Raw genomic sequence first — 144,179 nt, forward strand, 5'->3', positions numbered from 1 at the left:
GTGACGTCCGAATAATTAGGTATAAACCTACGATAATAGCCAGCCAGCCCCAGGAACTGTCTCACCCCCTTTTTGGTCTTGGGCCTCGGGCAGGCCGCAATTGCTGCGGTCTTGTTAATTTGGGGACGCACCTGCCCGTTGCCCAAGTGGAAGCCCAGATACCGTACTTCCACCCGCTCAATCGCACACTTCTTCAGGTTGGCTGTGAGACCCACTCGCCTCAGCGACCAAAGGATGGCCCTTAGGTGTTCTAGATGCCGCGGCCAGTCATTACTATAAATAATGATATCGTCCAGGTATGCGGCCGCATAGGTGGCATGGGGGCGAAGGACCCTATCCATAAGCCGCTGGAATGTAACGGGCGCCCCAGACAGCCCAAAAGGAAGTGTGATGAACTGGTGTAAGCCAAATGGTGTAGAAAAGGCCGTTTTCTCCGGAATAGTGGAGTCAAGTGGATCTGCCAATATCCCTTTGTCAAATCCAGTGTCGAATAAAAATGAGCCATGCCTAGTCGATTGAGCAACTCGTCAATACGAGGGATTGGGTACGCATCAAATTTAGACACCGCGTTGACGTTTCTATTGTCTACACAGAACCGGACTGACCCGTCAGCCTTGGGAACCAAGACCACCGGGCTGCTCCAGTCACTGTGGGACTCCTCGACGATGCCCATTTTGAGCATGGCCTCGAGTTCTTCCCGAACCACTTTTTTCTTGTGTTCGGGCAGTCTGTAAGGGTGGCTGCACACTACTACTCCCGGGGGCGTCTATGAGGTGGGTGCGGCCGGGCAGGGGCAAGAACACGTCAGAAAATTCTGTCTGCAACTTGGTGACCTCCATGAGTTGGGTCGGGGAAAGGTGGTCTCCACAGGGGACTGGAGTGGTTGGCGATGTCAATTTTCTTTTTTGAACCTCCGGCCCCAGCTCCGCCTTCTCCGGAACCACCGACACCAACGCCACGGGGACCTCCTCGTTCCAAAGTTTTAGTAGATTGAGGTGGTATATCTATAACGCCCCACCCCTGTCCGTTCGCCTCACCTCATAGTCGACGTCCCCGACTCGCCGTGTGACCTCAAAGGGTCCTTGCCACCTGGCGATCAATTTGGAGCTCGACGTGGGCAACAACATGAGTACTTTATCTCCCGGTGTGAATTCCCTAAGGCGCGTGCCCCTGTCATACAGACGGACTTGACGTTCGTGGGCCTGCCGCAAATTCTCCTGGGTTAGGTGCGTGAGGGTGTGGAGTTTGGCGCTCAGGTCGATAACGTATTGAATTTCGTTTTTACTGGTCGAAGGTCTCTCCTCACAATTTTCCCGTAGCACATCCAAAATGCCACGCGGCTTATGCCCGTATAATAAGTCAAATGGGGAGAACCCCGTGAAGGCTTGTGGGCAAGGCAAGGCAAGTTTATTTATATAGCACATTTCATACACAGTGGCAGTTCAATGTGCTTTACAGAAGTAAAAGCAAAACAGTAAACAATAGAAAATAAAATTACATAAAATAAATGGGGAAGAAAATTAATAAGAATTAAACAATAGTAGAAATAAAATAATAAAATGAGATAAAAGTTCAATTAAAAAAAACAGCAGAATAAAATAGAATAAAAGTTAAGTAAAATTTAAAACATGGAGAGACTGTAAAAGTAAAGAGTTTAAAACATGTAGAGATGGCAATATTAATAATTTAGCAGAAAGCATCTGAAAACAGCTTGGTCTTTAGTCTAGATTTGAAGCTGCCAACAGCAGGAGCATTTTTGATGTCTTCTGGCAGTTGGTTCCATAGCTGTACTGCATAGTAGCTAAAAGCTGCTTCACCACACTTTGTTTTAACAACAGGTTTTAACAGTAAATTTTTCTGCTACGATCTGGTAGATCTGATTGGGTTAGGCCGCTGCAACATATCAGAGAGGTAATTGGGCCCTGTACCATTTAGAGATTTATACACCAGCAGCAATGCTTTAAAGTCAATTCTGTAGCTTACTGGAAGCCAGTGAAGGGACCTTAGAATTGAAGTAATGTGTTCTGTTCTTTTTGTTCGTGTGAGAACCCTAGCTGCTGCATTTTGAACCAGCTGAAGTCGTTTGACGGGTTTTTTTGGCAGGCCTGTGAAAAGGCCATTGCAGTAATCAACCCTACTAGAGATGAAGGCATGTATAAGTTTTTCCAGATCATTTTTTGACATAAGTCCTCTTAGTTTGGAAATGTTTTTTAGGTGATAAAATGCCGTTTTAGTGATTGCTTTCATATGCCTCTCAAAGTTTAGCTCGCTGTCAATGAAAACACCAAGATTTTTAACCATTTCTTTTGTTTTAATCCCCTTTGTGTCAAGAATAGTGGTAATCCTGAGTCTTTCATCTTTTTTTCCAAATAGAATTACTTCTGTTTTATCTGTGTTCAGCTAAAGAAAATTTTGTGACATCCAGTTGTTGATTTGATCAATACACTGGTAGAGACATTCAAGGGGGGCATAATCATTAGGTGATAGAGCAAGATAAATTTGGGTATCATCTGCATAGCAGTGATATAAAATTGAATTGTTCTTGATAATTTGCCCAAGTGGGAGCATATAAAGGTTGAATAGTAATGGTCCAAGAATCGACCCCTGGGGGACACCACAGGTCAAGGACATTGACGCTGAGGTACAATTTCACATGGTAACAAAGAAGCTTCCATCTTTTAAGTATGATTTTAACCAATTGATAACTTTACCAGTCAACCCAACCCAATGTTCAAGTCGATATAGCAGTATGTTGTGATCAACAGTATCAAAAGCTGCACTGAGGTCCAGTAATACCAGGACCGATGTTTTGCCTGCATCAGTATTAAGACGTATGTCATTTATAACTTTAATCAGCGCTGTTTCAGTGCTATGATTGGCACGAAATCCTGATTGAAAGTTATCAAAACAGCTGTTTGATATCAAGGAGGCAGTTAATTGATTGAAGACAATTTTTTCAAGGATTTTCCCGATGAATGGTAGATTTGATATTGGCCTGTAGTTATTTAATACTGAAGCATCCAGATTATTCTTTTTTAAGTAGGGACTTTACAACGGCTTTTTTCAAGGACACAGGAACAATGCCAGTCTCTAGGGATGTATTTATGATTTGAAGCACATCTGTAATTATAAGATGTAGAACAGACTTAAAAAAGTTGGTGGGCAGAATGTCCAATTCAGATGTTGAGGAACTGAGATTTTGTACAGTTTTTTTCAAGAGTCTCATAATCAAACAAAATTCTGACATTGTGTTGAAGTTATCTGTCTGTCTCACTGGTGATTGCAGTTTTTCAATTATTTGCAACTGAGATATATTATGAGCAATATTATGTCGTATTTTATCAATTTTACCTTTAAAGAAGGATGCAAACTCATTGCATTTATTAACTGAGAGAAGTTCAGGTGCTAATTGTGGTGGGGGATTTGTTAGCTTCTCTACTGTTGAAAATAGCACATGGGCATTGTTCATATTCCTGTTGATGATGTTGGAGAAGAAAGACTGTCTTGCTTTACGAATTTCATAATTATATTTACAAAACATCTCTTTATGGATTTGATAATGGATGTGAAGTTTAGTTTTGCGCCATTTTCTTTCAGTCTTTCTACATTCTCTCTTTAACAGTTTAACAGCTGGGTATTGCTTCCATGGTGCTTTCTGCTTATCATTGACTCTTTTGATTTTGAATGGCGCAATATCATCCATAATTTGGGTCATATTTAAATTAAAAATTTCCAGTAAATCATCTACAGAGTCTGACATTTTGGTTGAGATCCGAGAGAGAGCTTGCTCAAAGAGAACACACGTGTTGTCATTTATGACTCTCCTACCCATAGTCATTGAGCTGTTCTGAATGTGAGGAGACATAGAAACATCAGAGAAAACACAAAAATGATCAGATAAGGCCAGGTCAACAACAGTAGTAGAAACAGTAAGACCCTTTGTGATGACGAGGTCAAGGGTATGACCACGAGAGTGGGTCGGCCCCTGTACATGTTGTACAAGGTTGAAGTTGTCAATAAGTGCAAGTAGTTCATTGGCATAGGTGTTTTCAGGATTATCTACATGCAAGTTAAAATCCCCAGATATAATAAGACAGTCAAACTCTAAGCAAATGACTGACAACAGTTCACCAAACTCTTCCAGAAAAACTTTGGCTGAATGTCTCGGAGGCCTGTAAATAGTTAATAATAATATGTTAGGAGAGCATGTAACAATTGCACATAAGTGTTCAAAGGATGTAAAATCACCAAGTGAGGATTGTTTACATTGAAAAGAGAATTTGAATATATTTGCGATCCCTCCACCTTTCCCCTGTTGGGTAACATTCATAAAATTAAAATTTGGGGGAGTTGCTTCAATAAGGGTGGTAGCACTATTTGCTTGATCCAGCCAAGTTTCAGTTAGAAGCAAAAAATCAAGATTATGTTTGGAGATAAGATCATTAATTAAAAATGACTTGTTTGAAAGTGATCTAACGTTCAGAAGAGCTAACTTTACAGAAAGTCTAGAAGTAATATCCACTTGGGCACTCTGATGTTGTTTTGAAACAGGAAGAAGACTAGACTGGTTTACCCCCTGGGTTTAATATGCTCTATGTTTTCTATTTCTTATCAACACAGGAATAGAGAGTGGGACCTCTCGCACTGCGAATAACAGGGGCTCGAGCCATTTAACCCAGTTGCATGCGTCTTCGCTTACAAATTTTCTAATTATATTTTTGAGGGTGCGATTAAACCGTTCAACTAAGCCATCCATTTGTGGGTGATAAACACTGGTGTGGATAGGCTTAATTCCCAGTAACCCATACAGTTCGCGCAGTGTGCGTGACATAAATGTAGTGCCTTGATCAGTCAGAATCTCTTTGGGGATTCTGGCTCGGGAGATGACGCGGAAGAGTGCTTCTGCAATACTACGTGCTGAGATATTGTGAAGAGGTCCTGCTTCCGGATATCGCGTTGCATAGTCCACCAGAACTAAAATAAAGCAATATCCTCATATTGACCGATCTAATGGTCTGACGAAATCCATCCCAATTCTTTTGAATGGGGTCTCGATTAATGGCAGAGGGCACAAAGGCGCTTTTAGAATGGCCGCGGGATTTACTAACTGGGATTCACGGCATGCCGTACACCACCTACAGACATCGCCGTGAATCCCTGGCCAATAGAATCCCTGGCCAATAGAACGCATGCCACAGAGTCTCATCTCATGACTGCTTTAATGGGAAATCTGCGAGGGATTCCCCGAGAGAGAGCGAGAGGAGGAGCATGCTGCTCCTCACTCTGACGCGGTGATGATGTAGACAGCTCTGTGACAGCTGCTCCTGCCAATGCCACTCCGGGACCTCCCCCCGCTGAACTATGGCAGGCCCCACTCTTCACTAAATACATCATTAATTCCCGAAATCCCGGCCAATCAGTCCCCAAAATTATCGAGTGGGTAAGGCGAGGATTAACCACCGCCTTTACTCTAAATTTCTCCCCTCAAAATAGAATGTGGACCGACACTAAAGGGTAGTTGTGAACATCCCCGTGCACACACAACACCTTCACCAATTGTGCTCTTCCCAATGCCTCGTCTTGCACCAGGCTTTGTTGGATTGAGGACTGATTAGAGCTGGAGTCCACCAAAGCCTGATATGTATCCCCTTGGATACTCACCGGTATGCGATACGCTCCGGCCCGATCGAGGGCAGTCCCTGGTGCGTCGGGGATCCGGACCATCGCGCCCACCTCCATCGCCGAGCACTGATGCTGGAGGTGCCCCAGTTCCCTGCAGTGCCAGCATACCGGCCCAGGCTCTCTCTCTGCACCGGTGTTCTGGAGATCACTCACCTGAGGGGGGAAAGACACAGACAAGGAAGTAGGAAACGGAAGAGCACCGCGGGCGCGGCGGGCCGGCTGGGGTGGAGCCGGCCCCGGCCTCCGTGGTGGGGGAATGGGGCGAGGACAAGAAACAGAGGGAGAGGGAGAAGAGAGGAGAGAAGGGGAGACATGCTGTCCTGCCATCGGAACAGCCACAATATGGTCCTCCGCTAGCTCGATGGCCTGATCCAGCGACGCTGGGCGATGGCACTGGACCCACTCCGCTGTTCCTTCCAGAACTTGGGCGACGAATTGTTCCAGTGCCACCAGATCTATGATTCCTTCGGCGTCGCGGTTGTCAGGCCTCAGCCACCACTGGCAGGTGTCCCGGAGTTGCTGGCCAAACGTGAACGGCCGGCCGACCTCCTCCAGGCGCAGTGTGTGGAAGTGCTGCCGCTGTTGTTCCGGAGTGCGACCCACGCATTGGAGGATGGCCCTGTGGAGGTCTGCGTAGACCAGCCGGCTGTCGGCAGGGAGCTGTAGCATGGCCAGCTGCACCTCGCCTGTTAGCAGGGGGAGGAGGCGTGCCGCACGCTGTTCCACCGGCCAACCCCACACCTCTGCTGCCTGCTCAAAAAGAGCGAGGAAGGCTTCAGGGTCGTCATGCGGACCCATCTTCGTTAAGGTGAGGTGGGGAGGGATCCATGGCGGTGGTGGACCCTGCCGACACGAGCAGGTGCCGGAACGCATGGCGATCTTCCTGTTGCGCCAGCACCAGGGCTTCGAACTGTTGTTCCTGCTCCTTCCAGAGGGTGATCAGCGCCTGGTGCTGGCTCTGTTAGGCCATGGCGAGGGCATGGACCAGGTCCTTGAAGGGGGAGGGCTCCATGTGGCCGTTCCCTTCTGCACTCGTTCCCGGGTTTCAGCACCACTGTAGAATCAGACCAGGTGGGTGGAGCACAGAAGCACGGCAGGCCAGAACTGAGTTCTCAAAAACCTCTTTTATTGTAGCTTTTCAGCTTTTACATTCACTCTCCCAGGCATGCATGCATATACACACACACAAGTATTCTGGTTGGGGGAGAGCTCCCTTTCCCTGCTCTCTCTCTCCTTTTAAAGGGCGTGATCACTGGGGAAGACACACACAGGTTAATTCCCATCAGGTGCAATGATTCCACCACTTACCTTCCCCGACTCCACCCTCCATTCACAGACGAACACTTGGCCACACCCCCACTGCCACAGCCATATACAAATTTAGTTATAAATCTATGAAAAAACAAAAGTTTTTTTAAAATGAAAGGTGAAAGTTAGGTATAGAATATGTTTCTTACAGAATATTTTACGATGGTAGCTGGTCTTGTATGAATTTCTGAGCTATAAAATGAGTTGTGGTCTATCTTTTACCATAGCATGTTTGTGGCAGTGGGGGCATGGCCAAGCGTCGGTCTGTGACTGGAGAGCAGAGTCAGGGAAGGTAAGTGGCAGAATCACTGCACCTGAGGTTAATTAATGTGTTTGTGTGTCTTCCCCAGTGACCGCGTCCTATTTAAGGAGAGAGAGTGAGAGCAGAGGGAGGTCTCTTCCCAACCAGACAACTGGAGTGTGTGCGTGCGTGTGTGGCCGAGAGAGTAAAAGTATGCTGAAAAGTGAAAATAAAAGAGTTTTGTGAACTCAGTTCTGGCCTGCTGTCCTTCCGTGCTCCACCCACCCATCTGAACTGTTACAGTGGTGCCGAAACCCGGGACTTGGAGCGCAGAAGCAGAACAGCCCCATGGAGTCCTCCCCTTTCACCGACCTGGTCCATGCCCTCGCCACGGCCCAGCAAAGCCAGCACCAGGTGGTAGTTGCCCTCCGGAAGGAGCAGGAACAGCGGTTCGAGGCCCTGGTGTTGGCTCAGCAGGAAGAGGGACAGGCATTCCGGCACCTCCTCATGTCGGCGGGGTCCACCGCCGCGGGCCCATCCCCCCTCACCCTGACGAAGATGGGCCCGCAGGACGACCCCGAGGCCTTCCTCACGCTCTTTGAGCAGGTAGCAGAGACCTCGGGGTGGCCAGTGGAACAGCGCACGGAGCGCCTCCTCCCCCTGCTAACGGGAGAGGCACAGCTGGCCGCGCTACAGCTCCCCGCCGACTGCCGGCTGGCCTACGTGGACCTTCGCCGGGCCATCCTCCAGCGTGTGGGGCACACCCCCGAGCAACAATGGCAGCGCTTCCGCGCTTTGTGCTTGGAGGAAGTCAGCCGGCCATTTGCGTTTGGCCAGCAACTCCGGGACGCCTGTGGGCGGTGGTTGAGGGCCGACAACCACGATGCCGAGGGGATCATTGACCAGGTGGTACTGGAGCAGTTCATCGCGCCTACCAGCCGGAGCTGCAGAGTGGGTCCAGTGCCACCGCCTGGCGTCACTGGATCAGGCAATCGAGCTGGCGGAGAACCATTTGGCGGCTGTCCCGACGGCAGGACAGCAGACAACCTCTTCTCCCCTCTCCTTCTCTCTCCCTCTCCTCCTGTATCTCATCCTCGCCCCATTCCCCCACTGCGGAGGCGGGGGCCGGCCCCACCCCAGCTGGCCTGCTGCACCCGCGGTGCCCTCCTGTTTCTCATTTCTGTGTCTGTCTCTCCCTCCCCTCAGGTGAGTGAACCCCAGAGCACCATTGCGGAGAGGAAGCCCGGGCCGGTTTGCTGGCACTGCGGGGAGCCGGGCCACCTCCAACAGCAGTGCTCGGTAATGGAGGTGGGCACGGTGGTTCAGATCCCCGACGCCCAGGAGCCGCCCTCGATCGGGCCGGAGCGTATCGCATACCGGTGAGTATCCAAGGGGATACACATCAGGCATTGGTGGATTCTGGTTATAATCAGACCTCAATCCACCAAAATCTGGTGCAAGACGAGGCATTGGGGGGAGCACAATTGGTGAAGGTGTTGTGTGTGCACGGATTGGCCGGGATTTGGGGAATTAATGAGTCATCTAGTGAAGAGTGGGTCCTGCTGTAGTTTAATAAGGGGAGGTCCCGGTGTCGCTTTGGCGGGAGCAGCTGTCACAGAGCCGTCTACGTCATCTCCGTGTCAGGGGAATCCCTCGTGGATTTTCCATTAGAGCAGTCGCGAGACAAGACTCTGCGGCATGCATTTGACCAAGTGAGAGTAATCGATGGTCAAATGCTCCAGCCAAACGCCACCCCGTCCTTCCCCTACTTCGCAATTATGAAAGATAGATTATACCGAGTGACACAGGACACTCAAACTAAAGAGCAAGTCGTGCAGCTTTTGATTCCGAAGAGCCGCCGGGAATTGGTATTCCAGGCAGCTCACATTAATCCCATGGCTGGACACTTAGGGCAGGATAAAACACTAGCCCGAATAATGGCCTGATTCTATTGGCCAGGGATTCGCGGCGATGTCCATAGGTGGTGTACGGCGTGCCGCGAATGCCAGTTAGTAAATCCAGTGGCCATTCCAAAAGCGCCTTTGCGCCCTCTCCCATTAATCGAGACCCCATTCGAAAGAATTGGGATGGATCTCGTCGGGCCATTAGATCGGTCAACACGAGGGTACCACTTTATATTAGTTCTGGTGGACTATGCAATGCAATACCTGGAAGCGGTACCTCTTCGCAATATCTCAGCACGCAGTATTGCGGAAGTGCTCTTCTGCGTTATCTCCCGAGTTGGAATCGCGAAAGAGATTCTGACTGACCAAGGCACCTCGTTTATGTCACGTACACTAAATGAACTGTATGGGTTGTTGGGTATTAAGCCGATCCGCACCAGTGTATCACCTATAAATGGACGGTTTAGTTGAACGGTTCAATCGCACCCTCAAGAATATAATTAAAAAAATCGTAAGTGAGGACGCACGTAATTGGGATAAATGGCTTGAACCCTTGTTGTTCTCAGTGCGAGAGGTCCCCCAAGCCTCCACGGGGTTCTCCCCATTTGAATTGTTATATGGGCGTAAGCCGCGCGGCATTCTAGATGTGCTGCGGGAAAATTGGGAGGAGGGACCTTCACCAAGTAAAAATGAAATCCAATACGTTATTGACCTGCGCGCAAAACTCCACACACTCACCCACCTAACCCAGGAGAATTTGTGGCAGGCCTGTACGACAAGGGTACGTGCCTCAGGGAGTTCGCACCGGGAGATAAAGTACTCGTACTGTTGCCCACATCGAGCTCCAAGTTAGTCGCCAAGTGGCAAGGACCCTTTGAGGTCACACGGCGAGTCGGGGACGTTGAGTATGAGGTGAGGCAAACGGACAGGGGTGGGGCGCTACAGGTTTACCACCTCAATCTGCTCAATCTCTGGAACGAGAAGGTCCCCGTGGCGTTGGTGTTGATGGTTCCAGAGAAGGCGGAGCTGGGGCTGGAGGTTCAAAGGGGAACATTGGCATCACATACCTCTCCGGTCCCCTGTGGAGACCACCTCTCCCCGACCCAACTCGCGGAGGTTGCCCAGATGCAGACCGAGTTTTCGGATGTGTCCTCACCCCTGCCCGGCCGCACCAACCTCATAGAGCACCACATTGAGACGCCCCCGGGGGTGGTAGTGCATAGCCGCCCTTACAGGCTACCTGAACACAAGAAAAAAGTGGTTCGGGAAGAACTCGAGGCCATGCTTGAAATGGGCATCGTCGAGGAGTCCCACAGTGACTGGAGCAGCCCGGTGGTCTTGGTACCCAAGGCCAATGGGTCGGTCCAGTTCTGTGTAGACTAAAGGAAAGTCAACGCGGTGTCTAAATTCAACACGTACCCAATGCCTCGTATTGATGAGTTGCTCGATCGACTAGACACAGCTCGCTTTTACTCGACACTGGATTTAACAAAGGGTTATTGGCAGATCCCCTTGACTCCATTATCCCTAGAAAAAACGGCCTTTTCCACACCGTTTGGCTTACACCAGTTTGTCACACTTCCTTTTGGGCTGTTTGGGGCGCCCGCTACGTTTCAGCGGCTGATGGATAGGGTCCTCTGCCCCCATGCCACCTATGCGGCCGCCTACCTCGACAACATCATTATCTATAGTAATGACTGGCTGAGGCACCTCGAACATCTGAGGGCCGTCCTTAGGTCGCTGAGGCGAGCAGGTCTCACAGCCAACCCGAAGAAGTGTGCGATTGGGCGGGTGGAAGTACGGTATCTGGGCTTCCACTTGGGCAACAGGCAGGTGCATTCCCAAATTAACAAGACAGCAGCAATTGCGGCCTGCCTGAGGCCCAAGACCAAAAAGGGGGTGAGACAGTTCCTGGGGCTGGCTGGCTATTATCGTAGGTTTATACCTAATTATTCGGACGTCACCAGCCCGCTGACTGATCTGACTAAAAAGGGGGCACCAGATCCGGTCCAGTGGACGGAGCAGTGCCAGCGGGCTTTTTCTGAGGTAAAGGCTGCACTGTGTGGGGGGCCACTTTTACACTCCCCTGACTTTTCTCTCCCCTTTATGTTACAGACAGATGCGTCGGACAGAGGGCTGGGGGCTGTTTTGTCCCAGGAGTGTGTGAGGAAGGACACACATTAACATTTTGCATGTGTAGAATGGAATTTTCCACTCCAACAGTTAGAAGTTGATCGTGCTTCCATTTGCGGTCTTTCTGTTATGCGGGTGATCTGTTCGGACATTATCACTGAAAAGGTGAGTTTTAACAGTTTTATATTGTTTTAGTCTTGAAGTATAAGGCAATAGAATGTTTCTTTTTCATCTTACTTTCATATTTCATAGTGTTTGCATATTTTTGGCCAATATTTTGCAACCATGGTCAATTTAGATCGAACTTTCGATAGAATCTACGGCCAGTCATTTTGCCCCGCCCCCAACCTCGCGCTCCGTCCGGTGCGGTAGTGATGTCCCGTTGCTCACGCGCTGCAGCAGAGACCCGCGCAACATTCGGCCAGTACAGTCGCTGTTCTTTTACCAGCGCCGTTATTCTCATCTTTCCGGTGTGTTCTTGATTTTTCCATTGTGTCCTATTTCGCCATATCAAATACCCCAAATATATCATATTCATATTTAAGTGAATAATCAATTCAGTCATCATAACTTGCCATTTTTAACCCAAGCAATCAAAAAGAGGAAATGTATTCAATATTTTCACTCATCTGTGAAGGAGGGGCTTTAATTCTTCATGATATAGTTATTTTAGATGTAAATCAATTTTAAAAAAGCATTTGAATTGTAATAAAAAAAAATTTCCACAGTGGAGGCCAGATAAAGCAAGATACTATATTTATTCTTATTAAACATGACAAAAGAAACATTGAGTGTTAGGTAAATGAAAAAAAATAGTAAAATTAGAAAATTAATTTTTTGACCATAATGTCCCAAATGAGAGACCAGTTTCTGAGACGGACCCAATCAACCTTCAAGCTTATATTTGTGAGTTTTGAAGACAATTTAAGTGTAAAAGGTGGTGCATAGGTGTTAACAAACTATGACGAGGGATGTACACAAGTCTTTCAAGTCCAGTGCATTTGTTGTTAAATATGAAACCGTTTTTAATTCCATAAAAATAGGTTTAAGCTACAACTTGATCTATCAAGGATAATGTACATTTGTTCCATGCATGTAGCGATAGTCAAGGCGAAAGAAAGATAAAAACCAATCATTTATGCATTAATAACTGTAGCAAACCCCTTTTTGATTTTATGATTGCTGTCTCTCATTTTGTCTATAAGAAGGCAGCTTGTATTGTTTGTAAGGTTAAATCTTAAAAACGAATAGTTATTCTAAATGCATTTTGATATGATTTTGGTATATAAATATATTTTATGATTTGAGTTTATTATAAGAAAATGTAATTCATCTGTTTTTATATGTATATTGCCCGTTTTGGAGCTTAAGGTTATAATAAGCTTTTATTTTGAAGACCGCTAATTGACTTCCTACTTCCTTGCTGCATTGAGTTTTTGTGGTATAAAAAAGGCAACTTGACCACGGAATGAACTAGCTAATGGTAAAAACAGTAAAGGTTCAAGATAAATAAAGGAAAATGAGGCAATAAAGCAGTAATGGTAATTTAATAACAAAGTGACGGAGGATGAATGTTTTATAGCAACCCACCAAGGAGGCACAAGGTTAGTGTGTGTTTGTTTATGGTCATACTTATTTGTTTTGACGATTTGTGTCAGAAAGCTATGGTAACTCTTTTGCTCACCTGTGTAGTGAAGCTGCGGTGTATTGCTTAATATATAGTGCTAAGTGGAAATAAAATGTAACTGTTGTATTTTCTGTGTTTTACAAGTTCTCACGTTGGTTTTATGGAATTGGTTTATGGAAATAAATATTGAAAACTGTGGGTGCAATTGGTCTTAAGCGATCAGTCTCATTAAATTAGTCTCATTAATAATACCATTAATTTTGGTGTTTAATAATAAATTACCAAACAGCTAAATTATGGTATATTCCAAATTATTATGATCATTACCAATGCAGCAACAATGTATTACTTACCATATTACATAGACACTACAGCCAATAGCACTCATATACACTTGGGTGAAGGCAATTTGGAGTTCTTTGAGATTGTGTGACTTCAAGAATACAGTAGCAAAAACAGACTGTAACAGTTCGTATAGGTGGGTGGAGCACAGAAGGACGGCAGGCCAGAACTGAGTTCACAAAACTCTTTTTATTTTGCTTTTCAGCTTCTATGTTTACTCTCTCATATACTCAGACACACGCACACACATCAGTTGTCTGGGTGGGGAGAGAGCTGCCTCTGCTCTCGCTCTCTCTCCTTAAATAGGGCACGGTCACTGGGAAGACACACAAACACATTAATTAATGACAGGTGTAGTGATTCTGCCACTTACCTTCCCTGACTCCGCCCTCCGGTCACAGACCGATGCTTGACCATGCCCCCGCTGCCACATACCCCCACCGCCCGACTCAGGCCGGGTGGCTGTCCGGCCTGCAGCCAACTCCCCCACCCCCCCTTGATGGGAGAGGAAGTCCGCCACCACCGTCTGCGCCCCCGGCCTGTGGATCACCTTGAAGTTAAAGGGTTGGAGTGCCAGATACCAATGGGTGAGCCGCGCGTTGGCATCCTTCATGCGGTGGAGCCACTGGAGGGGCGCGTGGTCCGAACAGAGGGTGAAAGGGCGTCCCAGCAGGTAGTAACGGAGGGCGAGGACTGCCCACTTGATCGCCAGGCACTCCTTCTCAATCGTGCTGTAGCGCCCCTCACGCACCGACAGCTTACGACTGATATACAGTACTGGGCGATCCTCCCCCTCCACCTCCTGGGACAAAACGGCCCCCAGCCCTCTGTCCGACGCATCCATCTGTAACATAAAGGGGAGAGAAAAGTCAGGGGAGTGTAAAAGTGGCCCCCCACACAGTGCAGCCTTTACCTTAGAAAAAGCCCGCTGGCATTGCTCCGTCCACTGGACTGGATCTGGTGCCCACTTTTTAGTCAGATCAGTCAGCGGGCTGGTGACGTCCGAATAATTAGGTATAAACCGACGATAATAGCCAGCCAGCCCCAGAAACTGTCTCACCCCCTTTTTGGTCTTGGGCCTCGGGCAGGCCGCAATTGCTGCTGTCTTGTTAATTTGGGGATGCACCTGCCCGTTGCCCAAGTGGAAGCCCAGATACCGTACTTCCACCCGCCCAATCACACACTTCTTCGGGTTGGCTGTGAGACCCGCTTGCCTCAGCAACCTAAGGACGGCCCTCAGATGTTCGAGGTGCCTCAGCCAGTCATTACTATAGATAATGATGTTGTCGAGGTAGGCGGCCGCATAGGTGGCGTGGGGGCGGAGGACCCTATCCATCAGCCGCTGAAACGTAGCGGGCGCCCCAAACAACCCAAAAGGAAGTGTGACAAATTGGTGTAAGCTGAACGGTGTGGAAAAGGCCGTTTTTTCTAGGGATAATGGAGTCAAGGGGATCTGCCAATAACCCTTTGTTAAATCCAGTGTCGAGTAAAAACGAGCCGTGCGTAGCTGATCGAGCGACTCATCAATACGAGGCATTGGGTACGCGTCGAATTTAGACACCGCATTGACTTTTCTATAGTCTACACAGAACCGAACTGACCCGTCGGCCTTGGGTACCAAGACCACCGGGCTGCTCCAGTCACTGTGGGATTCCTCGACGATGCCCATTTCGGGCATGGCCTCGAGTTCTTCCCGAACCACTTTTTTCTTGTGCTCGGGTAACCTGTAAGGGCGGCTATGCACTAGAACCCCCGGGGGCGTCTCAATGTGGTGCTCTATGAGTCTGGTGTGGCCAGGCAGGGGCGAGAACACATCTGAAAACTCGGTCTGCAACTGGGCAACCTCCGCGAGTTGGGTCGGGGAGAGGTGGTCTCCACAGGGGACCGGAGAGGTATGTGATGCCAATGTTCCCTTTTGAACCTCCGGCCCCAGCTCCGCCTTCTCCGGAACCACCGACACCAACGCCACGGGGACCTCCTCGTTCCAGAGTTTGAGCAGGTTGAGGTGGTAAATCTGTAGCACCCCACCCCTATCTGTTCGCCTCACCTCATAGTCAACGTCCCCAACTCGCCGTGTGACCTCAAAGGGTCCTTGCCACTTGGTGACCAATTTGGAGCTCGATGTGGGCCACAGTACGAGTACCTTATCTCCTGGTGCAAACTCCCTAAGGCGCGTACCCTTGTCGTACAGGTGGGTTTGTCGTTCTTGGGTCTGCCACAAATTCTCCTGAATTAGGTGCATGAGTGTGTGGAGTTTTGCGCGCAGGTCAATAACGTATTGGATTTCATTTTTACTTGGTGAAGGTCCCTCCTCCCAATTTTCCCACAGCACATCTAGAATGCCGCGCGGCTTACGCCCGTATAATAATTCAAACGGGGAGAACCCCGTGGAGGCTTGGAGGATCTCTCGCACTGCAAATAGCAAGGGTTCGAGCAATTTATCCCAATTACGTGCGTCCTCACTTACGAATTTTTTAATTATATTCTTGAGGGTGCGATTGAACCGTTCAACTAAACCGTCCGTTTGTGGGTGATACACGCTGGTGCGGATCGGCTTAATACCCAACAACCCATACAGTTCGTTCAGTGTACATGACATAAACAAGGTGCCTTGGTCAGTCAGAATCACTTTCGGGATTCCAACTCGGGAGATAACGCGGAAGAGTGCCTCCGCAATACTGCGTGCTGAGATATTGTGAAGAGGCACTGCTTCCGGGTATCGCGTTGCATAGTCCACCAGAACTAATATAAAGCAGTACCCTCGTGCTGACCGATCTAATGGCCCGACGAGATCCATCCCAACTCTTTCAAACGGGGTCTCGATTAACAGTAGAGGGCGCAAAGGCGCTTTTGGAATGGCCCCTGGATTTACTAACTGGCATTCACGGCATGGCGTACACCACCTACGGACATCGCCGCGAATCCCTGGCCAATAGAACCGGGCCATTATTCGGGCTAGTGTTTTATCCTGCCCTAAGTGTCCAGCCATGGGATTAAAGTGAGCCACCTGGAATACCAATTCCCGGCGGCTCTTCGGAATCAAAAGCTGCGTGACTCGCTCTTTAGTTTGAGTGTCCTGTGTCACTCATTATAATCTATCCTTCATAGTCGCGAAGTAGGGGAAGGACGGGGTGGCGTTCGGCTGGAGCGTTTGACCATCGATTACTCTCACTTGGTCAAACGCATGCCGCCGAGTCTTGTCTCGTGACTGCTCTAATGGGAAATCCGTGAGGGATTCCCCAACAGAGAGAGGAGGGGCCGGCGGCTCCTCACTCTGACGTGGAGATGACGTAGACGGCTCTGTGACAGCTGCTCCCGCCAAAGCAACACCAGGACCTCCCCCTGTTAACTTCTGGCAGGACCCACTCTTCACTAAGTGTGTCATTAAATCCCGAAATCCCGGCCAATCAGTCCCCAAAATTATAGAGTGGGTAAGGCGAGGATTAACCGCCGCCTTCACTATAAATTTTTCCCCTCGAAAAAAAAAGTTGACCGACACTAAAGGGTAGTTGTTTCTAACCCACTAACTTATAACATTACCAAATTCACTGAAATCTTGATGAGGTCAAAATGTGTGTAATAATGAAATTAAAAGATGTTAGAGAAGATAGCAAAGAGCATGCAACAGCCTATCTATTAAACAACGGAGAGAGAACAATTGTAGAACACAATGATCAGTGTGCACAATTAAACAGTTTCTGAGTTTAAATTCACACTACTTCATAAAGCTAATTTCTAAGACTAGTTGCCCAAATGCCAGCCTTACTTCTAGTATCTTGCTTCTATGCAGGATATGCAGAGATGTACCGAAGTTTCAAGGGGTTCACAGAAGCTTGTGGGTCACTCCTGTAAAAGCACAGAGGTTTCCTTGGTCCGAACTTCGTCGTTCGTGAGGAAAAGTCTCTGATCAAACAATGTGCACAGCGATTAAGTCAGAAGGAATCCGGTCGCTTCTAACTTTTAATTAATTGCTTGGGCTGCAGTCGGAACGTTACTTATAATAAACAAATAAACCGGTTGTAACTCGATTGAGTGAGACGACGCAACTTAGGTACTTTTTACCGTGGCCAGTGGTATATACGAAAGCACATTGAGTCTTCTTTCTTGCCAGGCAGAAGTCGTGACTTCGGACGATCCGGTGAGCGGGGGGTGTCTCTATATGTCTGTATGATGCAAAGTCCACAGCGAGAGAAAGTGAGTTTGAGTGTGACCGGGTCACTTATAGGATCATGGTTGGAAGCGACGTAGGTGATCCCGCCCAGCCGTGACGTAGGTCATCGCAGAAGTTAGTTGATGGGATTTGTAGTTCTAGACAGGACGGTGGCTGTCCCTACATTCCCCCTTTTGGTCTCAGGGGTATGACGGAGTCGTAGCACTGAGAGCACAGCACGGTACAGTCCACATGAACATAGTCCTTGAGGTAGCATCCTCTGTACAGTCCATGGTGTCCTGTGAGACCTGTGTAAACTCATGAGTCCTAGTAAGACAGTTGGAGGCATAGGCATTTGGGCCAATATCAGGCTGTAAGCATTTGGGCATATAATCACTCTCTATCTAACTAGGTCAAAATCACATCTATAAAAAAAACATTAAACACTACATAGTTACTTCATTTCCTATGTATAAAAATAAGAGAAGAGAAGGAATGAAAGAAAGAAAAGAAGTATTAGTGTTTGGGTTAGTAAGCCTAATCTTCTGGAAAGGTAATAGCAGCGGGTGGTCTGGCCAGAAAGCGTGCGCTACTGCAGCTAAAGCTGTCAGGGACGCAGACTATCTTATCCAGCTTGGCGTGTAGTGTTCTTATGTATTTGTGTAGCATGTATGCGATGCCAGCGGTTAAGACCCAGCCACTGAGGAGAAGTCCCAAAGCAATCAGACTTATAGTAGATCCTAGATCAGATGACTCTCTGACCTGGTAGCGGGAGACCATAGTCGAAATTCCAGTCTGGCCTAAACTAAATTTCACCGTTTTGGTCCCTTCAACCAGTAGTTGCTGTTGGAGGGTGTCATTGATCTCAAGATCATAACCTTGAAATGCATCTATCATTTCAATCTCAGAATCGTACCTGTCAGTACTAAGATGGTGTAGGGTGATATCACCTACATGAATGGTGGCTCCCTGTGGTACACTAAGGAACACCGTTTGGTTTGGGATTTTCATTCTGGTGGCTGTGTCGTGCTGATTGTATGACATCAAGACTTCAGTTTTGGAGTGTTAACAACCCACCAATTACCAGCTCTCTCTACTCTAGTTTCCATATCCTCGTCCTTTGTGGACATTTGACCTACACACTTTTGTTCGGGCGCTTTTGCCCTAAAACCACATAGGTGACCTGTAGTGTCTCTAATGAATGGGTTGCTTGGGCAGACCCAGTGGATGTCTTTAGTGGAGGTGCACATCTCTAGGTTGGGAATAAAGTAGACAGAGGGGCTGTCATCATGGAATGCTACCATGGGTGGTGTCTGTATACGTATACGGACATTGTTTTTCCAGAAACCCACGTTGAGAACAGACGTGAGTCTATATATGTTGTTTTTCTCAATGATGGGTAGGTTCAGCATGAATCCTATCTCTAAGTCTTGTGGATTCACAAAAATGGGGATAGCACTGCCAAGGCTATAGGCCAGGTGTATTTGCGATGAATACACATTAGTAGTAGTAGCGGATTTTAGTATTTTATCTACCATGAACATACAGAAGGGTTATTACTTTATTGGGTTGGTAAATGTGACTGGGAATGTTAGTGTACGCTTGTGGGTGAGTGAGGCGTACAAGCTAGGTGGACAGGATGGGCCTAACTATCGTCCACCCCCTTTTGGAGTGAGGACTGTTCAAACGGCTTGATTTGATTGCTATGGACCCATTGATACGAGGGCGTTTGATTAGGCCTGGATGTCCTAATGCGATACGCGACGGGGGACAATTTTCCCACGATCTCGAAAGATCCTGACCAGTGTGGTAGGAACTTCTTTGAGACTCCTACCGGCTTGGTAAAGTTGAAGTATAGGACTTTGTCGCCTATTTGATATTCGTGATGGGAGGCTTTTCAGTCGTAGTAGGCCTTTTGTCCTTTTAGGCTCATTTTGAGATTCTTTTGGGCCCATGCAAAGGTCGACTGTAGGTGGCGTTGTAGGTCGGCGACATATTGATGTGCAGTGTATGCAGTTGCGACGCTCATGTCCTCTGATATGTACAGGAGATGCAGTGGGAAAACCATCTCCTGCCCAGTCATCATCTCAAAGGGTGTAACTCCAGTGGTGCAATGAGGGGTGGACCTAATGGCCATTAGCACCAAGGGAAGTTTCACATCCCAATCTTTACCATGGTGGGTGACATACTTCCGTAGCATGCTTGTCAGATGGGGCAACCCAGCTACAGTTAATGTCACCATAGTGGGTGTTTGTTTTGTTTTGGGTACCTTGAAGTATAGTGTGAAGTTGTTATTGAGCATTGCTGTGACATATTGCACGTGTGTTTTTGTGTTGCCAACGCAATTTGCTGTGCTGTCATTCTACACGAGTGTTTGTTTACATTCGGTGGGGAGGTGACTAGGAACTGCGGCAGGTGATTTCCGTGAACTGAACAATTACCACACCTCCTAATCATCCAATCTGCGAGACTACTGACTGACATAAAAAGGCACAGAGACTTACCTCATGAGCTGACCCCGGGAACCGATCGCTGGCTTCCACACTCTGGATGTGGATCTCGCCATCCTCCCGTCGTGGACAACTGAAGGCTCCGTTGTTCCTTGGCTGCCCTGATTTACATACAACGCACGCAAGTATTCCTGAAAGGGACATTATTATTCCTCTTGTACGCTTCTCTTGTTCTTGGCTAATGTTGGTAGCGGTAACCAAGGGCCGTTTACTGAGGAATTTGTTTCTCTTCTAGCCGGACCGGAACGCGACGCCGAGGGGTAGCCAGAGGAAGACTTGTCCAAGTCGGGAGTGCTTCTGTGTCCACGCGATGGGGCCTCCCCATATGGCAATCCACAACTCTTGTGAAGGTCCAGCGATTGGAGCGGTTTCCAGGAGCCTTCGTGTCATTACTCTCACCTCAGCTGCAATGCCTGCCCCTGGAGGGGAATCCCCACATCGACCACGCTCCCTTTGGACTACCGGGAAAAGATGCGTTAACTGTGGCCATGCACGGTGACTGAGATTGGTTATATCGTGGAGATTTTTACTATTACCCTTTTGTTTTGAGTTGTGTTTATTGTCCAGATTGTATTTGTGGTGAACACTGCTATTTTCGACTAACCTATTGTGTGACCGTAGTATGTAGCATTGTGTGCATTTTACTATTTATACTAGTGTTATAAGGAAAGTAGTCTGTAGTATTTTGGTTTTTCTATTTATACCATTTGGCTGTGTATACTAACTCTGCATGGGTTGTAGTGTGTGGAGAATGGTTATTTTTAGTTATTGAAATTTGTAAACATTCAAGGTGCCCAATTTCTCTGTCTGTTTTTATTCTTGTGAATTTAATAAACTGTTTATATTTTTTTAAAACTCTGTTTGACTTGTGCTCCTGGGACTACAAACATGGATGGCTCCGGTTCTGACACCTCTCTAAATGGCGTAGCCAGCAGGATTCCCACCAGCACAAGTCAACAGAATGTGGGTAATTAGGGTAATGTGGGGGGTAATGTTTTGCCTGTGTCCTCATTAATGATGCCTTGGGTTTTCAGCATGCCATGGGTGCCAAAGTTTACTGGGGAGCGACAGAAGTTCAGAGAGTGGGAAATGCAGACAAGAGCCATGCTACGCGCACAACCACTGAATGGCCAACAACAAGTGGACTTTGTCCTGAGCACATTCAATGGGGATGCCAGAAGGGAAGCTGCCCTCATTTCGGATGCAGACCGTGTGGATGGTGAAAAAGTCATCAAGGCCCTGGAGAAAGTCTTTGGAGATACTGCTTCTAATGCGCAGCGACGAATTGTTTTTTACAAATGCCAACAAAATGGAGATGAGACTGCCAGTTCCTTTGGCCTCCGTCTGCATGAGTGCCATGCCTGGTGGTGTGCTACAGACCAAGAGGCCGGCAGAGATGAAGACTCACTATTACGTGACCAATTTGTGCTAGGCCTTCAGGCTGGACCTATCTGGCAAAAACTACAGCGGCTGCTACGACGAGATGAAGACCTCACCTTCCAGGTGGCTTTAAAGGAGGCTCGAGCACTGGAGAAAGAGCTGGATGGCTGTGCCATGGAAGCCCAAGTCCAGGCAGTGAGCAGCAAGTTCGTAGCCCCACCCCCAAGGAGTGAGCGCCAATTTGACCTGGAGGAATTCAGAGAAAGCCTGAAGACGGAACTCCGCAATGAGCTAGCGGCACAGCTAAAGACCATGAGCAGCCAGATAGTGGAGGAACTGCGGGCTCAGCCATGCTACAGTGCACCATCAACCACCCCACCTACCGGTTCCAGGATGCAACACAACCCCCCAGCCGGACTAAGTGGTCGAGCAGGCTCATTGGCCAGGCCTTACCAATGGGATGCCCAGGGCCATCCAATATGCTTGGACTGTGGAGAGGCCGGCCACGTGCAGCGACACTGCCCCAAACGCCAACAGCGCCAGGGTTTTTAGTAACCCCCATCACAGGGGAAGGCGTGACGGGGGTGAAGGCGTCTGATGGTGACCCAGCGTCCAAGCCCAATCGAGTCGGTAGGTGTCCAGGAGTAGAGGTGGAGGTCAATGGCAAAACTATCCAATGTCTCTTAGATACAGGCTCACAAGTAACACTCTTTAGTGAGAGCCTGTTCAAGAATCAACTCCAAGACCTGACTGTCAATACCATCAACAAACCCAGTTGGCTGACGCTGAAGGCTGCCAATGGACTCCAGATCCCCTACATCGGTTATGCCATCTTGGACTTTAAGGTAGGAGGAGTACATATTCCAAATAAAGGTGCCATAATTGTGGATGATGGGTGTTTGGGCAGTGACCGGGCAGTTTTGGGAATGAATGTGATAACCAAATGCTGGAAGGAACTGATGGAGGGGGTCCACCCGGGGGTTGTGGCTTTCCATGTTGCTGTTGCTCCTGAAGCAGGTAGCCTCTGGGAGAGGGCCTTTGCGGTATGTAGACAAGTACAGCAGAGGGCACCAATGTTCTGGGAAAGTGGGGTAGTGAAACTAACCAGACAACCCTCTGTGATTATACCCCCACAGACCGAGATGATGATGTGGTGCCAGGTGAGTAACGCCACCCCAAGGTCCAACTGTGCCATGCTAATCAAACCACTGACAGAGGAGGAGTTCAGCTGGAGAGCAGCCCATACCCTGGCCGAAGTGCAAGATGGACGAGTACCAGTACGGCTGTGCAACCCCAATCCATTCCCAGTGGAGGTCCCCCAACGTCGGCCACTTGCTACAGCCACCCCAGTAGGACCAGAGGACATCGCAGGACACTGAGACCTTGTCCTGACACCAGGCAGCCCGGGGGTGGTGGAAGTTGGCGTCAGCACTGTCAAGGCCAGCCCCTTAGCTATACCATCGTTGGTGGAAGATCAAGGGACGACCCTGAGCCATGACCAACATCAGCGGCTACGCCAACTCCTGCAGAAATGGGAGGGCATCTTTGCTCAACATGAAGATTTCAGGCGGACCAACGCAGTGAAACACCAGATCCCCACGGAAATGGCGCCCCCTAGTCGCGAACGCTACCAACCAGTGCCACCGACACTGTATCCGGAGCTCAAGAGCCTGCTCAAGAATATGCTGGAAGGTGGGGTCATCAGGGAGAGCTCCAGTCCATGGGCGGCGCCGATTGTACTGGTCAAGAAAAAAGATGGTTCATGGCATTTTTGCGCAGATTACCAGAAGCTCAACGCAGTCACTCACAAGGATGCATACCCCCTCCCCCGCATTGAGGAATCACTGACCAGACTGAAGGGTGCCCAGTGGTACTCCACACTGGACTTGGCCAGTGGTTACTGGCAGGTGGAGGTGGACGAGCGCGACCAAGAGAAGACGGCGTTTGCAACACCGTTAGGACTGTACGAATTCGAACGCATGCCGTTTGGCCTCTGCAACGCACCTGCAACCTTCCAAAGACTTATGCAGTGGTGCCTAGGGGAATTCCTCAATGAGTCCCTGTTAATATACCTCGACGATGTCATAGTATACTCGTCCAGCTTCGACCAACACCTCCAAGACCTGGACCAAGTCTTTCAGCGGCTGCATGGGCATGGGCTAAAGTTGCAACCCCGGAAATGCAAGCTGTTCCAGCGCGAAGTTTCCTACCTGGGCCATGTCGTGAGTGGGGAGGGAGTGGCCACGGACCCCGGGAAGATCGCAGTCATTCAGTCCTGGGCAGCCCCGCAGAACGTCCGCCAGGTAAGGTCATTTCTTGGCCTGGTGGGATATTACCGCCGGTACATCCCAGGCTTTGCGAGGATTGCTGCACCACTTCATGGCCTACTACAGGGTACTGCGACAGCCTCCAAGACTGCACCCATCCACTGGACCCCAGCATGTGAACAGGCATTCCAGAAGTTGAAGGCTGCTCTGGTAAGCCCACCTATCTTGGCATATGCTGATTTCCAGTTGCCTTTCCGACTGTACACTGACGCCAGCCTGGATGGTCTGGGTGCAGTATTGGCCCAGGTACAGGAGGGCAAGGAGCGCGTTATCGCGTATGCCAGTCGGAATCTACACCCTGCTGAGAAAAATGACCAAAACTATAGCTCTTTTAAGCTTGAGCTGTTGGCCCTTAAATGGGCTATGACTGAGAAATTCAAAGAGTACCTGTGGGGGATGGAGGTGGAGGTCTTCACAGACAACAACCCCTTAGTAAACCTGCAGACAGCTAAGCTCGGAGCTGTTGAGCAACGGTGGGCCGTTCAACTGGCCAACTTCAGATATACCATCCGGTATCGACCAGGAGCTGCCAACCGCAATGCTGACATCTTGTCCTGAATCCCAGGAGAGCAAGCCAACACGGTCACCCAAGTGGTGGATGCGGGATTGGGGGAGATTGAGGCTGCCAGTGAATCCCAGCATTGGCACTCTAGACAAAAGGAAGATCCTGACTTGGCCCAGCTGATGTCGTGGAAACAACAGGGATGTGCCCCTTCCCCTGCAGAGGTCGCCCACGCTAGCCCAGACCTCCAGCAGCTCTTGCAGGACTGGGACAAGATTTCCCTGGCACAGCAGATCTTACGGAGGGAAGCCTGGACTGCAGGAGATGTCGAGTCCTGTAGCCAAATCCTGGTCCCGAAGATGTCTGCCAAGACCTTGTGGCGAGAGTACTACGAGAAAGGAGGGCACCCAAGTGCCGAAAGAACCCTCGCTATTCTCCAGAGACGCTACTTCTGGCCTGGAATGAGACGCAACTCAGCTGCTTGGGCCGGTGACTGCCCTCGGTGTGTGCCGTACAAAGCGGGACCTGAAGTAAGGGCACCTTTGGTGCCGATTGAGACCTCCTACCCCTTCCATATGGTTGGCATTGACTTCCTGTCACTGGGCCGTCCGGGAGACACTTACCCTTATGTCTTAGTAATGACAGACCTGTTCTCCAAGTTTGCCATCGCAGTCCCCACCAAGGACCAGACAGCCGTGACAACCGCAAAAGCAGTGTGGGAGAACCTGTTTCAGTTGTATGGGAGCCCAGAACACATTCTGTCTGACCGTGGTGGTGCCTTTGAGTCGGAACTCTTCCAGCAGCTCTGCTCGCTCTATGGCTGCTGGAAGAAAAGAACCACTGCATACCACCCGCAAGGTAACGGCGTGTGTGAACGCTTTAATCAAACCCTTCTAAAACTCTTGGGAACTTTGGCCGAAGAGACCCAGATGCATTGGCCTAGCAGGCTGCCGGCCTTAATACAAGCTTACAACAATATACCACACAGTACCACTGGTCTAACGCCCTACTATATAGTATTCAGCAGACATGATCGGCTCCCTGTCGACTGGATACACGAGGCTGGGCCTTCCACTGACAAACACCCTCAATGGCTGGGTCCGCTCCCACCATCAAGTGTTAAGCCAGACCTGGCAAGCTGTCCAGCAGCATACCAGACGGAAGCAACAGGAGGACAAAAGCCGTCGGGACCGACGAGCTAATGCTACAGAACTGCAGGTGGGGGAGTGAGTTCTTCTTCGCCACTTCTGCCGCCGGGCCTTTGGGAAGCTTGCCCCACGATGGCAATGGACCCCGTATGTGGTGGTTTCCCGCCTGCTCCCGGAGCAACCAGTCTACCTGATACGGCCAGAAGGTGAGGAAGGTCCTGTTCGTACTGCCCATAGGAATAACTTGCGTGTATGCCCATTATCCTTCCCACAGGATACCAGCAATGACCAGGGGCCTGCTGCAACAGAACTGAGTCAGCCCCAGACAGGCGAGCAGTGGGACACCACTAGGTACCAACCCTTGGTGTTCTGGAGGAGCCCCCTCACCCCGTGTCTGAAGGGGCAGGCCCAAATACTCAAGCCCTGGCAGCACGTGCCCAACCCAGTAACTTGCCACCACCAGTCCCACAGGCCAGCAGCACTACCCACGATGTAGAGACAAGCCAACCAGCACCTGATGGACCCCATGAAGCCACTGACGTGAAAGAGGAACCAGCTGAAGCTCCAGGACCCCGTCGCTCCCAGCGCAGCACCCAGGGCCTACGGCTGCTGAGGTACCAGGCAGGGACATAGTCAGGACGACTACAGTTAAATTGGGGGGGGTAAATGTCAGATGGGGCAACCCAGCTACAGTTAATGTCACAATAGTGGATGTTTGTTTTGTTTTGGGCACCTTGAAATATAGTGTGAAGTTGTTATTAAAGGCCTGGTCCCACTGGCCGATGGACACAAAACGTATGCAAAAAGGACACAGCGGACAAGCAAAATTTCGGGGGTGGCTCTATCCGTTTTCATCCGCTCCAGAAATGGACAAAATTGGCGAAAATTTGCGAAAACAGAACGGAAAAGAACGGACGTGGGTAGTATATAGCGGGGATGTTAAACGCATGTTCATAGGAAGCCTAGCGGATGAAAGCGGATGGAAGTGGATGACAGCTCCGAAGGGGTTACCGGTGATAACTGAGAAGCGGACGCATAGCAGAAAGAGCGGATGCATAGCAGATGAAGGGGATGCATCACGTAGGCCTAACGGAAACAAAGGGGATGTTGCGCGGATGTATATCGGATGCAGACCGTTCACTGAGCATGCAGGGGGTATGAATTGCGTCTGCTCCGCGGATATAAAGGGATGCAGCACGCACGCCGTCAGCATAAAGCGGAAAGACGTGCTGGCGGCTACATCGATACATCTCTACTACTAGATGATTTTCTCCCCCTTTTTATACAAAATATCGATTGTCCACTAGGTGTCCTTCTACATACTCTAGACATACTCCAGACATCCTAAATATACGAGATACATCCCAGATATAAACGCTTTGTCCGTTTTGAATACTTTATATACGAGATGCATACGCTTACATCCTTTCTATTTCCGTGCTACTAACGATGAATAGACGTTTCATGTACCTTATCTTTCCTCCCTCTTTCCGTTTTCAGCTGCAGCGGATGTGAGTTGCGAGGATGCCCAGAGGATGCAGAGAGGATACAGCAGACGTTTAACGGATGATGACGGACATAGAACGTTTGTTGCTCGTATATGTCGCGGATTTACATCGTACATGGCGGAAAGTTCATCCGTTCTGAAAGTTTTGTGCAGCTCAAAACTTTTTGCGTGGATGAAATCACAGTGGACGGATGCTCGATGGATAGAGCGTATGAAGCACGTATGCAATGAGTACACAACGGATGCATAGCGTTTTCCAACGGATGGCAAAGATTTTTTTACGTTTTACATCCTCTTTCCATCCGTAAGTGCAGTGGGACCGGGCCTTAAGCATTGCTGTGACATATTGCACGTGTGTTTTTGTGTTGCCAACGCAATTTGCTGTGCTGTCATTCTACACGAGTGTTTGTTTACATTCGGTGGGGAGGTGACTGGGAACTGCGGCAGGTGATTTCCGTGAACTGAACAATTACCACACCTCCTAATCATCCAATCTGCGAGACTACTGACTGACATAAAAAGGCACAGAGACTTACCTCATGAGCTGACCCCGGGAACCGATCGCTGGCTTCCTCACTCCGGCTGTGGATCTCGCCGTCCTCCCGTCGTGGACGACTGAAGGCTCCATTGTTCCTTGGCTGCCCTGATTTACATACAACGCACGCAAGTATTCCTGAAAGGGATATTATTATTCCTCTTGTACGCTTCTCTTGTTCTTGGCTAATGTTGGTAGCGGTAACCAAGGGCCATTTGCTGAGGAATCTGTTTCTCTTCTAGCCGGACCGGAACGCGACGCCGAGGGGTAGCCAGAGGAAGACTTGTCCAAGTCAGGAGTGCTTCTGTGTCCACGCGATGGGGCCTCCCCATATGGCAATCCACAGCTCTTGTGAAGGTCCAGCGATTGAAGCGGTTTCCGGGAGCCTTCGTGTCGTTACTCTCACCTCAGCTGCAACGCCTGCCCCTGGAGGGGAATCCCTGCATCGACCACGCTCCCTTTGGACTACCGGGAAAAGACACGTTAACTGTGGCCATGCGCGGTGACTGAGATTGGTTATATCGTGGAGATTTTTACTATTACCCTTTTGTTTTGAGTTGTGTTTATTGTCCAGATTGTATTTGTGGTGAACATTGCTATTTTTGACTAACCTATTGTGTGACTGTAGTATGTAGTATTGTGTGCATTTTACGATTTATACTAGTGCTATAAGGAAAGTAGTCTGTAGTATTTTGGTTTTGCTATTTATACCATTTGGCTGTGTATACTAACTCTGCATGGGTTGTACTGCGTGGAGAATGGTTATTTATTTTTAGTTATTGAAATTTGTAAACATTCAAGGTGCCCAATTTCTCTGTCTGTTTTTATTCTTGTGAATTTAATAAACTGTTTATATTTTTTTAAAACTCTGTTTGACTTGTGCTCCTGGGACTACAAACATGAATGGCTCCGGTTCTGACATGCTCACAATGGTTTGATTGGCTCGTTCAACCTGACCAGAGGATTGAGGGTGGTACGCGATATGGAATTTTGCCTCAACGCCTAACATGTTCCACATCGCAGCCATTACACCAGCAGTGAAATGGGTGCCTTTGTCTGAGTCGATGGATAGAGGGAAGCCCCAGTGGCTGAACACATGGTTCATGAGAAGGAGAGCAGTGGTCTCTGCGGTATCATTGGGAGCTGGTAGACATTCTATCCATTTTGTGAAAGCGCACAAAAATGTGTCTCTTAGAGTGACTGATAAGCCCTGCACACTACCTGACCAAGAGACTAGGGTTAATCTTTAAAGGTCCCATGGCATGGTGGTTTGTTGATGCTTTAAATGGGCTCGTGGAGGTTTCCGGATGTTATATCCGCAGCCTTTCTCGAAATGAACGCTTGGCACGTAAATATAGCCTCCTGGGAGAAAGCCCCATTTCAGCGCTTTTCCCAGTGCGTCGTTTTGCTAAAGAGAAGCAGGAGGCGGGGAAGGGTCGAGGGTGGGGGCGGGCCATGGGGGGAGGGGGAGGGGCTTGACCAAGCTGCGCGCACACATACTCGCTGCTATAAGCGCCTGTAGCCACGCTGCTAAGACAAAACCCCGTTCTCCCTCTGACTCCTTTCGTAAACTCAACGTGACACAGAGAACAGAGTGTGAGAGAGTTCGGACTGGTAGTTTACGAACGTATAATACCCTAAGCTTGAACACGCACTCCATAACCAAAGAGGATAGAAGCAGCAACTACAGCAACATATCGCTTATCCAACAGAAGACATGCATTGCAGCGCAATAGTCAAACATAAGCTCATAAGTTACAGTCAATTTCCAGACTAAACTCAGTTAAACAGAGCATGCTGCATGCTCTTTAGTTTTGTAGCGCAGATTACCTGGCTAACTGCAGAAAGCGGTTAGCTGCACAGCTAATGTAGCCATTGCTAGGCTAATGCACCGATTTTAAAACACGGCAAAACGACCAGTTATACACTTACTTGTTCGGTGTTTGTTGCTGATGCGGCAGGGATGCTTGGTACAGACCCAGGCTTCAGTGACAGTTGATGTGCAAAACCTGCCCTGTACTGTCCCAAGTTGTGGAAACATTCCTCAGGAAAATACTTCCGACAAACATACACCGTCTTAGGTAGACTTGACGGCGTATTATTGAAGTAAATAAAATTAAGCCACTGCGTCTTCAGGGACTCTCCCGTCGGCAGTAAAAACAGACTCTTTTCTGTGTTGTCACATCCATGTACAGCGCAATTTCCATGTTTCGCTCGCTTAGGTGATGCCATGTTGTGTCCTCTATGGTCTCCTCACTACAACTGGGCGGGCAATCCATACAGTGGGTAGGAATCCAGAGGGGGGGCGTGGGGATCATCTCCCTTGCTGACATAGTAAAGGGAAGAACTTAACGCGCTGTTTTGACGTACCATTCTCAAATGTTGGGCATAGTTTGGTTTACACATTATGAAATTTCTAGCCACTGGGGTGACTTAAGAAGGTCAGAGGAACTCATTTTAACGTTAAAAAACCTCAGAAAGTGAAAATTTCATGCCATGGGACCTTTAAAATGGGCAAAAATGAAAAAGCAGACTGAAATGTTTTGAAAAATTTATGAATTTGTAAAATTGGGAAAAAAAAATATTCGCATTATTCAAATAAATGACTACACATACCAGCAGGGAGGCAGGATGGAGCACCTGAACATAGAAAGTTGGACCAAGGAATGTTTGACGAGACATCTGAAGGCTAGAGCTTCTGACGGTTTTGACGGGAGAATACCAGGGCATCTCTGACAGCAGTGACGTGGGCCAGAAGCTAGAAGCTCCCTTACATTCTCCATCTCTGTAACACAGCCATGTCCACAGCCTTAGTTTACAAAACATCAGTGTGGGGCAACAATACTGGGGGGAAATACATTTAAGAGGAACTTGAATTTTACGTCCTCAAAATGATGAAGAAAGCCATGAACGGAAAGAATGGAATTCTCATCCCAACCATATGTACTCATTTTTGGTTTACACATTTTGCACAAATGCATTTTGACTACATTGTATTGTCACACTGTGTTGCAAAAAGGCAGTGCTTTAAAATTCTTTTGTATTCCTACTCACTCAAGGGCGCAACCCTATTGCCACTGTCAAAGAGCTCTTGGGCTACATACAGTGGGGCTTGAAAGTTTGTGAACCCTTTAGAATTTATGTTTCTGCATAAATTACCTAAAACATCATCAGATTTTCACACAAATCCCAGAAGTAGATAAAGAGAACCCAGTTAAAAAAATGATACAAAACTATTATACTTGGTCATTTATTTATTGAGGAAAATGATCCAATATTACATATCTGTGAGTGGCAAAAGTATGTGAACCTTTGCTATCAGTATCTGGTGTGACCCCCTTGTGCAGCAATAACTGCAACTAAACATTTCTGGTAACTGTTGATCAGTCCTGCACACCAGCTTGGAGGGATTTTAGCCCATTCCTCCGTACAGAACAGCTTCAACTCTGGGATGTTGGTGGGTTTCCTCACATGAACTGCTCACTTCAGGTCCTTCCACAACATTTCGATTGGATTAAGGTCAGGACTTTGACTTGGCCATTCCAAAACATTAACTTTATTCTTCTTTAACCATTATTTGGTAGAACAACTTGTGTGCTTAGGGTCATTGTCTTGCTGCATGACCCACCTTCTCTTGAGATTCAGTTCATGGACAGATGTCCTGACATTTTCTTTTAGAATTCACTGGTGTAGGGGGGCTGCCATGCCATAGCACCCACAATTCCCTGCTTCACTTTATGGCCCATCTTCTCCCCTTCCACTGTTACAGCATTGAACACAACAATCCCTGTACTCGATGTCATGTTCTATCTCTGTCCATTTTTCTGACTCCATGTAATGGTATTAGATACAAAGATGATATCGGACACCAAATACGGTGATGTCACGACTGTGCTTTAAAACCCACAGCGGAATTGAAATTCTCTCTCTCTGGCGGTGGATCCCCACACATGAAAGAGACATCGTTGCATCTGTGCTACAGAAGAACAAAGGACAAAGAACGAGCTATTGATACTGGACCTTTAGCCAAAGTTCAATGTATTTGATCTTCGCATAGTTGCAATAATAACTGAACCGGTTAGTTACTGCAGCCCACGCAGTATTTTAAAGAGAAAAGGTGACCGGATCCCTTTTCCCTTTTGCAACATCGACGAACTACAAGCAAGATTCCTGCCAGATCATTGGATGACCCATGGGACACCGAAGATCTTCAGCTGATGAGTTGTAAAAGCAAAAGGAACAGAACTGTTTTCTCCCTGGACCTGCACTCCACGCTGTCTTCAGATAACAGACGGTGCACTTTCAGTCGCCAAGCAAGAGCGATCTCAAGTAAAGCTGGTATCTGGGCAATTGTTAGTCTTAGTTGTGGCTAGTTAATGCGAAGAGTGTTGTTTATTTGAATTCATTCATAGTTTGAATTAGTACGCATAGTACGCATTTTGATTCACATGAAAGCTGGTCTTGTTTGATTTGTTTTGTTTACTATTCATATTAGTTAGATCATGTATGCTCTCTCTCTCTCTCTAACTCACTCCGTGACACTACACCCCTCAACATTGGGATTTCAGTAGCTAACGGTTGAGTAGATGTTTGGGCTTAAGGCCTAGCTTGGACTAGTTCTTAAGCTACAGATCCTTTGACTCTCTCCCTCGTGTGCTCTCCTTGTTGCCCATCCCCTTTTAGGCGGAGCCTAGTACAAAGGCTCGCACACCACATTTTACATACCACGCCTATCTCTCACCCGCGCGCGCCGCCTCGCTCCCTCACTCCCCTCCTCCTTGTCGTACGCCTGCGCATGCTGTCTCTCCCTAGCTCCTCCTCATCTTGTTAGTGCGCAGCTGTGCACACGCACGCACTCGCCTACACTCTCACTCTCACACAGACACACAAACACGTGATTTCCCTCTCACATTTTAACATTCACTCGCCCCTACACTGTAACACTTGCCTATAGCCCATTACTTCTGATCACCATTAGTGCCTTAGTTATCATATTCACTGCTGATTTCTCATCCTGTTTACTGCTGGTTATTATTCTACTTACTACTGACTATTGCTTTATACACTACTGATTATTACTTGTATACATTGTATCACCATTTATATTAAATTATTCCTTGGCTACTATTGTTGCTATATCTGATCAGTATTAGTTTGCTAATTCATGTCAGCTATTTCAATAAATGGTACCTTTGGAGTAAACTATGTCCTGTCTATTGCTACAACATTCACTGAGTGCCAACCTCTGTCAAACAAGTATTCTAATTGCCTTCGCCCATTGGGTTATTATATGAATGTTATAGATCTAGAGTAAACGTATTACATTAGAGCTACAATACTCACTAAAACTATAGCAACATCACTAAGTTATTCCATTGATTTTAATCATTTATAAACTATTAGACACTTGAATTAATGATTAATGAATTTATGAGACTGATCCCTTTTTACATGAGACTGATTCGACAAGCCTATTGCACCTACACTGGTATAATTGAGAATTAATTGTTCCATCAATGATGGCAAGCCGTCCTGGCCCAGATGCAGCAAAACAGGCCCAAACCATGATACTATCACCACCATGTTTCACAGATGGGATAAGGTTCTTATGTTGGAATGCAGTGTTTTCCTTTCTCCAAACATAACGCTTCTCATTTAAACCAAAAAGTTCTATTTTGGTCTCATCCATCCACAAAACATTTTTCCAATAGCCTTCTGGCTTGTCCACGTGATCTTTAGCAAACTGCAGACAAGCAGCAATGTTCTTTTTGGAGAGCACTGGCTTTCTCCTTGCAACCCTGCCATGCACACCATTATTGTTCAGTGTTCTCCTGATGGTGGACTCATGAACATTAACATTAGCGAATGTGAGAGAGGCCTATAGATGCTTAGAAGTTACCCCGGGGTCCTTTGTGACCTCGCCGACTATTACACGCCTTGCTCTTGGAGTGATCTTTGTTGGTCGACCACTCCTGAGGAGGGTAACAATGGTCTTGAATTACTTCCATTTGTACACAACCTGTCTGACTGTGGATTGGTGGAGTCCAAACTCTTTAGAGATTGTAACCTTTTCCAGCCTCATGAGTATCAACAACGCTTTTTCTGAAGTCCTCAGAAATCTCCTTTGTTCGTGTCATGATACACTTCCACAAACGTGTTGTGAAGATCAGACTTTGATAGATCCCTGTTCTTTAAATAAAACAGGGTGCCCACTCACACCTGATTGTCATTCCATTGATTGAAAACACCTGACTCTAATTTCACCTTCAAATTAATTGCTAATCCTAGAGGTAAACATACTTTTGCCACTCACAGATATGTAATATTGGATTATTTTCCTCAATAAATAAATGACCAAGTATAATAATTTTGTCTCATTTGTTTAACTGGGTTCTCTTTATCTACTTTTAGGACTTGTGCGAAAATCTGATGATGTTTTAGGTCATATTTATCCAGAAATATCGAAAATTCTAAAGGCTTCACAAATTTTCAAGCACCACTGTAGGATGTGTTAGACTCTAACTCGATGCTGTACCAAAAGTATTCCAACACCATCCACAGAAAAGGGATTCAGGCCAGACAAGCTGATTAGCTTGAATAGTATAGACATTCAAAGCTGATATGCATTGCCTAAAAGCGGAGCTCCCAAGGAGTGTAAAGTGTGTTAGTAATTAATCCCATGTTATTTTTGAAAAAGCAAATTAAAAATAAGCACTGGATTAAAACCCCATCTATCTTATGTAAATAAATATACAAATTTTGTTGTCCCGTGCTCTGCTCCACTATATATTCACACACTGTTTTGAGCTGTCACTAGCCTATATTTGGACCATATAAACTATTGTGGAACATTGCATGTTTATACCTGTATTCACACATGCAATAAATAAATAAATAAATAGGCTTTATAGCTAGTTTATGAAAACGTACATAAACACATATGCACTGAGTTTGTTTATATATCTCCTTAATATGCCACTACTACTAGTGGAAGCTCAGCTACTCCTAATAAACCTAATTAAAATGTCTAAAAACAATGTTCCATATAAAACCAGAAGCCTACATTTATGTTCTATAGGCCTTCATTCACACAAACGAACGTAATTTGGTTAGAATACAGGATGTTTCAAATAAAAAAAAATTATGTTTGAGATGTAAATATCCCAAAAACTATGTAGTCTAGGCAAATGAAGCTGAACAGGCTTAATGTTGAGCAATATAAGATTTATTCCTCAAAATCTGAATAAGAAATTCAAAGGTATGTGGATTCCATGAACAATTTCACAAATTTTCAATATGCGCACCGCCTGAGACACAGACAGCTTTCCTCTTTGAATTTTTTGTGCCATGTCCAAATCTGCATTGCAGGTGGTGCATTTTTTGAGAATTCTCTCATAAACACACACTGCACAGTCTTGTTCAGCTGTATTCGAGTGTACTTTAACACACAAAATGCCTTTTCTTTTCCAGTGAATGGCATTTCAATACCTAAAAAGATAAAAACAAAAAACATTAAGCATAAAATTTTGACCTGTTTCCACACTGTTAAAATTTGAGGTCAACTGAACGAGAATTGACTGAAATAATATCAAATTTTTTGAAACACCCTGTACTTTCCCTTTATCATAATTAACTACTACTAATTCCCCTACTACTAGTTGCCTGCCCCCTTCTGCTCATGCCCAGGCCCATTCAAGACTGCTGTTTGTCCTGGCTCGCCACTGGTGAAATGATCTTCCCATTTAGGTCAGAATTGCTGACTCCCTGACCACCTTCAAGCGCAGACTGAAGGCAAGGCAAGTTTATTTATATTGCACATTTCATACACAGTGGCAGTTCAATGTGCTTTACAGAAGTAAAAGCAGAACAGTAAACAATAGAAAATAAAATTACATAAAATAATATAAAATTACATAAAATAATAAAAGAGGTGACTGAAGACTCACCTCTTCTCGCTGCACCTCTTCCCTGCCCACTTTGTAACTGCATATTGGTCTTGACCAATCCAGGCTGTGTACTGTCTAGCTTGGGGTTAGCCACTGGAGTTTTCCTTCCTTCCTTCCTTCCATCCATCCATCCATCCATCCATCCATCCATCATCTGTAGCTGCTTATCCTGTCCTACAGGGTCACAGGCAAGCTGGAGCCTATCCCAGCTGACTATGGGCGAGAGATGGGGTACACCCTGGACATCTGTGAAACAGGATTATGTGTCATATACCCTTTGATAAATGTGCAATATTTTAACTGTGCAATATCCCCACATAACTTTCATTCCCCTCCCAAAATGTGCAATATTTCCATATAACTTTCCCCTCTTTTAATAATCCAGGAACAGCACTCAGGACTAGCCTTTTATTTTATTAATGTTATTTAACATTTGCCCTCTCCTTCTGTTTAATACTTGTATTTAAAATTTTGAGCATATAACTTTTCCCCCTCCCCCCCAACATACTGTATAGTGTTTCTATATTTAATATTTTTATTTTCTAATCTGTTGACTGAGAGAGCCCTGCACAAAAATTCCAATGTGTCTGAACTGTTGGTTTTTGCACAAATGGCAAATTAAAAAAATATTGACCAGGTCATCGCAGGGCTGACACATATGCCGCTTTTCCACTACCAACGCGGCTGAGTTGGGCTGAGCCGTGCCGTGTTGAGTCGGGCTGAGCGGGGCTGTTGGAGTTGCATTTCGACTACAACTGTGCTGAACCGTGCTGGCTGCAAGTGGGTGGACACATTGGGTGGAGTTAGCGAAAGTGGGTGGACGTCACGTGATGTCGTTAGGCGGCGCAAACAGTGACATCAGTGATCTTTTAAGCGGTAGTCTCACGACCCGGATAGTAAACAATAAACATGGAGTCGTTAGTGTTGCTGGTCTTGGTGCTGTGGCTTGTTTTCACCGACAACGCCAACAGATACTGGCAAGAGCGTATAGATGAGGCGAGGCGCATAAGGCTTCAGAAATTCTCGTAATTCGTAATTATTCTTCTTCCGGGTTTACGGTGTTTACAGATCCCAGCGTGCTCGCGGGGCGTGTGTGGGCATGTGAGGACACTCCTCCTCACCAATCAGTGCACAGGGGAGTGTCTGCTCACACCCCTAGCCCCACTCGGCTCGGTTTGGCTCACTTCAGCCCTACTCCAAAACCGTGCGAGTTTTGGGTGCTAAGCAGGGCTGAAGCGAGCTGAGTCATGCTGCTCTAAGGTAGTCGAAACGCGAGCCGTGTCGGGCTGAAGTGAGCTGAAGCGAGCTGAAGTGAGCTGAAAAAGGGTAGTGGAAAAGGGCCAATAGAGACAAACAACCATTCACACTCACGGTCAATTTAGAGCCACCAATTAGCCTAACCTGCATGCCTTTAGGGGAAACCGGAGCACCTGGAGGAAACCCACGTGGACATGGGGAGAGCATGCAAACTCCACACAGAAAGGCCCTCATCAACTGCTGGGCTCGAACCCAGGACCTTCTTGCTGTGAGGCAACAATGATAACCACTACACCATCGTGCCACCCGTTGGAGTTTTATTTTTGTTTATTTTGTTGTACTTTGTCAGCTCATTTGTATGGTTGAATTGTTTTGTTTTCCCTGGCTGGTTGCTGATTGATGGTATTTCAACAAAATATTACACATAGGGTTATTCTGTCACTTGTTCAGTTGGTACTAGAACTTTCTTGTCTGGAAGTTCAGCACTTCTTGTACCTGACACTTGCACATCGCTCTGGATAAGAGCATCTGCTAAATGCTAAATTAAGTCTCTCATAATTTCATCTCTACATATCCTTGCCTAAGGGTGGCACGGTGGTGTAGTGGCTAGCGCTGTCGCCTCACAGCAAGAAGGTCCAGGTTCGAGTCCTGTGGCCGACGAGGGCCTTTCTGTGTGGAGGTTGCATGTTCTCCCCGTGTCTGCGTGGGTTTCCTCCGGGTGCTCCGGTTTCCCCCACAGTCCAAAGACATGCAGGTTAGGCTAACTGGTGACTCTAAATTGACTGTAGGTGTGAACGTGAGTGTGAATGGTTGTCTGTGTCTATGTGTCAGCCCTGTGATGACCTGGCGACTTGTCCAGGGTGTACCCCGCCTTTCGCCCGTAGTCAGCTGGGATAGGCTCCAGCTTGCCTGTGACCCTGTAGAACAGGATAAAGCGGCTAGAGATAATGAGAATGAGAAGATTCTTTGGCAATCCTATCCACTACTTCACTATCCATTATGCCTTTGTGAGTTGGGATCCATAAAAAAATTAACCTTAGATCCTAAGCATTTGAGATGATACAAATTTAAAAACAGCTCAGTTATAAGCTCTGGTCTCGCATTAAATGTTTAATGCAGAACTGAAGAAGAATCTGAGCGTATACAGTGGTGCTTGAAAGTTTGTGAACCCTTTAGAATTTTCTATATTTCTGCATAAATATGACCTAAAACAACATCAGATTTTCACACAAGTCCTAAGAGTAGATAAAGATAACCCAGTTAAACAAATGAGACAAAAATATTATACTTGGTCATTTATTTATTGAGGAAAATAATCCAATATTACATATCTGTGAGTGGCAAAAGTATGTGAACCTCTAGGATTAGCAGTTAATTTGAAGGTGAAATTAGAGTCAGGTGTTTTCAATCAATGGGATGACAATCAGGTGCGAGTGGGCACCCTGTTTTATTTAAAGAACAGGGATCTATCAAAGTCTGATCTTCACAACACATGTTTGTGGAAGTGTATCATGGCACAAACAAAGGAGATTTCTGAGGACCTCAGAAAAAGCATTGTTGCTGCTCATCAGACTGGAAAAGGTTACAAAACCATCTCTAAAGAGTTTGGACTCCACCAATCCACAGTCAGACAGATTGTGTACAAATGGAGGAAATTCAAGACATTGTTACCCTCCTCAGGAGTGGTTGACCAACAAAGATCAGTCCAAGAGCAAGGCGTGTATTAGTTGGCGAGGTCACAAAGGACCCCAGGGTAAATTCTAAGCACCTGAAGGCGTCTCTCACATTGGCTAATGTTAACGTTCATGAGTCCACCATCAGGAGAACACTGAACAACAATGGTGTGCATGGCAGAGTTGCAAGGAGAAAGCCACTGCTCTCCAAAAAGAACATTGCTGCTTGTCTGCAGTTTGCTAAAGATCACATGGACAAGCCAGAAGGCTATTGGAAAAATGTTTTGTGGATGGATGAGATCAAAATAGAACTTTTTGGTTTAAAAGAGAAGCATTATGTTTGGAGAAAGGAAAACACTGCATTCCAGCATAAGAACCTTATCCCATCTGTGAAACATGGTGGTGGTAGTATCATGGTTTGGGCCTGTTTTGCTGCATCTGGGCCAGGACAGCTTGCCATCATTGATAGAACAATGAATTCTGAATTATACCAGCAAATTCTAAAGGAAAATGTCAGGACATCTGTCCATGAACTGAATCTCAAGAGAAGGTGGGTCATGCAACAAGACAACAACCCTAAGCACACAAGTCGTTCTACCAAAGAATGGTTAAAGAAGAATAAAGTTAATGTTTTGGAAAGGCCAAGTCAAAGTCCTGACCTTAATCCAATCGAAATGTTGTGGAAGGACCTGAAGCGAGCAGTTCATGTGAGTAAACCCACCAACATCCCAGAGTTGAAGCTGTTCTGTACAGAGGAATGGGCTAAAATTCCTCCAAGCCGGTGTGCAGGACCAATCAACAGTTACCGGAAACGTTTAGTTGCAGTTATTGCTGCACAAGGGGGTCGAACCAGATACTGAAAGCAAAGGTTCACATACTTTTGCCCCTCACAGATATGTAATATTGGATCATTTTCCTCAATAAATAAATGACCAAGTATAATATTTTTGTCTCATTTGTTTAACCGGGTTCTCTTTATCTACTTTTAGGACTTGTGTGAAAATCTGATGATGTTTTAGGTCATAATTATGCAGAAATATAGAAAATTCTAAAGGGTTCACAAACTTTCAAGCACCACTGTAACTATATTTTAAAGACTTGTCTCCTTTGCCTATTGAAGTACACATTAAATGGCTACTGTTTCTAGTGTAAACACAGAGAGACCATCTATTACTAAATCAAAACTCTAGCTGATAAAAAAAGCTAGTTTTACTGGACAGAGGATCGTTAGAGCCATCTGTATAATTCTGAAGAACAGAACTCCAAACAGATTGAAGGTGATTCATAAGAGAAGCCTGCATTTTTATCATGAATACCATTAAGTGGATTGAAATCTACATCTACAAAAAGAAGGAGCCATTCAGGAACTGAAGCCCAGCTTGAGCAGGGATAGTATCGAGTAACTTAAAATCTTTAGCCTATTTTAAACATTGTCTTTAGCCTGTTTTAAACATTGCACTCCTTTATGTTCTGTTTTCTATTGAATTCATAGCATTCAGACATTAGTACTGGTGGCACAAACACTGGTTCTCTGTTCCAAAAGTTTAATGAAAGCTAAATACGTCCCACTCTTTGAGGGCCCCCCCATTTCTACAAGCAATGCAAGAATGGACGTAGAATTCAAAGCACCACTACAATACACTGATACCCCTTTTCCACCAAATCAGTTCCAGGGCTGGTTCGGGGCCAGTGCTGGTGCTGGTTCACAACTCGTTCAACTTGCGAGCCAGCTGAGAACCAGTTTGTTTTTCCATAGCTCGGGGTGCTAATGGGAGCCATGTCATTACGTCGCTGTATACGTCAGTTACGTCGCTGCGTTTGCATAAACCTTGGCGCAAACATCAAAGCAACAACAACACAGAGAAGAAGAAGCAGCAAAAACAACAACAATAATGGATGACTTCGCGTTTGTACAGCTGCTGCTTCTCGTCGCTTAAAAATGGCGACCTTTCGCGGTCTTGCTATTGTTGTTGGTCTTAACAACTCCGCCCCCCCGCTGACGTAAGCGGTTCTTTCCTCTGGCCCAGCAAAGAGCTGGTGCTAGCCTGGAACCGGTTTTTCTGGCCCCAGAGCCGGTTCTTTGTCAGTGGAAACAGAAAACCCGGTTCCAAACTAAGCACTGGCCCCGAACCAGCCCTGGAACTGCTTTGGTGGAAAAGGGGCAACAGTGCCTGTGCTTGTACTACATCAAGTCTTTTTTAAAGTCAAACAAACCCCCCCCCCCAAAAAAAAGCTGTGAGAGCCAACCACGGCGAGTGCCCTGATGTGCCCTGGCACATTCAAATGAAAAATAAAAATTTCTAACCACAATTTGTCCATTTAAAAAGTTATGATATTGCTAAAAATAGGCTTACCTGGGTGCAGCCATTTGCGATGAAACCAGATACAGTTTGAGAGGTTAAACTGGCTGAGAGGTTTCCCAAAGGAATCCCGAGCCAGTTTGGTTATATTAACTATAGATGAATGACATTTCTTGACGCAGTGCCTTCCGAGGGGTCGGGTGTCATGGGTGTTCAGCTTAGGCTTGTGCCCTTGCCTTTTATGCATCAAAATTCCCCATATTCCTTGAATCATTTAATGATATTACACACCATAGAGGGTGAAATATCAAAATCCCTTCAGATCTTTCTTTGAGGAACATTTTGTTTTTAAATGTTTCAATAACTTTTTTTCATGCATTTGTTGACAAACTGGAGATCCTCAGCCCAGCTTTGCTCCTCAAAGACTAGGCCTGTCCTGGATACTGATTTTGTATCATATCATGATTACAGTGACTTGTTGACATCACCGGTTTCATTTCACATAATTATTTAATTGTTTTACCTCATTACTAACCCTAAATTTCCCCATCCCATCTTTTTTTGGAATGTTGATGCAGGCCTGAAATGCAGGAATGGATGTATATTAACAAATGAAATGAAGTTGACCGGAAAAAAAAAAAAACTGAAATATCTTGAGTTCATTCTGTCTGCAATGTAATACAAGTCAAAGTCAATTTTGAAGTCACTGCTTTTTTTTTTTTAAAAAAATATGTATATACTGTAGGTCAAAAGTTTGGGCACCTACTCATTCATAGGTTTTTCTTTATTTTGAATATTTTCTACATTGTAGATCAATACAGAAGACATCAGATCTGTGAAATAACCCATGGAATTATTTGGTGAACAAAAAGTGTTTTTTTTTTTTTTAAAACAAAAACACTTTCATGTTTTAAGGTTCTTTAAAGAAAATCTCATGGGATGTGGCCATACGCTACACTCAGATCCACATAGACTGCTATTAGAGGTCCTCCATATTTCTCGATCAGTCTTTACAATAAATATTCCGTCTGATGTTGACTGATTTTGCCAGAACCCATACTGTACTTCACTCATATGATCTTAATGTGCGATTTTAAATCAATTAAAGATAATTTTTGCAAGCCGCCCCTCAAATTTAAAATATATAATATATATTTTTTCAGAAAACAATTTCTTCGTTTCAACGTTTGTTGTCTTTGTACTGTTTTCAATGAAATATAGGATTTCCATGATTTGCCAAATCACATTGTTTTTAAGAGACAGTGGCCCAAACTTTCTGGAATTGTGTGAGCGTGTGTGTGCGCCAAAACTTTCAAACTGTAATGCCCACTCGCACCTGATTTGTTATCCCATTGATTGAAAACACCTGACTCTAATTTCACATTCAAATTAACTGCTGATCATAGTAGTTCACATAATTTTGCCACTCACAGATATGTAATATTGGATCATTTTCCTCAATAAATACATGATCGAGTATAAAATTTTCACCTCATTTGTTTAATTGTCTCATTTGTTTAATTGTCTATCTAATTTTAGGACTTTCATGATAATCTGGTTAGGTTTAGGTCATATTTATGCAGAAATGTAGAAAATGCTAAAGGCTTCACAAACTTTCAAGCACCACTGTAGATAATTAGTGGTAACATAGGGATATGAGTTGTACTGTCAGTGCCACAGACAGTATATTCTAAATAGGGAAAAATAATGAAACGCTTTAATGTTCTCTCCAATCTTTGACTAACTGATCATCAGTTTGAAGTCACTGTGTTTAATTTTCATGCAAACAAGACGTGTTCAGATAACTCAATGCAACTATACTAACCAAGTTCTTGAAGAAAATTATGATGAAAATTAAGTCTCGCATGGTCATCTTTCTTGTGAAGTTAATTTTATATGAAATTTTATGTGAAGTTAATTTTATATGAAAAGCATACCAAGCAAATTGTTTCTTTTTTTTCTGATCAAGCAATAAATGTCTAATTGCAAGTCATCTTCTGTTTGTAATTCTGCAAACATGCCAGGAGAACCCACTATGATGAATTCAGAAGAGATTGATCATGACAATTTGGTACCTACAAGAAGCTCCAGTGGTCAGCCAACTTCATCTGGTATTCCCTACACTTGCAAAGACAAAAAACAATTTACCACTGCTCAGAGTGTGGGAAAAGTTGTAAACATAGAAGTGCTCTCCAAATACATCAGCGCATTCACACAGGAGAGAAGCCTTATTACTGCACAGAGTGTGGAATGAGATTTATGCATGAAGTTAATTGCCGAAGACATCAGCGTATTCATTCAGGAGAAAAGCCACATCACTGCTCACAGTGTGGAAAAAGCTTTAGGGATACAGGGAACCTCAAAACACATCAGTGCATTCACACAGGAGAGAAGCCGTATCACTGTTCAGACTGCGGAAAGAGTTTTACTGATCGTGGAAAGCTTGTAAAACACCAGCGTATCCACACAGGAGAAAAGCCCTATTACTGCACAGACTGTGGAATGAGTTTTACGCAAGAGGGTAATCTCCAAAGACATCAGCGTGTTCATTCAAGAGAAAAGCCGTATCTCTGCTCACAATGTGGAAAAAGCTTTAGGGAAAGACGAACTCTCAAAATACATCAGCGCATTCACACAGGAGAGAAGCCGTATCACTGCTCACAGTGTGGAAAAAGCTTTAGGGAAAGACGAACTCTCAAAACACACCAGCGTATTCATACAGGAGAGAAGCCGTATCACTGCTCAGATTGCGGGAAGAGTTTTACTGACAGCGGAAAACTTGTGAAACACCAACACATTCACACCAGAGAGAAGCCCTGTTACTGCTCAGAGTGTGGAATGAGTTTTCAGCGAGACGATCATCTCCAAAGGCATTGGCGTGTTCATTCAGGAGAAAAGCCGTATCTCTGCTCACAGTGTGGAAAAAGCTTAAGGGACAGAGGAGCTCTCAAAACACACCAGCGCATTCACACAGGAGAGAAGCCGTATCACTGCTCACAGTGTGGAAAAAGCTTTCGGGATGCAGGAAGCCTCAAAACACACCAGCGCATTCACACAGGAGAGAAGCCGTATCACTGCTCAAAGTGCGGGAAGAGTTTTATCCATAGTGCAACCTGTATGAAACATCAGCGCATTCACACAGGAGAGAAGCCATGTTGTTGTTCGGACTGCGGGAAGAGTTTTACTGTTCGGGGAAATCTTGTACATCAGCGTATCCACACAAGAAGAACCCGTATGACTGCACCGAGTGTGGAACGACTTTTACACAAGAGGCTAATCTCCAAAGGCATCGGTGTGTTCGTTGCGGAGAAAAGCCATGTTGCTGCTCACATTGTGGACTGAGCTTCAATTAACCAAGTAAAGTGATCTACTGAAACACAGTATGAGCTCCACAGCATTGCCTGAGGCATCATTTTAACCAGAAATGGAGCTCTAAAGTTGAATAATATTGCCACCTATTACAAACCTGGCCTGAGTTTTCCAAAAGCATTGCAGCACAAAGATAATCTGTAAATGGTAGAGCAAGCAGCACAATGAACAGTCTCTTTCCTAGTTAAGATGCTCTTCGCGTTAACAGGCTTTTGGGAAACCCACCCCGGATTAGTGAACTACACCTTTCATTGGGCATGTAACGATTCACTCAGTTCATGTTTCAGTTTGATTCACTATTAGGTTCATGATTAAATTTTCCCACAATATTTTTGGAGGAAAAAAAAACTCTATCTGGAGAAGCTTGCTTAAAAACTGTTACATGAAAACCTTACATATGCAATAGAACTTTTGTGGTAATCTTCAAAATGCCAGCTATTTGATGTAGGACCCTGGACTGTCCTTTCTGCACATATTGTGTCTCTTAGAGTGACTGATAAGCCTTGCACACTGCCTGACCAAGAGACTGGGGTTAATCTTTAAAATAGGCAAAAATGAAAAAGCAGACTGAAATGTTTTGAAAAATTTATGAATTTGTAAATTGGGGGAAAAAAATCTTCGCCTTATTCAAATAAATGACGACACATACCGGGCGGCACGGTGGTGTAGTGGTTAGTGCTGTCGCCTCACAGCAAGAAGGTCAGGGTTCGAGCCACGTGGCCGGCGAGGGCCTTTCTGTGTGGAGTTTGCATGTTCTCCCCATGTCCGCGTGGGTTTCCTCCGGGTGCTCCGGTTTCCCCCACAGTCCAAAGACATGCAGGTTAGGTTAACTGGTGACTCTAAATTGACCGTAGGTGTGAAAGTGAGTGTGAATGGTTGTCTGTGTCTATGTGTCAGCCCTGTGATGACCTGGCGACTTGTCCAGGGTGTACCCCGCCTTTCGCCCGTAGTCAGCTGGGATAGGCTCCAGCTCGCCTGCGACCCTGTAGAACAGGCTAAAGCGGCTAGAGATAATGAGATGAGGTCTCTGGTGAAATACACACTGTCTCACGGTAGGGGGCAGTAATGCTTTCAAAAACTAAACTACTAAGTTCAAGAAGAAGAGTTGCAATTTTGCGGAATAGCCACGTAAGCTTTCTGATTTAAACATAAAACCTTTAAAAAAACAGAATCATAAAAGCATAATTAAGTCTAGTCAAGGTAAAAAAAAAAAGATTTTTATGTCTGTATCTGAGATGGTTAACTACGTTCAGCTTTCAAGCCAGCTTTAAGCAACGTTATCCTAATGCTTCCTTAGCTGAGCTAGTGGTTGACTTCCAAATACCTTTATACTTATTGTCTAAGTGCACTACATAGGGTATGATTTAGTAGTATGTGTTGTATGTAGTGCATTATTTTTTGATTTTGATTTATTTATTTATTTATTTATTTATTTCGCAATAGGAACATATAATATAAATATTGCGGAGGATAACACAAAAAGTAAAAATACTTATTTCCATTGTGGTCCTCGAATAGGTAAACAAAATAGCACCAAATAACATAAAATACAATAATAATACTACTAATAAATCACAATAAACTGAATAAATAAAGTAAGAGTAATATATCCAAAAAGAGAAAAATAATAATACTGAAAATTTCAATATATTACACAATTTTAACATCAGTAATATATAAAAGCAGACTGACTGTTGACTAGAAGTTGTGACATAAAATTATCTTTAACCATTTTCTTAAAAATACATTTATTTTGAGCAGATCGGGCAGACAGAGGTAGATCATTCCACAATGAAGCACCAGTGAAATAAAAACTATTTTTACTAAAAGGCCCAACATGGGTAATATTAAAAGTATGAATACTATTTCTGGTGCGTGAATTTGTACTATGTTGGAAATTTTCTTTCAAATACACAGGAGCATTATTATGAAAAATATTATACACATGTCCTAACTTTAACTGATTTACACGCATATCCACCGGATAGCCAATAGCACTCCGTTTTGTATCCAGTTACAGTCCATTAACTGACTATTAGCACTATTAGTTAAACTATAGTTAATTTCTTTTAAATTCTAATATATTTGACTTTTGCCTGATAGGTTCAGTGGATTGCTAGCAGTTATTAGCATAATTATTGTAGGGGTTGTTTTACAATCAGGGTACAAAGTTTGTGTCACATGGGTCCAAAATTCAAATTGATTCAAACTGGTTCTTGTACCAGTTTTTAAGTGAAGGACAAGTTAAAGAACAGATTTCAGGTAATTTTTTGACATGTGTGTATGGTAGTTTTGTGTAATCTGCTATAAGATGGGAGAAACAAATGAAGTGATTCTCGGAGAGGACTTTTTTTTTTTGACAATTCAGAATCCACTACTTCCATAGTGCTTTTAAATATAAGGCTGTAAGCTTTGTGTTAGTTGTGTCTAATATTTATGTCCCAATATCTTGACCACATTTTAGGATGAAAATAATCATTTTAGATATGTTATTTTTATATTGAAAAATTAGCTGTCTCGGAGAGGACATTTTTTTTGACACAATTACATACTAATTTGATCAAAATAGTCTGAAAACTTACTGGCATTCAACATTAAAACTTACAGTGGTGCTTGAAAGTTTGTGAACCCTTTATAATTTTCTATATTTCTGCATAAATATGACCTAAAACATCATCAGATTTTCACACAAGTCCTAAAAGTAGATAAAGAGAAACCAGTTAAACAAATGAGACTAAATTATTATACTTGGTTATTTTTTTATTGAGGAAAATGTTCCAATGTTACATATCTGTGAGTGGCAAAAGTATGTGAACCTTTGCTTTCAGTATCTGGTGTGACCTCCTTGTGCAGCCATAACTGCAACTAAACGTTTGCGGTAACTGTTGATCAGTCCTACACACCAGCTTGGAGGAATTTTTGCCTGTTCCTCCGTACAGAACAGCTTCAACTCTGGGATGTTGGTGGGTTTCCTCACATGAACTGCTGGCTTCAGGTCCTTCCACTTTTCGATTGGATTAAGGTCAGGACTTTGACTTGGCCATTCCAAAACATTCACTTTATTCTTCTTTAACCATTCTTTGGTAGAAAGACTTGTGTGCTTAGGGTCGCTGTCTTGCTGCATGACCCACCTTCTCTTGAGATTCAGTTCATGGACAGATATTCTGACATTTTCCTTTGGAATTTGCTGGTATAATTCAGGATTCATTGTTCCATCAATGATGGCAAGCCGTCCTGGCCCAGATGCAGCAAAACAGGCTCAAACCATGATACTACCACCACCATGTTTCACAGATGGGATAAGGTTCTTATGCTGGAATGCAGTGTTTTCCTTTCTCCAAACATAACACTTCTCATTTCAACCAAAAAGTTCTATTTTGGTCCCATCCGTCCATAAAACATTTTTCCAATAGCCTTCTAGCTTGTCCACGTGACCTTTAGCAAACTGTAAATGAGCAGCAATGTTCTTTTTGGAGAGCAATTGCTTTCTCCTTGCAACTCTGCCATGCACACCATTGTTGTTCAGTGTTCTCCTGATGGTGGACTCATGAACATGAACATTAGCCAATGTGAGAGAGGCCTTCAGGCTACACCCACACGACAACGGCAACGTGATTTTTTTTTTTTTAGCAGGTAAAAAAAATATCGCTTCCACATGGGCAACGGATCAGTAAAATATCAGGTACATATGGCAACGCAGTGCTTGCTGAAAACGATGCAATACACATGCCACACCTCTACGTGCGCTGTAATCCTGAATCCGTTGCCGTGTGGACAGGGCTTCAGTTACTTAGAAGTTACCCTGGGGTTCTTTGTTACCTCGCTGACTATTACATGCCTTGCTCTTGGAGTGATCTTTGTTGGTCGACCACTCCTGGGGAGGGTAACAATGGTCTTGAATTTCCTCCATTTGTACACAATCTGTCTGACTGTGGATTGGTGGAGTCCAAACTCTTTAGAGATGGGTTTGTAACCTTTTCCAGTCTGATGAGCATCAACAACACTTTTTCTGAGGTCCTCAGAAATCTCCTTTGTTCGTGCCATGATACACTTTCATAAACGTGTTGTGAAGATCAGACTTTGATAGATCCCTGTTCTTTAAATAAAACAGGGTGCCCACTCACACCTGATTGTCATCCCATTGATTGAAAACACCTGACTCTAATTTCACCTTCAAATTAACTGCTAATCCTAAAGGTTCACATACTTTTGCCACTCACAGATATGTAATATTGGATCATTTTCCTCAATAAATAAATGATCAAGTATAATATTTTTGTCTCATTTGTTTAACTGGGTTCTCTTTATCTACTTTTAGGACTTGTGTGAAAATCTGATGATGTTTTAGGTCCTATTTATGCAGAAATATAGAAAATTCGAAAGGGTTCACAAACTTTCAAGCACCACTGTAACTATGTTTCCAATGATATGGAACCAAATATTTGTTTTATGGTATAAAGAATGATTTAAGTGCATCCCTTTTGGAGCTACCTGTGGTCAAAAAAGCACTTTTTCTAAATGGCACGAGTAATTTTGCTAAATATGACACATATTGCCATACATTCACCAAAAATAACGTTATCACCCAATTTTTTTTTGCATGGTAAATAGAGCTATCACAGGGCTACAATAAACAACCAAGTTTATTTAGTCAAGCCTTTTGATATTGAAGATAATAAGTGTTAAATGTGATTTTTAGCTTGCGTACCCTGATTGTAAAACAACCCGTAGCTAATTTAGCAGTATAGCGTTGTCCTTGTCTGCTGATTTTTCTGAGAGAAAACATTAGTGAAGTTTGTTAGTTTAGTATCTTTATACCATGTATTTTCTGCATTATTACAAGAAGATGAAATGGTGTGAAAAAATCATTGAATCCTTATAAAAAGCGAAAACAGATTAATTAAATAGAGATGATATATGAAACATAATGCTTCTTATTATACAGACACGAGTGTTTGACTGGGAATTTTCATATGAACTTCTCTGGGAACTGAGGAACATCTTTTCCATATCTTCACAAGTGAGGCTATTGATGACATCACTTCCGATGTTTTCTCGCCCTCAAAATTAAAGGAGAACTGAAAGCAAATTTTTAAAATCAAAATTTGATTTATCCATCCACACGTCCATTATCTGTTGCCGCTTAACCTGTTCTACAGGGTCGCAGACAAGCTGGAGCCTATCTCAGCTGACTATGGGCGAGAAGCAGGGTACACCCTGGAGAAGTCGCCAGGTCATCACAGGGCTGACACATAGACACAGACAACCATTCACACCTACGGTCAATTTAGAGCCACCAGTTAGCCTAACCTGCATGCCTTTGGACTGTGGGGAAAACCGGAGCACCCGGAGGAAACCTACGCAGACACAGGGAGAACATGCAAACTCCACACAGAAAGGCCCTCGTCAGCTGCTGGGCTCGAACCCAGGACCTTCTTGCTGTGAGGCGACAGCACTAACCACTACACCACTGTGCTGCCCTTCTATTTTTATCTCCTTTTATTAAATATAAGAGTGCTTTTTTGACAGCTATTTTGTCAAGTTTGTTTGTATAGTGCTTTTAACAATAGACATTGTCCCAAAGCAGCTTTACAGAATCTGAATGACCGAAGACATGAGCCAGTTTTATCCCTAATCTATCCCCAATGAGCAAGCCTTTGGTGACGGTGGCAAGGAAAAACTCCCTCAGACAACATGAGGAAGAAACCTCGAGAGCAACCAGACTCAAAAGGGAACCCATCCTCATTTGGGTAACAACAGACAACATGACTATAACATTAACAGTTTTAACATGAAGTCAGTTTCGTTGATGTTATAAACTCTTCATTGATGGAAACTTGAGTGCACAACTGTTCATGACAACTGCAGTCCTAAAGTTAGCAAGTCAACTGTAGTCCTCAGCCATAAAAGCATTACTGTAAGTGTCCAGAGCATTGTCCAAGTGTGACTTTCAACTGACCCAATGGGACCGTCCTCCACAGGAGTGATGTGATGAGACTCCAACCAGACGTAGGGCATCAGGATGGATTAGGCAGGTCCGAGGAGCAGAAGCGGTCAGAATCTCGATCTCAGGATTGACATGTAACTCAGAGGGACAGATTTGGGGGGGAGAAAACACAGGTTGTTAGGTATGCCCAGTGTCGCATAAATAAGTAGGTACAGTATACATTTTGCGCTGAGTACAAGCAGGGACTCCGGCAAAACTAACTATGACGGCATAACTAAAAGGAGAGAGCCAGAAGGTAACACAGGCATGAGGGAGCCCCGGGACATAAAGCAGCCAGCCACTACACTGACAACAACCTGGAGTGAGCAAGCAAGTGGGAACTGACAGCATCCATACATCCCAGTTTACCAAAACGCTGTATGTCTGAGGACCCTCCAGATCTACACTTTTATTTCATAAACACCATTAGCAAAAGGCTTGACTAAACAGATATGTTTTCAGCTTAGACTTAAATGCTGAGACTGTGATCCCTGAACACTACTTGGAAGGCTGTTACATAACTGTTGGGCTTTGTAAGAAAAGGCTCTGCCCCCTGATGTAGCCTTCACTGTACGAGGTACCAGCAGATAGCCTGCACCTTTTGATCTAAGTAGGCATGGTGGGTCATATAGGACCAGAAGTTCGCTCAGGTACTGTGGTGCGAGACCATTCAGTGCTTTAAAGGTCAATAGTAGTACTTTATAATCAATACGAAATTTGATTGGGAGCCAGTGCAGTGTGGATAAGACAGGGGTGATGTGGTCATATTTTCTAGTTCTAGTAAGGACTTTTGCTGCTGCATTTTGAACTAACTGGAGCTTGTTTATGCACTTATTGGAACATCCAGACAGTAAGGCATTACAATCATCCAACCTGGAGGTAACGAAAGCATGAACTAGTATTTCTGCGTCGTGTGGTGACATTAAATTTCTTATCTTAGCAATATTTCTGAGATGAAAGAAAGCTATCCGGGTAATGTTAACGATGTGAGTTTCAAATGAAAGACTGGGGTCAATATTCACTCCAAGGTCTTTTACTGCTGCACGTGAAGAAACAGAAAGGCCATCCAGAGTTACTGTGTAACCAGAAAACTCACTTCTAGCTGCATGTGGTCCTAGTACAAGTACAAGGACTTCAGTCTTGTCAGAGTTAAGCAGAAGGAAGTTAATAAGCCTCCAGTGTCTAATGTCCTTCACACATTCCTCAGTTCTATTAAGCTGGTGTCTCTCATCTGGTTTTGCAGAAATATACAACTGTGTGTCATCAACAAAAGTGGAAACTAATACAATGTTTATCACTAAAGTAAATATGTGTTGGGAAAGTCAGACTACTATTTATTTGGGTTTAGTGGCAGATTAGGCACCTTTTGGTGCATTACTGCCACCTACAGTATATAATCATTCAGTTTGTGGGTCCGATTCTGTTTATATTCTGGCATACGTGCCAGAAGATATTCAAAATTTAAGATGGCAGGGTGTCGCATCAGCATCCATTAAATATAAAAGAGAGGGCAGTGAGAAAGTGATAACACCAGCTTTTGAATATTCATGAGTATACTTCTTTCTTCATTATAATTCTTACAACTAATTAATACATGATATACAGTTTCAGGGAACTGACTTTTCTCACTTAAAACGTCTAGATGTTTACTTTTTCAATAAAGGTAATGATTCAGCCTACAATGCCCCAATCTTAGATGAATCAACATGGCTTGCTGAAATCTGTTCCTGGATTGAATATTTGTCGTCTTAACTGATGTTTGTATAGAAAAAATATGTATACCTTTAGAATCTCTTTCTCACTGTTTGTCACAATTGTAAAATACCCTCTATTAGCTTACTTCTTAACTCTGTTCTGCCATAACTAACACTAATTTAGGCTTTTTTTTTTTAAGATTCTTTGGCAATCCTATCCACACAGAGAAGAAGAAGCAGCAACAACAATAATGAATGACTTCACGTTTGTACAGCTGCTGCTTCTCGTCGCTTAAAAATGGTGACCATTCGCAGTCTTGCTATTGTTGTTGGTCTTAACAACTCCGCCCCCCCGCTGACGTAAGCGGTTCTTTCCTCTGGCCCAGCAAAGAGCTGGTGCTAGCCTGGAACCGGTTTTTCTGGCCCCAGAGCCAGTTCTTTGTCAGTGGAAACAGAAAACCCGGTTCCAAACTAAGCACTGGCCCCGAACCAGCCCTGGAACTACTTTGGTGGAAAAGGGGCAACAGTGCATGTGCTTGTACTACATCAAGTCTTTTTTAAAGTCAAACAAAACCCAAAAAAATAAAAGCTGTGAGAGCCAACCACGGCGAGTGCCCTGATGTGCCCCGGCACATTTAAATGAAAAATAAAAATTTCTAACCACAATTTGTCCATTTAAAAAGTTATGATATTGCTAAAAATAGGCTTACCTGGGTGCAGCCATTTGCGATGAAACCAGATACAGTTTGAGAGGTTAAACTGGCTGAGAGGTTTCCCAAAGGAATCCCGAGCCAGTTGGGTTATATTAACTATAGATGAATGACATTTCTTGACGCAGTGCCTTCCGAGGGATCGGGTGTCATGGGAGTTCAGCTTAGGCTTGTGCCCTTGCCTTTTATGCATCAAAATTCCCCATATTCCTTGAATCATTTAATGATATTACACACCATAGAGGGTCTCGTCTCGTCTCGTCTTCTTCCGCTTATCCGGGGCCGGATCACGGAGGCAGCAGTCTAAGCATGGAAGCCCAAACTTCCCTTTCCCCAGACACCTCGGCCAGCTCCTCGGGAAGAACACCGAGGCGTTCCCATGCCAGCCGAGAGACATAGTCCCTCCAGCGTGTCCTGGGTCTTCCCCGGTGCCTCCTCCCGGGGGGACATGCCTGGAACACCTCCCCAGGGAGGCGTCCAGGAGGCATCCGAAAAAGATGCCCAAGCCACCTCAGCTGATTCCTCTCGATGTGGAGGAGCAGCGGCTCTACTCCGAGCTCCTCCCGAGTGACTGTGCTTCTCGCCCTATCTCTAAGGGAGCGCCCAGCCACCCTGCGAAGGAAACTCATTTCGGCCGCTTGTATCCGCGATCTTGTTCTTTCGGTCATTACCCAAAGCTCATGACCATAGGTGAGAGTCGGAATGTAGATCGACCGGTAAATTGAGAGCTTCGCCTTTTGGCTCAGCTCCTTCACCACGACGGACCGGTAAAGCGACCGCATCACTGTGGAGGCTGCACCGATCCGCCTGTCGATCTCACGCTCCATCCTTCCCTCACTCGTGAACAAGATCCCGAGATACTTAAACTCCTCCACTTGAGGCAGGACTTCTCCACCAACCTGGAGAGGGCAAGCCACCCTTTTCCGGTTGAGAACCATGGCCTCGGACTTGGAGGTGCTGATTCTCATCCCAGCCGCTTCACACTCGACTGCAAACCGCCGCAGTGCACACTGAAGGTCCTGGTTTGAAGAAGCCAACAGGACAACATCATCCGCAAAAAGCAGAGATGAAATCCTGTGGTTCCCAAACAGGATTCCTTCCGGCCCCTGGCTGCACCTAGAAATTCTGTCCATAAAAATTATGAACAGAACCGGTGACAAAGGGCAGCCCTGCCGGAGTCCAACATGCACTGGGAACAGGTCTGACTTACTGCCGGCAATGCGAACCAGACTCCTGTTCCGTTCGTACAGGGACCGGACAGCCCTTAGCAAAGAGCCCCGAACCCCATACTCCTGAAGCACCTCCCACAGAATACCACGGGGGACACGGTCGAATGCCTTCTCCAGATCCACAAAACACATGTGGACTGTTTGGGCAAACTCCCATGAACCCTCGAGCACCCTATGAAGGGTATAGAGCTGGTCCAGTGTTCCGCGACCAGGACGAAAACCGCATTGTTCCTCCTGGATCCGAGGTTCGACTATTGGTCGAATTCTCCTCTCCAGTACCCTGGAGTAAACCTTCCCTGGGTGGCTGAGAAGTGTGATTCCCCTATAATTGGAGCACACTCTCCAGTCCCCTTTCTTAAAAAGAGGGACCACCACCCCAGTCTGCCACTCCAGAGGCACTGTCCCCGACCGCCACGTGATGTTGCAGAGGCGTGTCAACCAAGACAGCCCCACAACATCCAGAGACTTGAGATACTCAGGGCGGATCTCATCCACCCCCGGTGCCTTGCCACCGAGGAGCTTGCAAACCACCTCAGTGACTTCGGCTTGGGTAATGGACAAGTCCACCTCTGAGTCATCAGCCTCAGTCTCCTCAGTGGAAGACATGACGGTGGGATTGAGGAGATCCTCAAAGTATTCCTTCCACCACCTGACATTGTCCCCAGTCGAGGTCAACAGCTCCCCACCCGCACTGTAAACAGTGCTGGCAGAGTACTGCTTCCCCCTCCTGAGGCGCCGGACGGTTTGCCAGAATTTCTTCGAGACCGACCGATAGTCCTTCTCCATGGCCTCCCCGAACTCCTCCCAGTTCTGAGTTTTTGCCTCCGCAACTGCCCGAGCTGCAGCACGCCTGGCCTGCCGATACCCGTCAGCTGCCTCAGGAGTCCCGGAGGTCAACATGGTCCGATAAGACTCCTTCTTCAGCTTGACGGCATCCCTTACTTCCGGTGTCCACCACTGTGTTCGGGGATTGCCGCCACGACAGGCACCGGAGACCTTGCGGCCACAGCTCCGAACAGCTGCGTCCACAATGGAGGTAGAGAACATGGTCCACTCAGACTCAATGTCCCCCGCCTCCCTCGGAAGCTGGGAAAAGCTCTCCCGGAGGTGGGAGTTAAAGACCTCCCCAACAGAGTGCTCGGCCAGACGTTCCCAGCAGACCCTCACCATACGTTTGGGCCTGCCAGGTCTGTCCAGCTTCCTCCTCCGCCAGCGGATCCAACTCACCACCAGGTGGTGATCAGTTGACAGCTCCGCCCCTCTCTTCACCCGAGTGTCCAAGACATAGGGCCGGAGATCAGATGAAACGACTACAAAGTCGATCATCGACCTCCGACCTAAGGTGTCCTGGTGCCACGTGCACTTATGGACACCCCTATGCTCGAACATGGTGTTCGTTATGGACAAACCGTGACTAGCACAGAAGTCCAATAACAAAACACCACTCGGGTTCAGATCGGGGAGGCCGTTCCTCCCAACCACGCCCCTCCAGGTGTCACTGTCATCGCTCATGTGAGCATTGAAGTCCCCCAGTAGCACAATAGAATCCCCAGTCTGAGCACCCCTCAGTACCTCTCCAAGGGACTCCAAGAAGGCTGGATACTCTATACTGCTATTTGGCCCGTAGGCACAAACAACAGCAAGAGCCCTCTCCCCAATCCGAAGGCGCAGAGAGGCGACCCTCTCATTCACTGGGGTAAACTCCAACACATGGCGGCTGAGGTGGGGAGTTATAAGCAAGCCCACACCAGCCCGCCGCCACTCACCACGGGCGACTCCAGAGAAGTGGAAAGTCCAGCCCTTCTCGAGGAGCTGGGTTCCAGAGCCCAAGCTGTGCGTGGAGGTGAGCCCGACTATCTCTAGCCGGTACCTCTCAACCTCCCGCACAAGCTCAGGCTCTCCCCCCCCAGCAAAGTGCCATTCCATGTCCCAACAGCCAGCCGGTGTGTCCGGGGATCAGGTCGTTGAGGCCCCTGCCTTCGACTGCCACCCAATCCACATTGCACCAATCCCCTACTGCTACCTCTGTGGGTGGTGAACCCACAGGAGGTCGGGCCCACGTCACCTCTTCGGGCTGAGCCCGGCCGGGCCCCATAGGCAAAGGCCCGGCCACCAAGCGCTTGCATATGAGCCCCAACCCCAGGCCTGGCTCCAGGGTGGGGCCCCGGCTGCGTCATACCGGGTGACGTCATGGTCCTTGATTTTTTTTCTCCATAGGGGTTTTTGGTCAACTGCTCTTGGTCTGGCCTGTCACCTAGGACCTGTCTGCCTTGGGAAACCCTGACAGGGGCATAATGCCCCCGACAACATAGCTCCTAGGATCATTCAAGCACACAAACCCCTCCACCAGAATAAGGTGGCAGTTCTAGGAGGGGACCATAGAGAGTGAAATATCAAAATCCCTTCAGATCTTTCTTTGAGGAACATTTTGTTTTAAAATGTTTCAATAACTTTTTTCATGCATTTGTTGACAAACTGGAGATCCTCAGCCCAGCTTTGCTCCTCAAAGACTAGGCCTGTCCTGGATACTGATTTTGTATCATATCATGATTACAGTGACTTGTTGACATCACCTGTTTGATTTCACATAATTATTTAATTGTTTTACCTCATTACTAACCCTAAATTTCCCCATCCCATCTTTTTTTGGAATGTTGATGCAGGCCTGAAATGCAGGAATGGCTGTATATTAACAAATGAAATGAAGTTGACCAGAAAAAAAAAACCTGAAATATCTTGAGTTCATTCTGTCTGCAATGTAATACAAATCAATGTCAATTTTGAAATCACTGCTTTTTAAAAAAAGTGTATATACTGTAGGTCAAAAGTTTGGGCACCTACTCATTCATAGGTTTTTCTTTATTTTGAATATTTTCTACATTGTAGATCAATACAGAAGACATCAAATCTATGAAATAACCCATGGAATTATTTGGTGAACAAAGTGTTTGTTTTTTTTTAAAACAAAAACACTTTCATGTTTTAAGGTTCTTTTAAAGAAAATTTCATAGGATGTGGCCATACGCTACACTCAGATCCACATAGACTGCTATTAGAGGTCCTCCATATTTCTCGATCAGTCTTTACAATAAATATTCCATCTGATGTCGACCGATTTTGCCAGAACCCATACTGTACTTCACTCATACGATCTTAATGTGCAATTTTAAATCAATTAATGATAATTTTTGCAAGAATCTGACTCGTGTTTGCTCCTACAGATTTTCCTGCAATAGTTTGCATCTATGTTCTTCAGTCCCTTTTTGAACAAACAAGTGATATTAGCATGAAGCCATGAGGTTGGGACCACAACACATGTCCAAATCAACGTCAAGTGAGTAAGGATTGCACCAAACAAGACCTTCCTCTCATTGTACTTCAACCCTTCGGTTTTCAACTCGTCAGTCCCAGCACTTTTATTGTTCTTAAAGTTCTTGAGGACTCTTCACCTTTTGTTCATCTGGGAAATCCTCATTGATGTATACCACGTCATCTCTCGGATGTGGGTATTCATCAGGGTTCTCAAGTTCAGCAGGTAGTGTTGGTTTTTATAGCTAAGCAAGTCTCCAATCTGTTGTTGCAACATTACATCTTCCCACAGTTCTTTCTTCTTAATCGGGTTGGTCTTTGGGCAAACTTCAACACAACTCCTTATGGTTGTTATTATCCGTTCATCCAATTTATTCACTTCATTGATTTTCTAATCCTTGAAATGCACTATCCAATTTTTCCTTCAGTCTTGTTTGGCTCTCTGGGCTGTCCCGTAGGGCCTGGACATCAGGTGTTGGTTTTACTTCACCTGTAGGTGCCCTATTGAGTTGGTGTCGTAACTCTCACTTTGTGTTGGGAAATTTCACGTTCATCATTTGCAAACGGTGCTCTGTATCAAACAAACAGGATGGTCCAATGAACACCTGGCAAGAGCGGATGAATTTGAAGGAATTTCGCATTGCTGACATCAAATTTAAAATATATATTTTTTCAGAAAACAATTTCTTCGTTTCAACGTTTGTTGTCTTTGTACTGTTTTCAATGAAATATAGGATTTCCATGATTTGCCAAATCACATTGTTTTTAAGAGACAGTGGCCCAAACTTTCTGGAATTGTGTGAGCGTGTGTGTGCGCCAAAACTTTCAAACTGTAATGCCCACTTGCACCTGATTTGTTATCCCATTGATTGAAAACACCGGACTCTAATTTCACATTCAAATTAACTGCTGATCATAGTAGTTCACATAATTTTGCCACTCACAGATATGTAATATTGGATAATTTTCCTCAATAAATACATGATCGAATATAATATTTTCACCTCATTTTTTTGTCTCATTTGTTTAATTGTCTATCTAATTTTAGGACTTGCATGATAATCTGGTTAGGTTTAGATCATATTTATGCAGAAATGTAGAAAATGCTAAAGGTTTCACAAACTTTCAAGCACCACTGTAGATAATTAGTGGTAACATAGGGATATGAGGTGTACTGTCAGTGCCACAGACAGTATATTCTAAATAGGGAAAAATAATGAAACGTTTTAATGTTCTCTCCAATCTTTGACTAACTGATCATCAGTTTGAAGTCACTGGGTTTAATTTTCATGCAAACAAGAAGTGTTCAGATAACTCAATGCAACTATACTAACCAAGTTCTTGAAGAGAATTATGATGAAAATTAAGTCTCGCATGGTCATCTTTCTTGTGAAGTTAATTTTATATGAAATTTTATGTGAAGTTAATTTTATATGAAAAGCATACCAAGCTAATTGTTTGTCTTTTTTTTTTCTGATCAAGGAATAAATGTCTAATTGCAAGTCATCTTCTGTTTGTAATTCTGCAAACATGCCAGGAGAACCCACTATGATGAATTCAGAAGAGATTGATCATGAGAATTCGGTACCTACAAGAAGCTCCAGTGGTCAGCCAACTTCATCTGGTATTCCCTACACTTGCAAACAAAGACAAAAACCAATTTACCACTGCTCAGAGTGTGGGAAAAGTTGTAAACATAGAAGTGCTCTCCAAATACATCAGTGCATTCACACAGGAGAAAAGCCCTATTACTGCACAGAGTGTGGAATGAGTTTTACGCAAGAGGCTAATCTCCAACGACATCAGTGTGTTCATTCAAGAGAAAAGCCGTATCTCTGCTCACAATGTGGAAAAAGCTTTAGGGAAAGACGAACTCTCAAAATACATCAGCGCATTCACACAGGAGAGAAGCCGTATCACTGCTCAGATTGCGGGAAGAGTTTTACTGTTAGTGGAAATCTTGTGAAACACCAACGCATTCACACAGGAGAGAAGCCCTATTACTGCTCAGAGTGTGGAATGAATTTTCAGCGAGCCGATCATCTCCAAAGGCATTGGCGTGTTCATTCAGGAGAAAAGCCGTATCTCTGCTCACAGTGTGGAAAAAGCTTTAGGGCCAGAAGAGCTCTCAAAACACACCAGCGCATTCACACAGGAGAGAAGCCGTATCACTGCTCACAGTGTGGAAAAAGTTTTCGTGATGCAGTAAGCCTCAAAACACACCAGCGTATTCATACAGGAGAGAAGCCGTATCACTGCTCACAGTGTGAAAAAAGCTTTCGGGATGCAGGAAGCCTCAGAACACACCAACGCATTCATACAGGAGAGAAGCCGTATCACTGCTCACAGTGTGAAAAAAGCTTTCGGGATGCAGGAAGCCTCAGAACACACCAGCGCATTCATACAGGAGAGAAGCCGTATCACTGCTCACAGTGTGGAAAAAGTTTTCGGGATACAGGAAGCCTCAAAACACACCAGCGTATTCATACAGGAGAGAAGCCGTATCACTGCTCACAGTGTGAAAAAAGCTTTCGGGATGTAGGAAGCCTCAAAACACACCAGCGTGTTCACACAGGAGAGAAGCCGTATCACTGCTCACAGTGTGAAAAAAGCTTTCGGGATGCAGGAAGCCTCAAAACACACCAGCGTATTCATACAGAAGAGAAGCCGTATCTCTGCTCACAGTGTGGAAAAAGCTTTAGGGCCAGAGGAGCTCTCAAAACACACCAGCGCATTCACACAGGAGAGAAGCCGTATCACTGCTCAGAGTGTGGAGAAAGCTTTAGGGATGCAGGAAGCCTCAAAACACACCAGCGCATTCACACAGGAGAGAAGCCGTATCACTGCTCAGATTGCGGGAAGAGTTTTACTGTTAGTGGAAGTCTTGTGAAACACCAACGCATTCACACAGGAGAGAAGCCCTATTACTGCTCAGAGTGTGGAATGAGTTTTCAGCGAGCCGATCATCTCCAAAGGCATTGGCGTATTCACTCAGGAGAAAAGCCGTATCTCTGCTCACAGTGTGGAAAAAGCTTTAGGGACAGAAGAGCTCTCAAAACACACCAGCGCATTCACACAGGAGAGAAGCCGTATCACTGCTCACAGTGTGAAAAAAGCTTTCGGGATGCAGGAAGCCTCAAAACACACCAGCGTATTCATACAGGAGAGAAGCCGTATCACTGCTCACAGTGTGGAAAAAGCTTTCGGGATGCAGGAAGCCTCAAAACACACCAGCGCATTCATACAGGAGAGAAGCCGTATCACTGCTCACAGTGTGAAAAAAGCTTTCGGGATGCAGGAAACCTCAAAACACACCAGCGCATTCATACAGGAGAGAAGCCGTATCACTGCTCACAGTGTGAAAAAAGCTTTCGGGATGCAGGAAGCCTCAAAACACACCAGCGCATTCATACAGGAGAGAAGCCGTATCACTGCTCACAGTGTGAAAAAAGCTTTCGGGATGCAGGAAGCCTCAAAACACACGAGCGCATTCACACAGGAGAGAAGCCGTAACTCTGCTCACAGTGTGGAAAAAGCTTTAGGGCCAGAGGAGCTCACAGATATGTAATATTGGATCATTTTCCTCAATAAATAAATGACCAAGTATAATATTTTTGTCTCATTTGTTTAACTGGGTTCTCTTTATCTACTTTTAGGACTTGTGTGAAAATCTGATGATGTTTTAGGTCATATTTATCCAGAAATATCGAAAATTCTAAAGGCTTCACAAATTTTCAAGCACCACTGTAGGTTGTGTTAGACTCTAACTCGATGCTGTGCCAACAATATTCCAACACCATCCACAGAAAAGGGATTCAGGCCAGACAAGCTGATTAGCTTGAATAGTATAGACATTCAAAGCTGACATGCATATGCACTGCCTAAAAGCGGAGCTCCCAAGGAGTGTAAAGTGTGTTAGTAATTAATCCCATGTTATTTTTTAAAAAGCAAATTAAAAATAAGCACTGGATTAAAACCCCATCTATCTTATGTAAATAAAGGTACACATTTTGTTGTCCCGTGCTCTGCTCCACTATATATTCACACACTGTTTTGAGCTGTCACTAGCCTATATTTGGACCATATAAACTATTGTGGAACATTGCATGTTTACACCTGTATTCACACATGCAATAAATAAATAAATAGGCTTTATAGCTAGTTTATGAAAACGTACATAAACATGTATGCACTGTGTTTGTTTATATACATCTCCTTAATATGCCACTACTACTCGTGGAAGCTCAGCTACTCCTAATAAATCTACTTAAAATGTCTAAAAACAATGTTCCATATAAAACCAGAAGCCTACATTTATGTTCTATAGGCCTTCATTCACACAAACGAATGTAATTTGGTTAGAATACAGGATGTTTCAAATAAAAAAAAAATTATGTTTGAGATGTAAATATCCCAAAAACTATGTAGTCTAGGCAAAAGAGGCTGAACAGGCTTAATGTTGAGCAATATAAGATTTATTCCTCAAAATTTGAATAAGAAATTCAAAGGTATGTGGATTCCATGAACGATTTCACAAATTTTCAATATGCGCACCGCCTGAGACACAGACAGCTTTCCTCTTTGAACTTTTTGTGCCGTGTCCAAATCTGCATTGAGGGTGGTGCATTTTCTGAGAATTCTCTCATAAATGCACACTGCACAGTCTTGTTCAGCTGTATTTGAGTGTACTTTAACGCACATAATGCCTTTTCTTTTCCAGTGAATGGCATTTCAATACCTAAAAAGATAAAAACAAAAAACATTAAGCATAAAATTTTGACCTGTTTCCACACTGTTAAAATTTTTCAACTGAACGAGAATTGACTGAAATAATATCAAATTTTTTGAAACACCCTGTACTTTCCCTTTATCATAATAAACTACTACTAATTCCCCTACTACTAGTTGCCTGCCCCCCTCTGCTCATGCCCAGGCCCGTTCAAGACTGCTGTTTGTCCTGGCTCGCCACTGGTGAAATGATCTTCCCATTTAGGTCAGAATTGCTGACTCCCTGACCACCTTCAAGCGCAGACTGAAGACTCACCTCTTCTAGCTGCACCTCTTCCCTGTTTCCCTGCCCACTTTGTAACTGCATATTGGTCTTGACCAATCCAGGCTGTGTACTGTCTAGCTTGGGGTTAGCCACTGGAGTTTTCCATCCATCCATCCATTATCTGTAGCTGCTTATCCTGTCCTACAGGGTCGCAGGCAAGCTGGAGCCTATCCCAGCTGACTATGGGCGAGAGATGGGGTACACCCTGGACATCTGTGAAACGAGATTATGTGTCATATTCCCTTTGATAAATGTGCAATATTTTAACTGTGCAATATCCCCACATAACTTTCATTCCCCTCCCAAAATGTGCAATATTTCCATATAACTTTCCCCTCTTTTAATAATCCAGGAACAGCACTCAGGACTAGCCTTTTATTTTATTAATGTTATTTAACATTTGCCCTCTCCTTCTGTTTAATACTTGTATTTAAAATTTTGAGCATATAACTTTTTCCTCCCCCCTCCAAACATACTGTATAGTGTTTCTATATTTTATATTTTTATTTTCTAATCTGTCGACTGAGAGAGCCCTGCACAAAAATTCCAATGTGTCTGAACTGTTGGTTTATGCACAAATGGCAAATAAAAAACCCTTGACCAGGTCATCGCAGGGCTGACACATAGAGACAAACAACCATTCGCACTCACAGTCAATTTAGAGCCCCCAATTAGCCTAACCTGCATGCCTTTAGGGGAAACCCACGCGGACATGGGGAGAGCATGCAAACTCTTCACAGAAAGACCCTCATTAACTGCTGGGCTTGAACCCAGGACCTTCTTGCTGTGAGGCATCAGTGCTAACCACTACACCACTGTGCCACCCCGTTGGAGTTTTATTTTTGTTTATTTTGTTGTACTTTGTCAGCTCATTTGTATGGTTGAATTGTTTTATTTTCCCTGGCTGGTTGCTGATTGTTGGTATTTCAACAGAATATTACACATAGGGTTAGTTTGTCACTTGTTCAGTTGGTACTAGAACTTTCTTGTCTGGAAGTTCAGCACTTCTTGTACCTGACACTTGTACATCGCTCTGGATAAGAGCGTCTGCTAAATGCTGAATTAAGTCTCTCATAATTTCATCTCTACATATCCTTGCCTAAGGGTGGCACAGTGGTGTAGTGGTTAGCGCTGTCGCCTCACAGCAAGAAGGTCCGAGTTCGAGCCCCGTGGCCGGCGAAGGCCTTTCTGTGCGGAGTCTGCATGTTGTCCGCATGGGTTTCCTCCAGGTGCTCCGGTTTCCCCCACAGTTCAAAGACATGCAGGTTAGGTTAACTGGTGACTCTAAATTGACCATAGGTGTGAATGGTTGTCTGTGTCAGCCCTGTGATGACCTGGTGACTTGTCCAGGGTGTACCCCGCCTTTCGCCTGTAGTCAGCTGGGATAGGCTCCAGCTTGCCTGCGACCCTGTAGAACAGGATAAAGCGGCTAGAGATGAGATGAGACTTTAACAAATGGCTTCGGCCTTTTGCTCATTAGCAGCACCATCTAGCGGCGGTTGTTAAAAAAGCACCACATACTCTGCGCTGAACAGGTCTCTGGTGAAATACACACAGTCTCACGATAGGGGGCGGTAATGCTTTCAAAAACTAAACTACTAAATTCAAGAAGAAGAGTTGCAATTTTGCGGAATAGCCACGTAAGCTTTCTGATTTAAACATAAAACCTTTTTTTTTTTAAACAGAATCATAAAAGCATAATTAAGTCTAGTCAAGGTAAAAAAAAAAAGATTGTTTTTATGTCTGTATCTGAGATGGTTAACTACGTTCAGCTTTCAAGCCAGCTTTAAGCAACGTTATCCTAATGCTTCCTTAGCTGAGCTAGTGGTTGACTTCCAAATACCTTTATACTTATTGTCTAAGTGCACTACATAGGGTATGATTTAGTAGTATATGTGTTGTATGTAGTGCATTATTTAGCCAATAGCACTCCATTTTGTATCCAGTTACAGTCCATTAACTGACTATTAGCACTATTAGTTAAACTGTAGTTAATTTCTTTTAAATTCTAATATATTTGAGTTTTGCCTGATAGGTTCAGTGGATTGCTAGCAGTTATTAGCATAATTATTGTAGGGGTTGTTTTACAATCAGGGTACAAATTTTGTGTCACAGGGGTCCAAAATTCAAACTGGTTCTTGTACCAGTTTTTAAGTGAAGGGCAAGTTAAAGAACAGATTTCAGGTAATTTTTTGACATATGTGTATGGTAGTTTTGTGTAATCTGCTATAAGATATGAGAAACAAATGAAGTGATTCTCGAGAGGACTTTTTTTTTTTGACAATTGAGAATCCACTACTTCCATAGTGCTTTTAAATATAAGGCTGTAAGATTTGTGTTAGTTGTGTCTAATATTTATGTCCCAATATCTTGACCACATTTTTGGATGAAAATAATCATTTTAGATATGTTATGTTATATTGAAAAATTATTAGCTGTCTCGGAGAGGACATTTTTTTGACACAATTACATACTAATTTGATCAAAATAGTCTGAAAACTTACTGGCATTCAACATTAAAACTTATAGTTGTGCTTGAAAGTTTGTAATTTTATAATTTTCTATATTTCTGCATAAATATGACCCAAAACATCATCAGATTTTCACACAAGTCCTAAAAGTAGATAAAGAGAAACCAGTTAAACAAATGAGACTAAATTATTATACTTGTTTTTTTTTTTTTTTATTGAGGAAAACGATCCAAATGTTACATATCTGTGAGTGGCAAAAGTATGTGAACCTTTGCTTTCAGTATCTGGTGTGACCTCCTTGTGCAGCAATAACTGCAACTAAACGTTTGCGGTAACTGTTGATCAGTCCTACACACCAGCTTGGAGGAATTTTTGCCCATTCCTCCGTACAGAACAGCTTCAACTCTGGGATGTTGGTGGGTTTCCTCACATGAAATGCTCGCTTCAGGTCCTTCCACTTTTCGATTGGATTAAGGTCAGGACTTTGACTTGGCCATTCCAAAACATTCACTTTATTCTTCTTTAACCATTCTTTGGTAGAACGACGTGTGTGCTTAGGGTCGTTGTCTTGCTGCATGACCCACCTTCTCTTGAGATTCAGTTCATGGACAGATATTCTGACATTTTCCTTTAGAATTCGCTGGTATAATTCAGAATTCATTGTTCCATGAATGATGGCAAGCCGTCCTGGCCCAGATGCAGCAAAACGGGCCCAAACCATGATACTACCACCACCATGTTTCACAGAAGGGATAAGCTTCTTATGCTGGAAGGTAGTGTTTTCCTTTCTCCAAACATAACACTTCTCATTTAAACCAAAAAGTTCTATTTTGGTCTCATCCGTCCATAAAACATTTTTCCAATAGCCGTCTAGCTTGTCCACGTGACCTTTAGCAAACTGTAGATGAGCAGCAGTGTTCTTTTTGGAGAGCAATTGCTTTCTCCTTGCAACTCTGCCATGCACACCATTGTTGTTCAGTGTTCTCCTGATGGTGGACTCATGAACATTAACATTAGCCAATGTGAGAGAGGCCTTCAGGCTACATCCACACGACAACGGCAACGAGATTTTTTTTTTAGTGGGTAAAAAAAACATCGCGTCCACATGGGCAACGAATCAGTAAAATATCAGGTACATATGGCAACGCAACGCTTGCTGAAAACGATGCAATACACATGCCACACCTCTACGTGCGCTGTAAGACTGTCCCATCGGAGACACCAGAACAATAGAAGAAGTAGGACGCATGCGCATAAACCCCCTTCTTCTACCCGGCATGAAGCACTCACAGGAACAAAAACACAGACGCCTAGTTGGTATAACACCTGTACATTTTGCTTCAATAATGCGAATAAACTTAGCAGCGACTGCAGCACTGAAACTACTACTACTACTCTGGGGTCTGCTGTTGTTGTTACGAATGATGCACGCGAGAGTGCTGCTTGTTCTAGTCATGTGGTTGTGACGTCATCGTAAACAAATCCGTTCCACTCATCCAGACGACTTCGCAACGGCGCCGTTGCCAGATTTTTCCACTCTGGAACCCGTTCTCAAAAAATATTGTTTTGGGGCACCCAAAATGCCGGTGCCGTGTGGACGCCAGGCCGAAACGATAAATTTTATCGGATTCACCTGAATCCGTTGCCGTGTGGACAGGGCTTCAGTTACTTAGAAGTTACCCTGGGGTTCTTTGTTACCTCGCTGACTATTACATGCCTTGCTCTTGAAGTGATCTTTGTTGGTCGACCACTCCTGGGGAGGGTAACAATGGTCTTGAATTTCCTCCATTTGTACACAGTTTGTCTGACTGTGGATTGGTGGAGTCCAAACTCTTTAGAGATGGGTTTGTAACCTTTTCCAGTCTGATGAGCATCAACGCTTTTTCTGAGGTCCTCAGAAATCTCCTTTGCTTGTGCCATGATACACTTCCACAAACGTGTTGTGAAGATCAGACTTTGATAGATCCCTGTTCTTTAAATAAAACAGGGTGCCCACTCACACCTGATTGTCATCCCATTGATTGAAAACACCTGACTCTAATTTCACCTTCAAATTAACTGCTAATCCTAGAGGTTCACATACTTTTGCCACTCACAGATATGTAATATTGGATCATTTTCCTCAATAAATAAATGACCAAGTATAATAATTTTGTCTCATTTGTTTAACTGGGTTCTCTTTATCTACTTTTAGGACTTGTGTGAAAATCTGATGATGTTTTAGGTCCTAAATGCAGAAACATAAATTCGAAAGGGTTCACAAACTTTCAAGCACCACTGTAACTATGTTTCCAATGATATGGAACCAAATATTTGTTTTATGGTATAAAGAATGATTTAAGTGCATCCCTTTTGGAGCTTCCTGTGGTCAAAAAAGCACTTTTTCTAAATGACACGAGTAATTTTGCTAAATATGACATATATTGCCATACATTCACCAAAAATAACGTTATCACCAAATTTTTTTTATCACAGGGCTACAATAAACAACCAAGTTTTAGTCAAGCCTTTTGATATTGAAGATAAGTCTTAAATGTGATTTTTAGCTTGCGTACCCTGATTGTAAAACAACCCGTAGCTAATTTAGCAGTATAGTGTTGTCCTTGTCTGCTGATTTTTCTGAGAGAGAACATTAGTGAAGTTTGTTAGTTTAGTATCTTTATACCATGTATTTTCTGCATTATTACAAGAAGATGAAATGGTGTGAAAAATTATTGAATCCTTATAAAAAGCTAAAACAGATTAATTCAATAGAGATGATACACGAAACATAATGCTTCTTATTATACAGACACGAGTGTTTTACTGGGAATTTTCATATGAACTACTCTGGGAACTGAGGAACATCTTTTCCATATCTTCACAAGTGAGGCTATTGATGACATCACTTCTGATGTTTTCTCGCCCTCAAAATTAAAGGAGAACTGAAAGCAAATTTTTTAAATCAAAATTCGATTTATCCATCCACACGTCCATTATCTATTGCCGCTTAACCTGTCCTACAGGGTCGCAGACAAGCTGGAGCCTATCTCAGCTGACTATGGGCGAAAGGCAGGGTACACCCTGGACAAGTCGCCAGGTCATCGCAGGGCTGACACATAGACACAGACAACCATTCACACCTACGGTCAATTTAGAGCCACCAATTAGCCTAACCTGCATGCCTTTGGACTGTGGAGGAAACCGGAGCACCCGGAGGAAACCTATGCAGACACAGGGAGAACATGCAAACTCCACACAGAAAGGCCCTCGTCAGCTGCTGGGCTCGAACTCAGGACCTTCTTGCTGTGAGGCGACAGTGCTAAACACGACACCACTGTGCTGCCCTTCTATTTTTATCTCCTTTTATTAAAAATAAGAGTGCTTTTTTTGACAGCTATTTTGTCAAGTTTGTTTGTATAGCGCTTTTAAAGGCGTCGTGCGGTAATTTCAGCAATCAGGCTATATCATGTGTCAATATCGGGTTTGGTGGGTTATTCAAGCCCCTCGGTTTCCCGCGATCTCAGTGTCACGATGCACCCGCTACAAGCATTTAAAGTTGACGCGCACAGCCAAATTTAGGCAGCCAGCCATTAACTAGGTCAACTTATGTGTGACGTCATACCAGTAACCTCCCTTGGGTGATGCTGGCCTGTCGCCATGTTTTCTCTATAGCGTGCGTTTACCAGAGTTGTTTACATTGCGGAGTTTGTGGATTTATTCAGTTTGTGGATAGTTTTGAACACTCAAAACACTATGAAATGATGTATTAATATTCTGTGATACAAAATGCCTAATCGGTGTATTGTGTTTGGCTGTAACAACGAACACTGAACACTATTTGTGACTGTTGTTATCAATGGATCTGATTTCAAGGTCATGGCTAGGTATTGATAGAAAAAATATTTTTTTAAAAACACATGTTTTAAGTGTTTTTATGTATCAGTCATTAATTGTACAAAATTATTTTCATACATTTATGTCTTTGTCATATCTTTCTTTGTCACATGAAGTGTTGTCTTGATAACATATGTGGCACATAATTTTAGCAAATGGATGACAGAAGGTTAATTGAAAGATTTATGCCACAGAACTGCCTTTAACTAATAATTATCACTTATTACTGACGATTGTACGTTTACTAAACAATACAATACAAAGCTCAATACTCCCAGCCTATAACATACTGAATATCAAGTTAAAATCAACCGCAATAAAAGGAAAATGATGAAAACTGGAATATCAAGGGGTCTACTGTATCAGAAGGCCCACTGCATTTTGCGAGATCGCAAGCTGTCAAGTTGCTAGAATTCAATCTTTCTAGCTATACTTTCACCCCCTACAGCTATCAGTATTACACATAATCATAGATTAATCACACAGCATTCTAATTCAAGTGAAAATGGTCTTTAAAAATACACACAAGTAGTGATTTAGTCAGAGAAACCAACCAAAACAAGTCTTCAAGTCGCCGGTTTTCTTCATTCTCGTCTTCGTTTCTGTCGTCGTCAGAACTGTCCTCATTTTCTTCTGAAGATGAGCGCTCAGGTTCAAATCTGTAAGGCTGGATACCACCAGGACATTCAGCTGTCAAAATCTCTACTTGTGGGCCATTTTCTTCTTCTGTATCGGTAAAATCAAAGCTAATTTCCTCAGCATCGCTCCTATTTTCTGGTGTGTCCGCCATTGCAACTGCACCGAGTGGTTACTGGTATGACGTCACGCAGCTGTTCCATTGACCGAGAGGGGGCGCTGCGAATGCGGGAAATTTCAAGTGATGGGCATGACCAAATAAAGACCGATTACAACTGCGGGAAGCTTTTGAAAAATCGACGGTCAATTTATTTCAAATCTCGAAAGCATTCTGGTGCAGAATAATGCGACTTTTTTATCGCCACTGCGTGACGCCTTTAACAATAGACATTGTCCCAAAGCAGCTTTACAGAATCTGAATGACCGAAGACATGAGCCAGTTTTATCCCTAATCTATCCCCAATGAGCAAGCCTGTGGCGACGGTGGCAAGGAAAAACTCCCTCAGACAACATGAGGAAGAAACCTCGAGAGGAACCAGACTCAAAAGGGAACCCATCCTCATTTGGGTAACAACAGACAACATGACTATAACATTAACAGTTTTAACATGAAGTCAGTTTCGTTGATGTTATAAACTCTTCATTGATGGAAACTTGAGTGCAAAACTGTTCATGACAGCTGCAGTCCAAAAGTTAGCAAGGCAACTGTAGTCCTCAGCCATAAAAGCATTACTGTAAGTGTCCAGAGCGTTGTCCAAGTGTGACTTTCAACTGACTCTGTGGGACCGTCCTCCACAGGAGCGATGTGATGAGACTCCAACCAGATGTAGGGCATCAGGATGGATTAGGCAGGTCCGAGGAGCAGAAGAGGTCAGAATCTCGATCTCAGGATTGACATGTAACTCAGAGGGACAGATTTTGGGGGGAGAAAACACAGGTTGTTAGGTATGCCCAATGTCACCTAAATAAGTAGGTACAGTATACATTTTGGCGCTGAGTACAAGCAGGGACTCCGGCAAAACTAACTATGACAGCATAACTAAAAGGAGAGAGCCAGAAGGTAACACAGGCATGAGGGAGCCCCGGGACATAAAGCAGCCAGCCACTACACTGACAACAAACTGGAGTGAGCAAGCGAGTGGGGACTGACAGCATCCATACATCCCAGTTTACCAAAACGCTGTATGTCTGAGGACCCTCCAGATCTACACCTTTACTTCATAAACACCATTAGCAAAAGGCTTGACTAAACATATATGTTTTCAGCTTAGACTTAAATGCTGAGACTGTGATCCCCGAACACTACTTGGAAGGCTGTTCCATAACTGTTGGGCTTTGTAAGAAAAGGCTCTGCCCCCTGATGTAGCCTTCACTATACGAGGTACCAGCAGATAGCCTGCACCTTTTGATCTAAGTAGGCGTGGTGGGTCATAAAGGACCAGAAGTTCGCTCAGGTACTGTGGTGCGAGACCATTCAGTGCTTTAAAGGTCAATAGTAGTACTTTATAATCAGTACGAAATTTGATTGGGAGCCAGTGCAGTGTGGATAAGACGGGGTGATGTGGTCATATTTTCTAGTTCTTGTAAGGACTCTTGCTGCTGCATTTTGAACTAACTGGAGCTTGTTTATTCCCTTATTGGAACATCCAGACAGTAAGGCATTACAGTCATCCAACCTGGAGGTAACGATAGCATGAACTAGTATTTCTGCGTCGTGTAGTGACATTAAATTTCTTATCTTAGCAATATTTCTGAGATGAAAGAAAGCTATCCGGGTAATGTTAACGATGTGAGTTTCGAATGAAAGACTGGGGTCAATAATCACTCCAAGGTCTTTTACTGCTGCATGTGAAGAAACAGAAAGGCCATCCAGAGTTACTGTGTAATCAGAAAACTTACTTCTAGCTGCATGTGATCCTAGTACAAGTACTTCAGTCTTGTCAGAGTTAAGCAGAAGGAAGTTAATAAGCATCCAGTGTCTAATGTCCTTCACACATTCCTCAGTTCTGTTAAGCTGTCGTCTCTCATCTGGTTTTGCAGAAATATACAACTGTGTGTCATCAACATAAGTGGAGACTAATACAATGTTTATCACTAAAGTAAATATATTATGTGTTGGGAAAGTCAGACTACTATTTATTTGGGTTTAATGGCAGATTAGGCACCTTTTGGTGCATTACTGCCACCTACAGTATATAATCATTCAGTTTGTGGGTCCGATTCTGTTTATATTCTGGCATACGTGCCAGAAGATATTCAAAATTTAAGATGGCAGGGTGTCACATCAGCATCCATTAAATATAAAAGAGAGGACAGTGAGAAAGTGTCCTCCAGCTTTTGAATATTCATGAGTATACTTCTTTCTTCATTATAATTCTTACAACTAATTAATACATGATATACAGTTTCAGGGAACCGACTTTTCTCACTTAAAACATCTAGAGGTTTACTTTTTCAATAAAGGTAATGATTCAGCCTACAATGCCCCAATCTTAGATGAATCAACATGGCTTAATGAAATCTGTTCCTGGATTGAGTATTTGTCATCTTCACTGATGTTTGTATAGAAAAATTATGTCTACCTTTAGAATCTCTTTCCCACTGTTTGTCACAATTGTAAAATACCCTCTATTAGCTTACTTCTTAACTCTGTTCTGCCATAACTAACACTAATTTAGGCTTCTTTTTTTTTGAAAGATTCTTTGGCAATCCTATCCACTACTTCACTATCCATTATGCCTCTGTGAGTTGGGATCCATAAAAAAAATTAACCTTAGATCCTAAGCATTTGAGATGATACAAATTTAAAAACAGCTCAGTTATAAGCTCTGGTCTCGCATTAAATATTTAATGCAGAACTGAAGAAGAATCTGAGCATATAACTATATTTTAAAGACTTGTCTCCTTTGCCTATTGAAGTACACATTAAATGGCTACTGTTTCTACTGTAAACACAGAGAGACCATCTATTACTAAATCAAAACTCTAGCTGATAAAAAAAAGCTAGTTTTACTGGACAGAGGATCGTTAGAGCCATCTGTATAATTCTGAAGAACAGAACTCCAAACAGATTGAAGGTGATTCATAAGAGAAGCCTGCATTTTTATCATGAATACCATTAAGTGGATTGAAATCTACATCTACAAAAAGAAGGAGCCATTCAGGAACTGAAGCCCAGCTTGAGCAGGGATAGTATCGAGTAACTTAAAATCTTTAGCCTATTTTAAACATTGACTTATGTTATGTTCTGTTTTCTATTGAATTCATAGCATTCAGACATTAGTACTGGTGGCACAAACACTGGTTCTCTGTTCCAAAAGTTTAATGAAAGCTAAATACGTCCCACTCTTCGAGGGGCCCCCCATTTCTACAAGCAAAGCAAGAATGGACGTAGAACTCAAAGCACCACTACAATACACTGATGCCCCTTTTCCACCAAATCAGTTCCAGGGCTGGTTCGGGGCCGGTGCTGGTTCACAACTTGTTCAACTTGCGAGCCAGCTGAGAACTAGTTTGTTTTTCCATAGCTCGGGGTGCTAAGGGGAGCCATGTCATTACGTTGCTGTATACGTCAGTTACGTCGCTGCATTTGCATAAACCTTGGTGCAAACATCGAAGCAACAACAACAACAATAATGGATGACTTTGCGTTTGTACAGCTGCTGCTTCTCGTCACTTAAAAATGGTGACCTTTCGCAGTCTTGCTATTGTTGTTGGTCTTAACAATTCCGCCCCCCCGCTGACGTAAGCGGTTCTTTCCTCTGGCCCAGCAAAGAGCTGGTGCTAGCCTGGAACCGGTTTTTCTGGCCCCAGAGCCAGTTCTTTGTCAGTGGAAACAGAAAACCCGGTTCCAAACTAAGCACTGGCCCCGAACCAGCCCTGGAACTGCTTTGGTGGAAAAGGGGCAACAGTGCCTGTGCTTGTACTACATCAAGTCTTTTTTTAAAGTCAAACAAAACCCCAAAAAATAAAAGCTGTGAGAGCCAACCACGGCGAGTGCCCTGATGTGCCCCGGCACATTTAAATGAAAAATAAAAATTTCTAACCACAATTTGTCCATTTAAAAAGTTATGATATTGCTAAAAATAGGCTTACCTGGGTGCAGCCATTTGCGATGAAACCAGATACAGTTTGAGAGGTTAAACTGGCTGAGAGGTTTCCCAAAGGAATCCCGAGCCAGTTTGATTATATTAACTATAGATGAATGACATTTCTTGACGCAGTGCCTTCCGAGGGATCGGGTGTCATGGGTGTTCAGCTTAGGCTTGTGCCCTTGCCTTTTATGCATCAAAATTCCCCATGTTCCTTGAATCATTTAATGATATTACACACCATAGAGGGTGAAATATCAAAATCCCTTCAGATCTTTCTTTGAGGAACATTTTGTTTTAAAATGTTTCAATAACTTTTTTTCATGCATTTGTTGACAAACTGGAGATCCTCAGCCCAGCTTTGCTCCTCAAAGACTAGGCCTGTCCTGGATACTGATTTTGTATCATATCATGATTACAGTGACTTGTTGACATCACCTGTTTCATTTCACATAATTATTTAATTGTTTTACCTCATTACTAACCCTAAATTTCCCCATCCCATCGTTTTTTGGAATGTTGATGCAGGCCTGAAATGCAGGAATGGATGTATATTAACAAATGAAATGAAGTTGACCAGAAAAAAACCACAAACCTGAAATATCTTGAGTTCATTCTGTCTGCAATGTAATACAAATCAATGTCAATTTTGAAATCACTGCTTTTTAAAAAAAAAAATGTGTATATACTGTAGGTCAAAAGTTTGGGCACCTACTCATTCATAAGTTTTTCTTTATTTTGAATATTTTCTACATTGTAGATCAATACAGAAGACATCAAATCTATGAAATAACCCATGGAATTATTTGGTGAACAAAGTGTTTTTTTTTTTTTAAAAACAAAAACACTTTCATGTTTGAAGGTTCTTTAAAGAAAATTTCATAGGATGTGGCCATACGCTACACTCAGATCCACATAGACTGCTATTAGAGGTCCTCCATATTTCTCGATCAGTCTTTACAATAAATATTCCATCTGATGTCGACCGATTTTGCCAGAACCCATACTGTACTTCACTCATACGATCTTAATGTGCAATTTTAAATCAATTAATGATAATTTTTGCAAGAATCTGACTCGTGTTTGCTCCTACAGATTTTCCTGCAATAGTTTGCATCTATGTTCTTCAGTCCCTTTTTGAACAAACAAGTGATGTTAGCATGAAGCCATGAGGTTGGGACCACAACACATGTCCAAATCAACGTCAAGTGAGTAAGGATTGCACCAAACAAGACCTTCCTCTCATTGTACTTCAACCCTTCGGTTTTCCACTCGTCACCCGGCACTTTTATTGTTCTTAAAGTTCTTGAGGACTCTTCGCCTTTTGTTCATCTGGGAAATCCTCGTTGATGTATACCACGCCATCTCTCGGATGTGGGTATTCATCAGGGTTCTCAAGTTCAGGAGGTAGTGCTGGTTTTTATAGCTAAGCAAGTCTCCAATCTGTTGTTGCAACATTACATCTTTCCACGGTTCTTTCTTCTTAATCGGGTTGGTCTTTGGGCAAACTTCAACACAACTCCTTATGGTTGTTACTATTCGTTCATCCAATTTATTCACTTCATTAATTTTCTAATCCTTGAAATGCACTATCCAATTTTTCCTTCAGTCTTGTTTGGCTCTCTGGGCTGTCCTGTAGGGCCTGGACATCAGGTGTTGGTTTTACTTCACCTGTAGGTGCTGTATTGAGTTGGTGTCGTAACTCTCACTTTGTGTTGGGAAATTTCACATTCATCATTAGCAAACGGTGCTCTGTATCAAACAAACAAGATGGTCCAATGAACACCTGGCAAGAGCGGATGAATTTGGAGGAATTTCGCATTGCTGACATCAAATTTAAAATATATAATATATATTTTTTCAGAAAACAATTTCTTCGTTTCAACGTTTATGTTGTCTTTGTACTGTTTTCAATGAAATATAGGATTTTCATGATTTGCCAAATCACATTGTTTTTAAGAGACAGTGGCCCAAACTTTCTGGAATTGTGTGAGCGTGTGTGTGCGCCAAAACTTTCAAACTGTAATGCCCACTCGCACCTGATTTGTTATCCCATTGATTGAAAACACCTGACTCTAATTTCACATTCAAATTAACTGCTGATCATAGTAGTTCACATAATTTTGCCACTCACAGATATGTAATATTGGATCATTTTCCTCAATAAATGCATGATCGAGTATAAAATTTTCACCTCATTTGTTTAATTGTCTCATTTGTTTAATTGTCGATCTAATTTTAGGACTTGAATGATAATCTGGTTAGGTTTAGGTCATATTTATGCAGAAATGTAGAAAATGCTAAAGGTTTCACAAACTTTTAAGCACCACTGTAGATAATTAGTGGAAGCATAGGGATATGAGGTGTACTGTCAGTGCCACAGACAGTATATTCTAAATAGGGAAAAATAATGAAACATGTTAATGTTCTCTCCAATCTTTGACTAACTGATCATCAGTTTGAAGTCACTGTGTTCAATTTTCATGCAAACAAGAAGTGTTCAGATAACTCAACGCAACTATACTAACCAAGTTCTTGAAGAGAATTATGATGAAAATTAAGTCTCTTGTGAAGTTAATTTTATATGAAAAGCATACCAAGCTAATTGTTTGTCTTTTTTTCTGATCAAGGAATAAATGTCTAATTGCAAGTCATCTTCCGTTTGTAATTCTGCAAACATGCCAAGAGAACCCACTATGATGAATTCAGAAGAGATTGACCATGAGAATTCGGTACCTACAAGAAGCTCCAGTGGTCAGCCAACTTCATCTGGTATTCCCTACACTTGCAAACAAAGACAAAAACCAATTTACCACTGCTCAGAGTGTGGGAAAAGTTGTAAACATAGAAGTGCTCTCCAAATACATCAGCGCATTCACACAGGAGAGAAGCCTTATTACTGCACAGAGTGTGGAATGAGATTTACGCATGAAGCTAATTGCCGAAGACTTCAGCATATTCATTCAGGAGAAAAGCCACATCACTGCTCACAGTGTGGAAAAAGCTTTAGGGATACAGGGAACCTCAAAACACATCAGCGCATTCACACAGGAGAGAAGCCGTATCGCTGTTCAGACTGCGGAAAGAGTTTTACTGATCGTGGAAAGCTTGTAAAACATCAGCGCATCCACACAGGAGAAAAGCCCCATTACTGCACAGAGTGTGGAATGAGTTTTACGCAAGAGGGTAATCTCCAAAGACATCAGCGTGTTCATTCAAGAGAAAAGCCGTATCTCTGCTCACAATGTGGAAAAAGCTTTTGGGAAAGACGAACTCTCAAAATACATCAGCGCATTCACACAGGAGAGAAGCCGTATCACTGCTCACAGTGTGGAACAAGCTTTAGGGAAAGACGAACTCTCAAAATACACCAGCGTATTCATACAGGAGAGAAGCCATATCACTGCTCAGATTGCGGGAAGAGTTTTACTGTTAGTGGAAATCTTGTAAGACACCAGCGCATTCACACAGGAGAGAAGCCCTATTACTGTTCAGACTGCGGGAAGAGTTTTACTGACAGCGGAAAACTTGTGAAACACCAACGCATTCACACAGGAGAGAAGCCCTATTACTGCTCAGAGTGTGGAATGAGTTTTCAGCGAGACGATCATCTCCAAAGGCATTGGCGTGTTCATTCAGGAGAAAAGCCGTATCTCTGCTCACAGTGTGGAATAAGCTTTAGGGACAGAGGAGCTCTCAAAACACACCAGCGCATTCACACAGGAGAGAAGCCGTTTCACTGCTCTCAGTGTGGAAAAAGCTTTCGGGATGCAGGAAGCCTCAAAATACACCAGCGTATTCATACAGGAGAGAAGCCGTATCACTGCTCAGATTGCGGGAAGAGTTTTACTGTTAGTGGAAATCTTGTAAAACACCAGCGCATTCATACAGGAGAGAAGCCGTATCACTGCTCACAGTGTGGAAAAAGCTTTCGGGATGCAGGAAGCCTCAAGACACACCAGCGTATTCACACAGGAGAGAAGCCGTATCACTGCTCAGACTGTGGGAAGAGTTTTACTGTTGGTGGATATCTTGTAAAACACCAGCGCATTCACACAGGAGAGAAACCGTATTACTGCTCAAAGTGCGGGAAGAGTTTTACCAATAGTGCAACCTGTATGAAACATCAGCGCATTCACACAGGAGAGAAGCCATGTTGTTGTTCGGACTGCGGGAAGAGTTTTACTGTTCGGGGAAATCTTGTACATCAGCGTATCCACACAAGAAGAACCCCTATGACTGCACCGAGTGTGGAATGAGTTTTACACAAGAGGCTAATCTCCAAAGGCATCGGTGTGTTCGTTGCGGAGAAAAGCCATGTTGCTGCTCACATTGTGGACTGAGCTTCAGTTATTCAAGTGTATTTAAGAAACACAAGTGCATTATAGCAGACCTGCCCATATGCAACACATGAATTTGCCAAGTCAAGAAACATTATTATTCTTATTGTTGTTATCATGGGTGTAATGATAAACTCCAGTCACAATTCATTTTGATTCGAGATATTGCTTCATGATTTGATTCAAATTGATTCAGTATATTTTGAAAAAAAAAAAATTTAAAATTGATTGAAAAGACAATTTTAATTTTGAATCAATGCAGAACAATTCATTCTTGTCTGTATAAAACTAAAGCAAAAATTGCTATGAATAAAGATTTAATATTTTAAATAAAATGTACTGCACTTTCACAATATCTTAAATTTATAAAGTCTCCCCAAAATTTTTTGATTCTAACCAAGTAAAGTGATCCACTGAAACACAGTATGAGCTCCACAGCATTGCCTGAGGCATCATTTTCACCAGAAATGGAGCTCTAAAGTTGACTAATATTGCCACCTGTTACAAACCTGGCCTGAGTTTTCCAAAAGCATTGCAGCACAAAGATAATCTGTAAATGGTAGAGCAAGCAGCACAATGAACAGTCTCTTTCCTAGTTAAGATGCTCTTCGCGTTAAGAGGCTTTTGGGAAACCCACCCCTGATTAGTGAACTATACCTTTCATTGGGCATGTAACGATTCACTCAGTTCATGTTTCAGTTTGATTCACTATATTGGGTTCATGATTAAATTTTCCCACAATATTTTTGGAGGAAAAAAAAAACTTTATCTGGAGAAGCTTGCTTAAAAACTGTTAAATGAAAACCTTACATAAGCAATAGAACTTTTGTGGTAATCTTCAAAATGCCAGCTATTTGATGTAGGACCCTGGACTGTCCTTTCTGCACATATTGTGTCTCTTAGAGTGACTGATAAGCCTTGCACACTGCCTGACCAAGAGACTGGGGTTAATCTTTAAAATAGGCAAAAATGAAAAAGCAGACTGAAATGTTTTGAAAAATTTATGAATTTCTAAATTGGGGGAAAAAAAATCTTCACCTTATTCAAATAAATGACTTCACATACCGGGCGGCACGGTGGTGTAGTGGTTAGCGCTGTCGCCTCACAGCAAGAAGGTCCGGGTTCGAGTCCTGTGGCCGGCGAGGGCCTTTCTGTGTGGAGTTTGCATGTTCTCCCCGTGTCTGCGTGGGTTTCCTCCGGGTGCTCCGGTTTCCCCCACAGTCCAAAGACATGCAGGTTAGGCTAACTGATGACTCTAAGACTACGTTCAGACTGCACCCTGAAACGACCCATATCCGATTTTTTTGCCCATATGCGACCTGTATCCGATTTGTTATTGACAATCTGAACGACACAGATCCGATTTTTTCACATGCGACCCAGGCCGCTTGGATATGTGGTCCTAAATCCGATACATATCCGATATTTTCACATGCGACTGCAGTCTGACCGGACAGGTCGCATTCCTGCGACCTACACGTCATCAACAAGAGACAAACGTCACTATTCTGCGTTGGCTAATCCCGCCTCTTTGGTGGAAAACAACAACATTTGTACAGTTTTCAGAATTTAAATAGACTTTTATAGAATTGATCAAGCTAGTGGTGGATTTGGTAGGGACCTGGATGTTGATCTGTTAGCCTGATTAAATAAAACAGTTTCTATAACTGATTTATAACTTAAACCATCCTGTATTACAAGATTATAAGATTGTTCTGGAAATTTCCAGTAATTTGACACCTTTGGTCTCATTAGTCTGCTGCCCACATTCATCAGATTATTGTGTGAGTTCCGCCACCGCCACAAAAACCACATCGCCAGGTCTCGCCTCATCTCCATAGCAAACTGCACTGGTGTTTATGCACCTTGAGCCAGCGCTGAGAGAAGTTGCAGAATTCAGCTGGCTATAAACAATCTAAATAAATATTTATAAAAATGTAGAAAAAGTTTATTAATATGACAAAATAAATATGTGCAAATTATTAAGCCTGAATTAAGAGTTTGGTAATACAGCGGCCGTATCCCAAATGACTGCCTACTGAAGCTCGAGTGCACTATATAGAGTTTAAAAATCCATTACTTCCTAGTAACATGTAGTGCACTTATATAGAAATTAGAGAGACATTTAGGAGTCAACCCTCATTACCAGGCTACATGTTTTCATTTCAGTTCAGAAACAAAAACACACACGAGACCTCACACTTTAACACTAACCAGATAATTAAACAAACAAAACAAAAAAAAGAAATCATTAAACTTGAAGAGTGCGCTTTTTTTTGTTTACGTATTACGTAGATGTGCTTATTACGTGTCAATTTGCGCATGCGGGACACTTTTGGGTCGTTTTCCGTTCATATTGGAGATCGCATACAAGTCTCATATAATTGGTAATGTGAACGGCCTAACAAAAAAATCGGATTTCACAACAAATCGGATATGGGTCGTTTCAGGTTGCAGTCTGAACGTAGTGTAAATTGACTGTAGGTGTGAGTGTAAATGGTTGTCTGTGTCTATCAGGGATGTGATTTTTCCGCGAATTCGCGGAATTCTGCTTTTTTCACCTCAAAATTTGAAAAAAAAAATTTTTCCGATTTTTCGCTCAAAAATCCGCATTCATATCCTATTCGTTCCGACTTTCAGTAATTCCGTCATTGAGATGAAACGAGGTACGTGATTGGCCCATCGCTGTGTAACAACCAATGAACGCGCTTGTTAGATAGCTGTACGTAAGCTTGCTTCAAACAAAGAGTTGAAAGATGGCAGCCTCCGTGATCGAGCGTAAAGATGCACCTGATCATCAGTTTGGTGTGTGTGTGTGTGTGTGTGTGTGTGTGTGTGTGTTTTTAAAGTAAATAAACATGGGAAAGAAGAAAAAAAACAACCCAGCTCATTTCTTTCCCCATAATAAACCTGTGAGTGGTGATGGCGTCACTGCACGTGCGACAGTTGGGTATGTTTTTGCGGGGTGACGAAGGTTGCCGTGGCAACGGGGCCTTGCGCCATCTGTTGCTTCCTGGATGCGCATGCGCACGCTATGAAAGCTGTGGTGAAAAGGTTAGCATCGGAGGCTAAACCTTCTGAGGAGAAAAGAAGGGGCGGTTTTTATTTCAGTTTGTTTTAGTTACGTCCGAAGAAACAGCAGTTTAAATCACGGCTCTAGTTTACAAATCAAAATGGTTACTCAGTGAAAACAAAACAAAAGCTAGAGAGAGGGGGAGCGGTGGGAGTTTAACCCGGGAAAGTGAGTCTGTGAGGCGGCAGTGATGCTTGACCCCTCCCGCCTCCTCTCACTTTACCTCAGAGTCTCTGCCAACTTCATCACAGATTATTTCACCTTTTTCACTCGAAGTTAGTTTTAATTTTCACTCAAAACTTTTCCCACAGCGTGGATGTAAGGTAATTATACACAATTTTGATTTGTTTATTCAATATTAAAATGTTGGTGCAAATAATACATACTTGCCAACTTTTCAAAATTCTCATGAGGGAGAAAAGTGCATGAAAGACATTTTCAGTTGGCCGAGGGTCTGATGCGCGGTTGAAATGATAAAAACAGTGGATCCCAATTAATTGCAAACACATTTTTTGTGAATGTTGTTTAGTGAAAAAGTGATTTTTATTCTTGCATATGAAAATCCTCAAGTGAGTGAACACTGTACAGTTCTGTATATGAGTCAATTTCACAGAAAACGTATTTTTTTTTGTCCAGACGTGTTTTGTTTACATTTTGAGATTTCTAAAACCTTTTTATGGTCTCATATGATAAAACATTATCAGTTCTACCTTGCATTTCAAAATTTGACTACTTTGGTTCATAAATGTGTATTTTGTAGCAAATTTTAGGGTCGAAAATGAGCAAAAATGGCTGTCCCACTGAAAAGAGACTTTTTTTCAGACATGATTCTTAATGTTAGACAAAGGTGGAATTGAAACTTTTTCATGTTCAACGACAAGACTGTGGAAACCACAATGGACATATGATGTCACAAATTGAAAATGCCATTAAGAAAAGATATTTTTTCGATGTTTTGTTAATTTTTGTACCTGTCCCAGAGGCTTGTGTCAGTTCTGTTACTGTGATTAATCACATAACAAAAATAAATGCTCCCAAAAGCTATTATTGAAATTATTTGTTGCCAAGGATCTACATATTCTCACCTTTTATATGGATGGCAGAATGAACTGAATCTAAGAATATTTACTTAAAAATTTCAGTTTTGGTAAGTAGTCTATGCATGACTAATTTTTTTGTGTCAATCCTGTTACCCTGTCTAAACGAGGTGTGCAGTAACTTAATCAAATATTAGAAGTTGCCATACATAAGAAGCAAACCGGGAGACTACCAGGAGCAATAGAGTTTAATAAATAACGGTGGATGAATTCTTATGTTGCATCATGTTTGTTTGAAAAGGCACATTTAGGTATGTTCAACTTCTACAGTAATTGAAAGTATAAATTTTGTTTTTCCTTATACAATTTTCTATTTATTCTAATGCAGATGATTTAATTTAGAATGACATTTTTAGGTTTCATGTTTTGGCTTTTTGTCAGTTAAGAATCATTGAATTTACTATAGGGGCTCAGAGTTGCATGTTGACCATTAAATTAGCTTGAATTTGTTAATCATGACAAGTTTTTTCTTGTGTTTGCTTGCCATTTTAGTACAATTTTTAAGTCAGAAAACCCCAGAACCCAGGAGCTTCGGGGGGCTTCGCCCCCCTTGTCCCCCCACCAGGGCGCTGCCCTGGACCAGCTGGGGGCCTATGGCCCCCAGACCCCCGGCTAAAAATTTTCAGATAATTTCACCAGCCCCAAATCACATCCCTGGTCTATGTGTCAGCCCTGTGATGACCTGGCGACTTGTCCAGGGTGTACCCCGCCTTTCGCCCGTAGTCAGCTGGGATAGGCTCCAACTTGCCTGCGACCCTGTAGAACAGGATAAAGCGGCTAGAGATGATGAGATGAGACTTTAACAAATGGCTTCGGCCTTTTGCTCATTAGCAGCACCTTCTTTTTCATTGGCGGTTGGCAAGCAACAATTGGTGTGCATTACCGCCACCTTCTGAAATGGAGTGTGGGTCTGGATTAGCTATACCTACTCTAGACTTAAAAAAAAAAAGGAAGGGGGTTGTAGACTATATTCTCCAAAGAAGTCCAGTTTCCCGTATGAAATGGAATAAGTGACTAAAACATGGCTCTCCTGATTGCCTTTGGAGTAGTTCTTTAAGCCTTAGGGGCACTTTAACTTTCTCTCCTTCAAGGCCTCTGGGTAGCTCTTGTCTCTCACTCTGATATTTTACACAGGATTCAATGACATGCTCAGTGGTTTCTAGGATTTTACAGGTACAACAGTTGCCATCTACATGTTTCTTCATTAAAAACAATGTGCTGTTCAATCCTGTGTGGCCTACCCTCATTCTTGAAACCATGTCTTCTTCCTGAGTGCTTCTGTGCGTCATTCTGCCCTACCCCACTGTCTTCTGGATACTATAAAGGTGTCTACCAGTTTGCCCACTGTCCCACAGATCCTGTCACTTTTGCCTCAGTTTATCTTTAATAATGCTCTTAAGTTCTGACTTACTGTACTTAATGTTCATATCTACACTCGGTCGATCTGCAGCTTCCTTGGCATGCTGGTCTGCTAGCTCATTCCCTACCACTCCAATGTGCGCTGGCACCCACAAGAGTGTTACTCTGACTCCTGACCCCTGCAGACTGCTGACCAGTTGGACTATTTCTATTACAATATCTTGTCTAGACTGTGATTGTACATTCTTAATACTGTACAGTGCTGAAGTTGAATCTGAGGCAATAACAGTATTCAGTGGCCTTAACCTATTACTTTCCACCCAGGATAGAGCTAATAAAATAGCCACTAGTTCCACTGTATATACAGCCAAGTTGTCGCTCAGTCTTTTCATAAGAGCAACTTTTATCGTAGGGATGTCAAATGCAGCCCCTACTTGATTATCCTCTCTCTTAGATGCATCTGTATATATAATAGATCTATCCCCATACCGGCTCTGAATATACCATGCAACATAAAATTTGTCTACTTCTGTCTCCTCTCTTGCCTCCAGGAGGCCTAGGTCAACTGCAGGCATCTCTAAGGTCCACAAAGGAACTGCAGAATATGATACTGTATGACAAACGTTTAGGTTGTTGATCTCCATTTCTCTTGCCTTCTCTTCAATAATCCAACCAAAGCTTCTGACTCTCTCATTTCCTCTCTCTTGACAGTTCATCAGTGTATTTAGGCCTATGTGACCCTCCTGGTGACCCTTAAGATTAGCCCAGTATACCAGTGACAACTGATCTCTCCGCAGGTGTAAAGGCATCTCCCCCAGCTCCACTTGTAAGGCTGCCACAGGTGAGGTTTTCATAGCTCCCATACACAGTCGTAGGGCTCGATACTGTACAATGTCTAGCTTATTTAGTGTAGACTCAGCAGCAGACCTATACACAATGCACCCATAATCAATCACTGACCTTATTAACCCTGTATAAACTGACTTCAATGCCTGCCTATCAGCCCCCCACTCTATACCTTTCAGACATCGCATAACATTTAGTATTCTTTTACACTTTTCTATAATTTTCTGGATGTGCACTGCCCAGGTTAACTGTTTATCAAACCATATACCAAGGTACTTAAAGTGGTTCACCCTCTCCAACTCTTTACCCCCCATTGTTACTCTCAAGTCCTGATGTATTGCTCTCCTTGTGAAGAACATAATTTTTGTCTTTTCCACAGATATCCTAAAGCCCCATTTTAGAGCCCATTTTTGTACCGTATCCACTGCTTGCTGCATTTTATGTACAATATGATCTATGTTCCTTCCTCTTTTCCACATAGCACCATCATCAGTAAATAAAGCAACATCTATGGACTTGTCTATATTCTTAAAAACATCATTTATCATTACTGTAAACCAGGGCCACTGACAGCTTTGGCTGGGCCCGGGACAAAATGTTCTGAATGGGCCCCCCCTAACAACCCCCCCCCCGGGCCAACCCACACACACATCCTTTAACCGAACGCCATTAAATGTATTCCGTTACGCCCCAAGCCTGCATGCGACAGCCCCCGCAATGCCTTCCTAAACTCGTGGATAGTCTACTATAATCACGCGATTGGGGTGCTCTTGAAGGAGCAGCGATGGACGGGGGATTTCGGGCAGGGCTGGGGGCGAACATAGTATACTGTGCGTGCGTACTGTCCAGTGTGAAAAGCAGAGAAGAACACACCGCTCGAGAAACGGCGGGATATGATTGCGGGCTAATGTGAATATTCTTAGCTTCAATCAGATATATGAAACACAATGCTATTAAGCCGTTGTGGTTATGAAATGATTCAATGCCCTGTGCGTTTGATATGGTGTTCAGTGTGACTTGCTCTCCCCTCGTTTGTAACATGAATTGCGTGCCACGCGTGCCTTGGTTGGGGTTACTTTACGGGGCTGGAAAAAGTTGGCTGTGTCTTACCTGTAGGGCAGGGGTGTCCAAACTGATCCATAAAGGGCCGTGTGGCTGCAGGTTTTCATTCCAGCCATGCAGCAGCACACCTCATTTGGCTTATTCAATCAACTGACACACCCACCCTTTAATCAAGGGTGGGTGTGGCTGCAAGTATTTGACTGTGTGAAGACAGTTCAGTTGATTGAATGAGCCAAGTCAGGTGTGCTGCTGCATGGCTGGAATGAAAACCTGCAGCCACACGGCCCTTTATGGATCAGTTTGGACACCCCTGCTGTAGGGTGACCACCGACACGAGTCTGTAAGTTAGGACACTTGTGTCCAAAAGTGAGGACAAAGGCCCTAAAGTTAGGACACCGTCGCGTTACGGGGGGGGGTAAGAAAAACTTATAAAAAAAACGTGTGGTCAATATATATTTATTAACTTGGAACACCTATCAAAAAGAGAAATGTGGAAAATGATGGTCAAGCTAATGTCAACAAGAAACAAAATGTCACTGTAAAGAGTTGTGTCCATCTATAGACACTGAAAAAACAGTCTTTGCCATGCCATAGGCCAACATATTTATTCACTTGAAAATGACCATCAAAAAGAAAGAAAAATCGAAAAATGAGTCAAGAAACATGTAGGCCTACTGTCATTTAGCCTACTATACTGGCCTTGGCTTATCCACAGGAACTAAACTAAAAAAAACAAAACATTGTTGTGTTCATTTATGCTCATCCAAAAAAAATATCAAAAAGAAAAACATGAAAAATGACAGTCAACCATGTCATTTACATTTGGCCTATAACCTTGGCAATACATTTGGCATTCTCTCTGTGGCGGTCTGTGTCCACGTGTCTGTCTATCGCACCTTTACCTCTGCTCCCCACATCAATGTCAATGCGACAGAGCTTGTAGAAGGCGAAGTGTTCTCCTTTTTGGCTCTTGCCGACAAAACGATGCTCTAAGCACCAAGCATTTTTAAAGGATGTCTTTCGTTTCGGCATGAGTATTGTTCAACAGCATGCGTGCCAACATTCATAGGTTTTTCCGTACAAACATTCGCACTGCGTGCGCAGCTCGGAGGAGCAAAAATCAGTCAATCGCGTGAGCTCAGCTTTTGAGTGACAGCAGCTTCCAGACAATCAGAGGCTGCAGAGGCTCCATCAGCTGTGTGCACAGCGCGAATGTTTGTACGGAAAAACCTATGAATGTTGGCACGCATGCTGTTGAACAATACTCATGCCGAAACGAAAGACATCCTTTAAAAATGCTTGGTGCTTAGAGCATTGTTTTGTCGGCAAGAGCCAAAAAGGAGAACACTTCGCCTTCTGCAAGCTCTGTCGCATTGACATTGATGTGGGGAGCAGAGGTAAAGGTGCGATAGACAGACACGTGGACACAGACCGCCACAGAGAGAATGCCAAATGTATTGCCAAGGTTATAGGCCAAATGTAAATGACAATCCCTGTAGGCTGTCTTTGCCTGTATGTCATCGCAGAATAGCAAGTGTAAATAATGGGCGGGGATTTTTGACGATTGATGCAACGGTGGCGGCTGAGGGTCCGAAATGAGGACAAAATGTAAAAAGTGAGGACGTGTGACAGACGTCCGGACAGACGGCTCTAAAACCGGACTGTCCGGACGAATGGTCACCCTACTTACCTGGCTCAGCTGCCCCACTGCCTTTGCTAGTACCTGCTGCATCATCCGAATCTTTTTTAAAATATTTATGCAGTGAGCCCCTGAGTCTCTTGGTTTCTTCCTCTCTTTTTCTCTTTTCTTTTCTGTGCTCCTGACTTGTGCATGTTGGCAAATGGCACGCACGCTGATTGTCGAAGCGCTATGATCGAACGATGTCGTTTTTTTCCCCTTAATCAAAGAGTCAGACCAAACCATTTTTGCATTAGGGGTGGTAGGGGGTTCTTGACGCCTTTTTCAAAGACAATAAAGGCAAAAGATCTAGAAATCATTTACTGAATGCAAATATAGCACATTTCTCCCCCAAATCAACACATTTTGAAATGAAATAAAAATAAATCGCAACTTCATGAGAGCCCAGTTCTGGGCCCTCCCCATTCCTGGGCCCGGGACAACATACCCGTTTGTCCCCCCCTGTCGGCGGGCCTGCTGTAAACAATAATGGGCTTATTATGCTACCTTGTGGGGTTCCATTATCAACCTCGTATTCATTGCTAAAAACACCATTGATTCTGACTTTGATTTTCCTGTCTGATAGGAAATTTCTAACCCATTGCCATATTCTGCCTCTTATACCAAGCTGAGACAGTTTAACAAGCAATCTCTCCTTCCACAACATATCATACGCCTTCTCAATGTCAAAGTACACTGCTACAACAGTCTCTTTATTGACTTGTGCCTTTCTTATGACATCCTCTAATGCTATTGTTGGGTCCATTGTGCTTCTGCCCTTCCTAAAACCTGACTGATATTTCTGTATCAACCCTCTGGTCTCTAGGAAATATACCATTCTATCATTGACCATTCTTTCAAGTGTTTTCCCCATCTGGGAAGTCAATGCTATTGGCCTATAGCTGCCAGGATTTTTAGGGTCCTTTCCAGGTTTCCATATTGGAATAATGATAGAGCTCCTTCCATGATTGGGGGAGTACTCCCTCTTCCCACACCTTATTATATAAGTGAAGCAATACTCCTTTACCCTCATCACTCAGGTGTTCTAGCATAGAATAACATATTCTATCCCTTCCTGGAGTAGACCTACCTACCTTCTGCAGAGCACTGTTTAACTCCTGAAGTGTAAATAACCCATTTAACACTCCTTCTTCCCCTACATTCTCCTGCATTTCATACTTTGCCATTGTACTCTGTCTAGCCCTTACCTCCTCCAGGCTTAGGTTTCCTGAACTATGTACTTTAACTAAGGTCTTCACAATTGCCTCTGCCTTGTCTTTACTGTTTATCATAACCTTCCCTTCTTCCACCAGTACTGGGTATTCATATTCCCTTCTGTTACCCCTCATCTTCTTAATCATTCCCCACATTTGTTCAATAGGAGTTGTGCGCCCAAGAGAACTGCAGAACTGTCTCCAATACTCCTTCTTTGTCCTCTTAATCACTCTTCTTACCTGGGCTTGAGACCTCATACTCTGTCAGACACTGGTAATTATGTGTCTTTTTTAAAATTCTAAAAGCCTTGTTTCTTTGTTTAATGGCTTCACCGCATTCCTTAGTCCACCATGGCACTATTTTAGTCAGACTTTTTGGCTTTGTCATAGGAATAGCCTTTGTGCCGCACCTACAACCCCGATTCCAAAAAAGTTGGGACAAAGTACAAATTGTAAAAAAACGGAATGCAATAATTTACAAATCTCAAAAACTGATATTGTATTCACAATAGAACATAGACAACATATCAAATGTCGAAAGTGAGACATTTTGAAATTTCATGCCAAATATTGGCTCATTTGAAATTTCATGACAGCAACACATCTCAAAAAAGTTGGGACAGGGGCAATAAGAGGCTGGAAAAGTTAAAGGTACAAAAAAGGAACAGCTGGAGGACCAAATTGCAACTCATTAGGTCAATTGGCAATAGGTCATTAACATGACTAGGTATAAAAAGAGCATCTTGGAGTGGCAGCGGCTCTCAGAAGTAAAGATGGGAAGAGGATCACCAATCCCCCTAATTCTGCGCCGACAAATAGTGGAGCAATATCAGAAAGGAGTTCGACAGTGTAAAATTGCAGAGTTTGAACATATCATCATCTACAGTGATTAATATCATCAAAAGATTCAGAGAACCTGGAAGAATCTCTGTGCGTAAGGGTCAAGGCCGGAAAACCATACTGGGTGCCCATGATCTTCGGGCCCTTAGACGGCACTGCATCACATACAGGCATGCTTCTGTATTGGAAATCACAAAATGGGCTCAGGAATATTTCCAGAGAACATTATCTGTGAACACAATTCACCGTGCCATCCGCCGTTGCCAGCTAAAACTCTATAGTTCAAAGAAGAAGCCGTATCTAAACATGATCCAGAAGCGCAGACGTCTTCTCTGGGCCAAGGCTCATTTAAAATGGACTGTGGCAAAGTGGAAAACTGTTCTGTGGTCAGACAAATCAAAATTTGAAGTTCTTTATGGAAATCAGGGACGCTGTGTCATTCAGACTAAAGAGGAGAAGGACGACCCAAGTTGTTATCAGCGCTCAGTTCAGAAGCCTGCATCTCTGATGGTATGGGGTTGCATTAGTGCATGTGGCATGGGCAGCTTACACATCTGGAAAGACACCATCAATGCTGAAAGGTATATCCAGGTTCTAGAGCAACATGTGCTCCCATCCAGACGACGTCTCTTTCAGGGAAGACCTTGCATTTTCCAACATGACGATGCCAAACCACATACTGCATCAATTACAGCATCATGGCTGCGTAGAAGAAGGGTCCGGGTACTGAACTGGCCAGCCTGCAGTCCAGATCTTTCACCCATAGAAAACATTTGGTGCATCATAAAACGGAAGATAGGACAAAAAAGACCTAAGACAGTTGAGCAACTAGAATCCTACATTAGACAAGAATGGGTTAACATTCCTATCCCTAAACTTGAGCAACTTGTCTCCTCAGTCCCCAGACGTTTACAGACTGTTGTAAAGAGAAAAGGGGATGTCTCACAGTGGTAAACATGGCCTTGTCCCAACTTTTTTGAGATGTGGTGTTGTCATGAAATTTAAAATCACCTCATTTTTCTCTTTAAATGATACATTTTCTCAGTTTAAACATTTGATATGTCATCTATGTTCTATTCTGAATAAAATATGGAATTTTGAAACTTCCACATCATTGCATTCCGTTTTTATTTACAATTTGTACTTTGTCCCAACTTTTTTGGAATCGGGGTTGTATAATACTGCCACAAATACTAAGGCATAACCCTTCAACACTTTGGCGCATATCAATATTTATCAGCCCTTGATCACTTAACTCCCCAAATTTGTCCCAGTCTGCTTTTCCTAAGACCCACTTCCCATCTCTTACTTCATCTACCCTCTCCACCTCCAGAACCGCACTGACCATTATAGGGAAGTGGTCACTACCTATACCACTTTCCGTGTGCACCTGCCAACTAAATTTATGTGCTAAGGCACTTGTGACTATGGTTAAGTCTATCGCTGTGTCTGAGCCCCTCACCACATCTATCCTTGTGCCTGTACCATCATTGAGACACACCAGCCCCCTGTCCTCCATAAAACTTTCCACCACCCTACCATTATGGTCATCCCTATTTCCCCAGATTGCATTAAAATCCCCACACCATATCACCTTACCATCTACATTTTCCCAGATTTCCTCTAACTGTTCCACCTTCAGCTGCCTGCATGGATTATAGAAGTTTATGACCTTAACACTGCCCATTCCTGTCCATACTTCTACTATGATGTACTCTTGTTCATCACCCTTCTTCACCTCTCTATACTGTATTCCCCTTCTCACAAATGTAGCACATCCACCTCCATTACCTTCCCCCCTGTCTCTTCTCACACTTGTATACCCTTTTATAACAAATTCCAGCGACGGTTTCAACCATGTTTTTTGTATGCATATAATGTCTGGCTTATGCTCCATATCCTGTATGATTCCTTTTAACTCCTGTCCATTTGCCACAAGACTTCTAGCGTTCCACTGGAATATTAAAAAAGGTATTACAGTAATGGTTGTGACTGTTCATTCATCTCACTCTGAGCCAATGCTGCTTGTATTCTTTCCCAAGATATGTTCCCTATATTAAGGAATTTGGAAGCAGCTTTACCTATCATCTTAATTAGTTTTATCTGTCTTGCTATTCAAATCGTCAGAGCAGTTAACCACATATGCTATAAACAGTATCAATTTCTCAGGGGATATCGCCTCCCCCTTACTCTTTCCTTCTGATCCTTTTAATATACCCTGCGCACGCGCTTCCTTCTGACTTCCCTCTTTCCCCTCACTGTGAACGACCTTAAAGTGCCATTCCACCATTGGATGTATTCTTTGGCATAAAATACAATATATTTTATGACAACATGACTAGACAGAGAAATCTTTTAGCTTCAAAATGATATATCAAACATAATTTTTTGACAAGTATATTAATTTTGCGACCAAAGTCACCTACTCTTTTAATTTCCGCGCGGTAGTGAAACGTGATGTCATCGGCAGGTTCCCCTTCTTGTGTACCACGTGTCGGTCTATTTTTAGACCAGGAAACCCCCAAAGTGAGAGAGTCATTTCTCCTCGTATATGGGGGCCAAAAAAACTGTGAAAAATTGAGTTAATCTTTCATTTAGCTAGATTTATTGGTATTAGCTAGATTTATTGGTATTATTTTTATCGCGTTCTATCCGCCATTGCTGATAATATGTGCCACGTCACACGTCACGTGGTATGCAAGAAGGGGAACCTGCCGATGACATCACGCGCGGAAATTAAAAGGGTAGGTGACTTTGGTCGCAAAATTAATATACTTGTCGTTGTCAAAAAATTATGTTTGATGTATCATTTTGAAGCTAAAAGATTTCTCTATCTAGTGATACCATTTATATATGTTGTCAAAATATATTGTATTTTATGCCAAAGAATACATCCAATGGTGGAATGGCACTTTAACCGCTTAAGCATAAGACAGGTTCCTAAAGGATCGCACCTGTTGAATTACTGCTGCCTTTTTCCTGACTGGGCATCCACCATATGCTGCCGCATGGTCCCCCCCACAGTTACAGCATTTCCTGATTTCACTATCCCCACATTGTCCGTATTCATGCTCACCTCCACACTTCTCACATCGCGGCTTACTTTTACAGACTTTAGCTATGTGCCCATATCTCTGACATTTGTAGCACCTGAGTGGAGGAGGGACATATTCCCGCACATAAAAACTCATGTATCCCACCATTACTCTCTCCGGTAGCACTCTCTCCTTAAACTCCAGGAGGACAGTCGTGCTGTTTACCTTTTCACCATTTCGCTTTGCTTGTAATCTTTTCAAGCTCAATACCGTCCCTCCTTTAATGGTTTTCTTAAGCTCATCCAATTTCTCGCCCGGGGGAATCCCTGATATAACCCCTTTCGCTCTCCAAACACCCTAACCTCGCTCACATCCAACTTGCAAATTGACTGTAATTTCAGCACCTTATCCCTCTGGCCACTATTTTTACACTGGATAAGCAGTCTCCCACCCCACACTGTATACGCCCTCTCTATTCCTCCCAAAACCTCTTCAATCCATTTGTTAAAGAAATCAAACCAACTTTACCAATGTCATACCCTTCCTTGAACCTTACAACTACTTTTAATTCATCCTCCTGCCACACTCTCCTTCTCACAACCCTGTCTCCCTCATCCGATTCTAAATATCTTTTCCCCTGTCCCTGCTTCTGGTTAGCATTCATCCTAGAGTTAATCCACTGGCTATCCAGTTGTTCCCTAAATGCCTCGTCCTCTCCCCCACCACCACCACCACTACACTCATCCATAATTCCACCAAAACAAACATGAAAACCGTAAACAAAGACTCGTAAATAATAGTAATTTAAAAAAAAAAAGACAACTGAAATAAAAAGCTTCCCCACACTTCCAAAATGCTGGACCGAGAAGCAAAAACTCTTAAAGACACGTCACCACCGGTGCTTCCAGCTCTCCATTAGCAGCACCATCTAGCGGCGGTTGTTAAAAAAGCACCACATACTCTTTGAGCTGAACAGGTCTCTGGTGAAATATACACTGTCTCACGGTAGGGGGCAGTAATGCTTTCAAAAACTAGACTACTAAGTTCAAGAAGAAGAGGTGCAATTTTGCGGAATTGTCACGTAAGCTTTCTGATTTAAACATAAAACCTGTTTAAAAAAAAGAATCATAAAAGCATAATTAAGTCTAGGCAAGGTAAAAAAAAAAAGATTGTTTTTATGTCTGTATCTGAGATGGTTAACTACGTTCAGCTTTCAAGCCAGCTTTAAGCAACGTTATCCTAATGCTTCCTTAGCTGAGCTAGTGGTTGACTTCCAAATACCTTTATACTTATTGTCTAAGTGCACTACTTAGGGTATGATTTAGCAGTATATGTGTTGTATGTAGTGCATTATTTAGCCAATAGCACTCCATTTTGTATCCAGTTACAGTCCATTAACTGACTATTAGCACTATTAGTTAAACTATAGTTAATTTCTTTTAAATTCTAATATATTTGAGTTTTGCCTGATGGGTTCAGTGGATTGCTAGCAGTTATTAGCATAATTATTGCAGGGGTTGTTTTACAATCAGGGTACAAATTTTGTGTCACAGGGGTCCAAAATTCAAATTGATTCAAACTGGTTCTTGTACCAGTTTTTAAGTGAAGGACAAGTTAAAGAACAGATTTCAGATCATTTTTTGACGTGTGTATGGTAGATTTGTGTAATCTGCTATAAGATGGGAGAAACAAATGAAGTGATTCTCGGAGAGGACATTTTTTTTGGACAATTCAGAATCCACTACTTCCATAGTGCTTTTAAATCTAAGGCTGTAAGCTTTGTGTTAGTTGTCTCTCATATTTATGTCCCAATATCTTGACCACATTTTAGGATGAAAATAATCATTTTAGGTATGTTATTTTATATTGAAAAATTAGCTGTCTCGGAGAGGACATTTTTTTGACACAATTACATACTAATTTGATCAAAATAGTCTGAAAACTTACTGGCATTCAACATTAAAACTTACAGTGGTGCTGGAAAGTTTGTGAACCCTTTATAATTTTCTATATTTCTGCATAAATATGACCTAAAACATCATCAGATTTTCACACAAGTCCTAAAGGTAGATAAAGAGAAACCAGTTAAACAAATGAGACTAAATTATTATACTTGGTTATTTTTTTATTGAGGAAAATGATCCAATGTTACATATCTGTGAGTGGCAAAAGTATGTGAACCTTTGCTTTCAGTATCTGGTGTGACGTCCTTGTGCAGCAATAACTGCAACTAAACGTTTACGGTAACTGTTGATCAGTCCTGCACACCAGCTTGGAGGAATTTTAGCCTGTTCCTCCGTACAGAACAGCTTCAACTCTGGGATGTTGGTGGGTTCCCTCACATGAACTGCTCGCTTCAGGTCCTTCCACTTTTCGATTAGATTAAGGTCAGGACTTTGACTTGGCCATTCCAAAACATTCACTTTATTCTTCTTTAACCATTCTTTGGTAGAACGACTTGTGTGCTTAGGGTCGCTGTCTTGCTGCATGACCCACCTTCTCTTGAGATTCAGTTCATGGACAGATATTCTGACATTTTCCTTTAGAATTCGCTGGTATAATTCAGGATTCATTGTTCCATCAATGATGGCAAGCCGTCCTGGCCCAGATGCAGCAAAACAGGCCCAAACCATGATACTACCACCACCATGTTTCACAGATGGGATAAGGTTCTTATGCTGGAATGCAGTGTTTTCCTTTCTCCAAACATAACGCTTCTCATTTAAACCAAAAAGTTCTATTTTGGTCCCATCCGTCCATAAAACATTTTTCCAATAGCCGTCTAGCTTGTCCACGTGACCTTTAGCAAACTGTAAATGAGCAGCAATGTTCTTTTTGGAGAGCAATTGCTTTCTCCTTGCAACTCTGCCATGCACACCATTGTTGTTCAGTGTTCTCCTGATGGTGGACTCATGAACATTAACATTAGCCAATGTGAGAGAGGCCTTCAGGCTACATCCACACAACGGCAATGTGATTTTTTTTTTTTTTTAGCGGGTAAAAAAAATATCGCGTCCACATGGGCAACGGATCAGTAAAATATCAGGTACATATGGCAATGCTTGCTGAAAACGATGCAATACACGTGCCACACCTCTACGTGCGCTGTAAGACGGTCCCATCGGAGACACCAGAACAATAGAAGAAGTAGGACGCATGCGCATAAACCCCTTCTACCTGGCGTGAAGCACTCACAGGAACAAACACACACACGCCTAGTTGGTATAACACCTGTACATTTTGCTTCAATAATGCGAATAAACTTAGCAGTGACTGCAGCACTGAAACTACTACTACTCTGGGGTCCGCCATTGTTGCTGTTGTTGTTACGAATGATGAGCGCGAGAGTGCTGCTTGTTCTAGTCATGTGGTTGTGACGTCATCGTAAACAAATCGGTTCTACTCATCCAGACGATTTTGCAACTGCACCGTTGGCAGATTTTTCCACTCTGGAACCCATTCTCATAAAATATCATTTTGGGGCACCCAAAACGCCAGTGCCGTGTGGACGCCAGGCTGAAACGATAAAAAATTTTATCGGATTCACTTGAATCCGTTGCCGTGTGGACAGGGTTTCAGTTACTTAGAAGTTACCCTGGGGTTCTTTGTTACCTCGCTGAACATTACATGCCTTGCTCTTGGAGTGATCTTTGTTGGTCGACCACTCCTGGGGAGGGTAACAATGGTCTTGAATTTCCTCCATTTGTACACAATCTGTCTGACTGTGGATTGGTGGAGTGGTGGATTGGTGGAGATGGGTTTGTAACCTTTTCCAGTCTGATGAGCATCAACAACGCTTTTTCTGAGGTCCTCAGAAATCTCCTTTGTTCGTGCCATGATACACCCATAAACATGTGTTGTGAAGACTTTGATAGATCCCTGTTCCTTAAATAAATAAAACAGGGTGTCCATTCACACTTGATTGTCATCCCATTGATTGAAAACACCTGACTAATTTCACCTTCAAATTAATTACTAATCCTAGAGGTTCACATACTTTTGCCACTCACAGATATGTAATATTGAATCAATTTCCTCAATAAATAAATGACCAAGTATAATAATTTTGTCTCATTTGTTTAACTGGGTTCTCTTTGTCTACTTTTAGGACTTGTGTGAAAATCTGATGATGTTTTAGGTCCTATTTATGCAGAAATATAGAAAATTCGAAAGGGTTCACAAACTTTCAAGCACCACTGTAACTATGTTTCCAATGATATGGAACCAAATATTTGTTTTATGGTATAAAGAATGATTTAAGTGCATCCCTTTTGGAGCTACCTGTGGTCAAAAAAGCACTTTTTCTAAATGACATGAGTAATTTTGCTAAATATGACACACATTGCCATACATTCACCAAAAATAACGTTATCACCCAATTTTTTTTTGCATGGTAAATAGAGCTATCACAGGGCTACAATAAACAACCAAGTTTATTTAGTCAAGCCTTTTGATATTGAAAAGTGTTAAATGTGATTTTTAGCTTGCGTACCCTGATTGTGAAACAACCCGTAGCTAATTTAGCAGTATAGCGTTGTCCTTGTCTGCTGATTTTTCTGAGAGAAAACATTAGTGAAGTTTGTTTGTTTAGTATCTTTATACCATGTATTTTCTGCATTATTACAAGAAGATGAAATGGTGTGAAAAAATTATTGAATCCTTATAAAAAGCTAAAACAGATTAATTAAATAGAGATGGTACACGAAACATAATGCTTCTTATTATACAGACACGAGTGTTTTACTGGGAATTTTCATATGAACTACTCTGGGAACTGAGGAACATCTTTTCCATATCTTCACAAGTGAGGCTATTGATGACATCACTTCCGATGTTTTCTCGCCCTCAAAATTAAAGGAGAACTGAAAGCAAATTTTTAAAATCAAAATTCGATTTATCCAGCCATACGTCAATTATCTATTGCCGCTTAACCTGTCCTACAGGGTTGCAGACAAGCTGGAGCCAATCTCAGCTGACTATGGGCGAGAAGCAGGGTACACCCTGGACAAGTCGCCAGGTCATCGCAGGGCTGACACATAGACACAGACAACCATTCACACCTACGGTCAATTTAGAGCCACCAATTAGCCTAACCTGCATGCCTTTGGACTGTGGGAAAAACCGGAGCACCCGGAGGAAACCTACACAGACACAGGGAGAACATGCAAACTCCACACAGAAAGGCCCTTGTCAGCTGCTGGGCTCGAACCCAGGACCTTCTTGCTGTGAGGCGACAGCGCTAAACACGACACCACTGTGCTGCCCTTCTATTTTTATCTCCTTTTATTAAAAATAAGAGTGCTTTTTTGACAGCTATTTTGTCAAGTTTGTTTGTATAGCGCTTTTAACAATAGACATTGTCCCAAAGCAGCTTTACAGAATCTGAATGACCGAAGACATGAGCCAGTTTTATCCCTAATCTATCCCCAATGAGCAAGCCTGTGGTGACGGTGGCAAGGAAAAACTCCCTCAGACAACATGAGGAAGAAACCTCGAGAGGAACCAGACTCGTTGATGTTATAAACTCTTCATTGATGGAAACTTGAGTGCACAACTGTTCATGACAGCTGCAGTCCTAAAGTTAGCAAGTCAACTGTAGTCCTCAGCCATAAAAGCATTACTGTAAGTGTCCAGAGCGTTGTCCAAGTGTGACTTTCAACTGACCCTACGGGAACATCCTCCATAGGAGCGATGTGATGAGACTCCAACCAGACGTAGGGCATCAGGATGGATTAGGCAGGTCTGAGGAGCAGAAGAGGTCAGAATCTCGATCTCAGGATTGACATGTAACTCAGAGGGACAGATTTGGGGGGGAGAAAACACAGGTTGTTAGGTATGCCCAATGTCACCTGAATAAGTAGGTACAGTATACATTTTGCGCTGAGTACAAGCAGGGACTCCGGCAAAACTAACTATGACAGCATAACTAAAAGGAGAGAGCCAGAAGGTAACACAGGCATGAGGGAGCCCCGGGACATAAAGCAGCCAGCCACTACACTGACAACAAACTGGAGTGAGCAAGCGAGTGAGGACTGACAGCATCCATACATGTATCCCAGTTTACCAAAACGCTGTATGTCTGAGGACCCTCCAGATCTACACCTTTACTTCATAAACACCATTAGCAAAAGGCTTGACTAAACAGATATGTTTTCAGATAGACTTAAATGCTGAGACTGTGATCCCCGAACACTACTTGGAAGGCTGTTCCATAACTGTTGGGCTTTGTAAGAAAAGGCTCTGCCCCCTGATGTAGCCTTCACTATACGAGGTACCAGCAGATAGCCTGCACCTTTTGATCTAAGTAGGCGTGGTGGATCATAAAGGACCAGAAGTTCGCTCAGGTACTGTGATGCGAGACCATTCAGTGCTTTAAAGGTCAATAGTAGTACTTTATAATCAATACGAAATCTGATTGGGAGCCAATGCAGTGTGGATAAGACAGGGGTGATGTGGTCATATTTTCTAGTTCTAGTAAGGACTCTTGCTGCTGCATTTTGAACTAACTGGAGCTTGTTTATTCCCTTATTGGAACATCCAGACAGTAAGGCATTACAGTCATCCAACCTGGAGGTAACGAAAGCATGAACTAGTATTTCTGCGTCGTGTAGTGACATTAAATTTCTTATCTTAGCAATATTTCTGAGATGAAAGAAGGCTATCCGGGTAATGTTAACGATGTGAGTTTTGAATGAAAGACTGGGATCAATAATCACTCCAAGGTCTTTTACTGCTGCACATGAAGAAACAGAAAGGCCATCCAGAGTTACTGTGTAATCAGAAAACTCACTTCTATTCTAGCTGCATGTGGTCCTAGTACAAGGACTTCAGTCTTGTCAGAGTTAAGCAGAAGGAAGTTAATAAGCATCCAGTGTCTAATGTCCTTCACACATTCCTCAGTTCTATTAAGCTGTCGTCTCTCATCTGGTTTTGCAGAAATATACAACTGTGTGTCATCAACATAAGTGGAAACTAATACAATGTTTATCACTAAAGTAAATATATGTGTTGGGAAAGTCAGACTACTATTTATTTGGGTTTAATGGCAGATTAGGCACCTTTTGGTGCATTACTGCCACCTACAGTATATAATCATTCAGTTTGTGGGTCCGATTCTGTTTATATTCTGGCATACGTGCCAGAAGATATTCAAAATTTAAGATGGCAGGGTGTCACATCAGCATCCATTAAATATAAAAGAGAGGGCAGTGAGAAAGTGATAACACCAGCTTTTGAATCTTAGATCTTAGATGAACCCAATCTTAGATGAATCAACATGGCTTGCTGAAATCTGTTCCTGGATTGAATATTTGTCGTCTTAACTGATGTTTGTATAGAAAAATTATGTCTACCTTTAGAATCTCTTTCCCACTGTTTGTCACAATTGTAAAATACCCTCTATTAGCTTACTTCTTAACTCTGTTCTGCCATAACTAACACTAATTTAGGCTTCTTTTTTTTTTTTTTTAAGATTCTTTGGCAATCCTATCCACTACTTCACTATCCATTATGCCTCTGTGAGTTGGGATCCATAAAAAAAATTAACCTTAGATCCTAAGCATTTTAGATGATACAAATTTAAAAACAGCTCAGTTATAAGCTCTGGTCTCGCATTAAATGTTTAATGCAGAACTGAAGAAGAATCTGAACTATATTTTAAAGACTTGTCTCCTTTGCCTATTGAAGTACACATTAAATGGCGACTGTTTCTAGTGTAAACACAGAGACCATCTATTACTAAATCAAAACTCTAGCTGATAAAAAAAAGCTAGTTTTACTGGACAGAGGATCGTTAGAGCCATCTGTATAATTCTGAAGAACAGAACTCCAAACAGATTGAAGGTGATTCATAAGAAAAGCCTGCATTTTTATCATGAATACCATCAAGTGGATTGAAATCTACATCTACAAAAAGAAGGAGCCATTCAGGAACTGAAGCCCAGCTTCAATACGTCCCACTCTTCGAGGGCCCCCCATTTCTACAAGCAAAGCAAGAATGGACGTAGAACTCAAAGCACCACTACAATACACTGATGCCCCTTTTCCACCAAATCAGTTCCAGGGCTGGTTCGGGGCCGGTGCTGGTCCACAACTCGTTCAACTTGTGAGCCAGCTGAGAACCAGTTTGTTTTTCCATAGCTCGGGGTGCAATATAATACAAGTCATTGTCAATTTTTAAGTCACTGCTTTTTTTTTTTTTTTAAATATGTATATACCATCGGTCAAAAGTTTGGGCACCTACTCATTCATAGGTTTTTCATCAAATCTATGAAATAACCCATGGAATTATTTGGTGAACAAAAAGTGTTTTTTTTTTGTTTTTTTTTTTTTTTTTAAAAACAAAAACACGTTCATGTTTTAAGGTTCTTTAAAGAAAATCTCATGGGATGTGGCCATACGCTGCAGTCAGATCCACATAGACTGCTATTAGAGGTCCTCCATATTTCTCGATCAGTCTTTACAATAAATATTCTGTCTGATGTTGACCGATGTTGCCAGAACCCATACTGTACTTCACTCATATGATCATATCCAATTTTAAATCAATTAATGATGATTTTTGCAAGAATCTGACTCGTGTTTGCGCCTATAGATTTTCCTGCAATAGTTTGCATCTATGTTCTTCAGTCCCTTTTTGAACAAACAAGTGGTGTTAGCATGAAGCCATGAGGTTGGGACCACAACACATGTCCAAATCAACGTCAAGTGAGTAAGGATTGCACCAAACAAGACCTCATTGTACTTCAACCCTTCGGTTTTCCACTCATCAGTCCCAGCACTTTTATTGTTCTTAAAGGTCCCATGGCATGAAATTTTCACTTTGAGGTTTTTTAACGTTAAAATGACCCCAGTGGCTAGAAATTTCATAATGTGTAAACCAAACTATGCCCAACATTTGAGAATGGTGCGTCAAAACGGCGCGTTGATAAGCTCTTCCCTTTACTACGTTAGCAAGGGAGATGATCCCCACGCCCCCCCCCCCCCCGGATTCCCACCCACTGTATGGATTGCCCCGCCCAGTTGTAGTGAGGAGACCATAGAGGACACAACAACATGGCATCACCTAAGCGAGCGAAACATGGAAATTGCGCTGTACATGGATGTGACAACACAGAAAAGAGTCTGTTTTTACTGCCGACGGGAGAGCCCCTGAAGACGCAGTGGCTTAATTTTATTTACTTCAATAATACGCCGTCAAGTCTACCTAAGACGGTGTATGTTTGTCGGAAGCATTTTCCTGAGGAATGTTTCCACAACTTGGGACAGTACAGGGCAGGTTTTGCACATCAACTGTCACTGAAGCCTGGGTCCGTACCAAGCATCCCTGCCGCATCAGCAACAAACACCGAACAAGTAAGTGTATAACTGGTCATTTTGCCGTGTTTTAAAATCGGTGCGTTAGCCTAGCAATGGCTACATTAGCTGTGCAGCTAACCGCTTCCTGCAGTTAGCCAGGTAATCTGCGCTACAAAATTAAGAGCATGCAGCATGCTCTGTTAAACTGAGTTTAGTCTGGAAATTGACTGTAACTTATGAGCTTATGTTTGACTATTGCTCCGCAATGCATGTCTTCTGTTGGATAAGCGCTATGTTGCTGTAGTTGCTGCTTCTATCCTCTTTGGTTAAGGAGTGCGTGTTCAAGCCTAGGGTATTATACGTTCGTAAACTACCACTCCGAACACTCTCACTCTCTGTTCTCTGTGTCACGTTGAGTTTACGAAAGGAGTCCGAGGGAGAACGGGGTTTTGTCTTAGCAGCGTGGCTACAGACGCTGATAGCAGCAAGTATGTGTGTGTGCAGCTTGGTCAAGCCCCTCCCCCTCCCCCCATGGCCCGCCCCCACCCTCTACCCTTCCCCGCCTCCTGCTTCTCTTTAGCAAAACGACGCACTGGGAAAAGCGCTGAAATGGGGCTTTCTCCCAGGAGGCTATATTTACGTGCCGAGGGTTCATTTCGAGAAAGGCTGCGGATATAACATCCAGAAGCCTCCACGAGCCCGTTTAAAGCATCAACAAACCACCATGCCATGGGACCTTTAAAGTTCTTGAGGACTCTTCGCCTTTTGTTCATCTGGGAAATCCTCGTTGATCTACACCACGTCATCTCTCGGATGTGGGTATTCATCAGGGTTCTCAAGTTCAGGAGGTAGTGCTGGTTTTTATAGCTAAGCAAGTCTCCAATCTGTTGTTGCAACATTACATCTTCCCATGGTTCTTTCTTCTTAATCGGGTTGGTCTTTGGGCAAACTTCAACACAACTCCTTATGGTTGTTACTATCCGTTCATCCAATTTATTCACTTCATTGATTTTCTAATCCTTGAAATGCACTATCCAATTTTTCCTTCAGTCTTGTTTGGCTCTTTGGGCTGTCCCGTAGGGCCTGGACATCAGGTGTTGGTTTTACTTCACCTGTAGGTGCCCTATTGAGTTGGTGTCGTAACTCTCACTTTGTGTTGGGAAATTTCACATTCATCATTAGCAAATGGTGCTCTGTATCAAACAAACAGGATGGTCCAATGAACACCTGGCAAGAGCGGATGAATTTGGAGGAATTTTGCATTGCTGACATCACATTTATAATATATATTTTTTCAGAAAACAATTTCTTCGTTTCAACGTTTGTTGTCTTTGTACTGTTTTCAATGAAATATAGGATTTCCATGATTTGCCAAATCACATTGTTTTTAAGAGACAGTGGCCCAAACTTTCTGGAATTGTGTGAGCGTGTGTGTGTGCGCCAAAACTTTCAAACTGTAATGCCCACTTGCACCTGATTTGTTATCCCATTGATTGAAAACACCTGACTCTAATTTCACATTCAAATTAACTGCTGATCATAGTAGTTCACATAATTTTGCCACTCACAGATATGTAATATTGGATCATTTCCTCAGTAAATACATGATCGAGTATAATATTTTCACCTCATTTGTTTGTCTCATTTGTTTAATTGTCTATCTAATTTTAGGACTTGCATGATAATCTGGTTAGGTTTAGGTCATTTATGCAGAAATGTAGAAAATGCTAAAGGTTTCACAAACTTTCAAGCACCACTGTAGATAATTAGTGGTAGCATAGGGATATGAGGTGTACTGTCAGTGCCACAGACAGTATATTCTAAATAGGGAAAAATAATGAAACGTTTTAATGTTCTCTCCAATCTTTGACTAACTGATCATCGGTTTGAAGTCACTGGGTTTAATTTTCATTCAAACAAGAAGTGTTCAGATAACTCAATGCAACTATACTAACCAAGTTCTTGAAGAGAATTATGATGAAAATTAAGTCTCTTGTGAAGTTAATTTTATATGAAATTTTATGTGAAGTTAATTTTATATGAAAAGCATACCAAGCTAATTGTTTGTCTTTTTTTTCTGATCAAGGAATAAATGTCTAATTGCAAGTCATCTTCTGTTTGTAATTCTGCAAACATGCCAAGAAAACCCACTATGATGAATTCAGAAGAGATTGATCATGAGAATTCGGTACCTACAAGAAGCTCCAGTGGTCAGCCAACTTCATCTGGTATTCCCTACACTTGCAAACAAAGACAAAAAACAATTTACCACTGCTCAGAGTGTGGGAAAAGTTGTAAACATAGAAGTGCTCTCCAAATACATCAGCGCATTCACACAGGAGAGAAGCCGTATCACTGCTCAGATTGCGGGAAGAGTTTTACTGGTAGTGGAACTCTTGTAAAACACCAGCGCATTCACACAGGAGAAAAGCCCTATTACTGCACAGAGTGTGGAATGAGTTTTACGCAAGAGGGTAATCTCCAAAGACATCGGCGTGTTCATTCAGGAGAAAAGCCGTATCTCTGCTCACAATGTGGAAAAAGCTTTAGGGACAGAGGAGCTCTCAAAACACACCAGCGCATTCACACAGGAGAGAAGCCGTATCACTGCTCACAGTGTGGAAAAAGCTTTCGGGATACAGGAAGCCTCAAAACACACGAGCGTATTCATACAGGAGAGAAGCCGTATCACTGCTCAGATTGCGGGAAGAGTTTTACTGTTCGTGGAAATCTTGTAAAACACCAACGCATTCACACAGGAGAGAAGCCCTATTACTGTTCAGACTGCGGGAAGAGTTTTACTGACAGCGGAACATTTGTGAAACACCAACGCATTCACACAGGAGAGAAGCCCTATTACTGCTCAGAGTGTGGAATGAGTTTTCAGCGAGACGATCATCTCCAAAGTCATTGGCGTGTTCATTCAGGAGAAAAGCCGTATCTCTGCTCACAGTGTGGAAAAAGCTTTAGGGACAGAAGAGCTCTCAAAACACACCAGCGCATTCACACAGGAGAGGAGCCGTATCACTGCTCACAGTGTGGAAAAAGCTTTAGGGACAGAAGAGCTCTCAAAACACACCAGCGCATTCACACAGGAGAGGAGCCGTATCACTGCTCACAGTGTGAAAAAAGCTTTCGGGATGCAGGAAGCCTGAAAACACACCAGCGTATTCATACAGGAGAGAAGCCGTATCACTGCTCACAGTGTGGAAAAAGCTTTAGGGACAGAGGAGCTCTCAAAACACACCAGCGCATTCACACAGGAGAGAAGCCGTATCACTGCTCACAGTGTGGAAAAAGCTTTAGGGACAGAAAAGCTCTCAAAACACACCAGCGCATTCACACAGGAGAGAAGCCGTATCACTGCTCACAGTGTGGAAAAAGCTTTAGGGACCGAAAAGGTCTCAAAACACACCAGCGCATTCACACAGGAGAGAAGCCCTATCACTGCTCACAGTGTGGAAAAAGCTTTCGGGATGCAGGAAGCCTCAAAACACACGAGCGCATTCACACAGGAGAGAAGCCGTATCACTGCTCAGATTGCGGGAAGAGTTTTACTGTTAGTGGAAATCTTGTAAAACACCAGCGCATTCACACAGGAGAGAAGCCCTATTACTGCTCAGAGTGTGGAATAAGTTTTCAGCAAGACGATCAGCTCCAAAGGCATCAGCGTGTTCATTCAGGAGAGAAGCCGTATCTCTGCTCACAGTGTGGAAAAAGCTTTAGGGACCGAAGAACTCTCAAAACACACCAGCATATTCACACAGGAGAGAAGCCGTATCACTGCTCACAGTGTGAAAAAAGCTTTCGGGACAGAAGAGCTCTCAAAACACACCAGCGCATTCACACAGGAGAGAAGCCGTATCACTGCTCACAGTGTGGAAAAAGCTTTTGGGATACAGGAAGCCTCAAGACACACCAGCGTATTCACACAGGAGACAAGCCATATCACTGCTCAGACTGTGGGAAGAGTTTTACTGTTCGGGGAAATCTTGTACAACATCAGCGTATCCACACAAGAAGAACCCCTATGACTGCACCGAGTGTGGAATGAGTTTTACACAAGAGGCTAATCTCCAACGGCATCGGTGTGTTCGTTGCGGAGAAAAGCCATGTTGCTGCTCACGTTGTGGACTGAGCTTCAATTATTCAAGTGTATTTAAGAAACACAAGTGCATTGTAGCACACCTGTCCATATGTAACACATGATTTTGCCAAGTCAAGAAATAATAATAATAATATTATTATTATTGTTGTTATCAGGGGTGTATTGATGAACTCCAGTCACAATTCATTTTGATTCACGATATTGCTTCATGATTTGATTCAAATTGATTCAGTATATTTTGAAAAAAAGTTTTAAATTGATTGAAAAGACAATTTTAATTTTGAATCAATGCAGAACAATTCATTTTTGTCTGTATAAAACTAAAGCAAAAATTGCTATGAATAAAGATTTAATATTTTAAACAAAATGTACTGCACTTTCACAATTATCTTAAATTTATAAAGTCTCCCCAAAATTTTTTGATTCTAACCAAGTAAAGTGAGCTACTGAAACACAGTATGAGCTCCACAACATTGCCTGAGGCATCATTTTAACCAGAAATGGAGCTCTAAAGTTGACTAATATTGCCACCTGTTACAAACCTGGCCTGAGTTTTCCAAACGCATTGCAGCACAAAGATAATCTGTAAATGGTAGAGCAAGCAGCACAATGAACAGTCTCTTTTTCCTAGTTAAGATGCTCTTCGCGTTCCTAGTTAAGATGCTCTTCGCTTTTGGGAAACCCACCCCTGATTAGTGAACTACACTACCGTTCAAAAGTTTGGGGTCACTTTGAAATTTCCTTATTTTTGAAAGAAAAGCACTGTTCTTTTCAGTGAAGATCACTTTAAACTAATCAGAAATACACTCTATACATTGCTAATGTGGTAAATGACTATTCTAGCTAAATTCTACAAAATGTCTGGTTTTTGGTGCAATATCTACATTGGTGTATAGAGGCCCATTTCCAGCAACTATCACTCCAGTGTTCTAATGGTACAATGTGTTTGCTCATTGCCTCAGAAGGCTAATGGATGATTAGAAAACCCTTGTACAATCATGTTAGCACAGCTGAAAACAGTTGAGCTCTTTAGAGAAGCTATAAAACTGACCTTCCTTTGAGCAGATTGAGTTTCTGGAGCATCACATTTGTGGGGTCGATTAAATGCTCAAAATGGCCAGAAAAATGTCTTGACTATATTTTCTATTCATTTTACAACTTATGGTGTGTAAGACTCCCTACGTGTGGGTGGAGCACTGAGGACGGCAGGACAGAGATCAGGGTTGCAAAATGGCTTTATTGCCACACTTTTCAGTGAACAACGTTATATTGCTTAGACACACAGCCAGCGTCTAGTTCGGAGATCACCCCTCTGCTCTCACTCTCCCTCCTTACATAGGGCGCGGTCACTGGGAAGACACACACAAACACAGGTTAATTGTTCTCAGGTGTCGTGATTCTGCCACTTACCTTCCCTGACTCCGCCCTCCTGTCACAGACCGGCGCTTGACCACGCCCCCGCTGCCACATACCCCCACCGCCCGACTCAGGCCGGGCGGCCGTCCGGCCTGCAGCTGACTCCCCCCCCCCCTTGACGGGAGAGGAAGTCCGCCACGACCATCTGCGCCCCCGGCCTGTGGACCACCTTGAAATTAAAGGGTTGGAGTGCCAGATACCAACGGGTGATCTGCGCGTTGGCATCTTTCATGCGGTGGAGCCACTGGAGGGGCGCGTGGTCCGAACAGAGGGTGAAAGGGCGCCCCAGTAGGTAGTACCGGAGGGCGAGAACCGCCCACTTGATGGCCAGACACTCTTTCTCGATGGTGCTGTAGCGCCCCTCACGCACCGACAGCTTCCTGCTGATATACAGGACAGGGCGGTCCTCCACCTCCTGGGACAAAACCGCCCCCAGCCCTCTGTCCGACGCATCGGTCTGCAACACAAAGGGGAGAGAAAAGTCAGGGGAGTGTAGAAGTGGCCGCCCACACAGTGCAGCCTTTACCTCTGAGAAAGCCCGCTGGCACTGCTCCGTCCACTGGACCGGATCTGGTGCCCCCTTTTTAGTGAGATCAGTCAGCGGGCTGGTGACGTCCGAATAATTAGGTATAAACCTACGATAATAGCCAGCCAGCCCCAGGAACTGTCTCACCCCCTTTTTGGTCTTGGGCCTCGGGCAGGCCGCAATTGCTGCCGTCTTATTAATTTGGGGACGCACCTGCCCGTTGCCCAAGTGGAAGCCCAGGTACCATACTTCCACCCGCCCAATCGCACACTTCTTTGGGTTGGCTGTGAGCCCCGCTCGCCTCAGCGACCTAAGGACGGCCCTCAGATGTTCGAGGTGCCGCTGCCAGTCATTGCTATAGATGATGATGTCATATAAATATGCTGCCGCATACGTGGCGTGAGGGCGGAGGACTCTGTCCATCAGCCGCTGAAACGTCGCGGGCGCCCCAAACAGCCCAAACGGAAGGGTGACGAATTGGTGTAAACCAAACGGTGTGGAAAAGGCCGTTTTTTCTCGGGATAGTGGAGTCAAGGGGATCTGCCAATATCCCTTCGTCAAATCCAGTGTCGAATAAAATCGAGCAGTGCCGAGTCGGTCGAGCAGCTCATCAATACGAGGCATTGGGTACGCGTCGAATTTAGACACCGCGTTGACTTTTCTATAGTCCACACAGAACCGGACCGACCCGTCGGCCTTGGGTACCAAGACCACCGGGCTGCTCCAGTCACTGTGGGACTCCTCGACGATGCCCATTTCGAGCATGGCCTGAAGTTCTTCCCGAACCACCTTTTTTTTGTGTTCGGGTAGCCTGTAAGGGCGGCTACGCACTACCACCCCCGGGGGTGTCTCTATGTGGTGCTCTATGAGGTTAGTGCGACCGGGCAGGGGCGAGAACACATCCGAAAACTCGGTCTGCAACTGGGCGACCTCCGTGAGTTGGGTCGGGGAGAGGTGGTCTCCACAGGGGACCGGAGAGGTACGTGATGCCAATGTTCCTTTTTGAACCTCCGGCCCCAGCTCCGCCTTCTCCGGAACTACCGACACCAACGCCACGGGGACCTCCTCGTTCCAGAGTTTAAGCAGATTGAGGTGGTAAATCTGTAGCGCCCCACCCCTGTCCGTTCGCCTCACCTCATAGTCGACATCCCCGACTCGCCGTGTGACCTCAAAGGGTCCTTGCCACTTGGCGATCAATTTGGAGCTCGACGTGGGCAACAGTACGAGTACCTTATCTCCCGGAGTGAACTCTCTAAGGCGCGTACCCTTGTTGTACAGGCGGGCTTGCCGTTCCTGGGCCTGCCGCAAATTCTCCTGAGTTAGGTGGGTGAGCGTGTGGAGTTTTGCGCGCAGGTCCATAACGTACTGAATTTCATTCTTACTTTGTGAAGGTCCCTCCTCCCAATTTTCCCGCAGCACGTCCAGGATGCCGCGCGGCTTACGCCCATATAATAATTCGAACGGGGAGAACCCCGTGGAGGCTTGGGGGACCTCTCGCACTGAGAACAGCAAGGGTTCGAGCCACTTATCCCAATTACGTGCGTCCTCACTTACGAATTTTTTAATAATATTTTTGAGGGTGCGGTTGAACCGTTCTACTAAACCGTCCGTTTGTGGGTGATACACGCTGGTGCGGATCGGCTTAATCCCCAATAACCCATACAGTTCACGCAGTGTTCGTGACATAAACGTAGTGCCTTGATCAGTCAGAATCTCTTTCGGGATTCCAACTCGGGAGATGACGCGGAAGAGTGCCTCTGCAATACTGCGTGCTGAGATATTGCGCAGAGGCACTGCTTCCGGGTATCGCGTTGCATAGTCCACCAGAACTAATATAAAGCGGTACCCTCGTGCTGACCGATCTAATGGCCCGACGAGATCCATCCCAATTCTCTCAAACGGGGTCTCGATTAATGGTAGAGGGCGCAAAGGCGCTTTTGGAATGGCCGCTGGGTTTACTAACTGGCATTCGCGGCATGCCGTACACCACCTACGGACATCGCCGCGAATCCCCGGCCAATAGAATCGGGCCATTATTCGGGCTAGTGTTTTATCCTGCCCCAAGTGTCCAGCCATGGGATTAAAGTGAGCCGCCTGGAATACCAATTCCCGGCGGCTTTTCGGAATTAAAAGCTGCGTGACTCGCTCTTTAGTTTGAGTGTCCTGCGTCACTCGGTATAATCTATCCTTCATAATCGCGAAGTAGGGGAAGGACGGGGTGGCGTTCGGCGGGAGCGTTTGACCATCGATTACTCTCACTTGGTCAAACGCATGCCGCAGAGTCTCGTCTCGCGACTGCTCTAATGGGAAATCCGCGAGGGATTCCCCAATAGAGAGAGGAGGAGCCGGCGGCTCCTCACTCTGATGCGGAGATGACGTAGACGGCTCTGTGACAGCTGCTCCCGCCAAAGCGACACCGGGACCTCCCCCTGTCAAATGGCAGGACCCACTCTCTACTAGGCGTGTCATTAAACCCCGAAATCCCGGCCAATCAGTCCCCAAAATTAAAGAGTGGGTAAGGCGAGGATTAACCGCCGCCTTCACTACAAATTTTTCCCCTCTGAAAATAATGTGGACCGACACCAAAGGGTAGCGGTGAACATCCCTGTGCACACATAACACCTTCACCCCCTGTGCTCCCCCCAATGCCTCGTTTTGAACCAGGCTTTGGCGAATTGAGGTCTGATTACAACCAGAATCCACCAACGCCTGATATGTAGCCCCTTGGATACTCACCGGTATGCGATACGCTCCGGCCCGATCGAGGGCGGCCTCTGGCGCGTCGGGGATCCGAACCACCACGCCCACTTCCATTGCTGTGCACTGCTGATGAAGGTGGCCCGGCTCCCCGCAGTGCCAGCAAACCAGCCCGGGCTTTCCCTCTGCACCGGTGATCTGGGGCTCACTCACCTGAGGTGGGGGAGAGACAGACACAGAAGGGAGAAACGGGAGGGCACCGCGGGTGCGGCGGGCCGGCTGGGGTGGAGCCGGCCCCCGCCTCCGCGGTGGGGGAATGGGGCGAGGACGGGACACAGGAGGAGGGGGAGAGAGAGAAGAGGAGAGAAGCGATGATGCCATCTGCTGTCCTGCCGCCGGGACAGCCACCAGATGATCCTCCGCCAGCTCGACTGCCTGATCCAGCGACGCCGGGCAGTGGCACTGGACCCACTCCGCGGTTCCGTCTGGTAAGCGGGCGACGAACTGTTCCAGTACCACCTGGTCGACGATTCCGTTGGCGTCGCGATGGTTGGCCCTCAGCCACCGCCAGCAGGCGTCCCGGAGCTGCTGGCCGAACGCGAACGGCCGGCCAACTTCCTCCAGTCGCAGCGCGCGGAAGCGCTGGCGCTGTTGCTCTGGGGTGCGCCCCACGCGCTGGAGGACGGCCCGGCGGAGGTCCGCGTAGGCCAGCCGGCGGTCGGCGGGGAGCTGTAGCGCGGCCACCTGTGCCTCTCCCGTGAGCAGGGGGAGGAGGCGCGCCGCGCGCTGCTCCATCGGCCACCCCGAAGCTTCGGTGACCTGTTCGAACAACGTGATGAACGCCTCGGGGTCGTCCTGCGGGCCCATCTTGGTGACGATGAGGGGAGACGGGCCCGCGGCCGGAGCGCTGGTGGACCCCGCCGACGCGAGGAGATGCCGGAATGCCTCGCGGTCTTCCTGCTGGGCCAGCACCAGGGCTTCGAAGCGCTGCTCCTGCTCCTTTCGGAGCGTGACGAGTGCCTGGTGCTGGCTTTGCTGAGCCGTGGCGAGGGCGTGGACCAGATCGGCGAATGGGGAGGATTCCATGGGGCTGCTAATTTGGTGCTCCACGTCCCGGGTTTCGGCACCACTGTAAGACTCCCTACGTGTGGGTGGAGCACTGAGGACGGCAGGACAGAGATCAGGGTTGCAAAATGGCTTTATTGCCACACTTTTCAGTGAACAACGTTATATTGCTTAGACACACACACACAGCCAGCGTCTAGTTCGGAGATCACTCCTCTGCTCTCACTCTCCCTCCTTACATAGGGCGCGGTCACTGGGAAGACACACACAAACACAGGTTAATTGTTCTCAGGTGTCGTGATTCTGCCACTTACCTTCCCTGACTCCGCCCTCCTGTCACAGACCGGCGCTTGACCACGCCCCCGCTGCCACATGGTGGTAAATAAAAGTGTGACTTCATGGAAAACACAAAAATGTCTGGGTGACCCCAAACTTTTGAACGGTAGTGTATACCTTTCATTGGGCATGTAGCGATTCACTCAGTTCATGTTTCAGTTTGATTCACTATATTGGGTTCATGATTAAATTTTCCCACTATTTTTGGAGGAAAAAAACCTTTATCTGGAGAAGCTTGCTTAAAAACTGTTACATGAAAACCTTACATATGCAATAGAACTTTTGTGGTAATCTTCAAAATGCCAGCTATTTGATGTAGGACCCTGGACTGTCCTTTCTGCACATATTGTGTCCCTTAGAGTGACACAGTACGTTTACATGCACATCCAAATCGAGCTGCTGTCGGTAATCGAGCAAAGGGTCCCAGCAGGGGTGCCAGAGAAATCCAATCCTACATGCACACAAGGGAATCGAGCTATTGTGTGAGGTACATTGTGCACCCGAGCCACAGGTGGCGCTACACGCCCCATCGTGTTGGTACACTTCCGGTTGTCGTCATGAAGAAGAGCTGTTCAAGAGTATAAACAAAGTTATCAGTTCCGTGTTCACAAGAAATTTTACTGGTCTAAATCACTACAAATTGCTCTAAATGACAGATTTGATGACATTTCCTGTACATTTTATTTATCTTTTTATTACATCCACCTGCCCAGGGACTACAGGCGGAAATTAGCATGTACTGCTATAACCTGGTACAGACATCTGTCCTTACCACAAGGATAATGTTTAATTTGTACACTGTCCCTTTTAAAAATAAAATAAACTCTAAACTCTAATTAGAGTGTTTGTAGTTTGTATGTACAAACAGAAGTGTTCCTAATAAAGTGGGCGGCTAAGGTGAAGGGTCATGCCGACCGAGGCTTTTTTTTTTTCGACCGAGGCTGTTGTGTTTCCCGCTTGTGGTCTCGTCACTCGTCGCTTCCGGAAGGGGCAGTGCTGAAGTAAGTAGCTGGACTACGTAGTTCGATAGGGTATACATGCACTAAGTAGCTTGGCAAAAATCGCATAATCTAGGTCGTGTAGCTCGATTACAAGAAATCAAGTTCGGTTCAATTTCAGCCTAGCTAAGGTGTTTCCATGCCATTTAGAACTTCGATTTCAGTCGAGCAACGGCAGAAATTCGATTTTCTCGATGTGCATGTAAATGCACTGACTGATAAGCCCTGCACACTGCCTGACCAAGAGACTGGGGTTAATCTTTAAAATAGGTAAAAATGAAAAAGCAGACTGAAATGTTTTGAAAAATTTATGAATTTGTAAATTGGGAAAAAAAAAATCTTCACCTTATTCAAATAAATGACTACACATACCAGCAGGGAGGCAGGATGGAGCACCTGACCATAGAAAGTTGGACCAAGGAATGTTTGACGAGACATCTGAAGGCTAGGGCTTCTGACGGTTTTGATGGGAGAATACCAGGGCATCTCTGACAGCAGTGACGTGGGCCAGAAGCTAGAAGCTCCCTTACATTCTCCATCTCTGTAACACAGCCATGTCCACAGCCTTAGTTTGCAAAACATCTGTGTGGGGCAACAATACTGGGGGGAAATACATTTAAGAGGATCTTGAATTTTACGTCCTCAAAATGATGGAGAAAGCCATGAACTGAAAGAATGGAATTCTCATCCCAACCATATGTACTCATTTTTGGTTTACACATTTTGCACAAATGCATTTTGACTACATTGTATTGTCACACTGTGTTGCAAAAAGGCAGTGCTTTAAAATTCTTTTGTATTCCTGCTCACTCAAGAGCGCAACCATATTGCCACTGTCAAAGAGCTCTTGGGCTACGTACAGTGGTGCTTGAAAGTTTGTGAACCCTTTAGAATTTTTTTTATATTTCTGCATAAATGACCTAAAACAACATCAGATTTTCACACAAATCCTAGAAGTAGATAAAGAGAACCCAGTTAAACAAATGATACAAAAATATTATACTTGGTCATTTATTTATTGAGGAAAATGATCCAATATTACATATCTGTGAGTGGCAAAAGTATGTGAACCTTTGCTTTCAGTATCTAGTGTGACCCCCTTGTGCAGCAATAACTGCAACTAAACGTTTCTGGTAACTGTTGATCAGTCCTGCACACTGGCTTGGAGGGATTTTAGCCCATTCCTCCATACAGAACAGCTTCAACTCTGGGATGTTGGTGGGTTTCCTCACATGAACTGCTCGCTTCAGGTCCTTCCACAACATTTTGATTGGATTAAGGTCAGGACTTTGACTTGGCCATTCCAAAGCATTAACTTTATTCTTTTTTAACCATTCTTTGGTAGAACAACTTGTGTGCTTAGGGTCATTGTCTTGCTGCATGACCCACCTTCTCTTGAGATTCAGTTCATGGACAGATGTCCTGACTTTTTCTTTTAGGATTCACTGGTGTAGGGGGGCTGCCATGCCGTAGCCATAGTACCCACAATTCCCTGCTTCACTTTATGGCCCATCTTCTCCCCTTCCACTGTTACAGCATTGAACACAACAATCCCTGTACTCAATGTCATGTTCTATCTCTGCCCATTTTTCTGACTCCATGTAATGGTATTAGATACAAAGATGATATTGGATACCAAATACGATGATGTCACAACTGTGCTTTAAAACCCGCAGCGGAATCGAAATTCTCTCTCTCTCTGGCGGTGGATCCCCACGCGTGAAAGAGACGTCGTTGAATCTGTGCTACAGAAGAACAAAGGACAAAGAACAAGCTATTGATACCGGACCTTTAGCCAAAGTTCAATGTATTTGATCTTCGCATAGTTGCCTTGAAGACAGCGCTGGCTAGGAGAGCCAAGATAAGATTGGAATTTGTTTAGACTTAAGATGGGTAGACGTGTCCTTTTTCGCTTAACCCGCTTGTCCATTCTGGCCACCAAAATGATCCATTTCTCTTTGCAAAGCCATCAACTTCTCCATGATGTTATCAATGTTGCGACTCAAGTTCTACAGCCACAGTCTGAGTGCCAACGGCTCTGCCCACCGCCTCAAATTCATATCGGGCAGCTTTGTGGGGCTTTGAACAGCTGTCCCCGTACACCAGGGCAATACCAAGTCCAATCAGCAAAAATCCTGTGATCATGGTTCCGAATAGGTAAATATCCTCAATGTCCTCCACAGAAAGAATCGCCAAGCACACCACACGCCACTTCTCCCAGGCATCCATGGTGTATCCGGCTGCAAATGTTCCGGCAGGACAGGCAGGTTCCCCCGAACCCCAGACTTCTCATCGAGAAGATTGTGTCAATTGCGTGAAGTGACCAGGTGATCAAATCCATAATTTCGATTCGGAGAACAGTGCAGGAAGGGTCTCTCAGACAAGACGAGTCCACAGAAGCAAAGCAGGAGAGAGGCTTGTCAGGAAAGGAGAGGAGACGAGAGATGAGAGGAAAAAACACCCACACATTTCGCTCCTATCAGGACTGGAATGTGTAGGCATTAAAAAAAAACCTCAGCGCAACATTCCGTGAAGCACAGAGAAGAATTAACACAACAATTACACAAAAACATAGAAAAACATAGAAAGTACGAGAGAGCAAAGTCCCGTGGCAGCCATCTGCGGTGCCATCTTGGATTGTGATTCACATGAAAGCTGGTCTTGTTTGATTTCCTTTGTTTACTATTCATATTAGTTAGATCATGCATGCTCTCTCTCTCTCTTTAACTCCCTCCGTCGCACTACACCCCTCAACATTGGGATTTCAGTAGCTAAGGGTTGAGTAGATGTTTGGGCATAAGGCCTAGCTGGGACTAGTTTTTAAGCTACAGATCCTTTGACTCTATCCCTCGTGCGCTCTCCTTGTTGCCCATCCCCTTTTAGGTGGAGCCTAGCACAAAGGCTCGCACACTACATTTTACATACCACGCCTATCTCTCACCCACGCACCGCGCGCGCCGCCTCGCTCCCTCACTCCCCTCCTCCTTGTCGTGCGCCTGCGCATGCTGTCTCTCACTAGCTCCTCCTCATCTTGTTAGTGCGCAGCTGCGCACACACACGCACTGGCCTACACTCTCACACACACTCTCACACAGACACACATAAACACGTGATTTCCCTCTCACATTTTAACATTCACTCGCCCCTACACTGTAACACTTGCATATAGCCCATTACTTCTGATCACCATTAGTGCCCTAGTTATCATATTCACTGCTGATTTCCCATCCTGTTTACTGCTGGTTATTATTCTACTTACTACTGACTATTGCTTTATACACTACTGATTATTACTTGTATACATTGTATCACCATTTATATTAAATTATTCCTTGGCTACTATTGTTGCTATATCTGATCAGTATTAGTTTGCTAATTCGTGTCAGCTATTTCAATAAATGGTACCTTTGGAGTAAACTATGTCCTGTCAATTGCTACAACATTCACTGAGTGCCAACCTCTGTCAAACAAGTATTCTAATTGCCTTCGCCCATTGGGTTATTAAATGAATGTTATAGATCTAGAGTAAACGTATTACATTAGAGCTACAATACTCACTAAAATTATAGCAACATCACTAAGTTATTCCATTGATTTTAATCATTTATAAACTACTAGACACTTGAATTAATGATTAATGAATTTATGAGACTGATCCCTTTTTACATGAGACTGATTCAACAAGCCTATTGCACCTACACTGGTATAATTCAGAATTAATTGTTCCATCGATGATGGCAAGCCGTCCTGGCCCAGATGCAGCAAAACAGGCCCAAACCATGATACCACCACCATGTTTCACAGATGGGATAAGGTTCTTATGTTGGAATGCAGTGTTTTCCTTTCTCCAAACATAACGCTTCTCATTTAAACCAAAAAGTTCTATTTTGGTCTCATCCATCCACAAAACATTTTTCCCTATAGCCTTCTGGCTTGTCCACGTGATCTTTAGCAAACTGCAAATGAGTAGCAATGTTCTTTTTGGAGAACAGTGGCTTTCTCCTTGCAACCCTGCCATGCACACTATTGTTGTTCAGTGTTCTCCTGATGGTGGACTCATGAACATTAACATTAGCCAATGTGAGAGAGGCCTATAGTTGCTTAGAAGTTACCCTGGGGTCCTTTGTGACCTCGCCGACTATTACACGCCTTGCTCTTGGAGTGATCTTTGTTGGTCGACCACTCCTGGGGAGGGTAACAATGGTCTTGAATTTCTTCCATTTGTACCCAATCTGTCTGACTGTGGATTGGTGGAGTCCAAACTCTTTAGAGATTGTAACCTTTTCCAGCCTCATGAGCATCAATAATGCTTTTTCTGAAGTCCTCAGAAATCTCCTTTGTTCATGTCGTGATACACTTCCACAAACGTGTTGTGAAGATCAGACTTTGATAGATCCCTGTTCTTTAAATAAAACAGGGTGCCCACTCGCACCTGATTGTCATTCCACTGATTGAAAACAACTGCCTCTAATTTTACCTTCAAATTAATTGCTAATCCTAGAGGTTCACATACTTTTGTCACTCACAGATATGTAATATTGGATCATTTTCCTCAATAAATAAATGACCAAGTATAATATTTTTGTCTCATTTGTTTAACTGGGTTCTCTTTATCTACTTTTAGGACTTGTGTGAAAATCTGATGATGTTTTAGGTCATATTTATCCAGAAATATCGAAAATTCTAAAGGCTTCACAAATTTTCAAGCACCACTGTAGGTTGTGTTAGACTCTAACTCGATGCTGTGCCAATAGTATTCCAACACCATCCACAGAAAAGGGATTCAGGCCAGACAAGCTGATTAACTTGAATAGTATAGACATTCAAAGCTGATATGCATATGCACTGCCTAAAAGTGGAGCTCCCACGGAGTGTAAAGTGTGTTAGTAATTAATCCCATGTTATTTTTTAAAAAGCAAATTAAAAATAAGCACTGGATTAAAACCCCATCTATCTTATGTAAATAAAAATACAAATTTTGTTACTTGTCCAGGGTGTACCCCGCCTTTCGCCCGTAGTCAGCTGGGATAGGCTCCAGCTTGCCTGCGACCCTGTAGAAGGATAAAGCGGCTAGAGATAATGAGATGAGATGAGACAAATTTTGTTATCCCGTGCTCTGCTCCACTATATATTCACACTCTGTTTTGAGCTGTCACTAGCCTATATTTGGACCATATAAACTATTGTGGAACATTGCATGTTTATACCTGTATTCACACATGCAATAAATAAATAAATAAATAAATAAATAAGCTTTATAGCTAGTTTATGAAAACGTACATAAACACGTATGCACTAAGTTTGTTTATATACATCTCCTTAATATGCCACTACTACTAGTGGAAGCTCAGCTACTCCTAATAAGCCTAATTAAAATGTCTAAAAACAATGTTCCATATAAAACCAGAAGCCTACATTTATGTTCTATAGGCCTTCATTCACACAAACGAACGTAATTTGGTTAGAATACAGGATGTTTCAAATAAAAAAAAATTATGTTTGAGATGTAAATATCCCCAAAACTATGTAGTCTCAGCAAATGAGGCTGAACAGGCTTAATGTTGAGCAATATAAGATTTATTCCTCAAAATCTGAATAAGAAATTCAAAGGTATGTGGATTCCATGAACGATTTCACAAATTTTCAATATGCGCACCGCCTGAGACACAGACAGCTTTCCTCTTTGAACTTTTTGTGCCGTGTCCAAATCTGCATTGCAGGTGGTGCATTTTTTGAGAATTCTCTCATAAATGCACACTGCACAGTCTTGTTCAGCTGTATTCGAGTGTACTTTAACGCACAAAATGCCTTTTCTTTTCCAGTGAATGGCATTTCAATACCTAAAAAGATAAAAACAAAAAACATTAAGCATAAAATTTTGACCTGTTTCCACACTGTTAAAATTTGAGGTCAATTAAATGAGAATTGACTGAAATAATATCAAATTTTTTTGAAACACCCTGTACTTTCCCTTTATCATAATTAACTACTACTAATTCCACTACTACTAGTTGCCTGCCCCCCTCTGCTCATGCCCAGGCCCATTCAAGATTGCTGTTTGTCCTGGCTCGCCACTGGTGAAATGATCTTCCCATTTAGGTCAGAATTGCTGACTCCCTGACCACCTTCAAGCGCAGACTGAAGACTCACCTCTTCTAGCTGCACCTCTTCCCTGCTTCCCTGCCCACTTTGTAACTGCATATTGGTCTTGACCAATCCAGGCTGTGTACTGTCTAGCTTGGGGTTAGCCACTGGAGTTTTCCATCCATCCATCCATTATCTGTAGCTGCTTATCCTGTCCTACAGGGTCGCAGGCAAGCTGGAGCCTATCCCAGCTGACTATGGGCGAGAGATGGGGTACACCCTGGACATCTGTGAAACAGGATTATGTGTCATATACCCTTTGATAAATGTGCAATATTTTAACTGTGCAATATCCCCACATAACTTTCATTCCCCTCCCAAAATGTGCAATATTTCCATATAACTTTCCCCTCTTTTAATAATCCAGGAACAGCACTCAGGACTAGCCTTTTATTTTATTAATGTTATTTAACATTTGCCCTCTCCTTCTGTTTAATACTTGTATTTAAAATTTTGAGCATATAACTTTTTCCCCCTCCCCCCAACATACTGTATAGTGTTTCTATATTTTATATTTTTATTTTCTAATCTGTTGACTGAGAGAGCCCTGCACAAAAATTCCAATGTGTCTGAACTGTTGGTTTATGCACAAATGGCAAATAAAAAAACCTTGACCAGGTCATCGCAGGGCTGACACATAGAGACAAACAACCATTCACGGTCAATTTAGAGCCACCAATTAGCCTAACCTGCATGCCTTTGGGGGAAACCAGGAGGAAACCCACGCGGACATGGGGAGAGCATGCAAACTCTACACAGAAAGGCCCTCATCAACTGCTGGGCTCAAACCCAGGACCTTCTTGCTGTGAGGCATCAGTGCTAAGCACTACACTACCGTGCCACCCCGTTGGAGTTTTATTTTTGTTTATTTTGTTGTACTTGGTCAGCTCATTTGTATGGTTGAACTGTTTTGTTTTCCCTGGCTGGTTGCTGATTGTTGGTATTTCAACAGAATATTACACATGGGGTTATTCTGTCACTTGTTCAGTTGGTACTAGAACTTTCTTGTCTGGAAGTTCAGCACTTCTTGTACCTGACACTTGTACATCGCTCTGGATAAGAGCGTCTGCTAAATGCTGAATTAAGTCTCTCATAATTTCATCTCTACATATCCTTGCCTAAGGGTGGCAACGGTGGTGTAGTGGTTAGCGCTGTCACCTCACAGCAAGAAGGTCTGGGTTCGAGCCCCGTGGCTGGCAAGGGCCTTTCTGTGCGGAGTTTGCATGTTGTCCGCATGGATTTCCTCCGGGTGCTCCGGTTTCCCCCAAAGACATGCAGGTTAGGTTAACTGGTGACTCTAAATTGACCGTAGGTGTGAATGGTTGTCTGTGTCTATGTGTCAGCCCTGTAATGACCTGGCGACTTGTCCAGGGTGTATCCCGCCTTTCGCCTCTAGTCAGCTGGGATAGGCTCCAGCTTGCCTGCGACCCTGTAGAACAGGATAAAGCGGCTAGAGATAATGAGATGAGATGAGACTTTAACAAATGGCTTCGGCCTTTTGCTCATTAGCAGCACCATCTAGCGGCGGTTGTTAAAAAAGCACCACATACTCTGAGCTGAACAGGTCTCTGGTGAAATACACACTGTCTCACGATAGGGGGCGGTAATACTTTCAAAAACTAAACTACTAAGTTCAAGAAGAAGAGTTGCAATTTTGCGGAATAGCCACGTAAGCTTTCTGATTTAAACTAAAACCTTTAAAAAAAACAGAATCATAAAAGCATAATTAAGTCTAGTCAAGGTAAAAAAAAAAGATTTTTATGTCTGTATCTGAGATGGTTAACTACGTTCAGCTTTCAAGCCAGCTTTAAGCAACGTTATCCTAATGCTTCCTTAGCTGAGCTAGTGGTTGACTTCCAAATACCTTTATACTTATTGTCTAAGTGCACTACATAGGGTATGATTTAGTAGTATATGTGTTGTATGTAGTGCATTATTTAGCCAATAGCACTCCATTTTGTATCCAGTTACAGTCCATTACCTGACTATTAGCACTATTAGTTAAACTATAGTTAATTTCTTTTAAATTCTAATATATTTGAGTTTTGCCTGATAGGTTCAGTGGATTGCTAGCAGTTATTAGCATAATTATTGCAGGGGTTGTTTTACAATCAGGGTACAAATTTTGTGTCACAGGCGTCCAAAATTCAAATTGGTTCAAACTGGTTCTTGTACCAGTTTTTAAGTGAAGGACAAGTTAAAGAACAGATTTCAGATCATTTTTTGACATATGTGTCTGGTAGTTTTGTGTAATCTGCTATAAGATGGGAGAAACAAATGAAGTGATTCTCGGAGAGGACATTTTTTTTTTTTGACAATTCAGAATCCACTACTTCCATAGTGCTTTTAAATATAAGGCTGTAAGCTTTGTGTTAGTTGTCTCTAATATTTATGTCCCAATATCTTGACCACATTTTAGGATGAAAATAATCATTTTAGATATGTTATTTTATATTGAAAAATTAGCTGTCTCGGAGAGGACATTTTTTTTGACACAATTACATACTAATTTGATCAAAATAATCTGAAAACTTACTGGCATTCAACATTAAAATTATGTTTCCAATGATATGGAACCAAATATTTGTTTTATGGTATAAAGAATGATTTAAGTGCATCCCTTTTGGAGCTACCTGTGGTCAAAAAAGCACTTTTTCTAAATGATACCAGTAATTTTGCTAAATATGACACGTATTGCCATACATTCACCAAAAATAACGTTATCACCAAATTTGTTTTTTGCATGGTAAATAGAGCTATCACAGGGCTACAATAAACAACCAAGTTTATTTAGTCAAGCCTTTTGATATTGAAGATAAGTGTTAAATGTGATTTTTAGCTTGCGTACCCTGATTGTAAAACAACCCGTAGCTAATTTAGCAGTATAGTGTTGTCCTTGTCTGCTGATTTTTCTGAGAGAAAACATTAGTGAAGTTTGTTAGTTTAGTATCTTTATACCATGTATTTTCTGCATTATTACAAGAAGATGAAATGGTGTGAAAAAATTATTGAATCCTTATAAAACGCTAAAACAGATTAATTAAATAGAGATGATACACGAAACATAATGCTTATTATACAGACACGAGTGTTTTACTGGGAATTTTCATATGAACTACTCTGGGAACTGAGGAACATCTTTTCCATATCTTCACTAGTGAGGCTATTGATGAAAAAAGCAGTGGACCCAAGATAGAACCTTGTGGAACACCAAACTTTACCTCAGTATGTCTAGTAAAATCACCATTTACATCAACATACTGATAGCGATCAGTTAAAGAAGACCTGAGCCAGGAGAGGGCCGTTCCCTTAACTCCCACAACATTTTCTAGTCTATCCAGAAGAATGGAATGATCAGTGGTATCAAATGCTGCACTAAGGTCAAGCAACACAAGTAGCGAGACGCAGCCCTGATCAGACGCCAACAGTAGGTCGTTTACTACTTTAACCAGAGCTGTCTCTGTGCTATGATGAGGTCTAAATCCTGACTGATACATTTCACGGATGTTATTCCTATGTAAATATGAGCATAACTGCCGTGCCACAGCTTTTTCAAGGATCTTGGAGATAAAGGGGAAGTTTGATATTGGCCGATAATTGGACAGCTGACAGGGATCAAGGTCAGGTTTTTTAATCAGGAGTTTTGATAACTGCTAGTTTAAAGGATTTGGGTACATAGCCAATCATAAGAAAAGAATTTATTATTTTTAGAGGTGGTTCAATTACTTCAGGTATTATCTGTTTGAATAGATGTGTAGGTAAGGGATCTAGTACACAAGTTGAGGCTTTTGATGCCGAGATTAATGAAAGTAATTCAATTTCTCTCAGGGGAGTAAAACATTCTAATTGCTGATCTGATACAGTTATATTGTTAACTACAGGGTCACTTAAATTGTCTGACCTTAAATTAGTAGTTTGAATTTTTTGTCGGATATTTTCAATTTTGTCATTAAAAAAAAATTCATGAAGTCATTGCTACTACATACTACAGGTGTGCATGTGTCTATAGTGGACTTATTCCTGGTTAATTTTGCAACAGTATTAAATAGGAATCTAGGATTATTTTTGTTATCTTCTATTAGGGAGGAGAGATATGTTGATCTGGCAGCACTAAGAGCTTTTCTATACTCCAGGAAGCTCTCCTTCCACGCTAATTTGAACGCAACCAATTTTGTTTGACGCTATTTATGTTCCAATTTTTGAGTGGTCTGTTTTAAAGTGCGAGTGTCATCATTATACCAGGGTACTAATTTTTTTCTCTCTGATCATTTTCCTTTTAAGAGGAGCTACATTATCTAAAGTATAGCAGAACGTTGACACTAAGCATTCAGTTGTCTGATCAAGTTCTGCAGTGGCTGACAGTGACCCAATCAAAGTTGATAACTCTGGGAGATCATTTATAAAGCTCTGTGCAGTAGTTGACGTGAATGTACGTTTAATACGGTAGCGTGGTGAGGTGCATATATTATTACTCAGACATATTTTGAATGAGATAATGATCTGAGATAACTTCAGACTGTGGAAGTGTGACTATATTTTCTACATTTAACCCGAATGTTAGTATTAGATCGAGGGTGTGACCACCATTATGGATCGGTCTTGTGACACTCTGATTAACCCCTACTGAATCTAAAATGGACACACACGCTGTTTTCAAAGGGTCTTCTGGGTTATCAAATTGAATATTAAAATCTCTGACAACTAATCTGCAAATTCAGAAAGAAACTCAGAATATGGCCCTGGGGGCCTGTAAATAATAAGTAATGGAATTAACTGGGTAGACTTATTTTTTGAGGTTACATACATTATATTAGTATGAAGAACTTCAAATGTATTAAATTTATAACCAGGTTTGTGTGTTACACCTCGATAATCATTATAAATAACTGCGACGCCGCCTCCTCTGCCAGTTAGATGAGGCTGGTGTATATAACTGTATCCAGGAGGACTCGCTTCATTTAATGCTATATATTCATTTGGCTTAAAGACCCACTGACACCACTTTTTACACCACGTAATATGTGTATTTATTGTTTTATTGCTGTATTGTGAAACAAAATATCCAAAACTCAACTTGAATAAAGGGTCGTCTTTGTAGAAAATCAAGAATTTCAGAGCCGCTTTTGTGTTTTTTGCCCCGGCTTCTACAAGCGCCATGAGCCATTTACCCGTTTTTGCCGCTTGGGCGAGTGACGTCACATCAGTGTATGTCGTTCTGGATTGCATGAAAACAAATCACAAGTAATCTAAATCACAAAGTAATTCTTTTTAGAAATATTTTTGGTATGACATCACAACCATATAATTTAGATTCATGAATTTAAATTTACATTTTGATTTTCCAGATAGATGGACTCTGGTCTTCTTATTTCTTCGTCCAATTTTGGGGTCTGTTTGGCTTGCAGTTTCTGTGAAAAAGTCTATATAATTCTGAAATATAACAGCCAATATATCAAAAATAATTCACAAGCTACATGCATGTGAAATAATTCAAAAGTATTTTGATGAGGCAATAGAGATGCCACAAAACAACAATTCAATTAAATTTTATTTAACACTTACATGTACAACATACATGTTAACAACAAAATATTAATACAAAAATAAGAATAACATAAAGAGACAAAAGAACATTTGAACAATTTCATGGCATGTAGAAGTTGAGAACAATGTCTGCATGGTCTGTGACAAACCTCAGATTCAATATTTGGAATAATCTCCTCTGCATGATCTAGCACATGTACATTGGGTTCCGAGTCTTCTATTTCTTGGAGCGTCTAATTTGAAGAAAGTTGCATTATATTATAGTCTGTCAGTATTTCGATTTCTATAATAAGACACGGAGGGGGTGATGAAAGGAATTTGTTGTAATTTTTTTTTTCTTTTATGGTAGAGGAAAAAACATGCCGGATGACATCTTATATCTATCACTCCACACATATATCATGTATATTATCCTAACTAAATATATGAAACAAGGTATTGGCCTTTCAGTTGTTAGCTGCTTTGGCCTATTGATAAGTAATATGCAATGGTATAAGACGCATTTGTGACGTTACAACAAATTTTAAACAACATACATGTATTGAATAACAACACATAGCCACATACCCTGGCTCGTTCTCTTTTGGCAAAGGCACCACCGGACTTTCGCTTTTTGACCGCCCCTTCGGGGGGTCTGCTGTCATCTGTTTCTCTTTTGACAGATTGATTCGGCCTGGGCCTGTCAAACAACGTTGGCACAGCTGACTCCTCCAACACCAGTGGATAAGTTGGATCAAACATTCTTCGCGTTCTGGACGACAAAGTGAAACAGTGCTCCTCGAAATGTGCTGAACAGAGACGTGACCATTTTGTTGACTTCCAGTTCGCACGCGTTTTGGAAATGTTTCTTTCCCACTCTTTTGCTATTTCTGGGTGTTTTTTCCAAGGAAAGGAATAGAGTTTCACTCCTTCCGACGTGGTGTTAGAACACCCGTAAGCCACACATATAATCCATTTTCGGTTAGACACCATTTAACTTTTTCACGCAAGGAAATCACAACATCACAGCTCAATATCACAAAAACGACACACTGATGTGACGTCACTTCCGGCATCTCTGAATGAGCCCGTTCTTATCCAGGTCAATCTCCCAGCGCGAAATTTAAAATTACTTCTGAGGTTTAAAACGGACAGTTAAACCAAGAATTAAAACCAGAATTCATCTTTGGAGTCATATATTGTTTGTTTAGCAATTAATACGATATGCCTGTCAGTGGGTCTTTAATCCATGTTTCAGTTAAACAAAGTACATTAAACTCCTGATGAGTAATGAGTTCATTAACTATTAGCGCTTTAGATGTAAGAAATCTAATATTTAATACCCCCACCTTTAGATCAAAGGTGCTGGCAGCAGCTGTACAGTTAGTATGACCTAATTTTATATTGATTAGGTTACTGGAACAAACTCTGAGTATTTCTACTTTTTTGTTTAGCTCGGGGAACAGACACAGTCTTGATGTAGTGGACCCTGAGTGGTGACTCTGTGCAGCTAGCAGACAGTCGGTTTAGCCTGTTTGTCTGCTCCTTGGCTCTGGATTGTCAGAAATTAACTAGGCCTGTTCTGAGACTATGACCTATGCTGCAAGAAATGAGAGCAGCACCTTCCCGAGTGGGATGGATACCGTCCCGCCCTAACAGGCCAGCAGTGCCCTCAAAATTAGCTCAATTACCTATAAAGCCCACACTGTTTTCAGAGCACCACCTGGACAACCAGCAGTTCAGCGACCATAACCTGCTGTAAGCTACATCACCATGCTGCATTGGGATGGGGCCAGAGCAGACTACAGTATAGGACATCGCTTTCGCTAATTTAAACACCTCTACAAAGTTACTCTTAGTAACCTCAGACTGATGAAGGCATATATCATTAGCTCCTGCATGGATAACTATCTTTGAGAACCTGTGCTTGCCTAGGAACCTAAGATTACCTGCTATGTCCGGCGCCCTGGCTCCCGGTATACACCTGACTAAAGCTGCTGGTGCCCCTAAAGGCCGAGCTAATTTCACATGCCGTATGATAGAGTCCCCATAACCAGAGCTCTTTCAGGTTTCTCAGTGGGTGCATCACTAAGGAAAGCAAACCTGTTTGACACGTGAAGCAGAGAGGAGTGGTGCTCCTGTGGGCAAGCCTCAGCGGTAGCTTTGGCTCTACGCTTATGCCGCAGAGTCGTCACCCATTCGCCCCGCTGTAAGGGCTCTGTTGCCGGAGTTGGGGGATTACTAACTCCACTTAGGGCATCCAGACTTTCCCCTACAGAAACTGCACTGTTCTCATTCTCACTGGCCTTCTCTGAAGCCTGGATACATGCTTCTAAAACTGCAATCTTTTCTGTCAGAGAGCTAACTAATCTGCACTTTTCACAAATAAAGCTGTCACTAGCGATGGAGGAAGAATGAACAAACATCCTGCACTCAGCACACTGAACAAGCTGAAGGTGTGCCATGATGAAAAGATTCATGTAACTTAATCGAAGATCTGTTGATATTAAAGCAGATCCGATGCGAATGGCCTCCGCTTGTGGTCTTTACGCAGGAGGAGAAAAAAGAAAGCTTCCAGTCTGGCGTTCGTCCGAAAAAAAACAACCAAAAAACAGAAAAAGAAAAGCGAAAGTGGAAAGTACAAAAAGAAAAGCGAAAGTACAATAAAAAATGAAGAGGATACTGGAAAATTATTTGTAGTAAAAATAAAAAAAAATTAGTGATTAACGCCAACGCTCACGGAAAAAAGACTCGTCGCAAACTACTCCATTTTGTCACTGCTATAGCAAGTTATGAGTGTTTGAAATATGCTATGTAATATATCAGTCCGTATGTCAAACCAATGGCCGTAAACCAGATTCGTTGAGACCTGTGCAAAACATTGTAGGATGGAAGTAAAACGTACAGCGGAAATCAAAGTGACCAACATCTGCCAATGTTGTCAAAAGATGCGCGCACCCTCTTTCAATTGCTGATGTAATCAAGCTGGAAGTTCTGTTTGTTTTGATAGCAATCAGGAAAGTTTGAAAAAAGTAGGCAGTAGTCGTCATTTAAACTCATTTTTGTGCAATAGTTCATTTGGAAAACAGTTTTCAAAATGGTGGCGCTGACACTTTACATTTCGAAGTCTCGCACAAATCTCGTGAAGATCGCAGGGATAAGTGATGCCTGCCGTGGCCCAAATTAACTAAATTCAACATGGGGGCAATTCCATGTAAATGTCAACCTCACCATGCAAAAATAAAGCAACATGTAATACATCAAAACCACTCCCAGAGATATCACCTAGGCCTGTATTTTACAGATGTGAATAAGTTGAACCAATTTGTAACCAACCTAATATGTCACAGTCAGTCTTTCTTTCTTATAATGTAAAACCCAAGCTAAAATCAACTTTGATCATGTACAATTCTATATTATTGCCACAAGCCACAGAAATGTATGCTAAAATCCACAAAACAGCAAAACAATAGCCATCCTAAGTATTATTTAAGAACTTTGATAGTTTTAGCTGATATTTAGAGAGTTTTTCAAAGGGTTATGGTGGTTAAATTGCTGATTTTCTAAACATATGCCATGTCTATTTCAGACGCGTCACATCCATAACGGAATTTCGTCACATCCATAACGCGGACTTTTCCTTCCGAAACTCTGCATGAAATACAAAATATTTTAAACAAAGATTTTTTAATATTCACCTTGGACCCCTCTATCAAACGGATATCTCCATTTCGACATTAGGTTTACGATTTCACAGAGTTTGATAAAAATGTACAGTCACCCAAGAAAAGTGATACTTTTTCTGTCACATCCATAACGCATCTTTTATTGGCATTTTCTGGCATGCCCTAGATGTACTATGGGAATTGTTCTTGTTCTATCACTTCTCCAGTATGGTACAGCCTTAAAATATGCAACACCTGTTTAAATACTGGGAGACAATAAAACATGCACTGGGTCATTTGTTGCCATTTTGAGTTCAAGTGTCACGTCCATAACGCTGGAATTGCTCATGGCTAAAAACCGAATAGGCTGATAAGTATAATATTTAATTGCAATTAGTTGCCAATACGAGTCATGATATAAGGTTACTAAAACCGAAAACGTAATTGAATAACACGTTAATTAAGAAATAAAGCAAGTTTAAAAATGACTTTGGTTCTCCTTTAAAATTGTTTTGATTAATTTGCGTAGTTTTTGTTTGTACATGTACAAACAACCTCATATCTTCACGCCACTGTGTAATATCCTCTTTTTATTTAAACCAGGAAGTTTGGTTCATCTGTCCACAAACCATTTCTCCAGGATCTTTTTTTGTTGTTGTTGTTTTGTCTACATGATCTTTAGTAAACTGTAGATGGTCAGCAGTGTTCCTTTTGGACAGCAATGGCTTTCTCCTTGCAGCCGTGACATGCACACTGTTATTCTTCTGATGGTGGACATTTAGCTCATGTGAGAGAGGCCTTTAGTTGCTTCGAAGTTGCCCTTTAGTCTCATCTCATCTCATTATCTCTAGCCGCTTTATCCTTCTACAGGGTCGCAGGCAAGCTGGAGCCTATCCCAGCTGACTACGGGCGAAAGGCGGGGTACACCCTGGACAAGTCGCCAGGTCATCACAGGGCTGACACATAGACAGAGATAACCATTCACACTCACATTCACACCTACGGTCAATTTAGAGTCACCAGTTAACCTAACCTGCATGTCTTTGGACTGTGGGGGAAACCGGAGCACCCGGAGGAAACCCACGCGGACACGGGGAGAACATGCAAACTCCGCACAGAAAGGCCCTTGCCGGCCATGGGGCTCGAACCCAGGACCTTCCTGCTGTGAGGCGACAGCGGTAACCACTACACCACCGTGCTGCCCCCTTTAGTCTGTGACATCACAAAAGAGCAATTACACACCTTGCTTTTGGAGAGATCTTTACTGGTTGACCACTCCTTGGAAGGGTAACAATGGTCTTGAAGTTCCTCCATTTGTACACAATCTGTCTGACTGTGAAATAGTGGAGTCCAAACACTTTAGAGATGGTTTTGTTCATGAATGGGTTTTTCAAGTACAAGTATCTTGTTCATTTGTCACATGACTGCTGCATATTCTCAGTAAGGAGGCGTTATCTGTTCACAAATCATAACTATGGGACTTTTGGGAACAAGTCTTTTGTTCATTATTCTTGTGCTTACGGCAGTAACATGACCAAAGCTATTACTGGAGATGAGAGGAGAGTTTGCTAAAATTAGCTGGCCAGCCAGAACATTTCCAAAGCTAGCTAGCTGTGTGTGATGTAGCTATTGAATGGATGTTTAATCTGCCTTTCCTTTAGAACATGTTCATCCGCTACGGGTCTTCAATGACCAGGTCGGCTAAAGTGAATAGCTATACTACAGTAAATAGAATGTTTTTATTGATGGATGCAGCTCTCATACAGGCAATTGAACTTGAAGTAGTCAGTCATTTATACTGAATAACTTAATAGGCTATGATCCAAAAGGTTGCTTAAGGGCTTAACAAAAGTGAACTTGTGTATTGTACTTTACCAAGTGAAGGAAGCTATGTTGCTCTTAATGGTTATGAACCGTATAAGGTGGCTACAGCTCCACTCGGTGAACAAATTATTCGAAAAAAGATTTTCCGAATAAGATTCAAAGATCCCGTCTCGTCGTCTTCCGCTTTATCTGGGACCGGGTCGCGGAGGCAGCAGTCTAGGCATGGAAGCCCAAACTTCCCTTTCCCCAGACACCTCAGCCAGCTCCTCGGGAAGAACACCGAGGCGTTCCCAGGCCAGCCGAGAGACATAGTCCCTCCAGCGTGTCCTGGGTCTTCCCCGGGGCCTCCTCCCGGGGGGACATGCCTGGAACACCTCCCCAGGGAGGCGTCCAGGAGGCATCCGAAAAAGATGCCTGAGCCACCTCAGCTGATTCCTCTCGATGTGGAGGAGCAGCGGCTCTACTCCGAGCTCCTCCCGAGTGACTGTGCTTCTCACCCTAAGGGAGCGCCCAGCCACCCTGTGAAGGAAACTCATTTCGGCCGCTTGTATCCGCGATCTTGTTCTTTCGGTCATTACCTAAAGCTCATGACCATAGGTGAGAGTCGGAACGTAGATCGACCGGTAAATTAAGAGCTTCGCCTTTTGGCTCAGCTCCTTCTTCACCACGACGGACCGGTAAAGCGACCGCATCACTGTGGAGGCTGCACCGATCCGCCTGTCGATCTCACGCTCCATCCTTCCCTCACTCGTGAACAAGATCCCGAGATACTTAAACTCCTCCATTTGAGGCAGGACTTCTCCACCAACCTGGAGAGGGCAAGCCACCCTTTTCTGGTCAAGAACCATGGCCTCGGACTTGGAGGTGCTGATTCTCATCCCAGCCGCTTCACACTCAACTGCAAACCGCCCCAGTGCATGCTGAAGGTCCTGGTTTGAAGAAGCCAACAGGACTACATCATCCGGAAAAAGCAGAGATGAAATCCTGTGGTTCCCAAACAGGATTCCTTCCGGCCCCTGCCGGAAGATCCAAGCCGGTAAAAAGATCTGAACTTCTGTGGTGGAAAAAGAAAAACTCACTTGTTTGGATCCAAGCAGAGAAAAAGAATCTTTATTGATGGTTTTTCAATGCAAAGAGAAAAACAGAGCAAAAGATGGTTCGGGGCGTCCGCTTGCCACTCCCCTTTCTTATGATGGCATTTACAGTGGGGCAAAAAAGTATTTAGTCAGTCACCAATTGTGCAAGTTCTCCCACTTAAAAAGATGAGAGGCCTGTAATTTTCATCATAGGTACACTTCAACTATGAGAGACAAAATGAGAAAAAAAAAATCCAGAAAATCACATTGTCTGATTTTTAAAGAATTTATTTGCACATTATGGTGGAAAATAAGTATTTGGTCAATAATAAAAGTTCATCTCAATACTTTGTTATATACCCTTTGTTGGCAATGACGGAGGTCAAACGTTTTCTGTAAGTCTTCACAAGGTTTTCACACACTGTTGCTGGTATTTTGGCCCATTCCTCCATGCAGATCTCCTCTAGAGCAGTGATGTTTTGGGGCTGTCGCTGGGCAACACGGACTTTCAACTCCCTCCAAAGATTTTTTATGGGGTTGAGATCTGGAGACTGGCTAGGCCACTCCAGGACCTTGAAATGCTTCTTACGAAGCCACTCCTTCGTTGCCCGGGCAGTGTCTTTGGGATCACTGTCATGCTGAAAGACCTAGGCACATTTCATCTTCAATGCCCTTGCTGATGGAAGGAGGTTTTCACTCAAAATCTCACGATACATAGCCCCATTCATTCTTTCCTTTACACGGATTAGTCGTCCTGGTCCCTTTGCAGAAAAACAGCCTCAAAGCATGATGTTTCCACCCCCATGCTTCACAGTAGGTATGGTGTTCTTTGGATGCAACTCGGCATTCTTTCTCCTCCAAACACGACAAGTTGAGTTTTTACCAAAAAGTTCTATTTTGGTTTCATCTGACCATATGACATTCTCCCAATCCTCTTCTGGATCATCCAAATGCTCTCTAGCAAACTTCAGACGGGCCTGGACATGTACTGGCTTAAGCAGGGGGACACGTCTGGCACTGCAGGGTTTGAGTCCCTGGCAGCGTAGCGTGTTACTGATGGTAGCCTTTGTTACTTTGGTCCCAACTCTCTGCAGGTCATTCACTAGGTCCCCCCGTGTGGTTCTGGGATTTTTGCTCACCATTCTTGTGATCATTTTGACCCCACAGGGTGAGATCTTGCGTGGAGCCCCAGATCGAGGGAGATTATCAGTGGCCTTGTATGTCTTCCATTTTCTAATAATTGCTCCCACAGTTGATTTCTTCACACCAAGCTGCTTACCTATTGCAGATTCAGTCTTCCCAGCCTGGAGCAGGTCTACAATTTTGTTTCTGGTGTCCTTTGACAGCTCTTTGGTCTTGGCCATAGTGGAGTTTGGAGTGTGACTGTTTGAGGTTGTGGACATGGGCGGCTCTACCGGGGTGGCATAGGGTGGCAAATGCCACCCTAAAAGAAAGCCTTGCCACCCCAGTTGGCAGCGACGAATTCAAAGAAAAATTACAGCCAATTTGACATTTTATGTGCGTGAATTTCCAATGTCCAACTGCGGCGAATGCAGCCAGAGATTGGTTGTTTTGGAAAATTGAGAGGCACGAAGCGAGGGAGCCAGTAGTCGTGAGGAAAGGAGACACGGGAGGACAGAGTTAAAAGCTGATTAACTATCTATCAAGAAATGAAATTATAATGAATGAACAGTGCTAGCATAGTTGCGATGCTGATTTGTAGAGGATAAAAATCAGGTTGGAGAACATTATTTAGCTAACTATACATGTAAGGCCAAAAAAAAAGCGTGTTTCCGGTAACCCGACCGATCGAAAATTTCCACGTCGAAATTGCTGACCGTAAAGTTTTTATTACAAATTTCCCTCGATATTTTAGTGTAAGCGGCGTTAGTTTGTCATCATTTTTTGTTTCAATGCATTCAAGTTGTGAAAGAAACAAAAAGTAAAATGTTTCGCCACTTCTATCAGCCCATTTTGAATCTTCATTCAAGGCTGTAATGCAAATTGCTTCCTCTTCAGTATACAAGTGCACTTCCATGGCAGGGAAAAACCACTACATTTTGCTGCCTATGTAGTCCCCTATTTATACAAATAGGAGTCATTCAGGATTCAGCCATGTTTTTGCTCGGTGTTTTTGCTCGACCCAAGTTCTACAGTAGGCTAGGCTAGGCCGTCTGCTTTTAATGGAAGTAGCCTAGCCTAGGACGTTATTTTCACGTTATTTCTTGATAAGGTGTTTTCACATTATTACATGAAAATATCATGAAATAACGTGATAATTTCGTATCATGAAATTACGTGATGTTATTACATGATAAATATATTGTAAAAACGTGATAACTTTGTTAACAATATCTTTTCACGTAATTACTTGATTCTAAGCCAATTTTTTTTGAGTGTGGCAGCAATACGCTTCCGTAGATCATAACTCGAACTCTTGCGATATTTTTTTATTCGTTTAAAGATTTAAAACACTTTTATTTTATTATTATGTGTGGTATAAAGGATTTTGTAAGATGTTTACGTGTGTTAATTTTTTCGAACAAAATAAAAAAAATTAAGAAAAAAAACCTTTTTCCTACCTACCAACCTTATTTTAGTATTTCATGTTACCTGAAACACACTTTTTTTTTTTTTTTTGGCCTAATGTTAGCTAGGTCTGACATTAGTTTTGTGTAAAGTCGGCCACAAAAGTTAATATTGATTCAACGTCTGTCAAGGAAAGCATTGCTATTGGCTGAAGCTTATGATTCAAATATTGAGGATCTTAAACATGAGTTACATCAGACGAGGAGAGTACTAGACAGAAAAAAGGGGGAACAGGAGAGTCCTACCACTCTCATGGAGTTCACTCAGTTTTTGGACCCATACCAAGATGGGTTTTTTTGAGTTGTTCAGGTTGTGTAAAATAGCGGTTGTCTTGCCTGTGAGCAGTGCATCCTGTGAACGAAGTTTTTCATCTCTCAGGCTCATAAAGACTTATTTGTGGTTGACTATGACAGAAAAGAGACTATCAAGTTTGGCTGTACTCAGCATTGAATCAAAGCGCACAAAAGCATTAGATCTTGATAAATTTGTGAAGCGTTTTGCTGAGCAACATGGAAATTGCCGCATTCAGCTGTTGTAGGCATGACAAGTTCATGTTATGCTCACTGGTGAGCCTTTACAAAGCGTGAGAAAAAAAAACTATAAAATGTGACACTGGTGTAAATGGTTTAAATCATGCTGAACTTGAAGCAGTGTTGTTATTGTTGTTGTTTTTTAGTGTCTGTTCTTTTGCATATACAGTATAAAACTGTCCAGAAACGGTATAGACCTCATCTGAGAATGTGTGTTCTTTGTGAACAATAAAAGCATGAGATTTAGTTTGTCTGTATGAGTTTGTAAATGGCAGCCCGTGCCCTTTTGTAGTGTGTACATACTATTTGTCATCAAACTGTGATAACTGTGATTAAATTCAGTATATATACGTCTGTAATACGTTGCCACCCCTCAAAAATTCCTGCCCCCCTCTTGCCACCCCATAAATATTTTTCTAGATCCGCCCCTGGTTGTGGACAGGTGTCTTTTATACTAATAACAAGTTCAAACAGGTGCCATTTATACAGGTAACGAGTGGAGGACAGAGGAGCCTCTTAAAGAAGTTGTTACAGGTCTGTGAGAGCCAGAAATCTTGCTTGTTTGTAGGTGACCAAATACTTATTTTACCAAGGAATTTACCAATTAATTCATTAAAAATCCTACAATGTGGTTTCCTGGATTCTTTCCCCCCATTCTGTCTCTCATAGTTGAAGTGTACCTATGATGAAAATTACAGGCATCTCTCATCTTTTTAAGTGGGAGAACTTGCACAATTGGTGGCTGACTAAATACTTTTTTGCCCCACTGTATACCCTTGAGGTATATTCTGTTAAAGTCATAACCCAATCAAAGACGAGGATTTAAACTCTTACTATATAAGGAATGGTTCTTATTCAGCACTTGTAACCTCTTTTTAGTCTCACTTCTCTAAAAATCAGCAGACACAGAAAAATGGCCACCATGCTGCTCTTTTTGCATGTACTGACCGTCACACACACAGAGACAGCATTGGGTTCATGAACGGGTCATTAGCCCTAGGTTTCCACACACAGAACTCTTCGTGACATGAAAAAATTCCATTACACTTCCCATCACTAATGTAAATATATGTGTTGGGAAAGTCAGACTACTATTTATTTGGGTTTAATGGCAGATTAGGCACCTTTTGTTGCATTACTGCCACCTACAGTATATATTCATTCAGTTTGTGGGTCCGATTCTGTTTATATTCTGGCATACATGCCAGAAGGTATTCAAAATTTAAGATGGCAGGGTGTCACATCAGCATCCATTAAATATAAAAGAGAGGGCAGTGAGAAAGTGATAACACCAGCCTTTGAATATTCATAAGTATACTTCTTTCTTCATTATAATTCTTACAACTAATTAATACATGATATACAGTTTCAGGGACCCTATTTTTCTCACTTAAAACATCTAGATGTTTACTTTTTAGATAAAGATAATGATTCAGCCTACAATGCCCCAATCTTAGATGAATCAACATGGCTTGCTGAAATCTGTTCCTGGATTGAATATTTGTCTTCTTAACTGATGTTTGTATAGAAAAAAGATTTTTGCAACAATCTGACTCATGTTTGCTCCTATAGATTTTCCCACAATAGTTTGCATCTATGTTCTTCAGTCCCTTTTTGAACAAACAAGTGATGTTAGCATCAAGCCATGAGGTTGGGACCACAACACGTGTCCAAATCAACGTCAAGTGAGTAAGGATTGCACCAAACAAGACCTTCCTTTCATTGTACTTCAGCCCTTCGGTTTTCCACTCGTCAGTCCCAGCACTTTTATTGTTCTTAAAGTTCTTGAGGACTCTTCGCTTTTTGTTCATGTGGGAAATCCTCGTTGATGTATACCACGTCATCTCTCGGATGTGGGTATTCATCAGGGTTCTCAAGTTCAGGAGGTAGTGCCGGTTTTTATAGCTACGCAAGTCTCCAATCTGTTGTTGCAACATTACATCTTCCCACAGATCTTTCTTCTTAATCGGGTTGGTCTTTGGGCAAACTTCAACACACAGGGATGAAAGTCTTCCGGATTTACCCGGAAATCCGGATATTTGACAAAACTCTTGAAAATCTCCGGTTTTCCGAATGGAGAAATTTATTTTTTGGATTTTTCGCGTTCCTAGACGCGGTGTAATACTTCGCATCATCCTTGCATGGGCGCAGTCCTTAAATAGCCAAAACATCGTTCATTGATTAAAGACAGGTGTTCTTTGTTAACGGCACACGTGCTGGAGCTCGTTAGGCGTGCGCGCCCAAGGCGCGCCTTCAGGTGCATGTGCTAAGGCGTGCAGGACTGACACTGTTCTGCACAAGCGCACTAGAAAGCATGTTCAAGCTGCCAGTGTCGCTGCAGTCTTTTAAGTTGCGAATTACAAGTATTTCCTCATGTTAATAATTCGCCATGTCAAAACAAGCAAAACTTTCCTCCTTCTTTCGACATGAAGAGAGGTAAGCAATTTATTATATATTTTTTTTCCCATCAAAGTTGCATTTTGTGGTTTCGAAGCTAAGTTTTAGTGTCGTTTCTAGAACACAGCATCAAGAAAACGTGGAAGAAACAGCAATAATGGAAGAGCCGGTTCCTAAGCTACCTAAAACTAGCAGTGGTAATTATTTTTTGTTACATAATGCACTCAGACTGCCAGTCAGTGTGTGACACCCCCCCCCCCTTGAAAAATCCTAGCTACGCCCCTGATTTACATGAGAAATTTGGTATTCATTGGTGTGTTTAAATTTACAGACAATACGAACTAATGTAAACAATTGGCTTCAACTCACATAAATATGAATTGGAAATTTTTAGTTCACTTTAGCTTGCGCAAATGCACAACTCTACTAAAAGATTGATAAACGAGGCTCAATGTCTCCAACATTGAAACCTGAAAGCTTTAGAAACTCTAACAGACCTTTACTTTTTAACAGTACTGTTTTGGGATTTTTCTGAGTTTACCTTCAACTGTCTGATTTTTTCAAAGTAATGAACTGTGTAGCCAGGAAAATCACCGCGTTTTCTAAATGCACTCCTGAAAATTACTCATTAACTAGGGGAATTAATTTTGATATTTTTGACATGTTAATCATTAATGTACATGAAAGAAAAAGGCTTAAAAGTTATAACTTCTTGTAGTGAAAATAAGTACTAAAATGCACTAGAATGCAGGGTTTTGCGTTATGTTATTAAAATATTTTCGGGGGACGTTGCCCCCCATCTTAGTTTGACTTTCCAAAGTTTAGGGTTTCTTTGCTCCACTTTCATCTCTAAACACAACTCCTTATGGTTGTTACTGTTCGTTCATCCAATTTATTCACTTCATTGATTTTCTAATCCTTGAAATGCACTATCCAGTTTCTTCTTCAGTCTTGTTTGGCTCTCTGGGCTCTCCCGTAGGACCTGGACATCAGGTGTTGGTTTTACTTCACCTGTAGGTGCTGTATTGAGTTGGTGTCGTAACTCTCACTTTGTGTTGGGAAATTTCACATTCATCATTAGCAAACGGTGCTCTGTATCAAACAAACAGGATGGTCCAATGAACACCTGGCAATAGCAGATGAATTTGGAGGAATTTCGCATTGCTGACATCAAATTTAAAATGATATTTTTTTCAGAAAACAATAATTTCTCAGTTTCAACATTTGTCATCTTTGTATTGTTTTCTATGAAATATAAGATTTCCATGATTTTGCCAAATCACATTCTGTTTTTATTTACATTTTAATACAGCGGCCCAAGCTTTCTGGAATCATGTGTGCCAAAACTTTCAAACTGTAATGCCCACTCACACCTGATTTGTTATCCCATTGATTGAAAACACCTGACTTTAACTTCACATTCAAATTAACTCCTGATCATAGTTCACATAATTTTGCCACTCACAGATATGTAATATTGGATCATTTTCCTCAATAAATAAATGACAGAGTATAATATTTTCGACTCATTTGTTTAATTGTCTCATTTGTTTAATAGTCTCTCTATCTAATTTTAGGACTTGCATGATAATCTGGTTAGGTTTAGGTCATTTATGTAGAAAATGCTAAAGGTTTCACAAACTTTCGAGTACCACTGTAGATAATTAGTGGTAGCATAGGGATATGAGGTGTACTGTCAGTGCCACAGACAGTATATTCTAAATAGGGAAAAAATTAAACTTTTTAATGGTCTCTCCAATCTTTGACTAACTGATCATCGGTTTAAGTCGTTATGTTCGTAATTTTCATGCAAACAAGAAGTGTTCAGATAACTCAATGCAGCTATACTAACCAAGTTCTTGAATAGAATTATTATGAAAATTAAGTCTTGCATGGTCATCTTTCTTGGACTGCAATAATTTTGTTGCTTTTCACATTTTATGTGAAGTTAATTTTATATGAAAAGCATACCAAGCTAATTGTTTGTCCTTTTTTCTGATCAAGGAATAAATGTCTAATTGCAAGTCTTCTTCTGTTTGTAATTTTGTAAACATGCCAGGAGAACCCACTATGATGAAATCAGAAGAGATTGATCATGAGAATTCGGTACCTACAAGAAGCTCCAGTGGTCAGCCAACTTCATCTGGTATTCCCTACACTTGCAAACAAAGACAAAAACCAATTTACCACTGCTCAGAGTGTGGGAAAAGTTTTAAATACAGAAGTGCTCTACAATCACATCAGCGCATTCACACAGGAGAAAAGCCTTATTGCTGCACAGAGTGTGGAATGAGATTTTCACATGAAGCTAATTGCCGAAAACATCAGCGTATTCATTCAGGAGAAAAGCCGCATCACTGCTCACAGTGTGGAAAAAGCTTTAGGGATATAGGAAGCCTCAAAACACATCAGCGCATTCACACAGGAGAGAAGCCGTATCACTGTTCAGACTGCGGGAAGAGTTTTACTGAACGTGGAAATCTTGTAAAACACCAGCGCATCCATAAAGGAGAAAAGCCCTATTACTGCACAGTGTGTGGAATGAGTTTTACCCAAGAGGGTAATCTCCAAAGACATCGGCGTGTTCATTCAAAAGAACAGCCATATCTCTGCTCACAGTGTGGAAGAAGCTTTAGGGAAAGACAAACTCTCAAAATACATCAGCGCATTCACACAGGAGAGAAGCCGTATCACTGCTCACAGTGTGGAAAAAGCTTTAGGGATGCAGGAAGCCTCAAAACACATCAGCGTATTCATACAGGAGAGAAGCCGTATCACTGCTCAGACTGTGGGAAGAGTTTTACTGTTAGTGGAAGTCTTGTGAAACACCAGCGTATCCACACAGGTGAAAAGCCCTATTACTGCACTGAGTGTGGAATGAGTTTTACACAAGAGACTAATCTCCAAAGACACTGGCGTGTTCATTCAGAAGAAAAGCTGTATCTCTGCTCACAGTGTGGAAGAAACTTTCGGAATGGAGGAACTCTCAAAGCACACCAGCGCATTCACACACAAGAGAAGCCGTATCACTGCTCACAGTGTGGAAAAAGCTTTAGGGTTAGAGGAGCTCTAAAAAGACACCAGCGCATTCACACAGGAGAGAAGCCGTATCACTGCTCACAGTGTGCAAAAAGCTTTAGGGATGCAGGAAGTCTCAAAATACACCAGCGTATTCACACGGGAGTGAAGCCATATCACTGCTCACAGTGCGGGAAGTTTTTTATCGATAGTACAACCTGTATGAAACACCAGCGCATTCACACAGGAGAGAAGCCATATTGCTGTTCGGACTGCGGGAAGAGTTTTACTGTTCGGGGAAATCTTTTACAACACCAGTATATCCACACAAGAAGAACCCCTATGACTGCACCGAGTGTGGAATGAGTTTTACACAAGAGGCTAATCTCCAAAGGCATCAGTGTGTTCGTTGCGGAGAAAAGCCATGTTGCTGCTCACATTGTGTACTGAGCTTCAATTATTCAAGTGTATTTAAGAAACACAAGTGCATTATAGCAGACCTGTTCATATGTAACACATAAATTTGCCAAGTCAAGAAATATTATTATTATTATTATTATTGCTGTTATCAGGGGTGTAACAATAAACTCCAGTCGCAATTAATTTTGATTCACAGTATTGCTTCATGATTTGATTCAAATTGATTTTCAGTATATTTTGAACAGTGGGTGGTAAAAGAGAGCAACTGGACTTGCTTGAAGACGTTTCACCTCTCATCCAAAAGGCTTCTTCAGTTCTGTCTGACTCATAGGGAGTATCAGGTATTTATCCTAAAATACCTGACCGTCAGAATAGTCAGAGAGAACTGAAAAAGCCTTTTGGATGAGAGGTGAAACGTCTTCAAGCAAGTCCAGTTGCTCTCTTTTACCACCCACTGTTTACTATGACCTGGATGACTGAGAATCTTCAGACATATATTTTGAACAAAGTTTGAAAAATTATGATTGAAAAGACTATTTTTGAATCAGTGCGGAACAATTCATTTTTGTCTGTATAAGACTAAAGCAAAAATTGCTATGAATAGAGATTTAATATTTTAAACAAAACGTACTGCGGTTTCATAATATGTTAAAAAATAAATTTATAAAGTCTCCCAAAAATGTTTTGATTCTAACCAAGTAAAGTGGTCTACTGAAACATAATGAGCTCCATAGCATTGCATGAGGTGTCATTTTAACCAGAAATAGAACTCTAACTTTGGCTAAAAATGCCAACTGTCACAAACCTGATTAGTGAACTATGCCTTTCATTGGGCATGTAATGATTCACTCAATTCATGTTTCAGTTTGATTCACTATATTGGGTTCATGATTCAATTTTCCCACAATATTTTTGGAGGCAAAAACCTTTTATCTGCAGAAGTTTGCTTAAAAAATGTTACATGAAAACCTTACATATGCAATAGAACTTTTGTGGTAATCTTCAAAATGCCAACTATTTGACGTCGGACCCTGGACTGTCCTTTTTGCACATACTGAGTCTCTTAGACTTACTGATAAGCCCTGCACACTGCCTGACCAAGAGACTGGGGTTAATCTTTCAAATGGGCAAAAATTAAAAGGCATACTGAAGTGTTTTGACAAGTTTATGGATTTGTAAATTAAAAAAAAAAAATCTTCGCCTTATTCAAATAAATGACTACACATACCAGCAGAGAGGCAGGATGGAGCACCTGACAAGAGTAAGTTGGACCAAGAAATGTTTAAGACATCTGAAGGTGAGGGCATCTCTGACAGCAGTGAGATGGGCCAAAAGCTGGAAGCTTCCTTACATTTTCCACCTATATAACACAGCCATGTCTACAGCCTTAGTTTGTAAAACTAGTTTGCAAAACATCTGAGTGGGGGAAAAAGCATTTAAGAGGAACTTGAATTTTACGTCCTCAAAATGATGGAGAAAGCCATGAACTGAAAGAATGGAATTCTCATCCCAACCATATGTACTCGTTCTTGGTTTACACATTTTACACAAATGCATTTTGACTACATTGTACTGTCACACTGTGTTGCATAAAGCAGTGCTTTAAAATTCTTTTGTATTCCTGCTCACTCAAGGGCTCAACCATATTGCCACTGTCAAAGAGCTCTTGAGGTGCGTAGGTCGTGTTGGACCCTAACTCTATGCTGTGCCAACAATATTCCGACACCATCCATGGAAAAGGGATTTAGGCCATGCAAGCTGGTTAGCTAGAATAGTATAGACATTCAAAGCTTAAATATGCATTGCCTATAAGTGGAGCTCCCGAGGAGTGTAAAATGTGTTAGTAAATAATCCCATGTTATTTTTTAAAAACAAATTAAAAATAAGTACGGGATTTAAGCCCCACCTACATTGTGTAAATAAACATACAAATTTCGTTGTCCAATGGTTGTGTTGTTCGTTGCTCAGTGCTCTGCTCCACTATAAACTCACACTCTGCTTCGAGCTGTTTATATATATATATATATATATATATATATATATATATATATATATATATATATATATATATATTTTTTTTTTAATATATATATGTGTGTGTATGTATGTATGTATGTATGTATGAAACATCAACTTGGATGGTCTGGTCACTTTGTTCGCCTAGAAGACACTTGCATGCCTAAGCAGGTTATGTTTGGTGAGTTAGTACAAGGAAAACGACCGCAGTGCAAGCCCTGCAAGCACTTTAAAGACACACTCAAAAAGACACATATCGATGTAGACACCTGAGAAGACCCTGCATCAGATCAGCAGGTGTGGAGAAATCTGATTGCTACTGGTGTCAAAGATTTTGAAAACAATAGAGTATGCACAACAAAAATGTGCAGGCAGATATATAAGAGATGTCAACCCTCTCCCAGCGCGAGGCTCAAAGGAGTCTCTTATGTGTGATCAATGTGGCCGCATCTGCTTCTCAGAAGCAGGTCTTCTCAGCTACAAACGAAGTCATCGGGAGGTCAGTTACCAATATGACATCCCCAATGATCATACATGCATGATCTGCTATAAAGTCTGTCAATCAACCAGCAGACTCAAGTGCCATCATCAAAGTCAACATCCAGAAAGGCAAGCTGCTGCAGGAAGATTGACATGTCAGCAATGTGGAAAGAACTGCAAGACTCTTGCAGGTCTCAAAAGCCATCGGAGGTATCATCAGCAACAAGAAAATAATCTTTAAGATGCTCCAAAAGTTTGAGTACAAGAAATTGTCTTACTCAGTCGCGAGTTGACTTCCACCATGTATGTGTGTGTGTGTGTAAATATACATATATAAAATAGGCTGCTTACCGATTTATAAGTTCTGAATCCGGTACTCACTCACTCTCTCTGTCTCTCGTTAGGCTATCATGCTACACGCAAGTTATCATGGTCTGTATATAGTCCATTTTCAATGCAGGCTTGTGTGCGACAAACGTTTCCAAACTGTGTTTATCCGTGAAACAATTCAATGGCTGTGCCTGTATTATATCGCATAAAAATTTCTGCTCTTTACAACAAACACATTCAATGTCAGTTTTCCATTTGGCACACTTTCCACATCAGCACTAGATAGCTGTCAAATCCTTTTATCTGCCTTCCCTACTTTGGGCTTGCAAAGCACCACCAATTTCATCATTAGAGTCCTCTGATGATTCGCTGCTGAAATCATTTCCCAGATGCAGATAATCCTTTTTCTGAGGTTCATGGTATTAAGGGGGGCGCACAAGCCATCTGAGGTGAGCACTCTCAGAAGTACCATCTTCAAGAATGGTCATCCAAGCTACCTTCATCCCTGTAGCAGTCACTTGCAGCTCAAGGAAATATTTGGTCACATCTCAATGTACCAAGACTGGTGAGTTGGCCTAGTGGTTAGTATGTCTGCCTCTCGACCAGTAGATCGTGAATTTCTAAATAGTTAATTTGTAATATCAACATGTAACTCTGTACCATCCCTTATTTTCATGATTAATTTCATTTTCATTCTGTGCAATAGAATGTAGCTTTTTTCTTTTTTTTATTTTTAATTGCTGATCTGGAACAGTATATAAGAGTTCATAGCCTCTGGGCAACAGGAAATGACTACTTTTGTGTACCCTGATCCACATGCTGTCTCCATCTCTGTGGAAACCAGAATTGTTCTGTCATGTTGTAATGTATACTCATCTCATCTCATTATCTCTAGCCGCTTTATCCTGTTCTACAGGGTCTCAGGCAAGCTGGAGCCTATCCCAGCTGACTACGGGCGAAAGGCAGGGTACACCCTGGACAAGTCGCCAGGTCATCACAGGGCTAACACATAGACACAGACAGCCATTCACATTCACACCTATGATCAATTTAGAGTCACCAGTTAACCTAACCTGCATGTCTTTGGACTGTGGGGGAAACCGGAGCACCCGGAAGAAACCCACGCGGACACGGGGAGAACATGCAAACTCCGCACAGAAAGGCCCTCGTCGGCCACGGGGCTCGAACCCGGACCTTCTTGCTGTGAGGCGACAGCACTAACCACTATACCACCGTGCCGCAAAATGTATTGAATACTATATATTGTGATTAAAACACAAACCAAACACACACGTATAAATAACATGCCCAGGCAGAGATATGACTGTACCGATGTGCGTGGTAATATGGCGGTCAGATGGCTTCACTCTGATGAGCCAATGAGCTATCCAGATATTTTACAAAGAGATCAGTGGCTAAAATTAGATGGCTTCCAAAATCCACTGAGTTCTATATAAAATGTGGAGAGCTCATAGCCTATTCTCCGCTGTAGAGATGAGTGAAGCCATCTGGCCACCATCTTACCACTCACATCTTGTGTATTTGGCTTGTGTGTTAAACTATCATATCTGATCAAACTTGCCCCAAGAAAAGTATCTCCTGACTTTTTTCCCTTTTTTCTTCTTATTTTCTCACCTTTACACCCATTTCTTACATATCTTTATAGCGCTCCCCTTCACTGTTGTCGTTTTTTTTCTTTTCAAGTCCAGTCTCTGGTCATTTTTTTTTTAACAGCTCATTTACTAGTCTACTATAATTATTTCAATGGAGATTATTTCGGTTTTTCTCTTATACAGTGTATCTTTCTCTTTCGTATATTTCTTCTATCTATCTATCTATCTATCTATCTATCTATCTATCTATCTATCTATCTATCTATCTATCTATCTATCTATCTATCTATCTATCTATCTATCTATCTATCTATCTATCTATCTATCTATCTATCTATCTATCTATCTATCTATCTATCTATCTATCTATCTATCTATCTATCTATCTATCTATAGATTTAGGCACTGCCTAAAAGCAGAGCTCCCATCTGTTTCTGGGTTGTAGAATTTTCTTATATCATAGCCAGTCTCTTTTGTTTTATTTCTTTACTGGCTAGCACTGGGCACTAGGCAGTGCGTCTCGTCTCATCTCATTATCTCTAGCAGCTTTATCCTGTTCTACAGGGTCGCAGGCAAGCTGGAGCCTATCCCAGCTGACTATGGGTGAAAGGCAGGGTACACCCTGGACAAGTCGCCAGGTCATCACAGGGCTGACACATGGACACAGATAA

The 144,179-nt window shown here is 43.1% G+C and overlaps 2 protein-coding genes and 2 pseudogenes across 4 annotated transcripts; all 4 read left to right on the forward strand.

Moving 5' to 3' along the window:
• Positions 1-24,288: 24,288 nt before the first annotated feature.
• Positions 24,289-43,814, forward strand: LOC132884633 (zinc finger protein ZFP2-like). Its single transcript, XM_060918473.1, has 3 exons — positions 24,289-24,964; positions 25,655-25,868; positions 42,605-43,814. Exons 1-3 carry the CDS (start codon positions 24,289-24,291, stop codon positions 43,812-43,814), a joined length of 2,100 nt encoding a protein of 699 aa, XP_060774456.1.
• Positions 43,815-44,931: 1,117 nt separating this feature from the next.
• On the forward strand, positions 44,932-77,470 carry LOC132885423 (zinc finger protein 850-like; annotated as a pseudogene).
• A 14,987-nt stretch (positions 77,471-92,457) lies between these two features.
• On the forward strand, positions 92,458-105,034 carry LOC132885404 (zinc finger protein 850-like; annotated as a pseudogene).
• A 14,616-nt stretch (positions 105,035-119,650) lies between these two features.
• Positions 119,651-139,252, forward strand: LOC132885415 (zinc finger protein 501-like). Of its 3 annotated transcripts, XM_060920071.1 has the most exons (3): positions 119,653-119,696; positions 134,807-134,919; positions 137,691-139,252. In XM_060920071.1, the coding sequence occupies exons 2-3, from the start codon at positions 134,880-134,882 to the stop codon at positions 139,013-139,015; spliced, it is 1,365 nt and encodes a 454-aa protein (XP_060776054.1). In that variant the 5' UTR covers positions 119,653-119,696; positions 134,807-134,879; the 3' UTR covers positions 139,016-139,252. The 3 variants fall into 3 exon arrangements, with proteins under 3 accessions (XP_060776057.1, XP_060776054.1, XP_060776056.1); XM_060920074.1 differs by lacking the exon at positions 134,807-134,919 and having other exon boundaries at positions 119,651-119,696; XM_060920073.1 differs by lacking the exons at positions 119,653-119,696; positions 134,807-134,919 and adding an exon at positions 135,340-135,828.
• Positions 139,253-144,179: the final 4,927 nt, after the last annotated feature.

This window comes from Neoarius graeffei, chromosome 4 (genome assembly GCF_027579695.1).
Source record: "Neoarius graeffei isolate fNeoGra1 chromosome 4, fNeoGra1.pri, whole genome shotgun sequence".
In the NCBI taxonomy this organism is placed as follows: Eukaryota; Metazoa; Chordata; class Actinopteri; order Siluriformes; family Ariidae; genus Neoarius; species Neoarius graeffei.

What these genes read in the sequence shown, in the direction of transcription:
- LOC132884633 (XM_060918473.1), top strand. Translation starts at nt 24,289, where the DNA reads ATGTCGTGGAAACAACAGGGATGTGCCCCTTCCCCTGCAGAGGTCGCC. An exon ending in CACTGCATACCACCCGCAAG is followed by an intron (nt 24,965 to 25,654) that starts GTAACGGCGTGT and finishes CCGTGTCTGAAG; the next exon opens with GGGCAGGCCCAAATACTCAA. An exon ending in CAGGGCCTACGGCTGCTGAG is followed by an intron (nt 25,869 to 42,604) that starts GTACCAGGCAGG and finishes ACACTTGCAAAG; the next exon opens with ACAAAAAACAATTTACCACT.
- LOC132885415 (XM_060920071.1), top strand. Translation starts at nt 134,880, where the DNA reads ATGAGGTTGGGACCACAACACGTGTCCAAATCAACGTCAA. An exon ending in CGTGTCCAAATCAACGTCAA is followed by an intron (nt 134,920 to 137,690) that starts GTGAGTAAGGAT and finishes TAAACATGCCAG; the next exon opens with GAGAACCCACTATGATGAAA.